General features: G+C 38.8%; 12 protein-coding genes and 3 long non-coding RNA genes across 23 annotated transcripts in view; 6 read left to right on the forward strand and 9 right to left on the reverse strand.

Moving 5' to 3' along the window:
* The first annotated feature begins 3944 nt into the window (after window positions 1-3944).
* Window positions 3945-6603, forward strand: LOC112553459. The gene is made up of 3 exons (XM_025220679.1): window positions 3945-5187; window positions 5772-5933; window positions 6307-6603. Exons 1-3 carry the CDS (start codon window positions 3977-3979, stop codon window positions 6530-6532), a joined length of 1599 nt encoding a protein of 532 aa, XP_025076464.1. The 5' UTR covers window positions 3945-3976; the 3' UTR covers window positions 6533-6603.
* Window positions 6604-9543: 2940 nt separating this feature from the next.
* LOC112577003 (low-density lipoprotein receptor-like) lies at window positions 9544-13305 on the reverse strand. The gene is made up of 6 exons (XM_025259914.1): window positions 13112-13305; window positions 11789-11913; window positions 11269-11424; window positions 10971-11138; window positions 10678-10779; window positions 9544-10482 (listed from the first exon to the last, which is right to left on the reverse strand). The coding sequence occupies exons 1-6, from the start codon at window positions 13132-13134 to the stop codon at window positions 10370-10372; spliced, it is 687 nt and encodes a 228-aa protein (XP_025115699.1). The 5' UTR covers window positions 13135-13305; the 3' UTR covers window positions 9544-10369.
* Window positions 13306-16993: 3688 nt separating this feature from the next.
* On the reverse strand, window positions 16994-20197 carry LOC112577002. The gene is given in 8 exon segments (XM_025259913.1): window positions 16994-17132; window positions 17536-17684; window positions 17687-17731; window positions 17992-18123; window positions 18126-18192; window positions 18684-18845; window positions 19525-19705; window positions 20166-20197. Coding segments are annotated over 7 exon segments (729 nt in total). The 5' UTR covers window positions 19693-19705; window positions 20166-20197; the 3' UTR covers window positions 16994-17126.
* Window positions 20198-22634: 2437 nt separating this feature from the next.
* On the reverse strand, window positions 22635-49161 carry LOC112577004 (adenylate cyclase type 2-like). Its single transcript, XM_025259915.1, is given in 28 exon segments — window positions 22635-23324; window positions 23326-23364; window positions 23673-23767; window positions 23770-23796; window positions 23957-24071; window positions 24361-24462; window positions 24880-25185; window positions 25533-25620; window positions 25941-26104; window positions 26651-26731; window positions 27135-27263; window positions 27539-27623; window positions 27786-27962; window positions 28103-28183; window positions 28379-28434; window positions 28839-28991; window positions 29248-29386; window positions 29558-29592; window positions 29594-29717; window positions 30427-30554; window positions 31678-31789; window positions 32244-32374; window positions 32795-32944; window positions 33468-33645; window positions 35641-35819; window positions 36785-36928; window positions 37724-37950; window positions 48750-49161. Coding segments are annotated over 27 exon segments (3315 nt in total). The 5' UTR covers window positions 37925-37950; window positions 48750-49161; the 3' UTR covers window positions 22635-23228.
* A 20255-nt stretch (window positions 49162-69416) lies between these two features.
* Window positions 69417-72944, forward strand: LOC112576954 (U6 snRNA phosphodiesterase-like). Its single transcript, XM_025259843.1, has 7 exons — window positions 69417-69843; window positions 70100-70248; window positions 70676-70853; window positions 71584-71637; window positions 71915-72020; window positions 72397-72480; window positions 72732-72944. Exons 1-7 carry the CDS (start codon window positions 69566-69568, stop codon window positions 72840-72842), a joined length of 960 nt encoding a protein of 319 aa, XP_025115628.1. The 5' UTR covers window positions 69417-69565; the 3' UTR covers window positions 72843-72944.
* Window positions 72945-74802: 1858 nt separating this feature from the next.
* On the forward strand, window positions 74803-81715 carry LOC112576948 (zinc finger protein 845-like). Of its 2 annotated transcripts, none has more exons than XM_025259830.1 (5): window positions 74803-75375; window positions 75966-76052; window positions 76298-77154; window positions 77823-77948; window positions 78366-81715. In XM_025259830.1, the coding sequence occupies exons 2-5, from the start codon at window positions 75968-75970 to the stop codon at window positions 79242-79244; spliced, it is 1947 nt and encodes a 648-aa protein (XP_025115615.1). In that variant the 5' UTR covers window positions 74803-75375; window positions 75966-75967; the 3' UTR covers window positions 79245-81715. The 2 variants fall into 2 exon arrangements, with proteins under 2 accessions (XP_025115615.1, XP_025115616.1); XM_025259831.1 differs by having other exon boundaries at window positions 74823-74915.
* On the reverse strand, window positions 81547-83648 carry LOC112576953 (NADH dehydrogenase [ubiquinone] 1 beta subcomplex subunit 9-like). The gene is made up of 4 exons (XM_025259842.1): window positions 83494-83648; window positions 82608-82750; window positions 82288-82343; window positions 81547-81920 (listed from the first exon to the last, which is right to left on the reverse strand). The coding sequence occupies exons 1-4, from the start codon at window positions 83592-83594 to the stop codon at window positions 81783-81785; spliced, it is 438 nt and encodes a 145-aa protein (XP_025115627.1). The 5' UTR covers window positions 83595-83648; the 3' UTR covers window positions 81547-81782.
* A 1378-nt stretch (window positions 83649-85026) lies between these two features.
* Window positions 85027-97194, forward strand: LOC112576950 (Fanconi anemia group A protein-like). Of its 7 annotated transcripts, none has more exons than XM_025259836.1 (24): window positions 85027-85107; window positions 85576-85717; window positions 86063-86152; window positions 86599-86672; window positions 86904-87007; window positions 87167-87234; window positions 87700-87758; window positions 88052-88197; window positions 88351-88427; window positions 88717-88858; window positions 89110-89243; window positions 89509-89618; window positions 89849-89944; window positions 90300-90365; window positions 90667-90751; window positions 91357-91417; window positions 91865-91991; window positions 92295-92417; window positions 92749-92882; window positions 94041-94196; window positions 94638-94822; window positions 95472-95574; window positions 96219-96421; window positions 97121-97194. In XM_025259836.1, the coding sequence occupies exons 15-23, from the start codon at window positions 90741-90743 to the stop codon at window positions 96357-96359; spliced, it is 1041 nt and encodes a 346-aa protein (XP_025115621.1). In that variant the 5' UTR covers window positions 85027-85107; window positions 85576-85717; window positions 86063-86152; window positions 86599-86672; window positions 86904-87007; window positions 87167-87234; window positions 87700-87758; window positions 88052-88197; window positions 88351-88427; window positions 88717-88858; window positions 89110-89243; window positions 89509-89618; window positions 89849-89944; window positions 90300-90365; window positions 90667-90740; the 3' UTR covers window positions 96360-96421; window positions 97121-97194. The 7 variants fall into 7 exon arrangements, with proteins under 7 accessions (XP_025115621.1, XP_025115622.1, XP_025115618.1 ...); XM_025259837.1 differs by having other exon boundaries at window positions 87700-87733; window positions 88717-88862; XM_025259833.1 differs by having other exon boundaries at window positions 87700-87733.
* A 2484-nt stretch (window positions 97195-99678) lies between these two features.
* LOC112576952 lies at window positions 99679-104731 on the forward strand. The gene is made up of 11 exons (XM_025259840.1): window positions 99679-99760; window positions 100214-100272; window positions 100639-100725; window positions 101095-101189; window positions 101613-101705; window positions 101927-101990; window positions 102616-102696; window positions 102803-102951; window positions 103635-103752; window positions 104019-104114; window positions 104391-104731. The coding sequence occupies exons 3-11, from the start codon at window positions 100681-100683 to the stop codon at window positions 104457-104459; spliced, it is 810 nt and encodes a 269-aa protein (XP_025115625.1). The 5' UTR covers window positions 99679-99760; window positions 100214-100272; window positions 100639-100680; the 3' UTR covers window positions 104460-104731.
* Window positions 104732-104746: 15 nt separating this feature from the next.
* LOC112576949 (octopressin receptor-like) lies at window positions 104747-110098 on the reverse strand. Its single transcript, XM_025259832.1, is given in 6 exon segments — window positions 104747-107023; window positions 107351-107812; window positions 108107-108130; window positions 108132-108283; window positions 108286-108581; window positions 109373-110098. Coding segments are annotated over 5 exon segments (1401 nt in total). The 5' UTR covers window positions 108512-108581; window positions 109373-110098; the 3' UTR covers window positions 104747-106486.
* A 10703-nt stretch (window positions 110099-120801) lies between these two features.
* On the reverse strand, window positions 120802-122476 carry LOC112577346. The gene is made up of 4 exons (XM_025260401.1): window positions 122401-122476; window positions 121871-122084; window positions 121616-121688; window positions 120802-120912 (listed from the first exon to the last, which is right to left on the reverse strand). Exons 2-4 carry the CDS (start codon window positions 122064-122066, stop codon window positions 120858-120860), a joined length of 324 nt encoding a protein of 107 aa, XP_025116186.1. The 5' UTR covers window positions 122067-122084; window positions 122401-122476; the 3' UTR covers window positions 120802-120857.
* A 3721-nt stretch (window positions 122477-126197) lies between these two features.
* LOC112577223 lies at window positions 126198-127846 on the reverse strand. The gene is made up of 4 exons (XR_003102027.1): window positions 127807-127846; window positions 127277-127488; window positions 127026-127099; window positions 126198-126308 (listed from the first exon to the last, which is right to left on the reverse strand). It is a non-coding gene; the product is annotated as an uncharacterized LOC112577223 (long non-coding RNA).
* Window positions 127847-129734: 1888 nt separating this feature from the next.
* LOC112553427 lies at window positions 129735-130928 on the reverse strand. The gene is made up of 3 exons (XR_003097051.1): window positions 130684-130928; window positions 130098-130150; window positions 129735-129921 (listed from the first exon to the last, which is right to left on the reverse strand). It is a non-coding gene; the product is annotated as an uncharacterized LOC112553427 (long non-coding RNA).
* A 6296-nt stretch (window positions 130929-137224) lies between these two features.
* Window positions 137225-141046, reverse strand: LOC112553428. Its single transcript, XR_003097052.1, has 3 exons — window positions 140918-141046; window positions 138551-138654; window positions 137225-137303 (listed from the first exon to the last, which is right to left on the reverse strand). It is a non-coding gene; the product is annotated as an uncharacterized LOC112553428 (long non-coding RNA).
* A 1009-nt stretch (window positions 141047-142055) lies between these two features.
* The window catches only part of LOC112553425, a 2915-nt gene continuing 2853 nt past the window's right edge, over window positions 142056-142117 (forward strand). For both annotated transcript variants that reach the window (XM_025220629.1, XM_025220628.1), the window contains exon 1: window positions 142056-142117. This exon is cut by the window's right edge and continues 51 nt beyond it. In XM_025220629.1, the coding sequence (XP_025076414.1) occupies window positions 142104-142117 (14 nt within the window). In that variant the 5' untranslated portion in view covers window positions 142056-142103.

Raw genomic sequence — 142117 nt, forward strand, 5'->3', positions numbered from 1 at the left:
AAACCCTGTCTCAATAATGGCACGTGCACTCAACTCTCTGACGTCAGAGCTCACTGTCTTTGTCCTCCCAGTTATACGGGTGGGTATCTGCTAAACTTGTTGCACCATGGCCTTATTTTACTGGTCGTTGTCGGAAGGTTGGTTGGATTGTGGACTTTGTGATGTGCACGGGGATTTGGCAAATCATAGGAAAAACTTTCTCATCCTACTAGTTCTTTAACGAAAAAAATAGGCATTAAAGGTATTATATGATGGAAGTGATGATGGTGATGATGATGATGATGATGATGATTTGTTGAATAGGGAGATAGACTATGTCTTTTCAGAGTACAATGTGAAACATGCCACATTCCTCCCCACCCCCCAGGATTGTTCTGTCAGGTCACGTGGTGCGAGCTGTCTGTCTGTGAACACGGTGACTGTCAGACGATTGGAGCAGACCCAGGGTTCAAATGTCAGTGCACGCTGGGATTCTGGGGAACGCGATGCCACATGGATGACGGCACGTGCCGTCGGGAGGAGTGCAACAACAGAGGAACGTGCATCGGCAACGCCAGTCAGCCCGTCTGCGAGTGCGATGCTCACGAGACAGGTAGGAACAGCGAGACACCAGGTGGCGCTGGCATCATGCTTTATTTCAGACACAAAAGAGCTCTCTCGTCAAACGCCATGTTTTCAATTATTTATCTCACTGATCGTTTATTCATCATTTGCTAATCGGTTGGTATGCTTGTTTGGAATGTCTGTCTGTCTGTCTTTTAATTATATTTATTCTTTTGCTTGTTTTTTTTATTTATTCATTTATATTTGTCATCAAGGTAGGTCTGCCATTACAGCTGTTGTCATGTGATAGCTCAAAGTGGTGCAGGAAAAATCTCCCACAATTAAAGTCTAGATTAAACTGAACCACACAGCTCCTAATTAATTAAATTAATTAATTTGCTCACAAGCTTTCATAGGGCTCAAGTCACTGGGGTGTGATCTCTCCTCGCGTTGGCTATTTGACGATTGGTTGGAGGATGCTGGTTGTGTTTTTATCCAATGGCAACCCTTGTTGTCTGTCACGTGTTGGGGTGTATGACGATTGATTACGGCAGCAAAACCTCCCCACTTATGTCTTTTCGGTACTTAGTGCGAACGGATCACTTGGTCGGCAGGTCTTCAAAACTGACAACAGCTTTTTTCATCGCCAATGAACTTTACGAGACTTGAGCCAGAAGGGCAAAGACTCTGGCAGAAAGTAGGAACCTTCGAGGAAAGAGCAGTCAGAAAAGTCGGATCTTCGGGACTGCCGGTAGTCGTCTTGAAAATTTTAACGACCACGTGATTAAAACTTGCTGTGAGAGGTAAAGTTTTACCCCAAGCCCGGCATTGTCAGCTGCCGCGTCTTTCAATATCCTCTCCCAACGGCTGTACCAGTTAATAAATGAATAAATGCATCAAATCTCTCTGAACTAAAATGTCTTTTGCAGACCCGTTCTGTGCCCCGATGGTGACCAACAGCATCACCTCAAGCAAATCGATTGGGCAGCGACTTCTGGGCGAGCCCATCTGGATCGGCCTGATAACCATCTTCGTCCTTCTGATTCCTCTTCGGCATCATCGGCATGATCCGATATCATTGTGCCAAAAGGTTCGCCTGCTGCCGGATACAGTTCAAGAGCAAGGAACAGCCAGGTGCGTGTAGATAAAGGGTGGGCTGACTGTGGAGAACAACAACTTGTTTTTAATCGTTAATGACCGACCATTTACTAAGTTTGTACATTGCATGCATCTTTATCTTTAGTAATCTGCTTGCAGTTGAAAGCCATGCTCCTGAAGTCCAAGCCATGGCCACATTCAGCAAAACACTTCCCAGACTGACACGACCTGCTGCTGTGACCACTCCATCTCAGACGGTCATGCCGACTATTTCGATCACCAAGGTGAACAAACGACAACCTACCGTTGCTATAACAACAGTATCTTTGCATAATCATCCAGCAATAGACTAAATGACTGACTAGAAGCTTGACATGAGAAAGTTAAACGTGTTTTGCAGCTGGTCAATAAGGATTAATGATTAAGACATAACATGTATTTAATTTCTGATTAGTTTTTAATATCCGTGAATTGGCAGGTTCAGACTATGTATATTCATTTCGCTTCTTTCAATCACACAATCTTGCACAAAATCCAGCTTATATATCAAAAATTCATGTGGGATCCATAAATAATATGAAGTACTACATATACATAGAGTGGTGTACCAAGCGAATCTGACCAGTAAAATTAAATATTTTATACTAGCAATGGTTTTCTCAAGTAGCTTCAAGATTACACAAAATTCCTCAGATTCATTTAAAACTTTGACATTTATTTGTTTATGATTACTGAAAATATATTGTTATGACTCGCAACACGATTTTAAGGCTTTCTTTGCTACATTCCCATTCCCAGAAAATGTTTTAAGTTCCTTCTGTCCAAATATGTGCTCAAAAGGCAGAGGAGGAGACGGCACCACAGTCGCTCAGCCCCAAGGTTCCTGAAACGAAGGTTGAGGCAGCTGCCCGTCTGTTCGCGTCCTACAGGGAGGCAGAGCGCACCTCCATCTCCTCCCCCGGGCTCGTGGACTTCAGCACGACCACCGACACCTTCATCGCTCTGGATTCAGACGACACTTCTGTCGGCGGCATCGTCGAAGGGCAGTTTTTGCCGGACTTGTCAAAACGAGGGGGACACGAGAGCTCCACCTCCTCTTCTTCTCTGCGAGGACTTGCTGACAAGGTATTCTTCCGCCTGGTCCAGTTCTGTGAATCTTGGCTCATTCTTGGCGGGGAGGGAGGGATCGTATGTTTAAAATGTAAAAGTTGCTTGACTGACTGGCTGAATGGCATGTTTGAAATTAAGGGAGAAGTGGAAATATGTTAAGAAAGAACATGGTCGGACATCTACTACAGTAGCCATTTTTATTTATGGCAGAGTCCTTACCGAGAGAAGATTCGTCGAGCTCATAGCACGGGGCCCTGGCCTGTGAGAGAAGATACTCATTCCCCCAACATGTGCTGCCAAGATCGTCACCCAAAGCTAGGTCCCTCGACGACCGGGATGTAGCCTCGCTCTCGCCCAAAGCAAGGTCCTTTTGACGACCAGGACGCCGCCAAGCTCACTTCTGCTCAGTCTCGACAACAGATGAAACACTCAACTGCGCATGACAGAAATGTTAAGCGCCGCAAAGAAATGGCTTCCGAGCAGCACCTGTTCCCGGAAGTGATCGTTTATACAGGTCGACGACTGGAAGACGGTAACACGAGCGAAACATCTACAGCGGGGTCGCCTACGGCAGCTTCAGCGAGAAGGAGAAAGTCACTGAAAACTCAAAAATCCGTGGAATACGATCCAGCAGAAGATCCCATTTATCACATGACTCAGGCATCGTCTGACCCGGGATTCTCCGAGACGTATTCTGAAGCCAGTCTTACTCACTTCAAGATGGATCGAGCGGGTAGCGCTGTGGACTTTACTCGCCTCGGTTCTTCTCGTGAATGGACCAGCGCGCCCTTTGACCTCGCCAGCAGCAGCAAAGTGAAAACCTTAAAGCACGGTTTCCCCAGGCTTAGCACGAGTGCCTTGACAATGGACCGTGCCGAAAGCAAGAGGGCCTTCAAGCATCAAACAACAGTAGACAGCTATTTTAAAAGCAGCAGACGACATCGACATCCTTCGGAATACAAAAGCCAATCGCGACGAGATGATTCTGAAAGAAGAAAATCCAGCAGCGGACGCGTTCATGACGATGTTCGCAGTCAGCAGTACCTTCACAGCCTCGAAGCCACTGCCATGAGCAAGGCCGTGCAGCCAATGAGAGGCGCGAGAAGTTTCAACGAGGAGAAAGCACTCTGGTCACGCCCACATACCTGAAAAAAGGTCCGAATGCGGGAGCCGGACCATCCGTAAGCATTCCAGCGTGGACCTTTTGAACCAACAAGTCCCTCACATGCAGGTGCGGGCGAGAAGCGAGGATGTTTTAGAAACATGTTGGTGTAAAGACTGCAACACCCACTCCTCCCACTCCCTCCGCCACAGGAGCCACGTGTCGCACAGGCACATCAAGGCCAGGTCAAAGGACAAAATGTTGAGAGAACAACGAAGCTGCGACCGCAAGGCGCGAAGGTTGGCGAAGGACCGCGAGAGCTTATCCTCTCTCAACTACTGGAATCAAAGCATCGACTCCAACAGATTGTCCAAACACTCACGCTCTTGGCACTCTGAACCTTCTGAACGCCTAGAGCACAAGCTCACACTGTCCAAGGACTCCAGCAGCGAGAGTGACAAGAGTTCTCAAAGGTGGATCCAACACGAGACAGCCAAACGAGACCAGAAGAGCCAATGGAGCGTTTCATTACAACGACATCATGGCTTGGACGCCTTGGGGTCGAGTCGAAGTGAAAAAGAAATGGACTTCACAAAAAAGGAACTGTTTATGAAATTTTTCAGCCAGGAAGTGGATCTGGACGACACACAGTCCAACGAGGATCCACGATTTTTCTCGGACTCTTGGACAAACTCTTTGGAAAGCAGCGTTTCTACGCGGAAAAACTCCCTCAAGTTCATTGGACACAGCAGTGGCGACTCTGAAGACACGCTGCAAGTGGTTGCCGTTGAAAGCAGTTCAGGTGGCGCTGCTGACTGCCACAGTCGGGAGTTTTTGACGGTGTCCGAGCCGACTCCGAAATGCAATGTCATCGTGTACGCTGACAACTTGAGGTCCAAGCACAGGACGAGGTCGCGGACAGTTTCGAACCACGTGTCACCTGCCAGATCGCCCTCGTCAGAGACCAACGACGACCTGCCCACGCGCGATGTACGTGCTGGGTCACGCGTGCTGGCGTCTACAGTGTCCAATCCAAACAAATCTGTTCCATGTGCTGTGCCTGATGCCGAGCTCTCCTCGGGGAGTTCCGAGAGCGTTCGCACTAAAGTGTCCGAGGCATCGACTCATCTCTCGGTTACCGACACGGATTCTGCGCTATCGTCTGCTGCCAGCCGCCAGACCACGCCTTCCGCCCCCAGCACCCTGCACGAGGAGGTGACAACTACTTATCCACATGTGGGGAAAAAATACAGCGACTCGGCATATCAGACAAAGGAGTCGTCTATGGACATGTTTGACGACCCGAGGCGCAAGGGCAGTGTGACAACTCTACGGTGAGTAGACCTGCAGTCGATGAGTTTGATGTCTTTCGTACTTTTGCATTCCGTCCACCTTCTAAATGAATTCCGATCCCTTCCTTCCTAATTTAAATGGATATAATGCAACAGAAAAGAGAGAAAAATGCCAGGTTGGGCTACTAAAATCTTTGTATCCATTAACCATTTGTAAAAGCACAAATAAAAATATTTCCTAGCACGAAAGACATCAAAGTTATCAACAGAAAAGAAATTTGAATCTGAGCGCAGTTCAGAGGAAGAGAAAATAAATTAATCATTATTTGAAAAAAAAATATCGAGAAATCCGGTAGCACATGCACTTGGCTGGTTTCTTGTCTTACGTAATGTTTTGTGTACTGTTTGCTCGTTAGTTTTTTTTATTCTTATATTTTTATATTAAATATGTTTTGTTTATTTTTTGTTCTTCATTTTATTCTTTTGCCACTGCGTTAACATTTTCAAGCTACGTCAAACGCTGATCCTGTGAACTGTCCACCATGAATTCCCTAATCTTCTCTCAATCGATGCTCTTGCTACTTTCTCAAAATCACGTGACAGGAATGTTACATGTGTTGTGACAGAGGGGAGGACAAGAAAGTCACACAGAGGCTGCACCAGGCGGCCGTCAAGTTGTTCGTCCTGCAGCAGCGCGTGCGCAAAGGTCGTCTGAGCCGGGACAGCGCCGTGAGCACCATTTCCGAAGATGAAGCAACGATGGACAACTACGAAGACCTGCCCGTCAGGTAAGCAAGACCATTAAGATATTTCGCCCCACTTACACAGGGTATAAACCCCCAATGTAGATGTTTTATTCTCTGAAAGGACTGAAATAAGCAAAGTATGATATAATCTATCTCTCAAAATTGTAAGTGAAATATGAGAAGACACAACCGTGACGTCATGATTGTGTATCGCGACATTATGTTATCAAGGCTGCACTCAACGGACCACGGGTGGTGGTGGGGTATTTTATGTAAAAATAAGGTAAAAAAAGTCTTCCGTTTATTTTTCAACCTTGTCAAAGAAAGCTAACCCCACTCTCAACAACCACAAAGCAAAGAGACATCCTGAATAAGTTATACATACATATTTTAATACAATTCGACTTTTTTTTAGTTATTATCCGAGCTTCTCGAAGACAGGACGCAGGCAAACCCTGCTGCCAGAAAAACTGAGCGGGAAGACGCCCCGCCATCATGGCATCACCGAGGAAGAAGAGCAAGAGACTGATCTTGACCTCAGTGTCAAGGACTTGTCCTCTGCCCCTGAGTTATTGCCGCTGTCGGAGACGCAAGGCCAAGTGTTACAACTTGAACAACTTACAGAAACTGTGGAAGTTTGAGTGAAAACAAGTCTCACACCTCTTTGAGGACAATACACGTGAATTTTAAACAGTGGGACATTGAGAGAGAAGGACGCTGGCAGCATGTCCACGGATTCATGCAGCCATCTTTGTGTAGTTTCCTTTCAGCTCTCATGCTAAACATGCTCAGTTTTTTTTTTAAATAGACCATTATTTTTGTAGAGAAATGGTAAACTGGTGAAACCAAGCAAGCCTGACTTTTATGTTCCTGTGGGGTTTTCTTTTTGGTTTTTTTGTTTGTGTTAAACTAAGTAGGTGTTGTTTTCTGCAGCACTGAATAGTATTACCATATAGAGTACGAGTGTCACCTCGTTTCGATCCCTTCACCCCTTTAAATTTTTTTCAGTTCTTGCATATCTTCACCGTGAACAGTTTGGGGTGCTTTAGTTGTTTTTTTTTTTTAAACATAGAAATGTAATTAACTTTTCATCTCTTCTTTCACAACCGTGTGTTGATGTTTGCATTGAGGTGTGAGAATCTGAGGATTGCCAACCGACCCGCCTGGCTGGTTGGCATTTCGGGTGGAGAAAAACGCGTTTTGGTAATCATTCATGTGATGATACACTCTGTGACCCAAACTGACTCATTTGCATAATTCTACTTCCCTGTGACCGTGTGCTTGTAACTGAGCTAATTATAGAATGTGACGTGCATAGCTAGACAGCTGCTGGAATACGAACTTCATCAAACAGACTCTCAGTCTATTTCTTCACGTGATCTTAAAGAGCTAAACATTTTTAGAAGATAATTCACCAGATGCAAAATACTTATATCTGATTATCGTTGTTAAAACCGCATTATATTTTAGACCTCACTGTTGCTTTACCACACAAATAAAAATTTTGATAAGTTTGTTACGTGTCGAGTGTTAGCTGACGTCTGCACACGTGACCTCCTGGCAAATACATGTGACCTGACCTGTCTTACATTTTGAGAGGATTACCGAGTCTTTAGCTATGGCTTATACTTTTTAAATATTTTTTGCAAAGTAAAAACAGTATTATTTGGCTTTAAACGAGCTGAGTAAAAAAATTAATCTTCCTCTGTCCTTTCTGTAGGTCAGTAATATTTGTTAAAATAAAAGACAATGAGTAACAGAAGAATAGAAGAGAAAAATATCCATTTTTAGAGCTCCAAATTTATATCAAAGGGGGACAACCCACTGATCGAAACCAGAAAAGATCACAGGTCCTTTTTCTGTGCGTGGTAATAGGAAAATCGATCTCCTTAATTTAAACTCTTTGACATTATCTAAGAAACGTGGTTGGAAACTCTTGGAAAGAAACAACAAAAAGCATTCCTATCGATGAAGAACTTCTGCTCAGAAATAAATGGATCCGCGCGAGTTTTCTGGCAACAAATATTGAGTAGCTGCCGAACCTCGAGAAAAAATGCTAAACTTGAATATCTAGACAGCTTGGAAGTGGCTACACAAATTAGCGATGATGAGTAATGGCCACTGATTTCATAATCTAATCATCTGAGGAAGGGTTAGCGCTCTTGACGACACGCCGGTGTTTGATTGGACAGGTGAGCTGAGGACTCAGGTGTGAACTTCAGTGTTTGGGACAGTTATCATGATGACGACTGTCCTGCTGGCAGAACGCAGCACAATCTTTACAAGTGTTGACTGAAAAGATTCGGTAAGACTGACCAGAACAGAAAGAAATAGTTTGCCTGAGCTGTACTTTTGCATGTGGAAAACTTACTTCTGTAATGCTATATGCAGCCATGAAAGTAGAAACAATCATTTAATAACTGTCGTACATGGTGGTAAAAAATGTGTTAAGCAACGATCGTGGCTTCTCACATAGTTCTTTTTTTTCCTAATAAGCAGTTTGCTCCAGTTCCTGCCCGTAAAGGGATTTCGGTAACAGCAGCTCCTGAGTTGAGATCGTGAAGAACAAGAGTACGAGGGGTTAAATTGTCTGATTAATTAAGATATGTGACGTGCATGGCCGAGCTCAAAAATTGGTTTTCGATTCAAGTGTACTCTAGAAGACAAAAGAAGCAGAGCGGAAGATAGAGAGAGGGGGAGACAATGAAGACAAGCCTGCGTCACCTACACAATGGGTTTTGTTTTCAGTGGCTCGTCTGAGTTCTTAGGTGAGTGTCTGTAAGTGATGAATTCTTCGATTTGCAAACAGATTTCGATTTCACACACAGAGAGTGTGTGAAAAAGAATGCATTGTGTGTGTGTGTTTGTTTGTTTCTTTCTTTCTTTGTTTTGTCATCCAGTAGTTTGTTTGGGTTTTTTCCCCACAAAAGTTCAATTTCCTTACATAAAAGTCAGTTTAGTACCTTAAACTTTCTTGAGAGTTGATGAAACTCGCCTACTCCTCGGAAAGAGAAGACTACTTATTTTATTTGTGTACCTAATCATTTTCTTTGACTTACAAAGAAAACAACAAAAACAACGACAGTACAAAACTCATTTAGTTTAATAAAGCGAAGAAGACTTGAGTACCTAGCTTCAATGGGCTTGGAGACCTAGTCTATAACAATATCACTCAAAAATGATAAAAATGCCATACCATCTCCATGGAGATAGCACGTGAAGGGTGTGACGTCACCAAGGTCTTTTCTTTCTTCTAACGTTCAGTTTTTGCTGCTTGTTATTGATTGCACTGCTTTGTTCCTCATATCTCCGCTTTAATCTTGCGGCTAAAACCATCGTGCAACAATCTATGTATCTCCCCTCCCTCCCCGTTCATATTTTTACAACCGACACAGGATTTTCCAAAATCTCTTCCCGATACAGCAATTAATATAATGACTGCATGCATATTTAAGCGATGTTTAATGAGTGTCGATTTTTGTCCCTTGTGAGAAACTCGTATAGTCGCAAGGTGTGTCCTGTAGAGAGGTAGATAGGGATTGACAGGTTGTCGGAGGTGGTTGGGATGGTTGGTTGATTGCTGATTAATTTTAGGTAATAGTTCTGGGTTGTTTTTTTTCACTGGTTTGTTTGGTTTTTTTTTTCTTTCTTTCTTTTTTGTTTGTTTTTGGTCTGCATTTAAATTAACTATAAATCATTAGTAAAATTGGAATTTTCTGCTACTAGGGAAATGTCTGTGTGAACAGCCGTCGCTTAAGAGCCAAATCACATAAAGATAACAGGAATATGGAGGATCCACTGATTAAACCATCGACAGACAGACACACATTCAGGCAGGCACGAGTTCTGTACAGACAGAACAGAACGAGTCAGAAAACAGAGGGACAAGGTAATTACCATACATGATTCTGCACGTTCGTGTAGCTCAAAACGACGAAGTTTTCTACAAAAAGTAGGAACAGTGAAAATATTACGAGAGTACATTATCCTTTCTATGTCTTGTGTATGACCGAATACGTATATATTACATAGAAAAAGCGAGTGAGAAATGTGCCAATTATTTGTTTAAATCCACCTGAACGCTGCAGAAAAAAAATTTGCTCAGTGACTAAGGGAAGTAACTAGCTATTGCCGAGATACTCTGCTGCAGCAAAGTTACCTCCCATATATTTTTGAAACTTTTTTTTTTTTTTTTGAAACCTGCACAGTTACACAAAGCATAATATTATTCAACCTTTCAAACATCTTTGTTATTCTTCCCAATTTAATTCTGTATATGATTCGGTAATTTTTTTTTTTAACTGGCAAGCGAATGCATGAAGCGAGGTGTAAAGTTTCGGCAATTTTTGCAACACCTGCATGCTTGCACACTGATACGAGTTTGTCTCATTCACTTGCTCTCGTGTTGTTTATTTCTGCTGTTGATACATCAGACTGCCGTCAATGTGATGATGTCTGCATGAGGTGTGTCTTGCTCTTCATCTGTGACCTGTGACCTTAACCACACTACTTCTTCTCTTGGATCCTGCTAGGCAGTCGCTGTGGTCATCTCCGCAAGTCTCTTTGGTGACTTGTGATGCTCTTTGTCGAACTGCAAAATTCATTCATTCATTTAATCATTTATTTATTTGTTCGTTCAAAAATATAAAGTAAGTATACATTAATCAGGTTCATAACATCTTCCGGTAGACATAAGTAAAACAATTAATTTGGTTAATTTTAATTTAATATTTTGGTCTGAGGGCGAGGGAGCAGTCTACTGTCAAATGACCACCAAGACGCTCACCTCGTCTGGTGATAAACACAAATCCTCCACAGACTGTGATGAGTAAAGCTGCTATAAGGCACGCGGTCAGTGGGTCGAAGTGCAGTTGCTCGGAAAGTCCAGCTTATGTGTGGACAAAGAAACAAGGAAATTTTGCCATTAATATCTTGGAATAGTTTAATTAAATACAGTTGTGTAGGATATGTGTGTAGTACATAAATAAGTCGATGTGTGCATGACTTTGTGTCTGTGGGTGTGTCTGTGTCTGTGTGTGTGTGTGAGAGAGAGTGAGGGGGGGACCATCTTGTCTTTACCTGCCGAATTCTTGCAGCCTGTCTCGTCCACCCCGTCTCGGCAGTCCTGGCGGCCGTCGCACCTCAGGACTGTCCACAGCAGCGCCGACATGTTGACATCAGGGGGCAAGTCGTTCGGCACGCATTCGAATACCGCCGACACTCGACCTTGTCTACGGTAGCACACATCTGTCAACAAGTCAATTTTATTGACCTTTGTGTTAATTAAAAGAAAAACTGGAAAAGTTGCTCATCAACTATCACAAAAATGAGCTACATGTTTACTCACTCTGTGTGTGTGTGTTAAAAAGACACATACCTTTCCTTTCATCCCATCCGTCCAAGCAATGCTTCACCCCGTCACAAAGAAACCACAGGGGTATCTCCCACTGCTCACTGTACCTCGGGGCTTTGGGTAACACGCAAGTCCCGTCCCCGCAACGGAAACATGTGTCGCCCTCTCGCGGTGCGTCCACTAGATGATCGTAAATTCAACAAAGAAGGAACATCTCAATTCCTCGGACTCATCTTTTGACATGTTTAAAAAGATTTTTGTTATGATTTGTTCTTACTTTATCTTACTTCTGTCGTCAACTGCATGTTTTTTTTGAAATAGATACTTTTCTCAAGATCAGCTTTGTTGTCAGGCGGTGTCCATCTCTTCCTTACATTATCTTATTGGAACGGGGGGTGGGTGGTAGGGGGAATAAGGAGTGGAGGGGGCATAAGCTGCTCAAAACCATCATCGAAGTAGCTAGTGCCCATACCTCCGAGCTTGGATGCAGTTGCAGAGTGCTAAAAGTATTGGTCTGAAAAGTCGTTTAATGAAGTACACTGACCTTGATTCAACCGAAGGCAGTATTCATCACGCCCGTTGCGGCAGTCCACCCGACCGTCACAAATACGGTCACGTGGCACACACTGCACCGGAGAGCAATGCACGTGCGCAGCATCACACTCGACTACAACACACAAAGAAAATAATCCTTGCTCAGTGACTGATCTCTTTTTGCCAAACCCATGCAAATATTATTTGTAAAAAAAGCATAGTGTGGCTACGCGCATGTAGTACGGTGGTTGAAGCCTAATAAAACCCAAACTCATATCGTTTGTCAGATTCCCATCAACTTTGGTAGGACTCACTCCTTTCATTCCAGTTTTTTCCTTTCTTCATTTATTAATTGATTCCTTGATTGGTACCAATTGATGAACGGTTGTGCTAGTCTATAGGAGCCGATCATTGGAGAGAGGGGAAGGGGAGGGACAGCTGCAGAAATGCAGATTGTGACAAGTGTCCAGTTAGTCCTGTCGGGCGGTGGTGAGCAGGCCTCAAAATTATTCTGATAAGTGGTTTTAAACAAAGTGTTGTGCTAGGTCACAAGGCAAAACCAGACCACCTTGCGCCGCTTGACAATTGCGAAAAGCTGTTCCAGGTGTTCTATGAGGGAGGAACCGTGCAATGTACACAGTGGTTTTATGTTCCCCTTTAAACATCAAGAGCAGCCGCTTTTATTATTGAATTTCTGTATTCTCCTCTCTGTGTCAGCAAGAAGTGTCCACTTCCACGTCCATGAAACAGGATTACGAGGGACTGGTACAGTCTCTACTTGAGGTGCTTTCCGGAGCGCGTTTACTTGCAATATGTTACAGGTGGCTATAAAAAGAAAGAACTGGGTACTGCTCTACCCAGAAGACATTGTGACTTACCTCTTCAACACAAATAAAATCTTTACAACATCGCAATTTTATATGGTACTGACATGAGAGAAAAGGGAGGTGATGTAGAGAGATGTTGAGGGAAACGAAGGAAAAGACAGAGAACAGGAGGAAGGGAGAGCAACTATATAGCGACAGGGTAGTAGAGAAAGAAAGAAAAGATAAGCAGGTGAGAAAGATGGTCACACGGATAGCACCACAGCAATTTTTATCTCCCACTTCACTAGAAACATCAAGCCCCTGATACTTAAAATAAGCTGTAAACTTGTAAAATATTTCGTGACACTGATGTTGTGAGTGAATTAGTGGTAGACCTAACCATGGAGAAACCAGAGTGACCTTGTTAGTGCCCTTGTTAGTGCCCTTGTTAGTGCCCTTGATAGTGCCCGAATAAAGGAACAAATCTGGTCATTGTCTCTGGCTCGAACTTCATTAATCATGTTACCTGTGGTTGGGCCGTCACGTCCATCTGCAGGTGTAGAGGTGGGAAGGAAAATTGGACGACTACCCACAGGTAATTGTAGCGGGAGACAATTTCGATGCCTGCACTTCTTGACAGAACTTGTATGATGTGGTCATCTCTCGCCCGATGGCCAGGTTGTCGTTGCCTACGTGCACGGAGTCCAGAGTGCAATTTACTCCTCTGAAGCAAGGCAACAATGTAAATTAATGTAAACTTAGTTGTAAAATTCCTCTCTCAGCTACACCCTCTGTCTCGAACCAACTACATGTACTTTCCCCAATCCTTCATGGAGTCAGATACCGCTGGGTGGACTGATGATGCTACCCAGCATCGCAAATAAAATAACCGCATCTGTACTGAACGTTCATAGCTACCTGTCCAGTTCGGTTTAACAAAAATTATACCTGTGATAGGATGAGGAGAGTACGTGAGATTTAGAACGAGTAGCAGTGATGGATGAGTTACGAACTCTACAACGCATGTCTGATGCCTCCAGTGACCTGCGTGCTCTCGTTGACAACATCAGGAAACACGTGCTTGTCCTGCTCCACGAACATCAACTGATTGCAGGAAGTGGGAGAGGCTGAAAAAGTGACGGCATAACCGGGTACATCAAAACAAACAAAGCAAACGCAAAACAAACACACAAATACACATGCATGCACAATTTCATTATATCTTATGAAAAGCAGAAGCAGTTTGGGCACAGTTCACGTATGTTAGAAACTCTTTAACGTTAATTAGAATTTTAAAAATTAATTATACTCACCCATAATATTGTACATGGCAGAAATGACAAACAGTATTAAGGTTTCAATAAACCCTGAAAAGCAAAGCCGAAAATAATGTGATCAGTAAATGTAGCAGACTGGGAGTTTCAATATTCGTGACGGACTGAATAGATGAATCAAGGAAAACAAACAAAGTAATAAATGAATTGACAAAAAGAATGCAAAGCAAGTATTGACTCATTTGACATATCTCTTTTTGTCTCAGATGACCTGTATCATTTAATGGTATTGACAGTAACAGAATCTAACTGCCGACGCACTCCACCTCAACTTGTCCGTTATGCTGACATCAGGTTTTTGACTGTTTCTTTGCTTTGACATGCGTGTGTGGGGGTGTGTGTTAATCTAGTAGCTCTACTTTTAAATATCTCATATCTTGACATTCTTGATTTCTCTCGGGGGTTTTATCTATCTTTTCTTCTCTCCATTTACAAATCTCCATCTCTGCAGTCCTCTTGGTGGGATGTGTTTCATTATGACGACAACGGACAATTGCTAATTATCTTCCAGACCCAGCATTTTCCCTGTCCAAACACACACACAAAAAAACCCAGCAAATAATGATCGCTCAATACCAAGGGCAAACTAACGGCGCACTATGATAACAATCTCTCGATTAGAAAGACAAACCGACGGCGACCCTTGACAAAGTTCTGCTCGATACCAACGGACTGTAGCCAGGCGTCTGTTGACACAGCAGACATCTCATGTCTCTGAGAGCACGTGCTGTAAATGTTTCGATTCCATGGCATCATCCCTCTTGCTATTCAGAGACTCAATAAACAGCAAGCGAGGTTATTGTGTCTGTGAGGGTTAAACCCGAGAGAAGACTTGTATTTGTACTTCACCAAACTTGTTCTGTGCATTTTCCCCCTCAGTGTCGATGTGTGTGCGTGTCAAACCTTGACTGACCTCTCACATGCTACACATCGAAAGGTAAATTGGATAACTAGAATTATTTCTCAAATATTGAAGTGGCAAAGATTAATTACCGCTTTGCTGTGTCTAACTCCTCGCCTGCATGAAACGCTGCTTTAACAAAGCATGATACCAAGGTAAATGACACTCTCTCTCACACACACACACACACACACACACTATACAAGTCATTCAAAGCATCTTTTCCACAAGATTGTAAAACCACGGTGATACCTGAAAGCATACTTGTGCGAGTTGAAATTCGGAGAAGCGAAGACTGAATGTCTACACCAGGGTGAGACAAGGGCGGTTTAACACACAACACATCGCCAGAATATATTTTTCCGCTGTAGAGGTCTACTTTTCAAGTGAGGGAGAGATTTTGAAACGTGCACATAGATATCAGACTGGAGATAGCCGGTGTGCATGAAGTGTGAAGATGCATGTCTGGGCAAACCTCTAGTGTGAAGGAGATTCGAGCCGCAACAACACTACTTATCTATGCGGGACCTTTGTTCTCGGTTCAGCATCAGCTCCTCGTGCGTTTGTTTGTGCAACTGAACATCTTGACAGTCGGACAGGAATGTAGGTCTACTTTCAAGCACGATTATTTGTGATTTTAAGGAGCTTCTTAACAGGACACATAGACGAAACCTTTGACCAAGTTTGACAAAAGAGTTTATATCCGTGTAAAAACTCTGCTAAACTTAGTTAAAGCGTTTGTCTGGTTAAGAACGGCTTTCTATTTAGCCAAAGCTTTGGTTTTGGGTGCGACTCAGTCATCGTAACCACATTTTTAATTTTATTGTTATTTTTTGTTGAATAAATAGTTGGAGGATGGAAATGGATAGCAATCGTGTTAAACACACACAGAGCAAAAGTTGGTCATTATTAATGTTTCACACATCATCACAGCCTACTATTTTCTCTTCTGCATTTCACACAATGTCTTTTCTTTCTCACCAAATATGTTTTATTTCTTTAAATCATACTTTAAAAATAAATTACACATAAGGTGACACAGTTACATGAACTATAAGGATGAAAGACATAGCAATGAAGCAATGCACATGCAAGTCAGCATCACCCACACATAAAGGGCTGCAAAAACTTAATTTTTAGTGAAAGGTTTCATTATTACAGTGGACATCAAATACAAACCCATTCATCATGTACAAAACACACTGCTCAAATGGGATTATTCTTTTGAAAGACTTAGTACAGTAGTCTCAGACATTAACAATTCACAGAAAATTCTTTAAAGACTAGTAATCATATTTAGCATACCAGTAATACTGCTAATCATATTTATTATACCAGTAAAACTACAATTCTCACAATATACTAGAAAGCATCTTCATACTAACCAGAGCTCTGGTCTACAAAATACAAAAATTTAGCAGGGTAATGAGGGCCCTTGTAGTTTCATAGTGGTCATCTAGTTGAGGCATACTAAGAGTATGCATATGTGTGTGTAGACAGCATACTCTGAAGTACCTATATAGAAAGAGTGTACAAATGGTATGTGTACAGATTATGGGCTGATGGTATGTACCTGGTGTGTAGTAAGCACAGGCGGTTTGCTTTGCTGTTAGTGATACGGATAAAAACGCAACATGTTGATTTTAAGTTTCTTTCTCTTGTTCATTTTTTCTTCATTTATATGCAACATTGTTTTGATGGCAGGTGGTTTTGTTAACAATTATTATGTAATACAAAGACTATATGTGACTGAAAACATGTTACATCTCCATATGGTAAACTTGTGTGTTTGTATGGGACAGGGCCTCAGCTTTAGCTTGAAGCGTCTGGGATATTTAAAATATTACAAAATATTTTATTTATATATATACACACACATATGAAAGAATACCTTTAATTTCAGTTATGATTTGATAACATCTATCAGATCTATTCAGGCCAAATAAAAACAAAAAACAAATATTCTTGCCTAAAATATTAAGAATCAAATGACTTGTACATCTTAGCAATGAAATAACTTCAGTCTCGGTATGAGATTTGTTTCTGATGTTTTGCAATTTAAAATATTTAGAAGTGATTACAATGGGTGCTTACACACTTTTTCTACACTGCCCCTTGGTAAGCTGGAGTGGCCCTGGGCTGTTCTGTAACCGCGATGGGATTGATGGCTTGTTTTCCTCGCTGAGATAGTTGTAAAATGGAAACTCACAGCAGAAAGCACATTTCATGCATAATGGTAGGAGACCATAGAAGGAGGTAGGTAAAGGAATGAGAGGACTTGTTCGGCTTTTGTAAGAAAGGTATAAATTATTCCTGAAAATAAAATTTAAACATTCGGATTGAGCAAAATACCAGCACAAAAAAAAACCAAAAGCTCATAAATGTAAATGTTTTAACCAAATTAAACAAGCAGAGAGAGAGAATCTTTAATGAAAATAATATTTATATAATTCATTCTTTACCTGCAAGAGGAAATGTCGCATAAAAATATATCTTTGAAACATTGTAATATTTAACAAACATTATATTCAGAATGTCTAACATCATAAGCAAATGGAAAGAAGTGACAGAAATAAAATTATGTTCTGGAATAAATACAAATTTCTAAACAGTTTCAATATAATAAAAAAGCTCTATTATTAAATGGAACAAGTTCAGTAAAATATATGACTGATTCAGATGATAAAATGAAAAATGAGAATAGAGCTTTGCTTACATCCTGTACCGCTTCATCGGCATTCTTCTCCAGAGGTGGGATGCCTGAGAGAAAAAGGAGGATGGTGATGGTGAAAACAGGGCTCAGCACTGCAGTCCACTGGCCTCCTTTCAAAATACTTGTGCTTATGATGAAAATGCCAAACCAAGAGTGATCTCTCCAAAGTAGTTAGGATGCCGGGACACACGCCACAGACCTGCAGTGACCATGTCATTGTCATGAAAGTAATGAGTGACTCCTAGCATTTTAAAAATGGCAAATATAAATTGCATTGCTCCTATAACTATAATAATTAATTACTGCCCAATGAATATCTGTCATGAAAGACTTAAGTGATCAAAGATACAAAAACAAGTGATTAATAAATATTAGTAACTGTTACTGTTTATTTCCCTTGTTTAAAGCATAATAATATATAGCATGTGGAATCTTAAAGCCCGAAAAATGTATTGATACCTTTATCACACCACTTTCCTTTATTTGATGGCTCATTTCGGAATGTAAATTTCTGTATGTCAGAAACAGTCTCAATCAAAAGTCCAATCAAGAATAAGGCAAGACCGATACCATCTTGCACAGTGAAGTCATTCTTCTCATAAGCCCTTCTGGAGCATTGACAAAAATGACAGGCAGACTAACTGTGAACACCCAAACTGCCTGGAATGAACAGAAAAAGAAATGTAAACCAGAAAAAAAGCCTTAAAAAGCATGCCTTCATATCCATATCCATATCATATGAAGCTTTAACAAAAACCTTGCATAGTGCATAGTGTTCCTTGAAAATCTGATTTTTATATCATCCTTTTTTAAATCTTAGTAATGCTCGTTTGGAACAGAAATGCTTCATTCTATAACTAAAAAATTAAAATTAAAATGGATATGTTGAAATTTCTTTTCAGAGTTACACTTATTTTCTCAAAATGTTTCAGACTCCATCAAGTAAATTATTAATAGTGCTGGCTGTTAAAAATTAGCACATCGTTATACTATCAAAAATTGTCATTATATCCATCAAGAAATATTTCTCATTCTTTGACACTTGAACCATAGACTGTCTTACAAATTAATAGCAAAATAACAGCTGCAGCAGGTAATGACATTTATGTTCACCTTCAGGTGATCAAGCTAAAAATAATTCTCACACAAACCTGAAAAATCCAAAACACTGCAAATTTCATACAGTTTTCACGTTTATCATCAAAGCGATTGTCCGTCCCAATTTTTAGTATTCTGTACAAAAGATATCCTGAGAGACGGAGTCCCCAAACTGTAACACAGGCTGTTATAATGATCTGTCGAAATTGGAATGTCTGCAAAACAGAAATGTCTCATTGCAAACTAACCTCATACTAAAGAAATTGTGCATTTTCTATCAGAAGGAACAAAGAAACAAACATTGACAACTTCAAACTTTACAGGATTGTGAGATTAAGCTAAAGCTCTAGAGTCTAGATGTTGAATAAGCCATGTTCAAGTTGATCCTAGCATACAGGAATGCCATTGTTTTAGATGAACCTCTAGATAACCAGCCAAAAGAAGTATGATTCAGATATTATATCTCAAGATTTATTATATGCATATTTCTATTAATGTTTTAATATTGATGTCTTTAGTTTAGTTTTTTTAATAAAACTTTACTGACTTGCACTTAGGAAATTCTAAATTTTATAGGCAATTAGATAATGGGAGACAACCTTACTTAAACTATCAGCTTTCTTCAATCTCCCTTGGTCTGTTGTCAGCAAACTGTTTTGTTTTCTTTTTGTCTTTGTTTTGTTGAGGTGGGGGGAGGTATAATTAATCATCTTCATATTAACTTATTCAGTATGGACATATTGGTGCAATGAAGTTAAAGCTCTCATGGCGTTTGCATTAAAACTTAGGGTGCATGCTTTTGTGTATGTTTAGAAGTATATATATAAAGCTTTTAAAATAATATAATATTAATGTCTAGATATTTAATTTAGATATGCTCCCAAATTTACTTACATATCCCAGAAGGAAGGTAAGTACAGCCAGAACAACAAAATTTGTGCCACCAGCAAAGTCAGTGACTTTATCAAATTTACAAGTGCAAGCAACTAAAAAGAACATAACTTGCATGGCCACAGTAACAATGGCACATATTGCTAAGTTATTTTCATCCAGGATCCACATCTCAAAAGGTAATCTGAAACAAATTAAATTTTATAAAACAATGTGGTTGAATTCAAAATCTATAACTTACAGATGGACTAAGCAAATAATATCTTGACACAAAATCCAAAGTTATTAGTCTATGAGCATGGATGCATAATTGTTTTTTTCCTTTTTGATAAATACACACATCAAACATTCACAACATGGACATAAAAAGGGCTACAGAGATCCGCTGCCATAATTTTTAATAATGACTTTGCCTCAAAATATCTCAATCATCATTTATATAGTTTTTCATTGATCAATATGAACATGTTTGCACAGATCGGCATTAATATGTTTGAAATACTTATTATATTTCTCACGAGAAGAAAAATGGAAAAATTATTGATAATCACTTAAATTTCAGAAATTAATTAACAGTGAATCTACATTGGACACAAATATATAGGAAAAATAATTTGCTGAGCAAATGTACCTGTTATTCCTACTTGAGTATTATGTAGCTTTTCTTATTTATATATCCCCCACCCCTACAAACAAACACCAAATCTAAACTCTTGGTCATATTTTGATAAAACAGATAAATAATTAATTTATTTGTTATGAATTAATGACATATTTTTCTTGTTCTAGTTGTAGATTGTATAATCTGCGCTACGTACGTCGTCTGGGATTTTGTGCCAGAAAATAAAAATAAAGAAAATCCTGTTAATATTGGTTTTGTAAATCAATTCAAATCAAAACCATGAAAAAACTAAACCACGAAAGGCTGCGTGGTTGTAATTTCACTAATTTGATTCGATCTCAGTAAACAACTGCGTTGTTTCACGGTCGCGTGAGTTGGGAAATCTCGCGAAATTTGGAACTGTAATAACAATGCACGCGCACTCGCTCTCAGCCACACGCATATACACGCACGCGCACAGTCATGATTAAAATCACCAACCTGAGCTCGTGTCTGCAATGATACAACGAATGGCTCGCCCGATCGTCACTGGTTCGTGAAAACAGGTGAGTGCCGATGTACCCAGCCGGTCCTTTTATGTAAGTTTACATAAGTTTGTGGAGTGCGCGCGTGGCTAAAAATAGTTCGCTCGCGACCTAGTTCTTTGCTAGGTACTCATGCACTGCTGCTGTCTTATGTAAATTCGATACCTGCTCTTAAAATGGTTTGGGGTGGAAAAAAAAAAGTTGTTCATATCTAAAACATTATTAATACTAATAAAGAACAAACTCTGATCGATTTGTTTTTCCTTTGATAATTAAGCCGCGATGTTTACTGCTTTGGGGTGGTATAAATTGTCATTTCTCTTTTGATGTGACCTGTTGACACAATCCGTATTGAACATTATAAGCAGAAAAGATAACAGTGCTAGTTTGTCGCTAACATTACTGCCTTTTAATAATATAAACTTTTTAATAAAGTTTGTAAACACTGGGGCAGTAAACCTGCTACTGGGATAGGGGAGATAACTTAGCGTGGGGAAGACATTTACTGGACTACAGTCAGCGGAATGTAAAACCGGTCCCAAAACAATTTAAATTTTGATTTTTCCGAAATGACAGAAAGTAATTTTTTCTCCTCAAGTGAAATCATTTGTGTCAGACATGCAGAAACAGCAACTGTTTATTTTGTGCGCACGTTGCAATGTTTACAGTCAACAAATGTATTAATTGGTGTCTGCTGCAAGGATTAGACTGGAAGGTCACAACACTGATATATCATACATACATAAAATGACAATGCTGTATGACATTTTATTTTTATAAATTATTCAAAGATAACAAATACCTGAACGTGTTTGTCTTACTATTTTTAAATACGAGCTTATAGTGACCTGAAAAAATAAAGGACACACATTTATGAAAAATGAATTTACGACTTTGGAATGCTGAGTGTTGTGATTATTGATATTTATATGACAGATGATGCCTCTATAAATGTATGATAGGTCAGGCAATAAAAGCCTTTTAAATATATGGTTAAAGATTATAATTTATACACCACAGTACAAAATGTTTTGACTCGGCTACAATGATCGAGTGTTATTAGCTCAAAATAAAAATTAAGCAAATACTATATTCTCTAATAATCACTAATATCCCGTAGACGGACTACCTCAAAGTGTCATTAAAACGATTTAAGCATTAAAATTTACATAAACTGGTATTTATGCCTCTAGTCTTCTTTCGTTCGACTTTTTTTGTAATGTACGCCTCTTTCTCTATAAATTAAAAAAAACATAGCAGCCAAAAACTTGTTCATTTAAACAGGCTCACGTGATTACATACTCAAAACATACACATTCACATAATAAAATGTAAAAAATGCATATGCAAGCAGTCGCCCCCTCCCCCTCACCGACACACACACACATGTATGCACGCGAAAAGACAAGTTGTTACAATACTGCTGCAGTAAAGATTAGGTTTTGTGAACCACACTCCCTCTAAGTGCTTCGACTGTCTTGTACATAACGAACTTTTGCAATGAATTGATATTCAACGAAAGAAAAATAAACAAAACCCACCTTCAATGACATAAAACACAAAGTTAACACAGCCGGTTGTCCTTGATAATAGAGAGATTAGACGAGAAGCTGCGTTGGCTCCCTGGGTATTCCGATGTGTAATATCTATTTGTGTATACGAGTTCACGTGCACAATGTCTGTCTTCTCAGATGTGTTCGTGCGTGTGCACGAGCGTGTTCACATCTATGAACCCTTTTGCGCGAGCGTGTGTTTGTGACTGCATGTTTGTGTGCACGCGCATGTTAATTCGTGCTCCCTTATACACACTGACTTTTGCATTTGATTGTTGAGAAAAATGCAAAATGAGATAAGAATTTATTTACGGAAACCTGGGATTATTTAACGGCCCATTTTAAATACTTAAAGCACCATCGCCTATCACAGACAAGTTAAGTTCAGAAGCAAAACCCATAGTTTTTTTTAAAAAGTTTTTGGTCGGCTCAGAATCTGCCTCAGTTCAATAAAATGATATGCATGTCTTAGCCGACTCCAGGAAAAAAAAAAGTACGTTCATGACTTTGATGAGCGGGTTGTTTTGGAAATCGAATACTGGTTTCCTTGGATATGGTCATGAACTGTCTCCACATTTCACAGAAAGTGCATTGTGTTCATAAGTGCAGAGTTCAGCCGGATTGAAATCGTCGCACTAATCTTCATCAGCGTCGTGAGATCAACAATGGAGTGTGTGCCCTGGGTGCGCAAATCTTGTCGGGGAGACAATTAGTCAGGCGCAGATTTGATTTAACTCCCTTGAGTTTGCAGCCGATGTCCAATACGCTCCACACACGGGGAGCGCGGCTTTAGACTGAAACCATTCCTGTGTAAGCGAAGCGGTCACCATGGCAACACATACATTATGATAGTCGACCAGACCCCCGAGACTCACATGCTGCCAGTGGCAATGGTCACGAAAACAAACTGTTAATGGAGCGGTTTACAGGTCGATTGTCCACACCCAGTGAAGGCTGACACCACGGAGGGAATGAGCCAAACTAAACGAGGTTTCATCTACACGAGTGCTATAAGTGCGTTTCAGTGCAGCTCGGGAGTATAAAGTATGTCTTCATGGGCGCCTTTCCTTTCACACTCGTTAGCCCTCGGTACTGAAGCTTGAAAGCCTGCTTCTGACAGTATTGCTGCAGTGGACTCAGGCACCTGGGGACATGCAAAACAGATCACATTTTACTGCATTGAATATCAGTAAAACGATTTAGTTGAGATCTCTGAACCGCACCCTGGCTATTTTATAATTTACATTTATTTGTGGACTTCAGAAACGACCAGCATGTGTCTAAGAGTGGCGACTGTTCCAGACACTAGAGTGAGGTTGACCACAAGCCAGTTTACTTTCATTGTCTTTTAATATTTATTCTGTAAAGTTTGCTTTAAAGAGATGTTTAACGCTTATTTGGTACAGGTACAAAACATTTTGAAGTGAGAATGGAAGTAGAAGACCGTTTTACCTGTATTTTTCCTGTTTCTCCAGAACTTTCCATTCGACTGGCTACATTAACTGTGTCACCCCAAATGTCATACTGTGGTTTCTTCGCTCCGATGACCCGGCAATGACTGGCCCATGAAACACACCTGCAGGCATCATCAGGTTCTTGTTAATAGCATTCGGTTCACCAGAAACTTAAAAAGGATCAACCAAAGTGATACTGAACCTCGACACTCTGAAACCGGAACTCTAACATTTCGTGCGTTCCATATATAAGGTGTCTGATAATTGGTTTGATTCCCTCACCTATTCTGAGGCGAAAGTTGTTGAAAGAGTGGTGGTTGATATTCTCCAAGACCCCCATTATAGCTAAAGCGAAGTCGACCATCGTCACCACGTTTCTCGTCAAATCCGTGTGATTCTACGAGACAGTAAATGTAAAGAAAACAAAAACCCATTTAGGCTTTACAAGTAGGCAAAGGAGTAATAGCTTCCCTATTGATATTTTGAATATGCTATAACAATACATTGGAAAACAGTAGCCTAATTTTATTCTGTGCACATAAGATGGTTGATGATGATGATGATGGATGGTTGATGGATGATGACTGATTGATGATGGTTGATGACGAAGGATGATTATGAATGATTGATGTTGATTGATGAATATTGATGAGGATGAAAAGGCAAATTTATGTTTCTTGACCAACCTGTTGTCTGGCGTGGCCCGACTGCAGGCCAGTAGCGGCCATGTATGTGCTCCCTATCGTCTTAATTTTCTCCACGTCCTGAAAAGTGGGTTGAATCAGTAGCTGAAATAAAATGGAACGAACTGATTTGATTTTATTGACAACATGACATTTATGACACAGAACCTCTCTATCATCTTCTGTCTGCCTGTCTATCACACACACAAAGATACACAATACACATGCGGAAAATAATCACGAATAAATATTCTCAAGGGACAGCGTGCTCCAAGATCTGATAATTTTTGTCATCACTTTGCACTCCTCGACAACAAGTTCTTTCTTGTCACGGATGTCGATTTTCATTGCAGAAAAAAACTAATCACGTTAAAGCACTTATGTTTTATTCACCCCGCATAAATAAATAACTTTAGAGGTCTGGAACACAATTAAACTATCACCATAGTAACTGGGTTTGCAGTGGACACTGAGATCATCAGCCTACAGCAACAACAGGCGCAGACATCACCAGGAGCCGACCTGATCGAAGTCGGAGATGATTTCGTTGAGCACCCGAATGCATTCCAGCCCTTGTCCGTTAGCAGCAGTCTGCTGGTAGAAGTCCTTGAAGTTGGGCATGGAGGCGAACATGACGCAGGTGCTGGGGTAGGACTCGTGGTACAGCTCCTCGTTCTTGCGCGAGGCGCGCAGGAAGTATGCTGCCACGTGCGCCGGCAGGATGTTCTCCAACAGCAGCTTGTTCATGTCCGCAGTGATCTTGATCTCTTCTGTCTCGCTTTGAAACTGCAGCTTCCACGAGTGGCCCAGCCGGTTGGTGTACTCGATCTGAAGAAACATTCGCGTGGAATTGCTGCTCGTTAACACTCGTTATAAAGGATGCTGAAGAATGGATTTTTTTTTCCTACAAGCGGTTGGTACAAGATAGACCTTCTGTATTTGAAATCTAGTTAAATAAGTTAAATAAACTTACATATTAAGCACAGAAAAGTAAAGAATAGTGACATGGGTGAGATAGATGCTCTAATATTGTCAACGTTACAACCAATGGGAGAGAAGGGACTAGATGGTAATGTGACTATTCCTTGATATTTGTGGTGTTATCCCACATATCTTTATTCTTATCTCTGTCCGCTCTGTAGATGTACATGTGTTCACTGTCCACTGGTACTCACCTGTCTGTCGAGGCAAAACATTGTCAGGAACATCAAGGCCAAGTAAACTGAGGTTTTAACCCTGAGAGGTGTGACCACACTGTCAGTGCTGGAAACAAACATAAAAGACAGTACACTTTTCGATTCGATTGTATGCTGTAATCTCCGATTATGTATTTTTGACAGGACAGCAAATGCTTTTTTATTTTGTACATTTCTGGAGGAAAAAATATGACTCTGTGTGTGTGAGAGAGAGAGAGTTGTGGAAGGATGATGTGTGTGCGCGAGCACCTGTGTTCGTGCATGTGGCTATGTGTTTGTATATTGCACCTGTGTTTATTATTATTTATTAAAATAGATTTTAAAAATTAGTTTTTTTCTTGCACTTTTAATCGTTTCCCACTTTCATTAGGATAATGTCCAGCTTACCCTGTAATCGTGTCGTAATTGTTGAAAATCTCGTTCTTGCTAAGGTGCACCACCAAGTTAAAAATGAAAAAGGAGATTGCCATGGTAACCAGCTTGATCACGAAAGATACCTGTAGGAAGACGCTGTAGCCGGCGAAAGCTAGTAGGAAACTAAACAGGTAATACTGAAACAAAGGGAAAAAAACAAAGCCTCATCACTGCCATAGGCATCACATAGATAAGTACCACACCTTATGCTAACATGTCTGTCACAAAAGTTAATAAGCTGCAACTGCCATATTTAAATTTTAACTTCTGTGTTTTAACAGATTGCACAGAAATATAAACAAGGGTTTCGTTATCTCATTAATTAGAAACGGGCTAACCTGTTATCAAGATCATGATGACCCGTACTAAGGAAAAGGTCAACAGTCGTCCCCTAACTTTTTTTTAAAAAAAAGGTTTCAGTGAGTGAGGTACTGGAGACCCCTTTTTTTTTTTTTTTTTGAGGCCAACTGTTTGTGATGGAGGTAATATCTCCTTTACCTCTCCTGTTTTACCACCTCACTCCTGTACGGAGTCAGGTACCCATACCATAGCTGGGTCGACTGGGACGCTCGCAGCGTTACACGGGTATCGAACCGGGAGCGCCTTCGGGTTCGGACCCCAGTACTATAATTGCTCGGCTAGCTGCTTCCCTAAACTAATCAAAAGAAATATACTTGACTTACTGGTGGGTAGCTACAAGAGTAGTTTCCGGGTATCCTGGACTCCGTGTCGTTACCCGTTCTTGAATCACCTTCACAGTGGATCTTAACAGACATGTCATAATATATTATAATTGTACCTCAGACAGACTGAAAGGCTATTTTCAGAAAAATATCAGTTGTAATAGAATGTTTTAATGTTTTATCACATCAGCATGTTCCTCGTGTATCCGACTTATAAAAGGGTTTTGTTGAGAGATGAATAAAAAAGAGTTCAGGTAAAGGAGTTATAATTTTTCGCACTCAAGTTTGTTCCGTTTTTCTGTTGGACCGTCTGTGGTTTGAGAAAATGTGTTTGAGTTAGCTTCTAATCACTTGGTTTCATAATTACTCTAGTAATATCTTTTGGAAGTTCATTTCCAAAACTCTACAAACAGCTTTAAGGCTTTGATGGAGCCACAAAAGTATATACATAATTTTAGTCCTCCACCCTCGTTGAATGACTTACGAGGCTGATTGTGGTGGACAGGAGGGTCAGTGCAGCACAGCACAAGGCAATGGTCATCCGCACACACGGCCCGCACACGATACAATGGTACAGCCGCAGCAACAGACTGACGAGCTTGTGGTCAAACCTCTGGAAACATCCTGCTATTAGCTGCACCATTATTTTCCTCACTTGAAAATTATAACATCTCACTAACAGTGCATCTTAAATTTTCTCATTTTAGAAAAAATATTAACATCTCACAAAAAGTCATCGTTTGTCTTCTCATGTAAGTATAAGAATAATGTATTACTCTAAATATGAATTGTGCAATATTAGTGAGGATCTGTCCTTTGTGTATCTGAAATTTCTTCTAGTTGTACGATACACTCGAAGGTGAATTTCTTGTGTGCTAGGCAAATTACCAGAAAGTTTTCGGCAAAGGTGATGAGGCTTAGTCCTGCAAAAGCCAGGACACTGACACTGAAGACTGCGAACAAAGGCGGGCTCCTGAAACCACCAAAAACAGACAAACCAACAGCATGAAGCTTACATCCAGTATATCTAAAAGCATTTGGCTGAGCATAATGTCCGCGAACTTTCACCTCCCCTCTCTAGCTGCGTGTCGCCAGGATGTGCGTGGTGAGCTAGTCACGTGGACAGGGCAGTTACCTGGGTAGCATGATGACTTGCACCATGAGGATGGTGATGCAGACGACGGCAGCGGACAGGATGCAGAACTTGAACATGTCATCGTGCTGCTTGGCGAAGCTGTCCTCCTTGCTCCGGTCCCGGAATGTCAACAGCAGAGGGTGCATGAAGTCAGGGGCCCGATGCCAGTGAAACAATCTACGAACATAGGTCATTGGGGTGAACAGTCACGTGCCCATGATGATGTTAGTAGGGAGGTCAGAAAGACAGTTTGAACTTTCATCTCTTGTGTTAATGTTCTAGGGTTCAAATCTCAGAAGTAAACTAACAGCATTTACCTGTTGTGTCCGATACCTGTCAGTCGCTTCTGTAGCCTTGTGTTCACCTCGTCCTGCATATGTCGATCGGCAGCTAAGATTCTGAACAAACAAAAATAGAGAGAATAATTGATGTGAGCAGCATGTGATGCTGGCGATGCTCAGAGGCAGATATAACAAATAAGCTAGCCATACATACATACATACAAATATACTCATAGATATACACACAAAAAAGCGCGCGCGCGCACACACACACACACACACCTCTAAAGGTGTACATAGAAAATATCTCACCCTTGATCAATTCCAGCAGAATTCATCATGATATTTGAATCAACAAGAGCCAGACTCTGAAAAGAAGAAAAGAGAAAAAAAAAAATAAAGGATAATTAAGTTATCAACTCAGGCATTAACTGTTACATATTAATCCCTAAGGACTTTTGCAGGGACAGCAGCCCTTTCATTCACTAAACGGATACTGAAAAATATCTTGTCACAGCTAGGCAAAATACTTTAAACAAAAAAAAAGAAGTTTTTGTATTAAAAAATTTCAGACAGATCTGTTTATCTTCCGAACAGGCTTCAACAATGAAGGAGGCTTGAAATATTTAGGATGTCAGTCTCAGAGTTGTGAAGGAAGTGTTGAGTGTGAATATTTTGAAATAATTAGTATCCAGAAATATTCATAAACGCTTCGTTCTCACTTTGATGACCAACACCAATGAACTCAGTCCTTGCAAGTACTTGTACTCACCGTTAAGCTCAAGACCTTTGACACCACAGAGGTTCGGTGAAGGTTGGCGAAGGGTTTGTCCACACCCCATGACTCGAGAAACTTGGTGACCCTCACTGAAGCTCGCATGGTGTTTTCAAACCTTGTCCTCGCCATTTTTCGATCTTTTTGTGGCTGTAAATAAACTGAGATTTGTAATGAAAAAAATAGAAAAAATACTTAAATTATATTTCTATATAAATAATTTTATTAGAATGTAATTAAAATGTATAACATATTTTAAATTGAACTTCATTTTGCCATCTTCATTATTATTATTATCACATGTTTATAAAGTGTTAGAAACATGAGAAGGGTATGTTTCTTCCCTGTATGCAAACAGGTTTCAATATCGTAGTCAGAAATCCTTCTACCCGATTAAAATGCTTACTCTCCTTTCCACGGGTATGACAAGATAGGTGTCGATATTATTGTTGGCCAGGTAGGAGCTTCGTTGTCTGCCATTGCCAGGTTCCACATTATACTGGCCATTTAAACAATCCAGGGTTGTCTTGGAAATGTGAACTCTCCTGTGGGAAAGAAACACCTACATCTTAATGCTCGATTCTCTTAACACCACTAATTAACAAAAAAAGAAAGAAAAGATTGACCCTTGTTAGACTATTTAAGTGGGCAGATTTCGTACATTCATGTGCAGTTCTGCGCCCTATCCCCCGAAAAAACTGAATATGGAAACAAACCCTGGAATACCGCTTGATTCCATATGGTTAGCCACGTGTGACATCGTCGGACCAGATGTCGTACTGCCACTTGCGTAGTCCCATGACACCCGACAGCACTGACCCCGAGTGGACACCAATGCGCATGTCCACATCCACTCCAGTCCCATCTCGTACTTCCCTGTTGAAGTGTACAATGCGTTGGAATTCCAAAATAAATTACATGAAATAATGAAAGCAGTAACATGGGCTTTTTTCTTTCGCAATCCGCTTGGTGCGAACTCAGGTGGGAGCTGTAATAGGCTTCTTGTCCAAGAAAGTGTCGGGGAAATGGCATTTCCATTAACACCCGTAACAGATGACCCTCTTGTTCGTGGTTTGGGAGACGGTTACATTAAAAAAAAACCGCGCGCAAGTCATGAAGGGAGAGGTTTTGATTGATCTTTGTTACCTAGGAGACATCAGGAGAATTTAGTGTGTTGAATTCAAGGAATCTGAGCAAAGCAGTGGTTTTTCTTTTAGTGATAAAACAAGAATATATTTTCTTTACATTTTATTCTATACTTTTTACATAGTCATGTATTGTGTGGTGGTGTAAAAATCATAGCATCTGCGCTATTTTTAGTGAGGGAGGTTACAGGGAGGAATCAAAGAGACGGAATAGGAAGAGAGTGCGAGGGCTGGAGGAGGGAGGAGACAAAAACACGATCGCCAAGAGAGACAAGTACAAAGAGCGAATTCAAGGTAGCTATCTATAAAAGGCAGACCCAGGGGAGGATACATCAAAGATAAACCCATTGAAAGGCAGCACGAGTCGGAAAACTCATGAATATGAGAACAAATGGATCAAAGAGCCGCAATTCAGACACTCTGCCGAGGCCAAGTCTCACCTGATAGCATCGATCATGTTGAGCCCCATTCGAACGCAGTTAGGCGCGTGGTTTGGGTCAGGCTCGGGAATACCAGACACACAGTAGTAACAGTCCCCGAGAATCTTGATTCGCATGCACCTGCTTTTCTGCAACGAGGCGAACTTAAGTCAGATACATCAATAAATCACAGTTTTTTATGTGCTATGCCTGGTGTGTGGCTAGTCCTGGTAGACAAAAAGTATTTGAGGAACGGAACTGATTTCAGGATGGTTTTTAAAAAAATGCAAACGTCAGCGGGTGAACTGGCTCTGCTTTCATTCTTTCTTGAGGAAAAGGAAAAACAAATGCTCTTCCAACCCAGAAAATGTGTGCAAGCTTCGACAAAGAAACTCAAAGATTGTCTTTGCATCTAGGCTTGCATGTAATGCCTGTAATTTACATTCTGAAAAAAATGTTTCTGAATAGAAAATCTGGGATTTCCTACAGTATCGTTGTTGTTGTTTACAGACTGTTTCTACATCACAATCTGGTTCTTTTTTCTCAATTTGTTTCATCACCTTTACTGAAGGACAATAAAATATAATAATAACTATAGTCGCAATGCAAAGCTTCAGTTGATGTAACTGTTATTTACGGAGAATTGCGTCTGTACCCGTGTACACTCAGCAGTTACTGGCGGGAAGGAAAGGGGTGGGGATTGCTCGTTTCCAGAATTTTCGCCTTTTTCTGAGTCATGAGTCATTAGATGCAAGCATTTATGCATATGCGTACAACTAACTGCGCGTGAGTGTTCACTTCCTCATAAATAATATATTGTTTTCCTCACACACTTCTCCGTCAGTTCTCTATTCCTTCTGCTCTTTATTCTAGAACACACGCTCTTTCCCCTTCTCTCTCTCTCTCTGTCACACACACATATACATATATTCACACAATGCACACACATGTGCGCACGCACACACACAAACGCGCGTTCCCACGGACACGCTTGCAAACAGATAGCAAGTCACTTAAGGTTACAGCAATAATTATCACAACAATCGATTTTGTGTAACGTTGACACAACAGGGATGGAGGACTAATGGGTACCCAGAAATCTGGATTTGGTCATGTCTGCTCTATATTCCCATGGGAACATTCGTCCATTAAGGGTGGGTGCTGTGGGATAGTCTTATTTCGCTTAAATTGTTTTCATACAGGTTTGCTTTTCCTAAAACGATTTAGTGTAGTGGAAACAGACGCGAGGAGGAAATCCAGAGAAATTCTCACCTTGGCTAACTGGTCAAACCTTCCGAAGAGCTCGTTGAGCATTTTGACCAACTCGGCCGCTGTGCACTCGGACGCCAGGGGAGTGAAGTTGACGATATCCGCGTACAGTATGCTTCACACACAACACCAAGAATACAGTTTAAATTTTCACATTATGTGATTCAGAAAGTGGCAGGTGAAATTTGACATTGTGGATCAGACAGACAGAATGCAGAACAGCCACTGGTCAATAACAAACGCTCATCCTTCTTAAATCGATATTTCCGTAAGTCAATTCTGAGTTTTAACGAAAGACAAGAGAACAAAGAGGAGACAAAGACGAAGAGACTGAATGAAAGACTAATTCAAGTAAAAGAGGATTATAACCAATCGCAAAACACACGCAAGCATGCCATAGGGCTAAACTCAGTATGCCACATAAGCCGCAGACTTCTCTCATCTGTCATCAGAAGTCGGTGAGGAGAAAAATGTCATTATGGTAAACCTGAACAGTTTACATGGCATACTCAGCATGGCACGAAGAAGCTGACCCGGGGTACAAAGAGTGCACTCCACAGACTGCTGACCTGACATTTGAATAATGCTGAACGTAAAGGTCGTGGAACGAAGACATTTTGGGCTGCTGCATGTGCTTTCGCAGGTCCTTCTTCATCTCTTCCACTAGGTTGTAGGGAATGCAGCTGACCAGCAGATCTTCCTGCAAACCACACCATCCATCACGTGACAGCGATGCTTGAACCGATTGCACCCGACACCCGATAAATAATGTCTAGACAGCACACTCAGCTTGTTTGCAGGCAACAAAGTGTTGTGGACTTACAGCTAAGTACCTCAGTCCAACTGTGTCATCTTTGAGAGCATGGGACAAGGAAGCCAGTAAAAAATCGAAGGGTTACTTAATTTGTTATCTACTGAGCGAACATAATGTGATCAAAAATGGCTGTCTCACTTGGTTTTCCTTAAAAGTATTACATATAATTATTTCGCAAGCAGTCAGGTGGCTTAAAAGTGCAAAGGTAATTTAAAATCATGAAGGGAAGCTTAAACATAAGCTGAAGATGCACGAAGAGTAACTCTTATCCACCACTTGTCAAGTAGTAACAGAAGTTATCGTCACCTGGTGCTGTTTCTCTCTCTCCAGTTTGATCATCGATTCTATAGAGTTCCTGGCATCGAGGAACATTCGGCGGTGGGCTACATCGGAGAGAAACTTGTGTGACAGACCCAGGATGTTGGCGCAAATAAGTATCACTGTGTTGGACACCAGCTGAAACAGAGCAAAGTATCACTGTGCTGGACACCAGCTGAAACAGAGCAAAGTATCACTGTGCTGGACACCATCTGCTAAGGGGAAAAGTATCACTGTGTTGGACACCAGCTGTAACAGTGACAAGTGGGATGTGAACCCCAGTTTTAACAGAAAGAAGTATCACTGTGCTAAACACCAGCTACATTAGTCCGAAGTATCTGTGTGTCTGACACGAGCTGTGACAGATCACTCTCCACACACTCCCATCACACCATCAAACATAAAGGTCAAGCATGTCATAACAGAAAGGCTAAAGTTTCTGTTAACAGCTTTTTAGACACATGTATCAATAATACACGCAATCTAGTTCTGCAAAACAAATTCTCGGAGAGCCAGATAAAAAAGGCGCGTGCGTTCATGTGGTTGACTCATCGGTCAGTTTAAAAAGCGTCGTTGTGTTGTGATAAACAAACTTTTTTCTGTCTCCCCCACTGCACTGGACCACGAGGGGCAGGGGAATGGCTACGAGCGAAGCACTCACTTGATGTGCGATGTAATCTTTCTGAGCTTTGGCGAGCGTCGGGGCTGTCACTAGGTGCGCGACCACCGAGGCCCCTCCCAGCACCATAGACCACTTGCGCGACAGCGGCAGCACCATGTACGACACCACGGTGGTGAAGAACAACGCCGCCACGTCCTCCGTTGGTGTTCTCTTGGGGCTACCGATATAGACAAGTTCAGAATATATACTTTAATGATCGTTCCGTGCCAAAGAATACAGCCTTCGGCATGAGCGCCCACACCCACACACACATATATAAAAATACACGCACCCATGCACAATACACATAAAATCCAGAGAAGTAGATATTAATTTCTTAGAACAGCATTTCAACTGAATGAAAATGCATACTTATTGGGCTCTTAGATCAGCTTCTCAGTAAGCAATCAAATTCTCCCAAAGCCTAAGTCAATACATTATTACCAAAAGGAAATTAGTTGTCAAATAACAAAAGCTTCCTCAGACTATTTTATCTCGCAATGTATTCCTGTCACATCGAGGCTTTAACCTAATAAGGATATCAGCATCAATGTCAATGTAACATCACTCGTTATCAAGATGATAAAAAATAAACAAATTAAAATAAAAGGATGAGGAACGTGTCTAAACTACTTCCTCTTGATGTACCCATGTTAGTGCAAGATTATGGCGATGAATAACATATTGTTTTGTTTTCATTTGCTTTTCTTATGTAGACGATAGCTTCCGGCATGGCTTAACCCTACGCTTTCAGCATCCACTACTTTTTTTTCTCTTATTTAAAAAAAAGTGGAACGAATGTTCGTGTCGAAACTGGCATTGTTTCATTGCCACGTGTACAGATAGAGAACAAGATACAGTGACAGCTTTCGGTTCATTCTGGTATTTAAAACTTGAGTGGTAGTTATGATAAAATTCTGCGGTTAGATGTGAATTTTATAAATGAATAATGTTTGTCCAATTCAAGAGAACTCTGTGGATGTGTGTGTATATATATATATGAGCACTTATGTTGTTTCTTTGTCTACCATGTATATTTCTTTCGTCCACGATACATGTGTTTAGGGGTGTGTGTGTTGTTTTTTTTTCTATTTATATTTTTGCTAAGCTGTTCAACTAGTGCAGGGAAGTAACTCAGCCACTACTGCAAGTCCTGACGCTAATCGTTCTGGTCTGAATTAGTCATCACGTGATATGTCTCGCGGGAGCGTGCAGCTGGGCAGTCAGGGAAAAGACTGGAGGCTGTTAGAACGACCCAACAATCGCCAGCTGCCATCACTCTATGGATTCCTTGGACGCCAGACAAGTGGTCACCATCAATCCTCTTTGGGAAAAGCTGCGGAGCCTCATATATGTATGTTATGATAGTAAACCACTTCCAGAAGCGTTTTGAATGTAATGTACAATGTGTAAGGACTAACCCTTGAGATGTTAAATGCCAACCCGAGTCAAACATTAAGCTCAAAATTGTTGGCAAAGCATATACTATTCTTAATTTTTTGCCTTCTTTTTCTTCTTCTGCATTCCAGTTTCCATGCAATGATACTGTGTGGCCGCTAACAGCAGCAACGATTGCGGTCATCCTCAGCAAGTCTGCTGACCCCAAATATTCTTCCGTAGCTTACTGTCCCCGGCCAGGTTACACATCGCAGATGTTCAGATACTGGGCATACCTGCATGATATGCGTTTGGGTTTGTGCCAACGGTTCATATAGGGCATTCGTTAGTGTTCAAGTTTGTTGTTGTCTTTAGACAGCCTGTCTGATTCCTCGTTTCCATGTACACCACATTGGGAAGGTATCCAAACTAGAACCAGTCTCGTTCTGGAGCTGATGGTGGACACTCTCCAAATTTTTTACCAAACTTTAATTTGAAGTTATAGTTTAAAAATAACACATAGATTCACATAAATTCTTACAACGGACGCAATGAGAGAACCTTGATAAAGACGATACACTCAATCAGTATAATTTATTTTGTGGTGTCTTGACCTCTTTCCCAAACCCAGGTGAGAATTTCGATGCAAATATTGTATCGTTCTAACGGAATTTGTAATTAATGAACAAAGTACATTAATTTAAAATAAAACTACTTTAGCCTTTAAAGGGAGTGAAGTCTCAGCGATTAAAAGACAAGAGTCCAGGACACCTGCTCAGATCGCTTTGTTGTTTACCTGAAGCCGAAGTAAAGATTGATGACGACGAGGGAGCACGCCCAGAAAACAAGTGACGAGACGGCCGGGTACTTGAAGAACAACTTTCCTGCGGAAATGACGACAATGAAGGAGGCGCTGGACAGAAGACCGAACGCCAGTGACGTCACCTGTCCGATGAAGTACACGTCACTCCTCTCCTGGAATGGCGGACAAGAGCATGCAAAGATTTGTGAAGCAGTTGTCCTTTTATTCACACAAATAATTTTTTTTCATCAACATGTTTCGACAGATAAGAAAAATGTACACAGAGAGGGACGCAGTGTGTGTGCGCGCGCGCACGTGTGAAAGAGAAAAAATATTTCATATCTATTTCAGAACATTTATTGTCGAAACTAGCATGATCTGTATACAGTTCCCTGACAAGTAAAACCATTGTTGTGATGTCAGCCAGCTGTCATGTTCTGTCAAGTCCAACCTTCTTGTACTTTAGTAACAGGACAAGATACCCGTCAGTCGTGCTTTGTAGAAGGGAGAACATAACAAACAAACGGGATAACACGAGAAGCTAGTTTTTTTTTTTTTAAAAAGCAACTACAGCAACTTATCTAAAGGAATCTCAGCTCATATTTATGTGTGCATTGTGCAGCAACACGCGCCGCCTACGCTCGTGTCTCACTTGACCGACAATAGAAATAAATGTTCGCAACGGAAACAAACAAAAGGACCGAGAGCAAAGGATGAGCTGAATTCACGGAAGCAGATGAGGAAGAGGAAGAAAGGCCCGATGTTGATTTCACTGCACGAATAGGCAATCAACAAAATGCGAGAAAGAAAAGAATGAATATGATGTATGGGAAAAGGCAGTGGGAGAATGCGAAAGGTGGGAGGAAAACTCAAAATAGAAAGCGATACCCACAGGCTGATAAAAGCAGTGAGACCCATCACCGGAAATACCTGTCGGCCACTCCAAATAGAGGACTCGCACAGTTTCGTCATCCACTAAGCCCTTGCGCTTCTGCTTGCGCGCAAAAACACTCCTAAAAATAAGGCCCTCGTCTGGTGGCAGGGTAGGATGAGGGAAAGAGTTCCATGAATGAAGCAAACATTTATCAAACGACTTTTTGTCTGGAAAACAAACTGGCTCAGCTCAGGCAGGGCTCACCTTTTCGTGCATCACCACCTCGATGACGAGGACGACGAGGCTGATGAGCGCTAGAAGGATCATGTAGGACACCACCAGCATGTGCTTGCTGTGGACAGAATACGTTTGGTACAGCTGCTCCAGGTCCAGGCTCCTGAAGGAAATCTGCAGAGGGAAAGAATAGAGTGCAGCCGTCACATAACAAAACTTATTAATTATTGTGCGTCAGATGGTAAAACTGTTCTCATTATTGTGGGTCAGGTGACAAAACACCTAGGATGACTGATCATCAGATATAAAAAAAATGAATAGAGTTATTGACATCAGCTTCGGATGAGAAAAAAAAAAACTCATCTATAACACTACCGTGCGCCGGTTGACAGGACGTGCAGAATTATCACAAGAAGCACTTGGCATTATCATATGTCTGATGGCCGTAGTAGTTTCAATGCAACAGACACACGCAGGCCTGTCGACAACTGCTGAACTGTAGGGTTCTAAGGCAAACTTGGATTTCTTTACTAGTTATGCAGTTTGGTTGTTATTTCAAAATTTTGAGACTTCATGCATGGGTATTTGAATCTGGGGATATAAAGGAGTTTAGTTGGACAGTCATTCTCAGGTGGATGGACACGAGGCCTCCAGACATGACACAGAGACGACACACAAACATGACACAGGAATTGCGGCAAAGAAAACCACACATGTAACAAATAGTCATGACACAAACATGACATATTGCACAGTTATCACACATGACACTGACATGACACACTCGGGAATGGCACACTGACATGACACACTCGGGAATGGCACACTGACATGACACACACGGGAATGGCACACTGACATTCAGACGTGAGACACCGACTAGACACACAGACCTTAAGCGCGAAGGGGGAGTGGGCGAGGGTTCAACGGGCAAAATACTTAAAGATGCTCAAGTGCTGCCTCACTGACCTTGACCTTATTGAGGGTCAGTCTGTCGGAGCAGCTGCTGGGACGGTAGTAGAAATTTGAGACGCTGGCGGTGTTAGCAGCTGACTGGGCGCCCACTGACGTCACAGCGCCATCTCCTGGCGTGTACTGGTGGGCCCTGCTTCCGGCGAAGGACGTCAGGCTGAAGACGCTCTGACAACTCTGAGGTCCCGTGACCTCCATGTCTCCGTGAGTTTTCCTTTGTTGATCTGTCGCACAAGAGGAGAAAATAAATTCAATAAATAAATAACGCGGCATTCGTTTTGATCCCTAAAATTCTTTTATACATCGTTTTCCGTCATTATGGCACACAATTATTTCCCTTTCGTTTTTCAGTTAAGGCTTTAATGTGTTTTAATTCTGAATCATTTTCGTATGTGAAGCTGTTAATAATCTGAAGTATTACCCAAGCAAGTCCTATGGTATATAGCCCTTTATAATAAAGCATCTATCGTGAATGTAACAATGTTCTCAACTCCTAACCAAGTTTTTTTCCACAATGACAAGTAAAATTATGTTAATGTTTCTTAGACAGGACACTTGTTTCTTCTAGCAAGCACATGTAATACCCTCAAAAGTTTCAGATTTTTTTTACATTTACAGAGATATATCACAAATATTACAAAGAATTGTAATGAAGACTATGCTACAGGATGCGATTCTAATGTATACCAGACGATCAGTAAACTATACAAACATCATACCAGCTGATGATAAACATTACAAATGAGGTTGTTCATCCTAAAGTCAAAGATCATTTCCTTTGTCTGTGAGGTATGCAAGCCTTGGAAATAAATATTTGTCACACCAGCATACAAAGTCAGTAACAGCAACACCATGAACATGTTCTTCAACATCATACAAGATTGACAGCAAGGCAATGTCCTCATGGAATTTTATAAGAAACTCCTCGCCATAGTGCTTCTACGACCTTTAGTATTTAGTATGCAGTAGTGAGTACAGACAGTAGCAACTCTTCCCTTATGAGGGTGATTTCTTCTTTCTCTCGTAATTCGTAAAGTAAGAAAGGAAGTAACTACGAAAAAATATTAGAAACCCCAGAAATGGAAACCAGACCAGAAAAGGTAAGCAGGAGAGTGAGTGAGAAAGCCTCGCCAGGGCTGAACCAATGTAGCCCACCACCGAATAAAATTCTTTCCTCATTAACATAAACTGATTGCATGGTAGCTGGAGAGGCTTGTCCCCTCGAATGTTCATTAACTACTGAAGGAGAATTATCGGGCACTCCCAGTGTGTGCGATAAACTGCCGCTAAAATCAGGGACACGAACCAATCCAAACATCGTGAAAACAGACCTCCCTGCCACAGGGAAGGTACTTAGACACCTGTGCCAAAAGTAATTAGCATTGTGATTAACTCAAAACACACCTCAAATAAGCATAAGCTTGATTTTTAAATTTTTTTATCTCCCTTTCTTTCTTCTTACCTTCTATTTTTGGTCTTTAGCTCGAATATTCTTTGCTATCATCTGGCTGTACATTAATTCATTTATCGGAAGGTGTTTAGTGGACACAAAACGAAAGCAAAGGAAAGAATGTTTCAGAGCAGCTCACTTGGACGAGACCTACATCGCCTTGTTAATGGTAGTAAACATACTCAGTAATGGTCAGTGTTCGCTTCTAAATGATGCCAGTAGGTAGTGGCATCTGCACGGGGCGCTTAAATATCACAGAACTATCTCCCTCGATTTTTGAAGTGAGCTGACCTTCTGCCCAGGTCATTGCTTTCCTCGAAGAAGCCTCCTTCAATTCAGATTTTACACAATGTGTCATCAACGACTGTATTTTTGTACACAGCATTTAACCACCTGCCTGCTTCCACCATGTTTCTGGTTTTTCTCAACACGCCACCGTCCACTTCCACAAGACTCCAAGCAGCTACCTGTTTGTATGCTGGTCGTCACCACCTTTCCGTTTACACTCAATATGTAATCAACTGCCAGTCTTCGCACAATCGGTCTCCAGGGACCCATATGAACTCAATACCTTATCAGTTTCTCGTTTGGCATAATCGGTCACCTGCTGCACATTTGCACTCAATTGCGGTTAGTGGAGCGCTGGTTAAAGTAGCTGCCATCACGACAGTCAGAATCAGGTGTCCTGGGTTCGGATCTCAGCTTCAATAATCTTTTTTCTAGATGTGACACCTTGTTATATGTCTGACCGTTGGTGATTTTTTTTCCTTTTGTGTGAGTGTGCGTGTGTTAGACAGATAAGGAAGGTGTAAGTCTGGTTGTCTGTTAGCCTCATAATCAGCACCGAAATTACTGGAACCACCGATGGTATGGTGCATGTGGACAAAATGTCACACTGATACTGTGTCTACTGCATACTTTTTATACCTTGACAGGAACATCAGCAATGAGAATGTACGAACAACTCCTCGGTGTGACGATGGATAGCAAGCTTAATACGACCATTTCATTCTTTCTTTCGATCTCTCTTGGGGGTGGGGTAGCTTTCTTACATCCAAACCTACAAATTAAAGAAAATGCTGCATACACATAATGAATTAATGAAAACAGAACAGTGGATGTGACTCACCTCGACATAACTCAAGTTCGGACACAAGCGATGGCAAAGGTTGCTGGTTCGGTTTCCCATCTCGCTTATCGGGTTTTAACAGTGGCGTATTATTCAGTGGGTTCCTTGAAAAAAATCTGCGATCGTGGAATTAGTATGCAACCCTCCTTGCTTCGTGACAAAATGTTCTGATCATATCATGAGCACGCAACCGTACTTCGTAATAAATCAAGAGAACCGCTGTCTGACAGGTGTCAGGTATTTAGAAGAGTATCGAACACCAGACCAATTAATCATGGATGCCATGGTTCTGCCGATGAACAGTCCGCGCACCGTTTCACACATATCTGTCCATCACATCCGCCTGCAAGGACAAAACCTCTTGAGATGATCAGTGTGCATCAAGCAACCTCCGCAAAGCTCGTGATCGTGTTTTTCTCGCCGTCCAGTGAAATGACGGGCAGCCAAGGCAGAGATCGAAGCCCGGCTTAAGCTGACAAGAAGATAAAATTGGTGTGATAAGGCAAAAATAAAGGGATGTAGATAAGTGCTTCAGGAAGGATCGGCTTATCTGTGACCAATGGCAGCACTTTGTATAGCAATGTGAACTAAAGATAGGAATTAAAGTCAGTCGAAAGGTCCAGCTGTGGCTAATTATAGATGCATCAGCATTTGGCCAACAGGAAGTATTATTAAAATGAGTTCCTAGCGGGCAAGTAAAATGTGAGAGGAAGTATTGTCTCATGAAGTGTCAAGGATGGACCCTGGTTTCCTTCGAGATTCACATTTTGAGAAAACTGGAAGCCACTTCTTCATTTCATTAAAGATACTATAATTAGCACAGATCACATCCATCTTAATAAACTGTACTCTGATCTGATGTATTGTCGATTACAGTAATTTTAACAAGAAGAAAGAAAAAGAAAATTCCCTCTCATAGGGATTTTCTCCATCCTGTGAGTTTTAGCTTAGTTTATTCCTTGTTAATCCTCGAGGAGCTTAGGTCCTCTCATCATGTGAAGCACAGTGCAATTATGGTGCAAACTGACAGACATAAGATTCCAGTATATTTATAGGTTTACACAAACACACTAATGCACATACGACATCCACACACACAGAGAAGAAGCTTACGTGTAAAAATATAGTGGCAATTAATAAACAGATTTTATTTTTTATGTAACTACTTCTGACAGGTTGTTACATCACGACCATATAAACATGTGCATGGCCACAAACTGTGTCAGGTTTTTAAAAAAAAATGTCCTTAGTACTAGCTCTTTCCTCGTCCCCCAAAGACAGATTCTTAAAAAGCCACGAAGGTGTAGGACATGATCATGAGGATCAGTCGAAAAGTACTGAAATGAGACACGTGGAAATTGTCACAGATGTCCCCCGGTGAAGAGATCAGTGCTCCACCCCATGATTAGCGTGGTCCTAACACTGAGTTTAATGGAAAGACGATGGTTGGAGGTTGGTATTAACAGTTGGAGTGAAGGATCAATCTCTAAAATTTGTGGGTGCCGCAATAATCTTTCCATGCAAAATAAATAAATATAAATAAAACCGAGAAAAGACTGAACAGATGAGTGGGAATCAACAGACTAACAGATGGGAATGTGGAGTGGAGTTAACAATTTACTTGTAATTAACAGAGTGATATGAATATTTTCGTGTGTTTAGTATTGGCTAAACTGAGGCCTTCCTAAAATGCACTTGTCTGTCTCTCGTTCAATCTAAAGAGATCTTCACTTTTCCTTGTGCCGAGGGCGCCGAGTGTCCTCACGGTATGCATTCGTTTCCCTATTCTTCATCAGCAACGCACCTTGGTTTCTATGTTACAAAGGTTAAATAAAAAAAGTTGCCTGAGCATGTGTATAAAAAATCGTGGACTGTGTCAAACACGATTGCTTCCGGGTGGGTGAGGAAGTATTGTTTCCAACTTTTATTTTATTTACTCGCTGAATTTTACACGCGCGCACACACATACACTCTCTGTCACAAACACACACCCCAGAAGAGTAATATTGGAATATTGCTGTATAGACTAATTACATCCTAGAATAGCATTAACCGATTAACGTATTAATGACGTCACGGTAGTACACGGGATATCATCCATTGCAAATCCCACGTGACAGCAATATGGCCACGTTGACTGATTGATTTCAGCTCGGAGTGAGTGAAGCAAAAGGTATTATTGACAATCTCAACATTCTAGTGAGGCTGACAGGCCGACAGAGCGCAGGTCTTGACAAAAATAAAATAAAATAAAAATAAACACCACTGCCATCAGACTGAATTATTTTCCCAAGCCAGTCAATAGCTGTTTGTGTTCTGCGTGTTAACCAAGAGATAGTCCAACTGTTAAAGAGCTTTAGTGGTCAGATTTTTCTCTGGTCCCTTTAACGAGATAACTGTTGTGAGCTGGCTATTACAGTTTCGGTGTAGTCAGTGTCCAAGCCAGTCGTTTGGACAGCTTTGCTTGTAAATTAAATGACATATTATTGCTGATCGCTTGTTTCCATTTGTGTTGATTCACTAGTCTGTATTGAAGAGCTTGTTCGCAGTTTTAATCCTTTTCTTTTCTTCGAGTAAGTATGCTGATATTTCTAGACACAATGCACCCTGTGTGGTCCTCTCGTGACACACCCAAGTCTCCCTGCTATCTGTGGAGCAAATTTCATTTTCTGACTGATTTCCCGATTAGCAGTTTTTAACACTTCAGCACTTCCATCACTTGGAGTCTTTCAACTTCAGTTTTTTTTTTTTTTTTTTTTGGAAATGCCGAACAATCGACCGAAAATGCTTCTAGTTATTTTTGCATACGTGCATGCGTGTGTGCGTGAGTATCAGTTCAGAGTGTTTGTGTGTGTGGTTTGGCTGTTCCTGTATATACGAGAGAGAGAAATATGGGAAAATGTGTGTTTGTGTATGTGAGAAAGAAAGGAGGTGCAGATAAAAGAACAGAACAAGGGGATAGATAGTGGACACTTAAGGAAGCGAGAAACACAAAAGGACAAAACAAAAGCGGAAGACTGGAAAACGGAAACGAAAACATAAAAAAGACAGAAGAAAGAAATTTAGCATACACGATGAAATTAGACCTTTTCATAAAAGTTGTATCTCATGGAAAATGTCAAAGGTTTTGTTCGACCTGTTAGGTATTTGGTTATGGGCGTGCTCGCTCTTCTCCTGGCCGACAACCATGTTTCCACAGGCGATTACGTGATTTAGTGGGCGACAAATTTGTTGTCATTCCGTGCATGCGCAGTTGCTGAGCACCGGAAATGCTCAACGTGCGAGCCCATGTCACGCGACCATCCCGGGACCGTTTTTACACGCTCACGTCACGTAATCCCCACCCTCCAGCACGTGACTGTCCGACCAGCACACCTGGTTCTACATGTTATCAGTGGCCGCCTGCTCGCCTCACCTGCTCTTGTTGACCTTGCTAAGTCAGCACTACGTGATCACGTGAGCATCGAAGCTTACCAAGTTCAACGGTTTTCAAGGGATGAAAAACGAAAGCATTTAAAGGTGTCTAAGTAAACTTTGATCGCATCATAGATAGGTAGATCTTCAATTCCTCATCCCCTGCTTCTGTCATGTTCACAACTGTGTAGTCTGCATGCTCTGTGTTGTCGGTTCTTTTGAGAGTACAGCGCACTAAGCTCGCCTCCATGAGAAATGAGCTTTATAAAATCAATTATTATTTTTGTTCTTATTATTGTTAAATATATAGACAGTTGGACGGAAATTCGGACGTGTATAGTCAATGTGTTGTACAAAATACTTTGGACTCTGGCAGTGGCGGCATCAACAGTATGCTAATCACGATTTCAACCAGAAAAGATAATACCATCGTCCGGAAACTGGGTGCCAGACATAAACCTCGAAGTCAGCAAGGCAATGCTACCATATTCTCATCAACCCCCCTTCTCCCCTACCTCAGCGCCCTCGTCACGATTCAGACGCTCAGATCGAGCGGAAAGTAAGAGACGAGGTCACTAAACACGTTTGTAGTCTCGCAACTCATTTCGAGAAACCAACTGATCTCTCGGCTTGGGAAACCATTCTGTGGTTTCTTTTCTTGGGTCTTCATGCATATTCTACACTAGGCAAAGCTGGGCGCTCCGTTTCCACGCCATAAAACAGAATTTTATTGAATCGCGAAAGATCACGGAGGCTTGGGTATCGGCGGTTTATAACGATTAACTGTGCTGCGTCTTGGATCAGTTACGACTAACGGCCATTTCGCCCTACCCTTACGGAAAGTTTTTACTTGTCGTGTATTGATTGGGTGGATGCTATCACAAAGTTTTTCTCGCAAATTGAAAATAAAATCGGTTTCGTAATGAAAAAAGTTCCGCGCTCTACAAAAAACAAACAGCTTTTGAACAGGGAATAGAAGAAATATTTTTCAAAATCAGTTATATGACCAAAGTCCTGATTCTCGTTCCCATATCTCATTTTTTTCAGTGCCAGTCTCTAAATTATTTTTTAAGTCTGATATTGATTCTTCTTTAACGAGAGAGAACATGACAGAGAAAAGAGATGCGCGTGGCTGGAAAAGGTCGAGGCTGCAGGTGTTCAGAGGTGAAGTAGAAGCAGCAACGAGTGGTGATGGAGGTAGAGGTAAGCACCGAGTTACTACTGACCCGAATGACCGAATACACAGCTACAAAAGTGCCACCTCGCACACAGACCGCACTTTCTTCCGACATCGTCAAAAGTAGGACGGAGGCGGAGGAAGGAAATGGCACCAGAAGGGGAGAGAAGAACTTCCGCATGGTTTACTTAACTACGTCGAAGCTAACAGCAGAACGATTACCGTCACTTCACGTACTTGAGAGAAATGTCCTCATCTGCAGTGCAGTGAAGTATAATGAGCCACGTATTCACCGGTAGACCACAGCGGTGAGTGGTCAAAGGGCACGCATACACGCACACACGCACGCACGCGCGCGGGCGAACTCGTGCAACCGTACATATCGCTGTAAGGACACTAGCAAACACTTTGCTTCCGGCCCTCGTGAGATCCTTCGCCCTCGCAGAATTCAAGCATCTGCTCCTTGGGCAAGCGGTTATGAACGTGTTGCCTATCAGTATCCCAGACAGTCGAGGGCTTTATTTGGCAAACTAGCCGAGGGCTTTGTAGAGTTAGACTGCATCAATGTAGGCGGTGATAGGCAGTTTAAAAAACGCATTTTTAATAAATTTCGTGTTTGTTGTTTAGAAAATATCTATATTTTTCTTTGAAAACATCGCGGCATAGTTTTTCTATTATGTTTGTTCGATGTTTTGATTACATGCTTTTAGCTGGTGTTTTTTTACTATGAAACCATGTATGGTATCGTATTTTACTAATCTAACAGTAGGATGTTTCCTGATATCGTTTTCTTTCACTCAAAATATATTTTTAAAGTGTGCTTAGGGTTTTATTGACGGTGTAGGGGAGTGTAATCACAACCGTGGCATCGTGAATAGAAGATTTTTTTTTTGGCAATGGCCGCTTTGACAAACAAGGCAAACGATTGTTCACAAGTCTTTGTCCGTATTCTTGGATCCTTCTCGCATGTCGTCCTGTTTGTTTACACTTTTCTCTGTCTATCATCCTGTCTGGCTACTTCAAAAATAATATCGACTTGAAATGAGATATTTTACAGCATACAGTGAACTCTCCACTTAGATAATAAAGTTTATTGCTCTGGGATAAACACGAATGTTCTTTTTTTCTTTAACTTGAATTGAATTATATTTAGTTTGACTGAAACGTGTCAGCGATGAATTGTGTGTCTTGGCGAATACTGATTTAATAAGTGATGTCTGCCAATGCTTAATCCGCCTGCCTACCCACTTCACCCGTGGAAAGAGAACGATATTGATACCCGATCCCTCTTTATCAGCCAAAATTATTTTTGGATTTATGTCTACCCTTTCTCTCTACTCTCGGATCTCCTTCCTCCCACTCCCACCCCACACACCCTTTTATGTTTTTCATCAAAGACTATGGCAGTGAAACTTAAGTCGAGCTAGCTATTGAATACTTTGAACAAGACTACCCCTGCTGAATTTCTATGTGATTGATTGTGTTCAATGAAATTGAGCAACTACAAACACATTGACCTGAGGATTTCACAAACCTACTTCTTCACTGATGCGTGTTTGATATGTCGTCCCTAATACTGACAGGCATTGTCTTCCGGAAAGATTAATATTTAAATAGGTTTGTCTGCCATCCACGAAAGCTGTTGTCCGGTCATAATTCTGTCAACTCTCGTGTGTGTGTGTGTGTGAGGAGGGGGGGTCTGTTCCATTTAGCGAGAGGGGTTCAAGGTTTATCTCTGTCACATGACATGAACTGGCTACTGTCACCTTCTTCAACTCAAGACAAATACCAGCATAAATCTGACAGCAGTGAAATACACTCTTCCTTCAGCGGTACATTTTTTTTCAAAAGATGATCTCTCCACAGATTGTAAGCAATGTGTTAGCGACAATGAGCTCACCACCTGTAGGCAGTAGTATGCTCGGACACAGGAAGCCAATATTGTTATCAAATCTTTGAACATTCCACGCAAAGCCAATGGGGAAAATATTTTAGATATTTAAATGATTCTCTATTTCGGGAACAGTCTACAACGGACTCGTTTTTATCATTAACGACGAAGACGACAACAACAACGATGGTAGGTAGTGGGTGGTGGTAAAGTTGATGATGCAGTGTTCTATTAGCTGGTGATGATGACGATGACGACGACAACGTGTAGTAGTTGACGATGGGATAGTTACAATAGTCGAGAATGCCTCAGAGTGAAATTGTGTGGAGTAGCTGTCTGTTATTAACAATATTAATCAATCAATCAGTTGATTTATATTCTGTCTTTCCTCCGGCAACAGCCAGACTATAAAGCGCTTTACATCTCATACAGGCGCATAACCAAGCCTCTCCTAGGGGTAGACATCAAATGCGCCTACACACAAACACACACACAGTGAACGAAACCTGAGTACCCGGAGAAAACTACCGTGACAATTAAAGATTTATGACTGGTTCTATATCCTGCCCATTTTATTTTTAACTCTCTACAATTAACACCCGTGGTCTAGTACTCAGAAATTCTTAAAATGACTTGTTTTGTAAAGAGTTTTCTAGTAATTATAACCACGAACAAGCTTCAAGGTGGTCCACCCACCAGCTATTGCCCTGAACTGGATACCCGACATCACGTACCCGGCACCTTTACGTGACAGGAAGAGAGAGTTGTTGGCCTTCCACTCACTAATCCCACTACCACTAAAGGACTCTTTGCCTTTGTTTACCTTTGATATCCCTTTTATCAGCCTCACTTTGAAACTCTCGAAAGAAATTTTAAGATAAAGGGGTTTGAGAAGACAAATGACTATTTCGAGTTTTTCTTGCAGGGTAAGCTCGGCATACTCGAGACGAGAACTTAGCCCAGACACTCGATCCGCAATACTTTCGTGACGAGGGCTTAACTGAGCTACCGGTCCACCCAAGGGAGTGAGTGAGGAAGGGAGGTAGAAAGAAGGAGTGGATGTCTTTACGTGCCGATAGGCTTGTGTAAGCATGAATTATGTGTTTAATCCTATATACAAATATGTGTGGGAGCCCCGCATCCTGGTGTTGTAATTGCGATGGTGGGTAAGCGCTCTTTATACAGGTGTGGTCACGAACACGTTTTTAAGAAAAAATATCGTTCAGACCTTCTATTAATAGAACAAGGCTTATACTTAGAACTTGATAAGATAGAGAAATCGCAAAGCAAATTCTGAGATTATAATTAATGGGCAATTAATCAAAATCTTTCCGAAGTAACAGGAAGGGCGCACTGCAGACCCGTCAGAACGAATGTATGAAAGTACAATCCTTTCTAGTACAACCCTGAAAGTGTTACATTGTTGAGACTGTATATATTTATTTATTCATACAAGTTTATACATATACTTGTATAAATATATATTAGCAATAAATATTACATTTGTAGGAAATATATGTGACCGCTATAGTTGTCTATTTTCTTCTTTACGTTGAAAAAAGATTTTATATTAAACATTAAAAAAAGTTAGAATTTTTTAATATTTTGTCCTTCATAATAAGTTTAAAATGTTTAGAAAGTTTTCCATCCGTATCACTTTCAGTTTATAGTGCTTATTTATCCTACAATCATATTGCTGTTTTAAAAAGTCTTAGTCTATGGATATTGTTTCAGGCATAGCATACCACAAAGACGATGAGTGTGCGTGCGCGCTTGCTTGCAATTCTGATTATGCTTGCGTTCATGCATGGTTAGTTTTCGCTAGTGAGTAGGGTAGGGTGGTTGATATTTTGTTGAACCAGTTTAGTGACAATGTCAATGTGGTAGACTTCTGAGTCTGCTTTTGTCCCATTTTTAAGCAGTAAAGCAATAAAGTAAATAAATAATGAAACTTTACATTACCATTTGTTTTGTCATTTTGCTGTCAAAGTTATTTCCTAACTTGCAAACGCACTTCCGCCTCAGCAGTCTTCTGCATCGCGAGAATGTTTTGGTGAGAGCATGGTGGTGACAGTCGGGCCGTCTGTACTTCCACACTTTCACTTTGAAATCCTGGCGAGTGACAGCCCGAGGAAATCCTCACTCACCGCCTGCCAGTGAGACGAGGGCTAGAAATGGAGAAATTGTCAGCAGATGCAAAATCCATGTAGAGAGCCGCCAGCCGCAGCTAGTGCCCCGTGTGGACAATCACATTTTCAGCCGGCACAGCGCCGAGCGAAGCACGCAGAAGGCCTGTGAAGCGAGCGACACTGCGAGAGCCGCCATCGATCCAAACTGTCGTCTGCGCTGCGCACGAGTTACGGAACTTGCCCTCGCGCTAATCTCGCGACGAGACGTGACTTTCGCTCTGTTCGCGCGAGACGCTTCGCGGGCGTTTTCTCCTTTGGCTTCTGTTTTTTTGTTTAAATGTCCATGAGAACGATAGAGCTCAAGCACGTTTTGCTTGTAGACACATGTCCGCCTGGCACAAATCCCTGCTGTCAAAGTTTCACTAACTCTACCCTTGATTAATTCATCTCAACTTCGGATTGGGTAACACAACCTGGAAAAAAAATCCAAACAATAATTTTTGTTTCTTCTTGTAGGATTATTGGACATATTTACACCAGAAATATAACCTATATATAATTTAAATCCATTTATATATTTTTTTAATTGTTATCATTGAAACGATTATCATTGTCAATGTTCCATAACTTTCGCGCGAGGGACAAAAGCTGATCACAGTAAAAAGTTCTTTCTTTCTTTGTGAAGTAGCATATTTCAGAAAAGTGCTCAGTGCGGCGCAGGAAAGCCATAGTTAAGCCCTAAGGACGAAAACTTCACAGGTGTTGTATATTATTTAACAATAAAGAATCAGGATAGATTTATTTGATGGGAAGTGATCCCATTACAAAGCGATTTCGCTGTACAGGGAGGAGAATGCTGGGTAAGGTGGGTTTGCCAGAGAATGGGGAGAAGGGTACAGCTGAGATCCTCTTGAAAATTACCGACAACTACAGTGTCCTCATCTGAACCCTAGAGTGCTATATCTAACTTTTTCGATTACCAGTGAGTATTGTACTGCTGCACCATCAAAGGTCTGTGTGCACGCGTAGAGCAAGTACAGAAGAATGCAAGCACGTGCACATTATATACATATAATTCATCCGCTTCCTCTGAAAAACATTTCTTCAGAAAACTCTCGTGATCTGCTGTGAATACTATCGTCCTCACTTAGTGACCCTAGAGACAGGATGGTAGCTCGTGGAGTCCTTCACAGGATGTTGGCGAGGCCGTGTAGGAGGAGGGGTTAATAAAGGTGTCAGCATCGCAGTGCCAGCAGCTGTTGGATCGTCACGCGCTGGGCTTTGGCGCGTGTGGACCGTAATGTACTGTTGAGATGTTTAAGTTTTGATAACGAGCTGATGGGACAAGGATGACAAATGATGATCAGAGATTTCCATTAAAACAGACCATGTGTGTGTGAATAATGAGAGAGGAAGACGGAGGGGAAGCTGTTATGCATATCCCCACACAGTGTCCCTAGAAGGCTATAGTAACTTGAATCTTTGGTTTAAAAAAAGGTGAGACAAGGGTAAGGGAAGAGAATACATAATCCGAGAGAGAATAAACAGCATTCAGTTGATTTCAACAAAAGACAAGTAATGATTACAAAAATAGCCATCAGACCATACTTCTCTTTCTCCTTTTTTTTTTTTCTCATTATTTATTTTATCTTGATCAGGTTTTTTTTTTCTTTTTGTGGAGGGAGAGTTGCTTTGTTCTGTCAGACTGATACTACAAGATTCCCAGCAATGATAACTCCAGCAGTAAAGGATATACACTTTGGTTCGAACCATGATTATGATGGCCTGGATCTCAGATAAAACAAAATAACTTTAGAAGGCCAATCATTTTCGAATAAAGATGACAGGAGACAGTTGTTAATAAAGCTTAATTTTCTGTCAAATTCGCGTTTATTTTATAGTCATGATCTGTAATTGTGCAACAGCAAGTCCAGTTCCTGGTTCATGTTTTGTCACAATGGTGATAATACCAGCATCATGGAAGCTGCATGAACGAGTAGAAAGAAGCAGGCGAGCTCAGTTTGAAGGTAGCCATGCGAGAGGGACTGGGCATCTGCTCGCCGGGCAACGATAACTGTCACAGCCAGATACCTCATTAAAGCCAGTCACTGCCGATAATTACCTCATCAATCACCAGTCAATTTCAGGGTACAGTTGCCAGGGTGCAATGTCCCAAGGAAAGGCACGATCAACGGATGGGTTCTGAAGTGCGGTCAAGCCCAGGCCAGTCGGCTGTTTTTCTCCTCTTCAACGGTCGGGGGAATAAACGCTTTAAACGGGTTATTTTCCAAAACACTGACTCAATATCTTTGTTGTTGCTGCTGTTGTGGTCTGCTACGCTGTTACTGCTGGGGATGTTTCAGTTTTGTAAACTCAGAGTTCTTTATTATTGTAAAGGACATTATTGTTTTCACGAAATTGAAGCTGATTTTAATTAACACTAAAATATTTTAACTCCTTAAAACTCAATCCTAACATACCTATATACCTACTTCAGTACGGACTGATCGTTTTCTGATGCCCGGCAGCTGAAATTGACAGAATTTTGAAAAAAAAAAAAAATTGTCATGTTTTGTTGCACGAAGTTTAACAAATCGTTTTCTCTGAAGTTTTCAAGCGGATGTATTTTTTTCAGTAAAGAATTTTACAGGAGAGCAAGGCTGAAGTTTACACACACCTACTGCTCCACGTCACGTGATATGTGAAGGACCTCGCCACTCCCACCTTTGTGTTTGCTCGTCAAACTCTGCTTCTATCCGATGCCAAAATTATTCATAAGGTTTGAATTGCAGCAGTGGTGCAATCAAAAGACATCTTCCTGTTATGTGTGCAGACGATAAGCTGCCTGCCTCCCACGAAGTGCAACTGTTTTGTCTCAAGGCGGTTAGCATCACTCGCACAAGCCTCCACATCTCAGAAAGGACCGTACATACAATAGACTGCTGGCAGACGAACTTTCCTGTGTCGACTTCTATGATAAAACTTTTCCAACTTTGCACGGTTGTGCTGTCGAAGGAAAGAGGAAGAGGAGAGTTTCTAGCTCTTCTGTTGATGGAGGTACACAATCTCAAGGTTTATTGTCTTCTATGTTTGTTTACTCTAAGCCAGAGGTAACGGAGGTCAACAATCATGCCGAAAATCTTTAAATAAGAAAGCAATTAAGCTTTAAATAAACTTATGTAACATTAAGAATATTGGAATGTTGGTCCATCATGGGGTTTCCGATGTTGGTTTTCAAAGGTCTCGCTTACCATTGTATGAGAGGCTAAGGGTTAGGTTCAGAAGAATGCCAGCAGTCCAGTTTATTACTATCCTTGCTATTCAATGTTTGTGCAAGCTCTCTTACTATATCATTATGCACGTGTCTGTCTCAAACATGACAATTCTATATGGAAGAAAATGATACACAAAATATGTATCTAACCCCCAAGCTGTCTGTTTTAAAAACTCATGTAAATGAAGAAATACCAAAGAACTGACAATCTAAACTGCATTCCTGTAATCTTGAATGCAATCTTGAAATAAAATATTTCTGTAGAAGAATAAAGAAACGGAGAGGAGAAAGAGAAATAATAAAGCCAAATTATTATACAAATCATTTGAAATTTTTAATTTTTTCCTCCAAATCCACTCTAGAGATATGATATGCATCCGAAAGAAGAGAAAAGATAACAGGACAGACAGGTAGAAAAGAAAACAAAAGAAAAAAATAAACATAAATCCTAACAAGTAAAAAAATAAAGGAAATAAAGAAGTAAAGAAAGAAAATGAACGAGTGAACAAAATGAATGAAAGGGAAAAAAGGAAAATAGAAGAGTTAGAAAGCAAACACCAACTTGTGCATTTATGCTTTGCACGTGCACACTTATTCTGAATCTCAGATAATGGCTGAGCTATGTTTGTCTGACAATATTTGTCTTTTGTGGTCCTTTGTCCCGCTTACCAGCTCAGAGATGACCGCATGAGTTGCTTTAGCACTGATATATTTTATATATCTCTTTTTAAGTTCTGACCATCCATTATTTATCTTGAGTGGAGCGTGTGACTTGAGACACCAGCCGCTTGGTGTGTCTGTGTGTGTTTGTGAATCAAATTCTTACACGGACATCCAATGTGTGTGAAGGCAGGAAGAGAAAGATAAATAGAGGTGGGTGTTAGTGAATTTATAATGTCTTTCTTCTTCTGCCGACCGATAGCAAACTGTAAGGAGGGCACGTGGATAACATCTTCTGTGTACTTTATTGGCCTCTGGTCAATCGTCGTGAATATTTAGTGTGTCGAGTCCATCGGGTGACTGGTTCCACCTACCATCAGCTTCACTGTTTCCCCTTTACATCGGTGTCGTTTAATGAGAAGATGAGCAGGCCATGGATGATATAGGGTTAATAAAAATTATGTTAACACTTAAATAGTAGTGCATCATCCGTTAGGGTTAACCTAACTTGGACTAACCTGTATAAGTCGCATGTGCATTTCTCCCCCTCTCTCTCTCTCTCTCATTAAACACTCCTTTCTTTCTTCGATCTTTCTCTCTCTCCCGACATTGCTTGGGAAACATTCTGTAAATAATTACTTTGTACATATTAAACATCCCGTTCTGTTTTTATGCCACGCCTTTAGTCAAGCTGTAGTTTACCAATCTACCATACTTTCTATCTTTAGAGCAAGATGTCAAAAACATGTTCTGCATTTCATCCTACCACCCTCGTTATTACAAAAAATTGTCATTGTCAATCACTTTCTCTTTCAAACCCCTTCACTCGATTACCGAAGAGTAGGTGTCTGATCAAAACTTTAAAAAATACCTGAACATTTTTTCGCTCCGCCCCTTCAAAACAAACCCCAATCCCTCACCCTCCACCCATAAAAGAAAGCGGAAGTCGGGTGGGGTCCCGAGACTGACCTATTGCTCGACGCATTAGCAGATTTTTTTTTTTTAAATTGCGAAATTGTGTCGATGGTTTTATTTAAAATGCTTTGTTTGTATACCACTTCATCTTCCATTTTGATTCTGCCTCACATGCATTACCAGGAGGTGAAAAACATTCCCAGAAATCGATGTTTGAAAAATGTGTGTGATTTGTGCATCCTTTGATATTGCACTTGCAACCTATCATCCACCTTATATCGGGTTTATTTTCTTTTCTCTCCTGGCATTGGTGAGTTGTTTCTATTCTGTCTCTCGCTGGCTGGAAGTTGTGTTGTTTACACAAACTAACTTGTAATATCGACTCCCCAACACCCACCTTTATTCTATGGACATTATTGAAAGGGATTCCTTCTGCCAACCTGGTGTGAATGTAAATATAAATAGCCTGCTGGTAAGAATAAGCTTCCAGACAAAGAACAAAATACAAAAGACAAGAACAGAGATAACGAGACAGAGATGGACGTAAAAGAAAACAGTTGAGACTGGACTTGAGATAAAATGCTATGACTAATGATGAATAAACATAGAGGGCGCACTGATCAGGTTTGTTCAAATAGGTTTGAAAAAAACTGGACACGAATGAATCATCATGGCGACGGTTGCGACACAGCCAACGAAAAACAGAAAATGTCCTGACTTCCGATTCTTTGTTCTGGTTACTGTCATTTCTCTGGCTCTTCTTTTTTCTCCGGTCCTCTTTTTCTCCAAAAGAGACGAGAAAATAAAAGAACTAGGGAAAGAAAAAAGACAAAAAGAAAAAAGAAAAAAAAATCTTACAAATAGCACTGACCACACCATTTTCATGTTCCGGGGCTCACGATTTGATGTAGCGTCAGGTGTTGACAAAGTAAGCCAGGAACGGTTAACGGTCTGCTACATATCCGGGTTCAAAGCCAGGCTAACATCGGCGAAAACAAAAGCGCTGGTATCAGATAAATTTTCAGCAGAACAGAACAAACATTATGGCAAGTGTTTTTGCTTTAGTGCTGCATTGTTCTTCTACCAACATCCTCCAGGATGATGGCAGGATCCCCCCTCTCCAACTAAATGTAGACTAAAGCTGCGGCAGTTTTTTTTTTTAAGACAAAGAAGACGATCAAGACATTCACCTTGAGATCAAAAGTGGGCTGGCCATGGGTAGTTTATGTGCCTCAAGCATTCACTGATTAAGGATTTCTACCTACGAAAAATCTGGCACTGAACGGAAAAGCGAACGTTGCTACGGTCAGCTCCGGTTTATTTTTATCGTCTCTCGATGATATTTTGTCACCATCTCCGGAGTGTCGTGTCATCTTTATCAAACACTCGGTAAACGAACGAAATAAGAAGACGGAGAAAGAGAGAGAAAGAGGTGGAGACAGAGTGTGAAAAGCAGAGACTGTTTATGAGCTAAGAACAAGGTGGGCAAAGTGTTGTTTTGTTTGCGGGCCGGTCTTAAAATTCAAAGCTATGGGGTGGGCCGGTAAGAACCCCAGGCCAGGTGACTAAACAACAAACCTAGTGATAATTGAATGGACAACAAATGGGTACATAATGGCATTCACTTACCCAACATTTGTGTAAGGGGAAGGGGTTTGAATTCGCTCACAGCTGAACTTTGAAGGCACCGGTCCCCGAAACTCTCTTTCGACTTTTCAGACATGTCAGCCATGTTATTTGTTATCTTTGCACTTTATCTGTTAGAATGTTGTGGACTGGCGGTTTCTAAAGCTGTTGTACTTTCAATCGTTTTCATCTAGGCTGAATAAAAAAAATGAAAACAAGTGCACTTCTCATTTTGGCAGACGTCCGCGGGCAGTAATTTGCCCATCCAAATTTGAAGTTTGTATTTTCTCATCCTTTCTTCTTTTATGTATTTCCTTCCGTCATTCTTGGATTTAGATATTAACCACGTTAAATACCACTAGTTACTTAAACTGTCTTCCTTTCTTCCTTCGTTTCTTTCACATTTCCTTCTGTTAGTCCAGTCACCATTAAAAAAGTAGTGTGGTACATGTTCCCCTAATGATCATGTAAAGCTCCTCAAAATATGAGAATGATGTCCTTTAGCTTAACTGACTTGAGGGGATTGGTTTGTCCAGAGTTTGTTTTTCTAAAGATATCTTTTTGTTGCTCTTGTCTGTTTTACATCATGATGCACTAAGAATAGTCTGTAATCTTTGACCTCTTTCTGTGCACTGTGGGGTACTTAAATGCGTATCTCGAGAACGGAAATGGGGTATTCACCCAGATTTATTGAATAATATCTTGCACAAATGACCTATGAGGGAGAAAATATACCCCACTGGTCGTTCCTACAGAGAAATAACTGGCACACCCTCACTTGCCGACTACAGCCACCCTTGCTAGTCTCCCTCACTCCCTCTCTCCTGTGTGAAGTGGGCGCTGATTGATCTCGCCGACAGCCGTTTACGTGCCGTTTGGTGGTTGCATATCTCTTGTTACTGCTGCCTGCATACTTGGCTCTGTCCTCCGTGATCTCAAGCTGGCCGAGGTCTCGACCTGAATCTTATAACTGATTGCTATTCTGTGTTGTCTTTTGGGTAGTCTTCGCTCAAGGGCAGACTTTTGTCACGATGTGTAATTTGCTCTTCCCCACCTCACACCCCACACACACACACACCCACACACCCCACCATACACACACACCCCCACACACACTCACATCACACACATTGCTCAGCGTGTCCGCTCAGTTCATGTCTAATCTTACTAGCACCTTCTAGAAATTCTTATTGTATGCATGCGTGATAGGTCTTCTGGGGTACATATTTTTCTGATGATTGTATAATGATGGGTGTCTAAGAGCAAAAGATACATTCCCTCCTGGATAAATATCCTCACCCCTTCTGTTTTAGAGACACACGCCTAAAATCAACATTCTGCACAGCACGAGGTGAACTCCGACCTCGGGGGCGTCTGTGTACAAACGTGACGAGTTTGACCTCTTCCCGTGCATAGTGATGGCTGTAGGCATCCGTCTTAAAAACGGATCGTGGGTATTCTCCCATAATTGGGGGCCATGGTATAACAAAAACAAAATGTTAGCTTCAAATATTCATTACTAATCTTAGTTTTTGTTTAAATAACAGTCATACAAACAGAAAATGGAGGGAGAGATGGGGGATCAAAATCTTGCTTGCCTTCTTTTACAATTTTTTTTCTTCGGAAGAAAGCGCAGAAGAAGGACAAAATCAAAATACCTGACCTTGTAAGTGACTTTGGGAACTGTGTCAAAAAGTAGGTTTGGATACTTGGATATATAGCGAACCCTGTACTTGACAACAAAGGCAGTGAAACAAGTTTGTGGCGGGAAATAAAAATTCATCAACAGAAAACACACAGCCACCGCCTGACTGCAGCCCAACTGTTCGGCCAGTACCTAGCCAGTCGATGATGGCCGGTCTCATAATTCATTTAGCTGTTAAGGCAAGCCTGCCATTTGTCTGCAAGAATGGGATACGAGGTGCCAGGACAATGCTCGACATTGTGTGTGTGTGTGTGTGTGTGTAAGTGTGTGTGTAAGTGTGTGTGTAAGTGTGTGTGTAAGTGTGTGTCTGTGTTGTGTGTGTGTTCAGGAAGAAGGAGGAGGGTCTCGTCTCCTTAGTCTCGAACCCATTTGTTGCAATAAATGAAGGAAATGGCTATGTCAATAAGTGATTACCCGCTAAAACTTATTTCTGAAACCGGGTGCTGCACAGCTACACTATATTACATTACTGGCGAACAGTGTTCGCTTCAATTTATCAAAGCATGAAGATGGTGGAAGCAAATTAAAGAAAAGCGAGAAAATAACCACACCTAAAAAGAACGAGACTGCTGGACGTGTAAACAGATAGACGGATGTGCATAGATGGCTAGATAGAAAGATAAATGGATACATAGACAAGTGGTGCTGGTCGATGACCAGCTTAAACATATTTTTCAAATTATGTTCAAAGTTTAATAGGTCTTATAAATGTGGTTCTTACAGTTACTTATTTTCAGCCATTTTGCTGCCGTAAACTGTGTTACACACTCAAAATTTATCCTGAATTTTTCTCCTGTAAAGTATGTTTTATTGTTTTCTCTGTGTGTCTTTACCAAGGGAAAGAAATTTTATAGCAAATTAAAAGTTGTTTCAATGGAATCAATGCTTGTAAGATTTGCTAGAAAAGCTCTGTCCTATAGCTAATTAAAATCCACAGCAAACTGGTCCTCCCCACTTCTGTCATCTCCTGTTGACATGAAGTGGAGGAGGACAAGCAGAGAACAAGGTGTAGGTCCCCCTGGCTGTGTCAAGACATCCATCACGCGGTACGCCGAGTACCATCCACGTCCAGCGGCAACAACCGCAACAAGATGGCTTCTTGTAACTGTGAATGGATGGCTGTTTGCCAAAAAAGACTTCCATGTATGTTTTCCGGAGCTGATGGACAACATCCTGAGTGTTGTGAGAGAATGGCATACCGCGTAAGGGAGATCATTACGAATGACGTCATTTCCGCTCAGTTTCTCTCAACGGTTTTGTGCGAAAGTGTAGATGAAGGGACGTGACCTTTTATGACAATTTGACTATGTGATGTTTGATTGTCCACTACCTCTGAAGCCAGCAAGATACTGGCTTTCAAAGGAAAACCATAGAAACAGAGTGAATTTAAAATAAAAGCCAATAGGGAAGACGAATTAGGTTCACACTTGTGTGTGTGTGTGTGTGCAAAGTGTGGTTGCCTTTCTTAAGATGCATATATAAAGAGTGTCCTGGTCTGTGTACATGTATAGGAAACATATTGTACTGTCTTTATCTACAATTCTGTCTTTTTTAATCTCTCTCCAGTCTATCTATCTATCTATTCCTCTTCGTGCATCAGGTTGCACATAAGGCCTCAACCAGAGTCCGCCACCGATGTCGATCTGCTGAAACCCGCTCAAGGTGACCCCATGTCCAGCCCTTTCCTTTCATCTCCCTTTCCACTGTTCTTCTCCAAGTTTCCTTTGGGCGGCCTCGTTTTCTTCGGCCGTCTGGAGTCCATCGTAGGGCGACTCTGGAAAGGTCTGCTGTCTGCTGGCGGAGCACATGTCCAATCCATCGCCAACGCCTTCGTTGAACCTGCGTGGTGATGGACTCGGTTTCAGTTCTTCGGTGAGTTCTTCGTTGCTGATGGTATTTGGCAAAAGATGTTAAGTATGCGCCTGAGCATCTGTTTTGGAAGACGTCAAGCTTGTTACTGATGGTTTGGTCATCTTCCAGGATTCTGATCCGTAAAGGAGGGTGCTGATCACATTTGACTTGAAGATCTCAGTTTGATCTTCTGGCTGATGTTTTTTGCCTTCCATGTGCTCCTGAGTGAGGCGAAGGCCTGGCTGGCTTTCGCCAGTCGGGCTCGAATCTCCACCTCCGCATCCCCGGTGTTTGACATTTTGGACCCAAGATAGGTGAACTGTCAACTTCCTCAATCTCTTCTCCATTTAGTTTGATGCCGTCTTGGGCTCTGGCGTTCACTCTCATACTTTTCGTTTCTTTGTGCTGATCTTCAAGCCAAGGTTTCCAGCTGTTTCTGAGAAGGCTTTGTTTTTTTCATGCATGTCTTGGTGGCGGTGTGACAGCAGGGCAATGTCATCAGCAAAGTCAAGTCTTCCAGCGTTGTTGTTGCTGTCATAGTCATGGTCCATCTGATCCCTCTCCTCTCACTGTCGGTGAAGTCTTCATGATCCAGTCCATGGCCAGGATGAGAGGAACGGCGACAGAATGCAGCCCTGCTTCACCCCGGTACTGACGTTGAAGGGGTCTGTGAGCTCTGTGTCACAGACAACCTGGGATTTGAAATCGCTGTACAGCATTGCAATGACCTGAACAAGTTTTTGCAGGGACTCCGTAATGCCTCAGGATCTTCCATAAGGACTCGCGGTGGATGCTGTCAAAAGCCTTCTCCAGGTCGATGAAATTGATGTACAGCGGTGTGTTCCATTCGTTGCTCTGCTCCAGAATCTGTCGCAGAATGAAGATGTGTTCGGAGCAGGATCGCCCAGGACGAAATCCTGCTTGCTGTGGTCGGAGGTCTTTCTCCAGAGTTGCCGTCAGTCTTGACAAAACAATCTTGCTGAAGACCTTGCTGGTGAGGGAAAGAAGTGTTATGCCCCTCCAATTATTGCAGTCTCCAAGATCTCCTTTCTTGGGTAACTTGAAGATGAGCCCTGTCTTCCAAGCAACAGGGAGCTGCCCTGATTCCCAAACTTGCTTGAAGATTTCAGTCAGCTTGGGAGCTGTCACATTTATATCTGCTTTCAACATCTCTGCTGTTATTCCATCTGCCCCTGGTGCTTTGCCGCTCTTCATTGTCTTGACTGCTGCTGTCACTTCTTCCAGGCTTGGTGGGTCTGTGCAGATGTCAAGGTCTATAGCTGCTGGCTGATGTCTGCAAGCTGAGGGGATCTGGTCTGTTCAGAACTGACTCAAAATGTTCCCTCCAGCGCTGTAGTTTTTCTGCCTCTCCCTCGATGACATTACCGTTCACGTCTTTCACTGGCACATCACTGTTCTTAAACCCGTTGTTTAGCTGCTTGTTTATCTTGTACAGTGTCTTCAGGTCATTTTTACTTGCTGCATTTCTGCTTCATCTGCCAGTTTCTCTATGTGGTCTCTTTTGTCGGTTCTTGCCATCCTCTTTACCTCTTTGTTTAGTTTTGCATATCTTTGTCTGAGTTGTTCTTTCAGGCGTTCAGATCTGGTGCTGTTGATTCTTTGTTTGGCTGACTTTCTCTCTTCTATCTTCTTCCATGTCTCTTCTCTGATCCACTGTTCTTCTTTTCCGTTGGAAGCCCAGTATTTTCTCTCCTGATTCCTGTAAGACTCGATTGAAGTCATCTAAGGTCATCTCTTGTTGGTCTCCTAGTGCTTGGAACCTGTTCTTTACTTCCATAGCAAAAGCCCTTTCGATGACTGGATTTTTCAGTTTGCCGGAGTCCACTCTCTGCTGACGTGCCTGTTTTCCTCGTGATCGACGTAGCTTCAGAGAAACTGTGGCTATCACAAGAGTGTGGTCACTGGCAACGTCTGCTCCTCTGTAGGCTCTAACATCTTGAAGTGAGCTCCTCCATTTTCGGTTGATGATGAATGGTCTATCTGGTTCTTTGTGGTCATCTGGTGATGTCCATGTTGCCTTGTGGATGTCTTTGTGTGGGAAGAGTGTGCCACAATCAGTAGGTTGTTTTCTTCACAAAAGTCTGCCAGTCTCTCTCCTTGTCATTGATGGTTCCGATTCCATGTTTGCCCATGACATGCTCCCTGCAGGTGTTGTCACTTCCACTTGGCATTGAGATCGCCGATGATGAGCAATATGTCATGGCTGGAACGCTCTCTGAGGCTGCTGGAGTGATCGTAAAAAAGCATCCTTGTCTTCTGCCTCAGAGTCATTTGTTGGTGCATAGCAGGCTAGCACTGTCAGCTTGGTTGTACTTTGAATGGAATCTTGCTCTCAAAAGCCTAGGTCCATAAGGCTTCCATTCCAGCAGTGCCTTTTCCGTTTTCTTGTTGAGGAGTAGAGCTACTCCTTCAGAGTGCTGAGCGTCTGATCTTCCTGAGACCTTACTTTTCTTGAGACCAGCTTTATGTCAGGGCAGTGCTCATCTCCTCTCCCTCGCTGCCTTACCTTCCACAACACTCTAAAGAGTCGGGTACCCGTTCCCGACAGCTGGGTCGACAGGGGACGAACCACCAGGCTATTCGCTTCTACAAGAAGACAAGCAGCAAAATAACATAAACATGTAAGACTGATGATGCAGAAACCATCCTTAAATTGAAACTTCCGAGATAGGGGTGGGTTTCAGTCCCAAACACTTGGCATCCATCACTGACATTAAAGAAGCAGTGACAATAATATGATCAATCGCCAAATAGTTTCCAGCTGCCATTACGAGTGTGTTGAAGACTACGTGTATAGACAACTGCAGGAGTATTTTAGAATATAAAGAATAGGGACCTAATTCCGTAAAGGGTAGGGAAAGGTAGGGCAGACAAAGAGAAAGGCTTTGTCGACAAAAATGTTCTAACACCGAACTTGCAAGGTTCGAAAGGTTAAAAGACTACCTTTAACTTCTCCGTTTCGGAAATTTCTTTCAACACCACAAAGGGTGTGTGTGTGTGTGAGAGAGAGAGAGAGACTTTCATATCAGCACATTTATTACAATTTAACCTTTTTTTCCCAAGTATTCTAAAGGTGAGAGCCGAAGCAACATGTTTCTTCAATCCAAAATGTCCCACAGAAGCTTGTAAGACAGATTACCACTGCAGTTAGTGTAACACCAACTATAAAAAGACAAGAAGTTTCTATTCTGGTCAACTGCAATGTGAGCGGGTTCTGTCCTTCATCACAACTCCACCACTTGCCCCAGCCACGTACCTATCATAAAAAATATTTAATATTCAGTCTGAAAAAAAATTGTTTCCCGTGTGCCTTATAGGCTCACTCCTAGCTATAACAAAGACTTGCACAGTGTTTTGCAGATGCTCGGCGCCAAGTGAAGGTCTATCATCTTCTTTGTCGTGTGGTCCGTTTATGGCTGCACCTGGACGGGTTGTCATCTGACAGCGGGCCAGCCGGCAAGCCATGAAATATTAAATAAATGCTCAATCCCAGCTCCGTTGAATCCGAAATGGACATTTATGCCACATCTCTTTAATGGTGTCTTTAAGCTTAATGCGCATTAGATGTCACAGAGAGCAAGGGAAGGAAAAACAAAATCTCGCAGCGGAAATAAAACAAGGAGTAGGTTGAAAAAAGTGGGGAAGAAATAAAAAAGAGGGTTTGGAATAGATCAAAGAAAAAAAGAGGAGGATTGAGGAGGATAAATCGGACAGGAAGAATAAAGGAAAGAAAAGTAGCTGTTAAGGATGTTAAAGAATAATGAAAGAGGGAAGGGATGGGTGAAGAAGGCAGAATGGGAGACAGTGTGTGTGTGTGAATGCGCATGCATATGTGCATAGAGGTGCGGTTGGATGCGTGAGATTGTGGAAGTGTGAGACAGCATGTAATAGTTTTGGAGCTAACTACCCCGTAGACACACACACACACAGGCATATGCATGCACACACAAGTTCTGTTGCACATTTTGTTGGTTTTTTTTTTTTTTTTTTACTCACCCATCTCCCCCTTATTATTACTATTTTTTTGCAATTTTTTTCTTTTACAACTCGTCTGTCCAACTCTTTATTGGACATTTACATGGGATTCTATGCATGGCTTATAAGGGCATCAGACAAACTAACAGCTGTTCATGTCTGGCAGCCACACCCACACATCCCTAGTAAGCCTGCTTGCTGTGGGCAGAAATATCTAGCATCAGAAAACAAGGGCTTACTTTGGGACATTTTAGTATTCAATGTTCCTCCTATCTGGCTAGGCGGTCAAGGTCCTAGACGTGCATGCAACCAAATACACATTTTGTGTCAAGTATCATGTCCACAAACAGGTGCTTGCATCAGTATTGTATCGATACAGCCACACAGATGGTATGGTAAGGACACGTGCAAAGCTTCCACGAGACCGCAGTCCAATGGCGCAGGAAGATGCTCGGCGAGGTTCAAACCCCAGGCTGACACTGAACGGCGGTCACATTCTTGTCCCCTCAATATCATTTTTGATATGAAAGCTGCCCCCTGTTCCTACCACTGCAGTAACAATAATACTACAATGAGGGGATCTGTCCAAATTTTCTGTATCAAAAACCGATCACTACAGACAATATAAATTTGATTACTGTTTCTGGGATGTGGAAATAACTTGGAAGAGAGTTAATGAAGCTAATGCAAATATTGGAATCCTGCCAGGATTAGATTGCTCTGATTACATTTATTGTATTGATTTTATTTATTTTTAATGCGACAATTAAAGGCAATGTTCGTGATGGCACGAACATTCGAAGTTTTTCCAAAGTAGTGGATCTGCGAAACAAGAGGTAGTAGGCGTTTAATAGTATTTATTGGCCTTTTTTTAAAAATAAGGTTCTGTTTAAATGTAGAAAGAACGGCCAAAATCTTTATGTGAAGGATTTTTCGTCAATCAACAAATCACCGTAAAATTGCACGAAACAAAAAAATTGTTGTTTAAATGTGCCACTTACATGAAAAGTGTTTCAGCAACACCCATATCACTAAATCCTAGGGAGAGTTTGTTAGATATAAAAAAAAAAGTTAACAAGTAGTATTGCTCCTAATTTCAGTTAGCGCTGTTCTCTGTAGATATAAAAAAAGATAATAAAGGAGAAAAGGCTTAGCATGTCTGTCAAGTGCTATTATCACAATAAAGATCTTATTTGCATTCGGCAATGTGTTCTGTCAGATATAAACTCTTTTGTTCTAGGGGAAGCTTTGAAAACAAATCGGAGCAACAAAGTCTGCCCTATGGTCGAGCCTGGAGCACTTCCGGTTTACCACAAGGCGCCACATACACAGCTACCACCATAAATGTCTGGCTTGAGGCCTAAATATGCAAATTAAAACGTCGGCCTTCTCCACTACACACAGCCCCGGAAAGAGCTCGCGACAACCCTGCTTTAATTTTAAAATGTAATAAAACTTGTGGGTTTTTATAGGCCAGGTTTTCCTGCAGAGTTTTACCTATGTCTTATGTCATTTAAAATGATTGATTAAACTCTCTAACACTCCGAAAATGGAAAAACATTGTCGACTGAACTTTAACCCTTTAGATCTTTATCAACTGCTTCTATGTTTTACATGATACTGGAATTGAAATAACAGCAATTTGGTGGTAAACACCTAGATATAAACTACTGTTCCTTGACTGGTCTGTTACGAAATACAATAATGCGAGCACCGGAAACAAGAGGCATCACATTCTGTATCATGAAAACCGTTAGTAAAGGGAAGAAAGGTGAGTTTTCTTGGAGGCTTGGGTACCGGCTTTGTGAACTTCATTGTCCAAGAATGACAGTTCTTCATGATCAGTTTTGACTCGAGGGTATAATATAAATATATAATTATAAATAAATACAATATACAGTTAATCTGTAAACATGTACAATTATACGTGTATTTTCCTTGAACAGCTCTTAATATGGCAATGTAAATGTACATTGTACTGCATGTGAGTGACGCAGAACTTTTACGAGCGATGCTCAGAGTATTTAAGTCCCTGTCATGTTAAAACCGTTGGCAAACTTCGGTCGAACATTTTTACAAAGTTTTCCTGTTAGTAAGTGCCTTAAGTCTTACCTGCATAGGTGTCACGTTTAAGGTGGAGATTAGCAGCCGCGCACCACGAGTTAACACGTTCTTGGCCATCATCCCTTGGGCTACACCTGCCAAGGTTAGAAGGGGACTTTATACGGGTAGGTGGCGTGGAGGTGTCACAATCGTAAGGTCACCACGTGGACAAAGCGAATTGTCTCCCCACTTCCGATGACACTGAACAGTAAAACATTCGTCGACGCGGTTTCACGCACAAACTGTATTCAAAGTGCAGAGGACTGATGGGGGAGATGAGGTGGGGTTAACTGGGGATGAGTTAAGGTCCATTACGGAAACAACCGCTTGTCGTCGCTAGGTCCCTTTATAACTCCCAACTCCCAACACTTTATAACTTCACGACTCCAAGTTCACCGAAACAACACCTGAAAGAAGTAGCCAAACTTAGCCCTACCCCTCCTCTACCATCCTCCTTTTCCGCACCCCACATCGAGCTATGGAGGGGGATAAACACGATCGTGAAATCTGTTAATAACGGCAGCGTGGAAAATAAAATATATGACATGTATGCTTTCTATATACTGACCTGGTGAAGATCAGGACAAACAGATTAATGTGCTGGATTGTCGGTGTCAGGTGGCTCACATGTAATTGTAAACAGTGCTGTTTGATGAAAGCGGGCCGTCCTTTGTCACGAGCTTTTATTCCCGGGTCGACTTTCACTTTAGTGAGTCACACCAAAATGACTGTATTTTATACTTGTTTATTTTGTTTAATAAATACGCACAACATTCAACATGTACATGATATTACCACAGACATATCATATTTGGAAATTATAATTTGTATTTTACTTTAAATATTTTATACGGTTATACTGTTTGTATGGTGACAATTAAGCTTTACTTGTTGATATTAAACTGTTTGCTCCTGCTTTTACTGTTTTATCGTTGTTTTATCCTGCGCTTTGGTATGAAATTAATAAAGGGTACCGACTTTTTTCAAATCTCGCAGGTATATGTGGAGAGATGACAGATGCTTTCAGCAGTAAATTCAATGGATTATTTTCACAATGCAATGTTTACACAATCTTTGGTCCACGAGATGAAAGATTTCAGTGAGACATTAACTTTCTACTCCCTACGACATCTCTCTCTTTCTCTCTCTCAATCTCTCTCACACACACAATGTGCTCACTTCTACATTCACATGTTCAGCCACCCATGTACACATAAAATCGTGCGCACTTTCGAAAAAAAACACATGAAAACATGAGAAACAACTCCACAGGAATAAACAACTTTTGCCGCAGCACGTGAGCGCGAGTAAAGCTTTGCACATGACAAACCGGAACAGAAATGTGCGTGAACACGCTACCTGTGACACACCTGTACTGTAGGTAGGATAGGCACACCCTGGCAGATGACTAGGAGGGATGGAGAGAGTAAAGCGATTGTAGGCTGGAGCATTGTGCGCTGGCGGCACGTCTGTCTATTGATCACACTGTCGAGGGCGCTGTAAGGTCCGGGTTACACATTTCCTGGCTTTTCCTAACATAATGAAAAACTATACTACACAATCAATATTTCAATTATAAAGCTCTCAAACCTGTCATTTTTTTTAAATGATACTAACAATGGTTCGCGGAAAACTTTCGACAATCGTTATGTTAAATTCAGTGTGTCAGCACGCGAAGGTTACAGATTATTTTATTACACACACACACATCTATTTCTCTCTAACACACACACACACACAAAGCAGAGCATTAGAATCTGGTTCTGGCATCTAACCTTGACTAACAAACGATCCTACTAAACTTATTATTCTTCAACTGTTTGTGAGTCTGTCCTCTTGTCTTTCTGCTAAATTCTCTCATTATCCCCCTTCCCCTCCCAAGACTCCCGTACACCTGTGTGTGTGTGTGAGTGTTTTTTCATCTTCTGACGATGTTCTTTCCTTTTTTGGATTTGTATACTCTTGGTTCATCCCGGATCGAACTGTAATTTACTACATTATTGTTGTCAGGGAAAACAAGTTTCCTATCACGGACATTTACAATCCATTCATGACCGCGCCTGCGCAGATACGTCGCACGTGATGAGTAAACTCGCGCTCACAATGCCCATGACATTCTCCTGTTTGCAGGCCGCCTGCGCCTTGATTGCGACCTTTTTGCTTCAACAAAGGGAACTATTTTTTTCCTTCTAGGAACGCTTCTCTTGGGAAATGCAAATTCTAGCGCAAAAATATCAACCGCGAGCTAACAAGGAAAAGTATATTTACACTCACCAGCACTTAATGCGTTATTATCTTTTTTATTATTAATAATATTTTCAGTCGTCCACACTTTCATTTACTTCTGCAGGTTAGCAAAGCAGATCCGCTTTGGATTTCTGTGAAATTTTATTCTCTTACACCATATTATGCTTCTCGCTTTACAAAACAATACAAACATCCTTATTAATCCTTTTGAGAAAATTGTTTGTCTGACAATGTTACTATTATATAATACGTCAGACATAACATGATACCTGAAGTATGACATTAAATATAATCATACATTAAAATAAACAAACAAACAAAAAACAGAAAAACCTGGTGCTAGTAGTGTGAGAACCTGCACTCAAAGACCTGTCCTAATCATGCTTTGGTTGCATATGTAGACGGGTAAAGTTTTATCACACTGATTGCAAACTGCAAACAAGCTATCTATGTATATAAGAGAATGCGACCAATGTCCTGACTGTTATGTGATTGCACACAAGTGTTGGACTACACCTAAGTGTATCAGACGGTTATAATGGAAAGTAGCCAGACGATCGATCGAAGAATTTAATAATAATAAACACTCTTCACTGGCAGCTGGTGAAAGATGATTTATGACTCGAGAAACAAAGACCAATGTCAAAACGAGTCTATCAATAATTGGATATCAGTAAGTGATAGTATTGACAATCAAGAACACTTCTACTGCACTCAGCGACTTTGGTGTTTCACACACACACACAATGAGAATTTCCAAGGTTCCATTCTGGATATTAGTTTGTTAATTATAAATTCGTCTAAATATAGGTGTATTCGGTATAATTTCAGTGCTTCAATATCTTCACAGATTAAATTTTGTTGACAAATGTCGCTCGAGACGTACTGTGTCTCAGCAACAGCAAAACGATCGTCTTCCTCGTAAGGTTGCAGAGACAGCAGATCGCACATGAGCACAAGTCTTTCCAAGAACTCCTCCTTCTCTCTTTCTCTCCAATACGATGTCCGACAAACTGCCACTGGTTTTGTTTGGGGATGCCACTAATGTAATGTATTAATGTTTTTGCTTCACGATTGTTGTGCTGGTTTTCGAAAATTATTTCATTTTTTGCAATGGGACATGTATTTCCCTATGGGCCATAAGAGAACCAACTTTTATGTTGCGCCTTAATTTATCATTCATGTTTTAGACATAGATGCAACAATCACCAAAATTACAAAATCCAATGCCTTTGAAATATTTCAAAAATCCTGTGATTTTTTTTTTTTTTTTTTTGTGACTTGATAGCTCTTGATCAGACCTGGGCAAGGGGCGGCCCGCGGGCCGCATCCGGCCCGCCTCCTGTCTCTGACCGGCCCGCCCGCCAGTATATATCCTATATATAGTATTGGGTAAAACTGAGTTAACTATATTAGTCCGGCCCTCTAAAACCATCCCAATTTCTCATGCGGCCCCTTGGGAAAATTAATTGCCCACCCCTGCTCTTGATGATGAACAAAGTACATGTCCTGAAATTGTCGTTGCCTACAACAATGATGGGTAGCATAGATCTCATGGATCAGAAAAGGATTACATTTGAAGTTGATCAAAGGTCAAAGGTGAAGAACTACTTTCAAATATTTTTTGATTTGTTGGACATAGTGGTGAACAATGCTCACTGTATTTATACGTAGACGAATCGGGAATTTCCTGAGTAAAAGAGGATATCACAGCGTGAGTACAGACAAATGATACCAAGAGCGCTCATTGGAACTTAAACAAACAGGAAACAAATATTCCATGTTTGTCCCATGCTGCATCTCGAAAACTATGAGAAATATCAGTTTCCAATAAACATTTTTTTGAATCTACAAGTCATTTTACCCCTAAATATGACAGAATAAAATTATATATATATATGCGTCCAATCGTTATGGTCATCAAAGGGTTAAATAGTAGAAGTAGTATAATAGTCATGCTGAGCCTTCATGATGGGTGACATAAACATTAAAATAAAGATGTTCCAGATTTAACTGAACATGTAGACAAAAGGAGTACAGAGCGTGTGAAACACAAACACAATCATTACTACAGTGTATCTTATGATACGGCTCGATCTGCTAATGGTTATCATCCTCAGTTAGCACAGTCTGATTTTCAGCACATTGAAAGTGAACCAAATAAGAATAATTGTAGCTTTTACTTTGATTTCACGTTTAAATTTTATTTTGGCATGACTGATCCATTAGACTGAGAATAATAATCCTCGTTTACTAAGCCTTATATATATATATGTATAACGAAATCGAAAGGTTAAACGACATCGTGCCTTTCCACCCATCCAACGATGGCGCGTCGACTTCGAGACATCTAAACTCAAAATACAACATGAACTTTCCTTCGATTTCTATTGTATCCTATTCAGATTCCAGTTCCGAGAGCGATGACATAAAGGATGACCCGGTGAATTGTGGAAAAAAGAGAAAGATGTGTGCGAAAAGAAATGAAACTGGTGGAAAATCTTGCAGAAAAGCATGTTCAAGTAGCAGTGATACGACTTTCGAAACAATGTGAGAAATGCGTTTATTGGCCATATATTATATGAAAACCGACTTCGCATATTACGAGACAATTTTGTTTATCAAAATTAATAAAATAGGTTGTGAAAAAATTGTTTCGAACTACAAATAAACGATTGATACATTGACTGCTTTTCTGTATGAAGGGAATTACCCTTCACTTGAGCATAAGAGTTACTTCTGAATTAATCGGAGACATAGGATTGTGGCTAATGCTTTAGATCTGAATGGGATTTATTTTTTTCAGTGTCAAGGAAAGGTTACCTTTACCAGGAGCTATTCATTCAATGTTCAGTGACAAGGGACAGGTTATGGACAACCCTGCAGAACATGGTGGTCGCATTCGATCTTTTCCTCATTTAGAGGGAAACTGGGCATCCTATGTTTACATTCCAGGTTTGAACAGTCTAATGGAATATTGTATTTAAGTTATGGCAGGGAAAGATATTAATAGAATTTTGAATTCATTGACAATGCGATACTACATTTAAATTATTCTGGAAAAGACTTTCTGCTTTAATAGAATTGTGCTTTCATTTGGTAGGCCATGAATGATCAATCACTTAATTTTTTGTTAATAACTACTTTTTACTGAAATATTGACTTATCAAGCAACTGAAAATTGGGGAGCACAAAATCCAAATGACAAGGAAATGATGTAGTGTTGGGTTTGGATTTTTATTGATTTGTCTGTTGAATTTCTTGCTAATTTTCGAGATTTCAGATCTAAAAAAAAAAAAAATCTGGAGCCTGTATTAGTTGAAACTTAGGCCAAACAATTATTTGCACTTTATGAAAATGCCAGTGAACTTGCTTGTTGCAGTTGATCCTGATAGCAGAATGAAAACATTCATAGAAGAATTAATGTTGTGCCTGAGACCTTACAAGTTTTCTGTCATGGATGATCCACACATCAGCCTTTCAAGAACTGTGTGCATCCGCCACCACTGGATTGAGCCTTTAGTGACATCACTTAAAAAGGAGTTTCAAAGTTTACAGAGGTAATGGTGTTTATCATTTAGAACAGAAAACCTTCGCATTGGAACAGATAAGATAAACGAATATAGGAGTTCTATAGCAGTTATTATTTTTCTTGAAAACTATCTACAATATAAATGTCATTTAGTATTGTGGATTGCTAATATGAAAAATCTCTATTTCATGAGAAATTTCCTTAAAAACACGTCAGCAGATGAAACAGAAGAATCATGAATCTTTTAGACTGGTCTTAACTGGAGAGGTGTCAGGCTAATAAACTCTTTTGGTCGGTTCCTTATTTTGTTAACAACCAGGATAACCCCCTTATTGTGTGTGTGTGTGCTTGTGTATGTATTAGAGTGTGTGCATATGCATGTGTCAGAGTAAGAAAATATCTTACCATGTTTATAGTCTTTCATGTCCTGCATATGCACATGTAGATAACAGGGGCTATGTAACTAAAATGTTGTTTTTTGAAGTGATCAGAAGCACAGTAAGAAAAAAATGAGAGGGCTATGATCTTATTTGATTCTGAAGCATGATTTGATGGTCTTAAATTTAACCAGTGTATCCAAACTAAAAGAGTAAATAAACATGTTTGCAATGCACATTTTTTGCATAATGGTCAAGGAGTTGGACCTATGTATATCCAGACAAAGATTTTACCATGTCACTGTGCATATATGACAACAAAACCAAAGGAATGAATGACACTTAACTTTTAATTTTTGCATATTCTATTTTTTTTTTCAGTTGTGTCTGTAAAGTGAAGCAGATAATACTATACACAAATGATGAGAAAACTCGGTAAGTTTTTTTTTTCTTTTTCACAATTGTTTCCATTTTTCTTGTGTAATGCAAAACTGCAAAGCTTTTAAAACTTTAAAACACTGTCATACTTAGTGCCAATTATCTGAAACAGCATTAAATTACAGCTTCTTTTGTCCTTACCTTTCTTTGGGCAGAATTACAAAAAAAAATATGATCTTCAAAGATTCTTTGCAGGAAAGTATATAAAAGTAATATCAAAATCATTGTTATTTATAAATGCATAATGATAATTTTATTTATCATCTATGTCCAGAACATTTGCCAGTCTAGAGGTCTGTTCAGAAAGCACTACTCTTATGGAGTACATTAGAGCAGCAGATATCTGTTTACAGGAATACAAGCTTCCAGCATACTACAAGGTAATGACCTTTAAGTCTGTAAAGATGAAGATTTCTTTCATGATTTGTGACATGGATTTTATTTTCTCATAATGGTAGTAGCAGATATAACAATCCCAGTTTTGATAAAAAACCAAGTTGACTAAATATTCAAACCTTTTGCTAGTATTTGATTTTATTTCTGGTTTATTCATGTTTTGTAAAGTCTGCTTGTTTTAATTTTTCAACACATCACAGGCAGAAAATATTCATTCCAAAAAAGAAAAATAAATGTATGTACATATTTTAAAACTTCAAAAGTTTTTTTGGGGGGGTGAACACATACAGGTTCATGTTTGTACAAGACTGCGTGTATTTGTGCATTTTTATATAAAATGATTTTTATATTTTTTTCAAGAACCCATCCTTCCACATTAGTCTGTTATGGTGTGTGGGTGATGTGGTTAATCAAATTCCTGAGGAAGCTTACCTTAAACTCCAGGTAAACTTTTGTATTCAGTTCGAGAAACACCTTTAAGCTTGCACACCTATCATTACTGTTTTCACTATTTTCATTGCCATCTAGGTCCATCTGCAAACTCCACTAAAACTGATGTTAGATGTCACTATATCAGTATTTGTGTAAATTGCTAGTTTGCTAAATAACTTAATGATTTTGCTATTTCTAATTCTTTTATATGATTTTGCTTTGAGCTTTAAATGCTATGGTAAAAATATTTTTCTCAATTCCAGAAACTGACAAGAGATTTCTTGGATGAGAATCCTGATCTGAGTATCATATCTGTTGATAAAATTTGCTTAAAGACTGGTTTCAAAAAATTCTTTTTCCATCTACAAAGTTAAAGAGATATTCTAATGCTTTTCAAATGTTTGCAATCTTGTTGACTTCTTATTTACTTGTTTTATATTACCACAGTTATATTGTAATAAAAGACAAGCTGTGTATTGATGCTATAATGGTTTTGAAGTGTATGGTGGGAGCATGTATGGATGGATAATAATGAATTGAGTGAAAATGAAAAATTTAGGAGAAAAAAAACTACCCAAAAAATTAGTTCTTATATTTTCTTGAAATAATTATTACAAGATTTGACTTGTAAATTTCCCTAATTATGAAACTTTTTGTAGTTTTAAAATTGCACAAATACATCCAATCAGTTAACTCTCATACATCTTTGTATTGCATCATCAGACAAAACTATATACAAATACTAACTTGATCAACTGAAATGCCAAAGCAGCAGGAATGAGTATAGAGTATATCAATTAGTAAAGTTTTTTTTGAGAGTGCAATGCTGTTTGAAGGTTTGGACTGATTCCATGTATAGGATATCAGATGAAAGTGAATTCCACAGTTATGGACCAGTGAAGGAGAGAATGTGTTTGCAGAAGTGTCAAATCCGTATGGGATGCATAGTATGCAGTGTTCATAGGTAAACCTGAGTAGTGTGCTTAGGGGAAAGCAGACAATGTATCTGCCTATGGCCCCATGCTTTTGATAGTCATTAGGGGTCCCCGCAATTTTGATTAATATGGAAAAAAGTGTCTTTAGATCCCAACTGAAACCATGACGTTGAGGGCCCTGCAATGTGTATTGGTTGTAATGAATGCATCCCGAATTCTATTTTTAAGTGTAAATAAAACCATCTATAAGTCTTCCACCTTATTTAAGTAAATTAAATTATCTTTGTAGGTGTTATCTTTACAATATAGTAGTAATCTATTTGCACTACTTTGGAACCTTTCTAATAATACCGATTGTCTTCAAAAATCAATACACTATTATATTTACATACTCTTGATACATGCAAACTCATGCTACGTATAACTTTTGAAATATACTTATTTCCACTTATTATCTGATTCACTTTCCATACCACCGCTTAAATTTGACAGTCAAAGGATAATTAAGTGTAAGAGAGGCTTCGGAAATATCTTAAATACAGGGAGGTAAGCTTTAAGGTTTAACAAAAAAATTGTAAGAGATTGCTGAATATCTGCATGCTTTCTAAAATGGGAGACAAGCCGTCTAGGTGGCGGTGAAGGACAAGATGACAGGAAGTACGCGTCTGCTTGTAAACTCAACGATTACGTACGACATAGCTTTGAGTATTTGCTTTGTTGTATGTTGGTGATACACAAAATCACAATTTCAGTGTATGGTTCATGGAATCTAGTCCAGCTAAAAGACGAACTTCGTCGAAGAAGTGTTTATTCAAAAGCTTTATGATCGATCGGCTTGTATGCATACAGCAAACATTGAAGAGCTTGAGTAGAGTGTGTATTTAATTTTTAAAGAGTTTTATTTTTGAGACTTTTACAGTTTCTAAAGGCACAAATTTATATAGTTAAAACAATATAATTTCTATGCAAATAATTCTACTTTGGTCGCTACAGCTGCTGCAAGGCTATATATAAAAATAATTAAGTCATGTGTTGTCAAACAAAAGTCGATCAGGAAAAAAAAAAAAAAGGAAAAACACAAGTTTTTTAAATAGAGGCCCTGAGCTATAAATAAAGTGCGAAAAAGGTACAAAATCAACAATCATATATTTTCCGTATTATAATACAAATGGTACATAGGTTTTTCTATTTACGTGTACAATATTGTTAAATATTTAACATTATTTAAGTCATGAATATTTTTCCTCAAATGTGACAGTTTTAAGCAGCTTCAAAATATTGTCTATTATTAAAAAACTTTTTTTTATTTAGTCAAGTAAAAGCAATTATCGTTAATTAGAGAGTTAAATCCAAACAGTCTGATCTTCGATTTGTTCTTGTTTGAATATGGTTTTTATCTCTAAAATATTACCAAGTTATATACATGTAGTTTTAAGAATGCGGTATGACTAGAGTTATAAAAAATAAGTGTTTTTATTGCATGGATACATTTTCTTCGGCATTCATGACCATGTAATTTCATCATAGTTCTTATTTTAAAACAATAATTTTCAATTTCTTTTTATAATGGTCTAAAGTACTTTTTAACCACCAGTAAATTGCCGCTTTCCGTAGACATTAATAGGAAACACCTTGGGAAATCGTACCCCCGAGTAAATCACATACGGGAACTAGAATTTATGAAAAGCAGACGACACTTTTGGTTTGTTTAAGTCAGCTTATTAAAAAAGTAAGCTTAGTTCAGGGGCGATTATAAATGTATAGATTCCTGTAATAAATTGATGGTTTCATGTCGAGAGTGTTGAACAAAACTGTAGCACCCACGTCTGCTATTCCATGCTAAATAAACTATGCAAATATATACCTAACACTTTTTTTCAAAAAAAGCAAACTATTGATGGTATTAAATTCATATTGTTTAATATTTTTGGGTGAGTAGAGTTTATCGTTGTCAATGGTACTACCTAGATAGGTGAGTCATGTATTATACATTGGATTTTTTCATCTCATTATTTTTAAAACTTTAAACCAAAACATGGTGTGTTAATACCCACCCTTATTATTCTAAACTTGCAGAATCTATAAAAATTCAACTTATAGATTAGGATGTTGTTTTTTAAAATGTTTGTGTGAAATTAAGTTTCTTTGTAGTTTTCATTTGTTACATGTGCATAAAAGAACACTTTACCTTCTGTTACTTTAGATTGATGTTTACAACACACATAGAACAATAATTTTGGTTTTGTGTCATTTTTTTTTTTTAATGGCAGTCTAAAGCTGTAATATCAGGGCTTCTGCTAAGACTAAATTCTTTGGGGTCCCAGGAACCCCTTCTTCAGATTTTTAAGGGGTCCCTGTTCTTCGCCCAACTTTGGAGGGGACCCCATTGACGAAAATTGAAGGGGTCCTTCGAACTTTTAATGCGTACTGCACTCAGTTTTTTGCAAAAGCAGAAGCCCTGAATATAATTTATACAATCAAGAGAAAGGTAACAAAATGAAAAAGAAAGATGTCTGATTCTCTATTGGTTTTTCATTAATTCTTCCATATTACTTATTTCAGCAATGGAGGAAAGTGATGAGCTGAAATGTGGTTGCTGTCACGAGAAGTTTAGCAATGTGGTTTCTTTCATTTTGCACAAAGTTATACGTATGTATTTTTGTATGTGAGTTAGGAACCAAAGACATAAATTACTAATAGAAAAAATCATTTGCAATAACATTGTAAATAAACTCACAGCTTTATTTCCATTAACCCCTTCAACCATCTTTGAGCAGCACTTTTCCCACAGATTTAAGTATAACAGTGAGCTTTTGATAGAATTGATATTCAGAGGACTCATTATAGGTCTCATGGCTGTGCAATTTTATAATGTTTTTCAAATGTCTGTGCAGACGTTGAGGCTGGACGAAACTCAAGCTGCCCTCTTTGTGCGTTAGCCTTTTCCAGGCAGGTAACTTTAAGAGAACACCTTTTTCGAAAGCATGGTGTCACAGTCAACAGTAACATGACTGGTGAACAACTTGGAGTCAGGCGACGAGGCCGTCCTCCTAAGAGAGATCAGCTCCATGCAGAAACTGAGTTAAAAACTGAAGTGGATAATTCTCAGTCTAAGAATACAGAACTCATTCACAGTGCATCAGATGTAGAAACATTACATATTGTGATAGATAAAATTCAGGACGCTAAAGTGGAACATTCTTCTAGAGAAGAAGACAAAAATATATCACCATTAGAAGATCTCAGTACTTTCAGTAGTTCAGATGAACCAGCGGTGAAAACAAATTGTGCTAGTGTGACAGAACAAAATGTGCTTATCATATCAAAACAAGAAAATTGCCCTGCTTTGTGCAATGGAAAAAGAGTTATTGACGATAAAGATGCCTCCTCCATGTTCACTACCACCTGCGAAATGAGTCAGCATGCTGTCAGTAGCAGTACAAGCCTTTCTGAGGAAACAGCTGCTATAGGAGCTCAGCCTTGCCAGAATAGTCTTCTGCCATCATCAAATCTATCCAGAGATGTCATTCAAGAAGAAATAGATGCAGACTTTCTTTTCATTCTGTATACAAACCATATCAAAGGGAATTCATTCAACTACAACAAATTGGGTTTCCAGTGCTTCCACTGCAGTTTCAAAACATCATGGCGAAATTCGTTAGTGAGACACATGCGAGAGAAACACCCAGGCATGCTGGCCATACATCACTGTATCTCCATACAGAACATAAATTCTCCAGACAATCAACAGGTAAGGAAAATTCAGTTTCTAAAAATGTTTACATCATACTGTTTCTCCCTCACCTGAAGTCCTATTTATTTATTTTGTTTTTAAGTTTGGTATCAGATTTGTTTGTGTTCATAATCCGTAAATTTGTACATGTTCTGATTTGCAAGTGCTTGCTCGTGTGTGTGTGTGTGCAAAAGCAAGAATATAGTGTTGCATACAATATTCCACTTGTGAAAATGAGGTCACTTTGCTAGAGCACAAAAGTCAACATACTTGCATTGGTCTGCTGAAATATAATTGTTTTAATCTTTTATTTTAAAAAAAATATAATGGCAGAATGTTGTTGACTTATTTCAGAAGTTTTAAATTTCCTGAACATCTTGTTTCGTTCTTTTTCTTTTACATATAACAGCTCATGGGCAAAGTTGCTTATTCACACACACATTATCACTTACCCACTTCTCCCCAACCAAATTCCATAATAAAGAATTGAGAACAGCACCAACTAAAAATAAACATAGAGATAAATTGAAGCAAACTAAATGACATTATAAACAAAGGTTTGGTGTAAACAAAAGAGCTGCTTTTCACAGAAAAAGTTCATCACTTTCTATGAATTTCAGCTTATAATATTAAAAATTACTTATATGGAAAAGAATTTGTCACTGTTAATTCTTTTTGTTGTACAGATTATGAAAATGTCAGACTATATTGCCATGCATGAACGTCAGCGTAAAATCTCCAAAATTAAGAGAGCACGAGGGATAGAGAAACAGGACCTTCCAGGTACACACATCTGCAATAAATGCAACAAGGTGACTTATCTTTTTGCTAATTTGGTGATGAAAATGGGTATAAAGATTATTTCAAAAAGTTGCACAATTTTGAAGTAGTTATTTAAATTGTCACCTTTCTTATACAGTAGGTTAAATTTTGGCAAGCATCTGTAAGCTTTTATGATCCTCAGTTAACAATGGCTCTTGGTGTTATCATCCCATCCTTTTCTCTGCCTACCTCTGAACGGAAATAGATTTGTAAAATGAACTTTGATTTTATTTTGTTTATGATAATCTCATCCTTTTAACTGTAACTCATTGTAAGAAACAGGAAAAATAGTGGTTTTGTTAAAACACTAATTATTTTTAACCATATTGATTAAAATAATAAAAGTGTGTAGACATTTACCATGTGATGGGATAGTGTATTATCTTAATAATTTTATATACTCACAGGTCTTTGGGCGACTGCGTTATCTTCGGAAGCACATGACAACACATGGCATGGACAAAAAACACCTTTGTGATGAATGTGGCAAGGCTTTCAAGACCAAGGCCTATCTGGCTGCGCACCGTCGCACACACACGGTTAAAACCTATAAATGTAGTCAGTGTGATTTCACTTCTACTGTTAACTCTTTGATTCACAGCCATCGACAGATTCACAATGATGGAAGTGTACTTTGTGATGTGTGTGGGTTTGCTTATACAGATCGGGCCACATTAAAGAAACATAAACTTGTGCATGATAAAAATAGACCTTTCCCTTGTACATATCCTGGCTGCACATGGCGTTTCAAGACGGAAGTTATGTGTCGAGCTCATTTTCGCCAGCACACCACATCAGGACGGTTCACTTGCACCATTTGTAACTATGCCTTTCGACACAAACACCACTTGCAAAGGCATCTCTCCCGCATGCATGGCATGGATGAAGCAACAGTGTACAGAACTACAAATAGCCAGTGTGTTCAAGACCACTTGCAAGCAAATTTTTCAATTCTTGGGAAAACGGAATCTGTGGAAGTGGTTCAGGAGAAAGAAGATGGCATCACTGATACTGTGAGTCTCATTGTGAATTCAGACTTGAGCACAGAACAGCTGCAGTCTGCACTAGAAAGTGGACAGCTGGTAATAACCACCGATGGAGATGATGGTGCAGTGAACTACGAAGTTGCTGACATTACCATGAATGTAGCTTATCATGCTCTTATGGACAATGAGGAGGCAACTCCAAATGCCCAGGCAATACTCATACCCCATTCTGCTGAGTGTTCACAAATTATTTTTCATCATGAACCAGAAAATACTGTGAGTACTGTGGTAGAAATGTAACTGTAGTGAGGTTTGATACACATCTGATTCCTAAGAGAATGCTGGGATATTGCAACAAAAGGGATTGGTACTTTAGAAAGTCTCTATGCCTGTGGAAGTGCTTTTAAATATGCTGATCATCATTTATAAAATTTATGCAGTATAAATGTATGATTTTGTGAATCAAATGTATGATTGCTTCAGTATTCTATTTATAGGCTAATCACTAAGAATTCACAAAGTATGCCCCAACAATTAAAAATGCACTTGTCAATAAATGCCCAGTGAAACCTACAGTTTTCATAAGCTTGGTAAAGTTTAACTATTCAAGGATATTGTCCATCTTCGCATATGCAGCATGCATTGCATAATATTTCCAACAGACAGCACTGTCCAAACCATATTGTGAAAAGGACAATATTAAACATATGTCAAGTATATTATTAGGTTCCGCTAATTGTCACATTTGATGACATTCTGAAAAATAATGCTCTGCCTAGTGACCATAGGGGCAACACAACAAAGCATTGGGAAGGCTGGGGGATTGGTGTTATATGCCAATCCAGCAACTGAGACTATAATGTAGCAAAGCAGCCAGCTCTGTAAACATGCAGCATGCCTGAGATGACATCTGAAACCAGGACAGCCAATCCTCTCTGTACTGGTGACAGGCACTAACTGTTGTGCCTCTGGATCACCCGCAAGGCATGAGCAGGCCTGAAACACAAACTGTATATGTCTGTGCTCAAACCAGCGATCTGCGGCACAATCAAGAGCACAGGCTACTTACCCTTCTCTATTACTGTATTAAACAGTATGTTTCCAATTTAGGCGGTCATAGGCGTGACTAGTATAACTTATTCACTAAGCCACCCTTGCCATTTTGTTTTAATGCTTCTTGTGCTGGCTCAGGGTACTGTCTAAAGAAAGACACAAGTTGCAGAAGTTTTATTAAATGAAATCACAATGCCATAGCCAGCATCTAAGTATGAAATACATTTTATTAAAATTTAATGAGTATGGATTTTGCAGTGTTATCACACTGAGTACAGTGTACCATCATGGAATACATTGCCCTTCATTTAGCTGTGCTATTGTTTCTGTCATATGCATACTGCAAAGACAATGTTTATAATAGTGCTTAACTTGGTCAAACCTTTGTCCAGTTAAGAACAACTTTAAGAGCTTTGTGAAAGGGGAATGGGATTCCATGGGTTGCAGCAGAAGGCAGTAATCTTCGCCTTTATTGGCTTGTTTTATGGATAAGTTTAGTCTTATACTGCTAGGCAATTATTTCTTTCCTTCCAAAATGCTCTTTTTTGTTCTGTCCTGGTTTGATTCTGCAACTATTTGTTGCCCCTCCTACTGCATGTTTGACAGGCTACAAACAGCTCAGAATAATGCTTCTTTTGTAGCACAAAAATAACAATTCTTCCATAAACTGAACTGGCTGCTGGTTCAGGCTTGCTTCAACTGCAAAGTGGCCATTCTGTACTATCGATGCCTTCCTGTTGTAGCACCAGGATGCCTGAGACATGAAGCCTTAGATGCTGTCAGTTACCATGGTCAGCTTATGCAGAACTTCTATTTGCACCTCATCAGACAAGATACAGTTGGGAGCTGCAGCTTTTCCTTCTCTTGCACCAGTATCTGGAATGTATTGTCCCTATCCCTTCAACCACCTTTGAAGATTTTAAGGCTTGCCTTAAGAAAAACCTTTCATAATTGCTTCTAGTAGCTGGTGGTTTCCTCCTTTGCTTTAGAGCTGCTGTATTTTAATTTTTTGTTCAAGTGCATTGAACTTGCAGCTAATATGTGTTTTTTAAATTATTAAATAAAGCATAAATCTTTATCCTTTGAAAATCAGTACACAAGAAAATGCCAGGACCCAAAAATGGCACTGGCTGCCTATACACTATATTATTCAGTTCCATCACCATTCCTGCATAACGCGATTTTGAAAGCTCTGGCTTCAATGATAATGGCCCACTCGCTGCAGGACTGTCCAACCCACCATAACCTAAGAACAGTAACACTGCTGACACATCATTGAAGGAAAAGATTTTTATATCCTGGCAGTATCTACCGTGTGCAGCAAGTTTTTTCCTGTCTGATTATTTGAATATCCTCAGTGAGAGCCAACTGTATGTAAAATAAAGTGCTCTTAAAGGTGATTACCCACTGCAAACATTATACTAAGAATGGTCTTGATGCTTCTATTTAGGTTTTTTTTTTTTTTTAGATTACAATAGCAGAAAATATTTTTTTTTATAATATAGAAAAACAAAAAGCACCAGCACAAAACAGAATACTAGCACCATGATATCAATAAAAACATTTATTATAACCAAGACGACCAACACTATTTAAAACAATATGCACTTCAATCTGGCAAATTCTTTGCATGAATCACAACTATTGCCAATTACACTGAATTCTGAGTTCTTTTACCGAAAATATTAGCAAAGTCTACCACTGTGAAACTGAAGCTTGAAAAAAGTATACAGCATCAAGGGTGTTAATAATTAATCAATGTACATTTACACAAAACACAAGACGTTAGTGGTGTGCATCATCATGATTAACATGTCCATATTTCTTTTCCCATCGTTCAATAAATTCTTTCTTTCTTATTTCACGCAAAGCAAAGTACTCTGGATACTGGGCCTTCTCCAGTGGGTGCCAGACGTCCAGGATCTTGAACAAACCAATCTTAAGTTAGGGCATTGAATACTCCTAAAGTATTTGAATTTTAAAACATCTAATTTGCACACATTTTACTAATAAAAATACAATATTGCGAGAAATACACATTACACGGATAATTCTACAGCTAACCTTATTTTTAAATTTTGTTATAAAATGACTACACAAAACTGTGCAGCCCTATGCTCCTCAAAGAGTAACAAGGAATAAACACAAATACCAATTTTTAAAGTTTTCACCTCTTAATAAATCTGGTTTAAAAAAGTTGTGTAGACATGAATAAGGATACACTAGTCACTAAGCGCCTATTTCAAGTTTCGCTAAAGAAATTGAATAACTTCAAAAAAGGTTTAGTTACCCAGTCTGATACATGAGGTTCTCTAGCATAGGCAACTCCACCTGGAGAATTAGGAACTGGGGAGGAAGAAAAAAACTAATTAACTTGTAAGCAAACATTCTAGTTTTCAGCATTCTCTATGGGCTATGGCGATTTTTCTACATCATCTCAAACATTCCTATTATAACAATTCAAACTATCAAAATAAACTGCATACGAAATAAAGTAATCCATAATATTTCAAGTTTGGTCACATGACATTTGAGATAGTCATATTTGTTCACCACAAATACAAAGAAAATACCAAATAGATGAATCAGAATAAATTATAAAATAGTTACATTTAATTGGTTGTGGATGCATTTTTAGCCACAGTTCGTGTTCTCCATCCAGCAGAAGCTTTTTAGCTTTTCTCGCATCCATCTCATTTGCGTGTTCATCAAAACGTGCTCTTAGTAAGACTGCATGGTATCGAAAGACATGCCTAAAAGTGAAAGAATTGTTTTAAAAAATTAAATCTTCCATTTCTTTATAACAGACGTACATAAAATCTATGGCAGTTATATAGCAGTAATGAATATTATAATTCTATTAATGAAATTTTTGACTTTTTTGGTACTTAAAATATAGCCAAAGTTAATGACTGAAAACGAGTTCTCCATGTGCAGCATGGATTAGTTTTTTTTTCCAAATGAAATGTGCATTCTTTCTATGTATATCTTACGTCTCATATATGACATTCTGTTTGCTATGACTGTGTGTTTTTTCTGTAAAGTGCCATGAACCTGGATATAGCGCTATATTCATTCACTGAATAATTATTATTATTATATGGGTGGTTTTTTTTTTTTTTAACAACACGTCTCTTTTCTAGCCGCTGAGATTACTTATTGTCATAAATCTTTTTAACCATGGCTACGCTGTTATTTTAGTTCTCCGTCAACATTTTCCAAGTTTACGTCTTCACAACAGCCCGGTTAAAGGTAATAGCAGGCATCACAATGTCATTAATGAACGCGATTTCAAAGCAACAAATAAGACACATCAACAATTATTTGACTATTCGAAACCTAACCACGAATATACACGTTCGTGGCCAAACAAACGCCACCTCTACTTACAAAGTTCATAAACGCCGAAAGGGCATTGGGGGCAAAGGAAACATAACTGATATCTCTTAATTTTTTTAAGTTAAATATTAAACAGTAAAGACAAATAGAAAAAGACCTGTGATAGCCATATGTTGACTCTAGATTTCTGACCGCTTCTTTGTATAAACTTCTCACTCTCTGAGCGTGTGAAACGGCCCTCGTCTGCAGGTACGCCATCTTGACAAGGGGACCGGAAGTACATTGAAATCTATTGTCTGCAACGGGAAAAATGGCGGGAGCTTCAAGCCACCCTGAAAGCTTGGCCATAGCCAGCAAACCACCAGCCTTTGACAAACATAGTAAATTCGATTAATTTTTTACGCTTACGCCAATTTCTTTCATTATTTACACAGGATAGTAACTGAGAATATGGTGCTTGGCCTAATCTCTAAATCAAGAATGCACTAAAAGTATATTAAACAAGTCGAGTAACTATGACTGTGTGTCGTGTGTGTGTTCTCAAAGCCTTGCGGCAAGCAGAAGACTGAATGCATGATTGTTTGTCATGCTCAAACGTATGATCAAATTTGATGATCAAACATGTACTCTTGTGGATCTTACCACAAGTTTATTGAGCACTGAGTTTACTGCAATTGGTTGTTCCGTTTCATTTTAATTTTCCAGATTCTGGCATTTACTATAATTTCAGTGCCTTTCTCAGATGAGCTACAGCAAATATTACAGAGAAACAATGATTCAGACAACCTGTTTATGGAGGCAAGTATAACTGAAGCTGATCAAACTTGTCATTGCTTCAGGAACTGATTTTCGTGAATCCAATAAAAAATGGCATACATAAATTTACCAGAGCAAATGACAAATGATAAATTTTATTAATTCCCAAATGGCATTTGGGAAGTATACTCATAACAAAACACATGCTAAAAAAAAAAACCAGTATTATAGCAATATGATATGACACATCTGCATGTGGGCACAGGCTGTGCACCTCCCCCCCCCCAACATCTCATCAACTATTGATCAGTTGAAGTGCTGAGAGTACAAACAATTTGAAGTGTCTATTACTCCTACATAGCATAATGTTTACCTGAATTTAATAAACAAATTCTCTGCCAGGAAATGTTCAGGCATAGACAAAATGCTGAAAGCTTTTCTAACAATTTGTTGATCACGAAATGAAGCCAAATCCCTCTGCTTGACACCAGTTACCTTAGAAGGTGAATAGACAATATATGCAAGGAGTAGAGTTATAGAATAGTGGGATGTCACATAATCTCGTGTTCTCATTTAATGCCATAACTTTGACCCTAAACCCTACCCCAGACTCTAATCTTTATCATTCATTTTTATAATGTCCTTGCCTTCCTGCTACTGTGCTTGTTGGTTGAGTTGTATACTTCTGCAAGGCTGTCAAGCCCTTTACCATCCAATATCATAATTGAACCCAAATCATGACAGGAACCAAACCTCAATTTATGATGATTTTTCCATTCAAGATTTCTTCATGGTTTATAAAAAAAAAAAAAAAGTGATACCAACTGTTTAACTTTATGCAGTGTGTGTGTACATGGTGAGTAGCTTCTAACTAAAACCTATACAAAAATAAGACTTCTATTATTTTAGATAGAACTGTTTGCAATATTTTGTCAGATGTGCCATCTCAGATCAAGACTAGAGTCACAACAGGCGAGATACTCGAACAACTCATCTGTATTGCCACAGTTTCCAGGTGAATACAGTTTTATCCACCTGTGGTGCTACGTGACTTAGTTAAGAATTATGTAGTGCATTTTTGCTGTTTCTTATTAGTACATAGCAACTTCTGCTTAATTGTTTTCAAAACAACTGTACAATAACCCTGGTGGGAGGGGTACATATACTGAGTGATGTCAGGATAGATTAATACATTTAATAAAAATGACAAGTACAGCAATACAAATTACTTTAAGTTTGAAATAATACACTCAGAAATAATAGGTTTCACTGTTACCTGACTTTTGGGAAGTATGTTCTGATTGGCTAATTTTTCGCAGACTGTTATTCTTGTAAAAATAGCACACATGAATGCAAGTATAGTATTTTAGAAAGTTACAGTTCTTGTTTTAGTACTAATTTTTACAAAAATGTCCTGATTTTATGGATTAGCATCATTAATCATATATTCGAAGTAAAATTTATTTATCTTTATAATTTTTAGGCTTCTTGCAAGAAGCTTTAGTAACAGCCACAGGAACAGAACTTGGTGATTTGGAAGAGAGGTGCTTGCAACTGTTGCTGGAATTGTCAAAGACCAAAGTGATCAAAAGAACATTACTTGCCTTTTGTCAGCAGAACAGAGGGTAAAGATTGCACTTGTAAACAGTTTACCATACCTGCATTAGTATTTAATTATGCATTTTGAACAATTTTCTTTTTAATAGAAGTAGATCAGTGTCCTCGTGTTCCATTTTTGCAATTCATTGTTATATTGTTATTGTTTAGTCCATAAACATGTAATGAAACATCGATAAAATCTTTGACATGCAACTCTTTTGTTATAATCAATCACAAAAAATATTTTATCTACACAGAAAATACACCATATTTTAAGGTTTTGCTTTTGCTAATGGTTTTATCTGAGAATGTTGTTATAATTTACAGAAACAAGGTGTATGTTTGCACTCTAACTTCTAATATACCTGTAGGTTAAACTAAGCACATTAATGCCCTTATTGAAGAAATGGCAGACAAGTCAACCAAGCAGGTGGCAGCACGCCATCAGTCGTTTGGTTAAGGTAGGTTTTGCTGGAATAAGCTGTCTTTTTCACTGCAGATATTGAACATTTAATTTACTTGTGTCAAGAATAAAAAAAATAGCAGTGGGATATGTGCTTACTTAAGAAAAAAATTACAGTGCTGTTAGGTCTCAAATTAATTATTTGGTGTGTATGCAGTCTGCGCATTTACTTTTGCTGCCATAGCTTGTCCCTTGATTCTTCTAAATCACTTTGCCTGCACATTGCAATATTGGCAGTATTTCTTTTTATCTGCTTTTTAATTCTCGATCCTTCTAACAAACAACGTATCAAGAAGAATAAATTTTTAGATTAAAGTTTTTTATATTCACTGCTTAAGCAGTCTCTTTTATGACACATCGTGTATCTCTTTGCCTTCCAAATAAATTTTCATCCAAGACTTACTTAAGATTTACTTTATTCTTTTTTTCTTTTTTCCTCTGTAGGATAATTTGTCTCCTGAGCTGGCATTGCAACTCCACAATGAAGACATACTTCCTTTATATGTTACATTAGACAGGTAGGTAGAGTTCTCATATGGAGATAAATAATGTGTTAGATCATTTTCTTTTTTATTCTTCTGTTAAAAAATGCTTTTGTGCTAGTGATACACTGGTTTTTTTGGGGGGTTTTTTTAGCTTGTTTCATTTATAAACAATTTCTTATTATGCTGACCTATAAATGTATATTCAGCACATGAATTTTATGATGTTAGATATTTATATACATCGGTACATTTGTTTTACTGCAGTATTCTTCAGAGCAATGAGAAGTGTTTGGAACTGACTGATCAGCTTCTTCAAATTTCTTGTGCAAAAGACCCTGATATTGGTGTATGTTATAAAATATTCTCAGGTAGGTTTGCTAATGGGATATCATTTTATAAATCAAACCAAGAAAAACAATCTTATCATATAAATATGCAGGTGCTGCTACGTATTAAAAATACACTGTGAATAGTTGCTCTTGTACTCAGGTGTTTGTTGCTGGTGACTGAAATATATTTCCCTTTAGCTTTCAGCAGTCATCTCATTAAAAAGGGCTTTCCTGACAAGAAAATAGATGACAGCTGTCTGCAAAAGGTGAGAAAATATTGAATATTTTCTTAAAAATGGGGAAGTAAATTCTCCTACGACTTAACTCATTGACGTCTGTACAAATGGTGATCTTTTGTTCTAGAAGAACCCAACGATTAGCTCATTTAACAAGGCAGGTTGCAGAGCTGAAAGCTACCTAGGGGCATCATTCAAAAATGATTTCTGGCCCATTATTCATTGTAATTAGCTGATCTTTGAATCGCTGAAGATAATTCAGGCATCTTTGGTTTGTCTAGGATTTGTTGTTTGTGGTGTATCAATGTAGTTCTGTATACTTTTGTTTAATATAGAACATCTGGCTTTGTGAAGTATTTTTATTCTGCCTAATTGCATGCTTCAGATCATTATCCATTAATTGGTATAGTTTGATTAGACAAAACTATATATATACTTTTTTCTGTGAGTGAAAATTATACTTCTATTTATAAATGTATATTTTTATGTCTGCAGGCAGCTTCTAAGATTATGGATGGAGTAATGACAGGTTTATAAATCTGAGATTTTTTAAAGTCACTAAATATTTTCAGTTTTTCAAAACTGTGACATTAGTGCATTTTAAAGTTTGTCATGTTGAAATTACCCTTATGAAGAAAGTATCTGGATTCTAGTCACACTCTTATTTCAGTCATTACTTTTATTTACATTCTAATGCCATTTAATTTTTTTGTTTTTGATGGGTAGTCAAATAGAAATTAAATAAATGTGAATTTTCTTTTCATTCTCAGCATGTTCAATGTAAATATAAAGAGATCATTTTTTGTTTGTTTGTTTGTTTGTTTTAATGTGCTATGGTTTACAACAGGGCTCATAGACTCAGCAGTTCATGGAAAAACGTCTTGCTTCCTTTTGATATGGCTCAACATGATGTGCTTGTACCACATTCCTGTTTGAAGAAATTTTGCACTCACACATTGTCCTTGCTGATAGGTTACCGACCTACTATGAAAGGTGAGTAATCCTTGTTTTTTCCCATATAAACATCTTACAATGATTATCTTGTGGTTCATAGATTTTTTTTCAAACTATTGTAGAGCAAAATGTTGTTAATTTGAAAACTTGCAACTTTCTTCTTTTCTATATTTTTGATAATTTTATTTTCAGTTTCTGAAGCATTAAAGAATCAAAAATATTGGAAATCAGCTAAAATTCCAGACATTCTCAAATCAGTTTTTAAACAGGTAAACTTAAACCAAATTTTAATGGTAATATCTTTTAAAACTCGTGCATGTTAGGCATTTATATTAACAGTGACAACATGCACTATTCAGGATGCTGATTGTGACTTATTTAAGAATTATACTGACTGAATTTAGTTTTTTTTAAATTAATGAACTCTTATATACAGATATAATTTAGTTTATATATATGATATAATTTTGAAGAATACGTTTTAAATTTTCTTTTGTAAAAATTTACCATAGATGCATTTTTTTTTTTAAGAAATAAGCTGTGATGTCTATGTTACAGATATTGATTCCTTTTGAAACTAGTGAAGTCCTGCAGATATTGCAAAGAATTTTGGAAAAGCAAGAAGTCAACTGGCAGATATTACTCTCATGTTTAGCAACATTTCTTGTATGCTTTCCTAAAGCTTCTGCAGGCATACAAGGTCTGTAAGTTTTCATATTACAAAGTGCAGTTTTGAAGACGTTTACAAGATGTTTTTAATTATCAAGTATTGTTAAATTAAAGAAGTTGAGTGTTTGTTTATCAGTGTACCCAGAAACCCCTACCCCAACTTATTAACCTCTTCTTCTTTTCAATTAATTTAACTGAATTAGTAACTAATAAAATAGTTGTATAATATTAAAGTATTTTTAACATGTTTAATGCTTAATATAAAAACTTAATGCTTTCTAGAACTTGTAAGCAGACTGCTGTCAGCGAGTCTTGAGAACAATGACATTGAGAACACGATACTTGGGTTCCTGTTGGCACGGCAGAGTTGTATGGAAGGAGCCCATGTCTTTCCTACATATCAGCAGTGGTTTCAGGTGAAATTGTGAACTGTTGTGCATATATTGTTTGTGTGTGCACGAGAGAAAGCATATGTTGTGCTTGGATGCCATTTATACGTGCAAACTTGCTTTGTTATTGTTACTATGATTAGTGTAGAATAAGTTTCTGCTGGGTATTGAGGTGTTGAGTTTTATTTGTATCTTTAATTTATTTATATAGTTAATACCTTGAAGAAGTTCACAGAAAAGTGTTTGTGAGTGATTGTAGTTCTCTGTAAATAAGCAATTTATTGTTGTTAAGGATTTTTTGGTGATGGCGCCAAGACTGCAGCAGGAACAAAGAAATCCTTCCTTTTTCTGATGAAGTTCTTGACTGATATAGTGCCCTTTGAACCTGCAGGAATTCTCAAGGTATAACAATAATGGTGATGATGAATAGGAATAGAAACAATGATCATGATTCTGCAATGTCAGTTGCTAGACTTGCATACTTTGCTTATAATTATTATTTGCTGCTTGAAAAGAATTTTCATTATTCAGAATAATCTTTTTTGAAAAAGTAATATCCAAATATTTATTTACAATAATTTGATAAGTAACTTAGCAGCTATGAGGATTTATGCTTTTTCCACTTTTTGTAGGCACACATTTTGAGACCGCCATTTGTGCCACCAAAATGTCGAGATGTTCTTACGGACTACATCCTTCTTGCCAAGACACGTCTAGCAGACATGAAGGTCTGCTTTGTGTTTTTTATATATTTTCTTTATAAACTTGTCAAAACTGTATGTGTACTAATTGTTGTATGGTAGTGTGGTTCGGCTGTGTCCACACTTTTTTTTTTTACCTGGGAACCTGTGTGTTAGCTGATGTTCTTTGTGAAACTATATTTAGATAAGTGAGAACAACAATGCATATTGTGTAACTGCTTATTTTGTTTCCCCTGTTTATCTACCTTTGCTCATACCATCTATTAAGTAATTAATTTAATCTGAGATCCATATCTGTGTGATTTATACAATTAAAAACTGAGTATAGTATTTAACCAGTGTCTGTGGGTTTTTTTATATCCATTTTTTTTTTCAAATGTAGGTACCACTGGAAGAAACAAATTCCACCATCTATGGAGACAAGTTTACATCTGACACAAATTTGTCTGTAAGAAGATTTTTTTTTTCTCCTGGTATTATTTGGTCTAAGATAGTATTGTGGAAAGTTAAAATTTATATGTATACCATACAGTTTGCAGTAAAATGTAATGACTCCCAAACCCTCCAGCCTAAAGTGAGGAAACTTTGCTCCTGCACTTACTGCAGATCGAGTTAATGGCATAGAAATATTTTCTGATAGATTCTGACCAGTAAGTGGTAGAAAACTGATTAAGAAGCTGCTTACCAATAAGTGGCTAAAAGCTAGAAGGAAACTGAGCAATGATCATTAACTTTTCGTAAATCTGCAGTCTAACCCGGGGTGCAGGATGTTGAGAAAGCTTTAGCAGCTTTTGGTTCCACCAGCAAAGTGCCTATCACTGTGATGGAGGCAAGGTTTGTCTGCTTGTATTTGCTTTTCTTTGCCTTTCTTACATAGTGGTACTTGAAACATCTATGCAAATAAAGACACTACTTAAATGGCTGAACAATTACAGTGGCATGATATTTAAACTTAGAATAAAACCTTTATTTTCCCACATGTAACTACCTTTATTTTATTACATGGTGAAAGTAAATGTGTTATTCAAATCTTGTATAAGCATACTCTGTACTGATTTTCTTTTATGATCTGTGCCATGTCATCTAAGCATCTTGTCTCTTTCTCTCTCTTCAAAAAAGAAAAAAAAAAAACCTACTATAGTTAATGATCCTGTCTATAAGATGGTATTACCAGCTCTCTTGTGAGACAGCGTGCCTCTTTTTTTCAAAACTTGCTACTTAAAGCCATGGTTTCTAAAACTTGCATTCTTTATGTCTTTTAAGACAAAGCAATTTTGAAGATTAGTGACATTCTCTTTACTTCCATGATATTGTGGGCAAGTTAGTTTTGTTTTGAGAAGCTGTTTATTACACTCCAGTGACTGTAAAATTATCTGGACAAGTTGATATTATGCAGTGGCTTTGAAATTTGTAAAGCTTTGTTATATTTGTTTTTTCAGCATATTCCGAAAGCCGTATTTTGTTGGAAAATTTCTGCCAGCTTTGCTTCAGCCAAGACATGTAAGGCCACATTTCCTGCATTTTCAGATGTCTGCAACAACTAACCACATTTAGCATGTATGTGTATTCAAGTGGTGACAATAAGAGGACATATAAACATACATTCATACATATATCCTTGTGTTTGTCAACAAGAATTTGACATGCAGTAAGGCTCTTATGGCTAGAGCACTTCAAAGTAGAAGGATGCTGGTATGGGGCTCACTGGGGCTAGTAGGAAAGCTCTCTGCCTACCATGATTTATCAGGGAGGGCTGCAATATAGAGAGAGACAGTTTCCTTTCACAGCCATGGTCATTTGCTAACAGTTCAGTTCCCTTGGCCATTAGGCTATGAAATTTGATTATTTTTAAATTTATATTTGTGTTTATGGACATGTACTTATCAGCAACATCTTGAATGCAGGAAATGCCATTATTTCATTGCAAAAAATTAGTATGTTTTCAAGTTACCAGATGTAGCAGACACCAGAATGAAATTCATAGAAGCTCTTAAAAGTGCTGGGAAGATCCCTTTATCGTTGTATTCTAAGTATGAGGAGGCTTGTAAAAAAGAAACCAGACAACTTCTGGAGGGTAAGTGATGCTATTTTCATGTACTAAAGCAGAAAGGCTAGTACCTATCACTGAAAAAAGTGGCAAACATTTTACACTGCTTGAAATTTTTATGGTTTTCTGATCTTGTCCTTCAGTACTTGTTGTATACATCTATAAGTGAAAGAAGCCAGTTTTGCCTATTTTAGTCCTTGGGCAAAAATGAATTTACTCAGCTAAAGTGATTTTCACAACTCTTTTAACAGATTTTAATTTCACTCTGACTACCTTCTTATGTTGAAAAAGGTGTTCATATAAATAATGACAGTAGACATTTTGGTTTAGGTGTATTTGAATTAGATGATGAGGACAATATGGATGATATGCTTCTTGAACCTATGGAACAGCTTAGACTTCGCCTAGCTCAGTTAAGTAAAGCAGTTGCTTCTGGAAACTCTGAAAACAAAGGTATTTTTGTTTTCTTTTCTTTTACCCTAAATATATATAAATGTTAAAAACAACGAAATACTCTCAAAGCTAAATCCTTGATTCTGTGAAAACTGAATGAATACCTCCTTTTGGCACTTTAGAAATAATAAATCTATCAAAAGTTGTGAAGTTTCTGTTGTTCTGATTAGCAGCTCTGATTAGCATGTACAGAATTTCAATATTGATTATAAAGATGAAATTTCAGCTCACATTTATTTAAAAACTTCACAAGTGTAAATGAGCATCAGTATCAATTAAGTAATAAGTCAAATATTTTCAGTTCTATGAAGGTCGAAATGCCACCTTTCAGTTACAGAAATTATATCCATCATCGCTGATAAAATTGAAAACCTGTTAAAAACTGAAGGTGATAAAGACTGTGAAAGAAGTAATGTGTGCTTGGTGGAAAACTGCCAGTCAGACCTGGAGTTAAAACATGTTCAGGTAAATAAATGCCTCATTTTTATTTTGTTTTCAGAATTATTTTGTAGTAGCGATAACTTTGTGAGATTACCTGCTTAAAATTGCATCAAGTAACTTGTTTTATCTCCTTTTTGTCCGATGGAACATTTTTACCAGTGTATTTTCATAATTATATGCAAATGCTTATAATTTATGCAATAAATATATGAATGGACACCCAAGATCTTTCTCGGCGTATCTCTTGCGTCATGCGGAAGCATCAACACTCGACGTCTGGCAGGTCCCTCCAGCGAGCTCAAGATGTAACCACGAGCCGCATTCTGACACATCGGGTTTATGGCGAGAGCTAACTCGACCTCTGTTTCAATCTCGTCGACACTCGTTGGTCCACCGGCAAACTACTGAAAGCGGACTAACTAGTATGCTCGTAGAGCCTCTGCCCACCAACGGATAGCATCATGGTCCTCTCTATGTACTAATCTTCTGTCGCGGGCTTCTGCCGTGATGAACAAATGTTTCTTTTGTTCAGCAGTGCTTTTAGGCCCTTGGTCACCAAGGTTTGTTGTTAGGATAAACATACACTGCCTTGATGGACTGGTGCAATCAACACTATTTTACTCCTCACTTTTACTCCTAACTGTTTGTTAAATGTCTGTATGGGTATGTGAGCAAAGACAAATTTCTGTCCTCCTGGGCAGACAATAAAGTCTGTTTTGATTTGATTTGATTTTTGATGCATGCACTTATGAAGTTACGCATTATAAGATAGTGCAAGGAATAAAACAGGTATCTTTGTGAAACTTTAGGAAATGAATCAGTAAACAAAAATAATTAGCTTAACTTATGAATAGAGAATATTCAAACTAGAACAAGTAAATAAACAAATCTAAAGCTTGGGGAAAGCTGAAAATAGGATCCTAAATCTACATTCTATTATGGACCATTCATATCTCCAAGCACAAGAGAAAAGATCACAACTTCTCCCCCTCCACCTACAGCCCTGGCCTGTACACAGTGACCCTCTTTACGAAATCCTTACTACACTTCCATCCTCCACTCCAAAAAAAAAAGTCCACAAAACCAGACAACCTGAATGCCTTGGTGTGGTAAATACATTCAGCTGGCTTATGTACAAATTAAGCATCCTTTCATCTTTCAGAGTTTGTTTTAAAATTTCAGATAGTAGACCAGATAATGAACTGTGTGTGCCGTTCAGTTTATGCTTCACAACAAGCAGACTGTTTATGGCTTCAGCAGCTGGTGAGGATGCTCAGTCAGCAGAAGGTCCTTCACAAAGCCTTCTTTACACGATTTTTGCTTCTTGTGCAAAATAAGGTATTTTTATCCTGTAACAATAAGAGTGACAGAAATACAGAAAAGAGATGCCTGGGTTAGGGCAGTGTGTGAGCGTGTTCATGCATATCTATATGCAGGTGGACTGTGTGCAAGCACATGTTTATGTATATGCATGTGTTTGTCACCACCTATTTTTGTATCTGCATGCTCTGTGTGTTTGTTGCTTCCTCAACTGAATTCTACATTATCTGTCCCCTTTTTCCTTTGAGATCACTATGCCACATAATATCTCAGTAATGTCACAGAACAAAAACACTGAAACATTCAAGAAGATTGTAAGGGCAGCATCACAGTGGCTAAGAAGTTTTTATCATATTCAATTATCTTTAGTATCTATACTCATAAGGTTTCTTATTTAGTGGTATTATTACTCTTATAGTTTGGGGCATGTGCTCTAGGTACAAAACATACATTTTGCAGGGCATGCTGTTGAGTGAACATCATATAGATGGTCTTGCTATGCTGTCATTTTACCTTCAACTGGATGGATCGATCTTCCCTTCCATTTGTCTCAGGGCACATCAAAGCAAGAACAAATCTTTCCTAGCATGTATTTTGTTGTATCTCCCTTGCAGGACAGAACAAACAATGATGTATTCAATTAGGTAAGAGTTTAAAGTTTGAGTAATTATTCAAGAACCCACAAAATATCTTTCCTAAATGATGGTGTGGTTGGTTTGTATCAGCAGCATTTAATGAATATTTGTCTTTACTGCGAGATGATGATTTTAAAATTGATAAGACACTAGAGATACTCAGGGACCACATTACCTTAGAAAGAGTTGAAAAGAATAGTATGCAAGAAGTATAAACTGCACTGCTGAATGGTTCAGTTTCTTGAAGTTATGTTGATGGTATGGGCCACACACACACATTCCTTGCTGTGTCACTTAATTCTGGTAAATGTGTTTGCTGTTAGTGTGTTTATCTTTCATCTTCATATAAATCATAAATTAGTAACTCCTTATTACTTATTCCTAATAATATGACTTACTGTACCAGGAATTGTTTTCCTTTTGACTTTGGTTTGTAACTATTCATGATTAACTATAATACTGGTTCTCATTATTTTGGGGGAAAACACTGGCTATGATCAATGAGATGTGCTAGTTTTCCAAAAATGAACATATAATGCAGCAGCAAGCATTCTTTCTGCTTATTGGACAACTGCATTTTCTTTCAAGTGTGTCTTAAAAATATAAATAGGAATGCACTCAAAATAAAAGTCATGCAAAAATGTATCATAATCCACAGGTTTTTGATGACCTATCTGAAAACTGCTTTAAAGTACTGTGGGAAGTTGAAGACAGATGAAAAGGACTTCATGCAGCTGTTACCATCTTGTCTTCTAAAACTGGTATTACATTTTGCATGTTGAGTGATGAGGGATGGTTTTGCACAGCATTTTCCCTGCTTTCCATCAACAGATAATGCGTCACCTTTTATGATCATTACTATAATTCATGTAGTTTTCAGTTGTAATAGGCCAATATACTTTTAGCACTGTGTTTTTGAAGTCCCCTACCTCCCCATTTGACAACTAGGAGCATATTTTTGCAAAGGATAGTTATTGTTTTATTAATCATGCCTTGTCCAGCATGGTAATAGTTTTGTAAATATGAGTTTTACTTTTTAAGTCTGTATGGTTTGTTATAAATCTAAATGAATAAATAAAGAGCAAGTTTCCTAAACTTGTTGCTTCACTGGTAGCAGCATCACAGTTATTCATATATATATCTTTATTTTTCCTTTGCTGTATTTCAAAGATAACTTTCAAAGATGATGGATCCAGCCATAACTTTTCCAAACATGCACAAAGCATTCACTCATACACAACGTCTCAGAATGTAAAATATTTTCCAGTATGTGCGTCTTATGTAGAAGATATTTCAATATGACTATTTGATGTAAGAGATATTCCCACATGACTATCTAATGTAAAAGATATTCCAACTTGACCATCTAATCTGAACAACACATGTCATGATCTGTTCCATGTAGTTTTGCCTCCTTGTCTGGCATCTGGTGCCAAAAACTCAACCTCTAAAGGAGTACGAGTTTCTGATGCTGATTGCCAGTTTGACAAGTCCAGTGTTGTGCCTGACACACATGATGGAGACCTATCTGGGAGGGATTATGTGATGTCCTCTGTACAGGCTGTGTACTCTTCAGTGGAATTCCAGCAGTTACTGCAAGGCACTGAAGTAGGCTTTTGTAATTATTTAGTATTCATTGTAGTAATAAAAACTGAACATTTGATTATTAAATTATGTGGCAAATCACACAAGACACACACAGAAAAGTATAAATGTTGTATCATGTTCTTATTTTAACAGTGGACATAATGTTAAGGCAGACATAGGTGCATGTAAACACATTATAAAGCACTCTGTCTCTTTCAATCATATTATCATCAACAAATGCCTGTGTTGATCACCCCACTCCTGTGTGTTTTGCAGAGGATTTTAGGCAAATATTCCAGTTCAGTTGTTTAGAATGGATCAGAAGAGCTACACTTAAAACTTTAAGTGGAGATTACAGCTAGATCAAGAACATATCTGTTCTATGAGCATTATTCCTAACAATTCACATCCTACTATCCCACCTTTTAACCCCTTCTTTTACTTTTTCTGTCTCCTGATTAGTTTGCCTGCTCGTCTTGCTCTGCAGATTCACACATTTCTCAGTCCTTACTGTTTGTTCCCTGATTCCTCTTTGCCTCTTCTGTGTTTGTCTTTTATTACTTGTCTGCATGGTTGTCTATCTTTCCATCTTTCGTATTCTGTCTATGTCTCCTTGTCTCAAGCAATGAGATCATGTTCCTTCTTGAGTATGATCATGCACTATATAAATCACACATTGATTATTTATTAATATTAACTGAATCCATTTCACACACTCAGCCTTCCCTGGAAGACTGGATTGACTTTGAGCTCAGTGTAGATCCTTCAGAAGATTCCCTGTCTCCATTCCAAAGGTGTGATAACTACTGTTTTTACTACTACTTCATAATGATGATGATTGCTACTGCTGTTATAATGATTACTATTATTGCATAATTATGATTACGGCTACTACTACTGCTGTAATGATGATTGTACTGCTACACCTATTACTGATACTGATTACAACTAAACTATTATGATAATTACATCTACTACAACTACAACCATTACTATACTGATAATAATGATTGCCATTATTATAATGATGATTATGACTATTACTGTAATAATCATAATTACCTGCTATAACAGTAATATTTACTGATACCATTGCCACTGCTACTTTATAGACTAAAACAGAGAAGAAGAACATGTATGGAATGTCTGTAAACACTTGATTTTAGAGTAATATGCATTTAAGTTGGGGTTCTTTCTTTTCAGAGGCAGCTATCAGCTTGCAATGATGAGTTATTTCTGTAGTAGAGCTGATGATAGATGTTCTCTTTCTGACTGCTGCATTATGCTTATGGAGAAAATTGCAACTATTTTCACAAGGTATGTCTACATGTATTTCGACCTACGATGGCAGAGAGGAAGAAAAATATTGAATGGATTGTCAATGTCAATGATATTTAAAGACAAAACATGTTTTATATGGTGTCAGTAATTGTGTTTGTACAGGCATACTTTTGTTTTGTATTGAAATTTGACAACAACTTAATCTTGTTAGTTTGGTCTAATAGATTTTGAGTGCATAAAAGCAGTTTTATTGTAAATATTATATTACGTATTGTAATCCCTTCAGTTCTAATTCGGTTACAGAAAATCTGCAATTGCGATTTAAAAATAAAGAAAAGTAAATTTAATAATGCAGGTTCAAAGTGCAGGATCTAAGTATAATCATTATTGTTTGTTCTTTCACTTTGTATAGATCCTATAAAAAATGTATTACATATAAAAGCTGTTCTGGGCACCTCTGTAATTTGTTTGAGCCTAAAACTTACCTGGAAGATTCTGCTAAAGATCTGTTAATTATACTGTCGGTAAGTGGATTAACATTTTCCATTAATTTCTATGTATGTTTCTTTGACCTTTTCAATGAATAACCAGTCTGTATTTATCATTTGTGCATCCCACGCTCTTGAACCTTCTGACTAGGAAACATCAATCTTTCATGTTGGGATAATTTTTGTCTACATAAAACAAATCAATTTTAGTTTTGCAAATCATGGAAATTGGGAGGTTTTTAAAAAAGATAAAATTGATCCTTCGCCTATAACAAACAGCATTGCATTATTTTTTTTAGAGTGATCTTATCCTTCAAACAATCAAAAACAAATAACTTGTAATGAAATGGTTTGGCATGATTTTTTATAGTGATCTCATGTTTCATTCTTGAAACAATGAAATATAAGTTGATATTGAATTCATTTTGTGATACTTGTGATTTTATCCTGAAAATGTTCAACATCTGATGTTTGTACACTTCTTGCTGTTTTGGCATTCCTGGTATCTGAAATGGTTGAGCTTTTGACAGAGGGATAATAGTCATGTAGAGACAGTTTGCAGTTGTAGGGTGTCCACTAATTGCAGGATTTACTATATTCTACAAATAATTCAAGAACTGATTGCTAGGTGGTTAGAGCACCAGCATCCAAACAGAGGGAAGCACACTAGCCAGTTTCATATCTATGTCTCCAGCTATTGAATGGTTATCTTTCCCCTAGATAACTACAGCCACAGAAAGGGAGAGGAGTAGTGACCATACAGAAGTGCTGGCTATAATATAAGTGTAGTATTTAACACCTCACTCCACTTCATCAGAAAGATTACTGGACTACCTTTACAGTTTTTGGAGTATTTTTTTACTGCTTTGTTACAAAGAATAATCAAAGACAAAATTTCCATCCAAAACCACTTCTCATTGCAATAATTTTTAAATTAAATGAAATCAGGAACTGAGACTTCATGTCAAATATTAAAATATTTTTTTATAATTACAAAAGAAATTGGTGAGAAATTTGTGGGAAAAGCAAGATGACCAAACCATAGATGAGGAGCAAACTGTAAAACTGTGGCTTCTGGAACAAGTGCAAAGACTTACAAAGCCTGTACGGGAGCCAACTCAAACTACTGTTGTTCCTGAAGCAGTAATGAGGTAAAAATGAGAAGAAATAAAATGCATATTAATGTTCTTTTGTCTTTTTCGTTGGTTACAGAAGTGATCTCAAAATTAGTTCAGGCAGGACTTTTATAAGGTTTTTTTAAGGCAGCATTATTTTTTCATTCATAAATTTTGTTGTGTTTATTGCTTGTTTCCAACAATGTTTAATGTATATAATCTTTTGTGATCTGCTTTAAACTGGAAGTTAATTCCTCTTTTTATGAACAAAGCAGAAATGTCTTGAATATGAACTCTATCTTGTCTTGACAGAAAAAATGTCAGATAAATGCCAGCAAGAAAAAAATGAAATATATGTTTATGCTTGCAGGACGTTACTTGGCCTTCCTCCATATTTGTTTTTCACAAATAGCACCTTGAGTCGTGTCAGCCCGGAACATGTGAATGTGACTATCAGATTTCTAGAGGAATTTTTGGTATGGTTGTGTACAAAACCATTTTTTAAACCACTTTATTGTCTGGCAGCAGTCTTGACACTCACCGTTTGCAGCACGCACACACTTTTTTCCATGTTCTTAAGTTAAACTGTGCAGAAATAAACAACATAGTAAAGTATTGAGCTTAATTTCCACAGTTTATTATTTTACGTAAGTGACATCAGGTTGTGGAAAATAATGCTTAAATTCACAACTTAATTTTTGTGTGTTTGTGTAGAATTGGACTGTTATAAGACATGCATTTACGCTGCATAACCAAGGGAATTAAAAGACAGCCTTTGATTTGAAAGTCATACTGTTTGGAGATTTTAAAAAATTCTATACCAAATGCAGTTTGTTGTTTCAAGGACATAACTTTATTAGCTGACTCATGAACATCCCTAAATGGAAATGGTATATAAACTTCCTTTGAACTTTGACCTCTGATTACAGATACCTTCTTTTGCTGAAGGAGGCTTTTTTCCCTGGAGATTATTTCACACCTCTTACAGGTAATGTTATTCATTATTTACAAAGATTAAAATTGGAAAAGCTGAGTATACTTTATCTCAAAATACCATGAAAAGAGAATATTAGCATGTTTCTTCTTCTTGTGATTTTAATGGTGGTGGAGTAAATAAAGACTAGGTGTTAGATTAAATTAAAGAGTAGCTAATGATGGTGAAAATATAATCACTTATTTATGATTTAATTGACAGGTAACATTTAAAAACTATCAAAATTCTTGACATTGTTAAAATTTGTCTTCATTTTTGAGTACACAGCATGAGTTTCATGTAGCAAGGAGTGGTGTGAAGAATCCTTCTCTGTTATTGCACCTGGCAGAAGATTAAACACAGAAAAACTTTTCTCGGCAGGGTTACCATATTGTGGCCAGTCAGTGCTCTGGAAAAGATGTTATGAAACCATTTGAAGAGCATCCAATAATTATTTTGTCTTGTGTGGTGAGTTGAAGTATGTGATAGATTACATTCTTTTGGTAATATGCCATCTAGCAATCTCCTAATAAACTTGTATGGTACTTCAAAGAAAGTAAAGTAATTTGGCTGTTATCACAGTTGGTTTTTTTTTTCTTTAAGACTTGTTTACACAGATGCCTGTGTTGTCTAATCTGTGGCTGGTTGAAATGGAATATCTCAGAATCTATCTTAAAAGCAACCCAAAACGCTGATGCATCCAATGAATTTTGCGGACGCTTTGTTACTGATGCTAGTTTCCACTAAGGTTGTTGGTCTTTACTCATTGACTTTGTTTCATGTGGAAGAACCATTTTCCTAGTAGAAATGTTTTTAGTTTTGTTTCTTTGCTTGAAGGTACACTGGTCTGCACTATGCTTCTTGTTCCCAAACTCCCGGCCTCTCAGTGTGCTCCTGAGTGATCTACCATCCCTTCTCCTAGACACTGACAGGTAAATTTAATTTGTAGGGATCTGTTGCAAGTTTTTTCCTCAACAGCCACCCCATTCTTACAACTTTGTATTTGTTTTCCTGGCTATATATGTGATCAAAGTAGCTTACAGTTCCCACAGATTTAAACTGTTTAAGCATACTTGAAATCAGGTTATATATACATTATTATCCATCAATATATGTGTTAATAGCTGAATGCATAATTTTATACAAGAAAGCTTGGTGGGGGGTTAACTCAATAATAGTTTTAATCTAGAAAAGACCACCACAGAAATGCATTAACTAAACGTAAGATGTTGAAGACCCACTTATCATAAGTTAAGCAGATATTTTCCTTCCTTGATGTTAGTCTAGTGATTCTACAAACTGATGTTTAGAAGAGTAAGACATATACTTTGTCTGCTTGTGTCTGTTTGTCTTAGGTTTTTAACTGATGGAACCCTTCTTTTTGCACCAGGATCTGCAAGGAAATCATTTGTTCTTGGAGCAACTGTATTTGCACAGTTGCTTCACAGGTAATTGTTGAAACAGCTTATTTACCAAATAACATGCATGACACCTAACTTGTCATAACGTAAAGGTATGGGATTATGTCACACAGTATGTAATATTCTCAGTGTACTGTTTCTTGATAGCTTAGTGAACTTGCATTAGAAACTTTTTGTAACTCAGAATAGTACAAAGCACATTTATAAAATTATTGTTTATATGATCATCCTTACTTCTTCTCATGCAGAAACTGGAGAACATCACATCCTGTAGACAAGCTTCTTCAAGTGCTTATGGAAAAAGATTGCAAAGTAATGCTAGTTAACTGCGAACACATTTATTACAGATATATGTTTGTATGAATATGCTTCAGTGTTCTCCACTTATATACATACTCTCTGGCCTGGTCATATAATATGTGTATAATGTTTATATCCTATTCTGGTCTCTCACTATTCTCTTGTTCTCTCCATTTTTCCTAAGACTACTATCTTTTCTGTCTTGGTCACTTCAGCATCATGCCCTACAGATTCTATTTCTTCTCTTATGAGTTTTGGCCTTGGAGTTCTCTGCCCTTCAGTGTTAGACGTTCCTCATCTTTCACAGTCCTCAGGTCTTATAAATACATTAGTTCAGAGAGTATTACTTATAATGTGTCTTCATTTAGTCTCTTCTTGTTTAACAGGAAATGACTGACTATTACTTTTCATTCCTGAATAGTGGCTTTATTCGTGTATTTGCTCCATTTTTTCAAGCTATTCAGCTGTTTTAATATCTACATGAATCTTGACATTAAAATATCAAATAAAATCTAGTAGTCAAAATTTATTAAGGCTAACTTCAACCTTCAAAACATTATTTTAACCATAACTTTTGGGTCTGTCTTGTTTCAGCATGCAGTGAAGATTATCATGTTATAATGTTCTTATGTTGCAGGCTTTGTCAGTACTCAATGAACTTGTGCTACTCTTTCTGTCCGATCCCCACATGATTCATGGCCTTTCTGCAGAACATGAGGTGTGTCTGCTTAGTTCCATAGTTATTATTCCTCTTGTGATAACCACTCCTGATGACAGTCATTGTCTCTAATTTTTATATATTTCTTTTTTTATTTGTTTCAAAGGAGTTTGGCCCCAAACAATGGTTAGGAGAAATGTGGCAGAAAAATCTATGGTTATTTAAAGAAGCTATGAGCAGTCAGAAGCAGACATCACAGTGTAGCAGACTGGCACGCTTTGGCAGGGAGTCGCTGAGAAATCTTGTCATCTTCAGGTACCTATTAAAATGGCAGCAAGGAGCACCCACTCTTCCATTGTTACACTCAATCACCTTCTGTTTCTATTTTCCATGTGTTGTTTTACCCTGACTGAATACACTTTTTAATTGTTGTTTATTATTATTTCCAGTCTTTGGTGTCATTTAGTCATTCCTGATACTGCATTTTGAATTTAAATCATTAGCAAATCACAAAGAGCAAAAAAGATTAAGAGAAACTAACCTTACCTTTTTTTTCATAACCTAACTCAGCAACCTTGACCCAGCACTGCATACACTTTATTTTTATTATCAAGATGCAGTTTTTTATTTGCCATAGAATTTCTTTATCAGGGTGGAAGAAATTTTATTATGTCATTCTAGTTATTTTATAATTTTATAGTGTCAAGCTTATAAAGTTGTGTGCTTCTTATGCTCTTTCCCATTATTATGTTTATTATCCAGTTTGCCTATTAAAGAAAGTTTTAAAAAAAGTCACATTATATTAGAACATCATGTATGGCATACAAATTGTCTTGATTTATTTCACCTTGATTATTTAATTTAGTTTTCCTTGTCACAGAGTCACTAGGCCAAAATATCCACTTTCATCAAATATTGTTCAGGATTTTTTTTAATTTAGCAGCCACATTGTTTATGCTGGTGTAATTTTAAACTGTTTGACATGCACATTTGCTCAGATGTATGAGACAGATGACCCTACACAAGATCTCCATGGATGCAGATGTTGTTGCTTTGGTGGTTCACCTGTGCTTTAGCTTGTGTCAAGTCTTTGAAGAGGCATCATCTTTTTCACAGGTAAATCAAACTCAGTTTTAATGTGGTCTCCAGGATGCATCAAAACTATAATAATTAAGGTAATAATAGTTTGAATGAAACACTCGCTTGTTGCTGTATGATCAGTTGAAGGATAATAATTCATTTGTGTGATTAATCTGTATCTAGATAATAACTGTTATTATGTGAAAGGCAGTTTTTTGTTTTGGTGATGATATAATTCTTTCTACGTAGATGGTGGCATATAAAATGAATTTTTCATCATATTTGGTTGGTTTTCTTTTCAGCATATGATACAAACTAGTGATGTGCATGAGATTGCTAACACAGTGAGGCAACTGGTGACGACTGCGCCTTTACACATCCTTCAGAATCTGGATGTGGTCAGTAATAAGCCTTGTAGACAAACTGTGTGTGTGAGAGAGAGGGATTTTTGTAAAATCATTATTTTCATCATTATGTCTGCTGCACTGGATTCCTGGTTAGTCAGATTTTAGGATTTCTGGTTTCACCTAATGTAATGCATTTGTGAAAGTTTTTTGCGAGGCTGTTGAACTTGTGCAACATTGCTACTGTTTGCAAATATTTAATGTGTGCAAATATAAACTTTCATTATGGTGTCTGTCAGATTTTCAAAGACACATTCTCTCTCTTTTCAGAATGAACTAAAGACATGTGGCCTGGACATTTTTTACCTACAGCAACAGAGACTTAAAACCGGCTTGTGAACTGGTGGGTAGGTTTGATACCAGATCATTGTCTGTACATTGTGTGTGTGGAGAAGGAGAAGCATCAACAATGATTTTCCATGTTCAAGCAATAGTCTCTACAATATTGCAGGCATCAACATGTCTTAGAAAACTGTCGTTTATTTGTCTTGGACCTTGCCCAAAACCAATCTGTAATTTGGATAACTATTGTCCATGTTCTGGAAGGAAGGCAGCATTTATGTGTATGTATATATGTGTGTGTGTCTCATAAGTGAAAGAGTGGCCATGTGCATTTTTTTTTTATTATTTCCGTTTATTTAAAAAGGTGTATGAAGAGATGTGGTGCACAATGCAGTAACATATTTGCAGCACTTTTTAATTTGTATATATTATTAATTGATAGTTAACTGCTTATGTTTAGAAATTTGTGGATATCCTTTGCTATAAAATTTAATAATATGCAGTTTTTAAAATAGGTTTTGCATGTTTGTTATATTATCATAACTTTAAAGTGATAAACATTGTTTGATAACAAAAATAACTATTTTGTGTACAGGATATGTATATACCATCATTCAGTGGTGCAATTATGTTAAAATAAAATTTTAGATGAAACTTTTTAATGTTTTACAGAAACTGTAAATAAAATTAGCTGAGAACAATTGCCAATAAGATTGTAAACTCTTTTGTGCTGAAGAAAGAATTTATAAAAATTCTTTTATTCATCATGTGAGTAATAATTTCAGTTACAGGCATTTCAGAATGCTGGGTAAAGCATTCTTTGATGTCTATTAAAATACATATTTTGACAGCCATTTTTCTTAAGTATCAAACTCAATATGTACACCAAATATGCATTCCACTAAATCTACTTACAAACTGGAAGTACAGATTAGTAAAAAGTATCTCAAAGTTCTCAGACCACATGATGGAGGATGGAGATTGTTGCGTACTGTAGTTTCAAATGTCCTTCAAATCCATAAGATGTCCTGTTCCTTCTTCAGGACACCAGATTGTTCAAAACTAGTCAAACGCTTTTGAAGTTACAAAAGGCAAGCTGTATCATGTGCTCTCTATAAGAGGTCTCCAATGATTCTTTTTGATCTCCTGATTTATGTTTTATAAACACTTTCTGCACATCTCTTAATCTGATCAGTCCCAAAACAAAGTTTTTTTTTAAAAAATTATTCAGAAACTGAAGACAAGAGAAATGCTAACCTGTTATGAGGTAGACTGTTTAGCACTGTGTGCATACGGTGTGACACAGGTTGTGCATGTGAACCATGATCTACACATATGTTGCTGCTACATCAGCAGAGCATCGATAATTAATGAAATCATTTATCATGTAATGCTACTGCCGATAAAAGAGCATCAGTTTCAATGCAGGTATAAACTTTATAGCAGGTACCAAACGTCCAGCAGGTCCAGTGACCAGAGTCTGCAAGTCAAACAGTTCAACAGTTTGTTGTGCTGCCTTGGAAAACTGTTACAACACACTCATGAAGCACTTAGCAGCAAAAACATCACCGTTATCTGTTGTGCAAGAGGTGTCAAACTGCAAAATAGCTACAGACAGGTCATTTCTAGTCACAGCCAGCTTACTTAACGGGTATTCAAAGAGATTTGAAGTTTAAATTTGAAAACCCTGGCTTCCCGAAACAGCAGCGCATTTTGTGGCAGTTTCTCATCGTGCACATCTGAGTTGCTGTTGCAGATTTTGAGAAAAGTCTGGAAGCATTGGCTGTTCGTGAAGAGCATGGCCACGCCTCTGGGCTTGCAGACACCTCACTGTGTTGAGCGATGCTCGCGAGGGCTGCACCGAGATTGAACGACTGACGTGCATGAGACATTTGCTTACTAATGCCCACGTAACACACTTGGCTGCGTCACAGCATCATAAACGGTCGTGTGATGAACGTCACAGCCTCATACAAGAGCACGGGCGTGTGGGTCACATGACTGGGTCGTACACGACATCGCAGTGTCTTACACGGGTGTGTGCGGTACGTCACAATGTCTTATCACAGGCATGTTAGACAGTGTTACACGGCCACAGGTGAGTGGGGCACGTCCAGGTCATCGCCGGGGTCACCGCAGCAGCACGCGCCGCAGCAGACACAGCGGCAGAAGCAGTTGTGAAACATCTTCTTCAGCGTCTGGCGGGCATCTTTGCGGAAGCCCGCGTTGAGGAAGCTGTATATGAGCGGGTTGATGGCGTTGTTGATGAAAAACGACTTCACGCAGAACTTGTAGGCGACCTCGCCGACTGGGCTGAGCCGTCCTTCAAAGTCCTTAATGGTGCTGCGCAGAATCATCACCACGAGGTAAGGAAGAAAACTCAGGATGTAGGCCAGGGTCACAGCAAACAGCACGGTGGTGGTTTTCCCGACTCGGATCTGCGTCTTTTTGTTCGGCTGCACCACTTCTGGCTCCGGTTCCTTTGTCTTGGGGCTTCCTTTGCCGCCAGTTCCTCGGGGAAGAGTTCCGGTGGTCAGAATGGGAGGGTGGTGGCTATTCTTATGGCTACTGCCAGTTGCCTCGGCTTCCGACGACAGCTCAGTACTGGTTTGATCGGACTGCTGTGGACAAAATAAAAGCACAAAATAAAGTCAGTCTGACTTTCCTTACTGTGTAATTGTGTAATACCCATGGGCCTTTTTTTTTTACAAGCGATTATTGATGTGCTTAACCACTATACCCTTCTCCCCTCGACACACACAGAGGAGAGAAAGATGTATTGCAGAACCTAGAAAAATTATATTTTGAGGACAAAACACCTGGCTGCACCTTTGCCTAAACTTGTTTATGGGCAGGCTCGTGTGTATGACGACTCATTCAGACTATCAATACTTCTCTCCCCCACCCCACCCAAAACATTCTGTGCTTCATAGGCTTCATACCCTTACCTGACTGTTTGCCTTGGTCAAGATCTTGGAACCAATTGTCTTGCGCTTGCGCCGCCAGATGGCCACGCCGATGCGCGTGTACAGGACGGCGAAAAAGGCGATGGTGAGGAAGAACAAGGAGAAGAGGAAGAGGTAGTAGATGGTCGGGTAGATGGTACCCCGCATGGAGTCGTCTGTAGAGCAGTCGGACGCCACCAGCGTCTCGTGGCGGAGTGGGGACCGCTGGAAGTTGTAGCGCGGTCCGTGGCGTAGCTGAGCCGGGTGGTAGCGCGCGCTGTGGCCTGCGTGCTCGTCCTCGTGGTACTGCACGTGCAGGTTGACTGTCTTGCGCCCGAACAGCAGGCAGCTGGGCCAGGATGTCAGCACACCCAGCAAGATGGCCATGGTGCACAGACACTTGGCCTTCTGCACGCTGAACTGCTGACCCAGCTTGCAGATGCGGAAGTACCGATCGAAGGCCACCTGCAAGGTGTGCAGAGATGCGAGGTTTCATGAAATGTTGCGAGCTAGAATTTCCTGCTTATGTGCTTTACGAAACAGTTTTGGTTTAACCGGCCACAGCTTTGCTGTGAGAAATATAATTTTTTTACAAGAGGCGCAATATTTTGTTATCGGTTCGTCACAATAATAATGACTAAGCCAACTGGACTAGTCCAACCAAATAAAACTAAAACCCTGCGAGCTGTGGAAAGTTCAGAAGATTATTTAAATCGTTTAGTAGCTGCGTGTTTTATTTCTTTTATTTATTTTTTTTACCTGGATAAGTATGGTGCTGGAGGCGAATGATGGTACTTGAGTGTGAGAACCGGAGTATCTTACAGGCGATGGGCATGTCGAACATGTACGGGTACCTCAGGTCCGCAATCTCAGTGGGCAGCCCTATAACGCAGCTGAAGAGGTCCAGTATGGCCAGGGACAGGATGAAATAGTGGAGGACGCCTTATAGGACTTGCGCAGGTAGACACAGCAGACGAGGACGTTGCCGAACGTTCCTGTGATGATCAGGACGACGAGAAATACGATGACGGGTATGTATAGGCCTGCCTTCTCGTCGTTCAGGCACTGCAGCAGACGGTCGTGCTCGCTCACCCCGTTCTCCGTCACGGTGAGGTTGAGGGTGGCCGGGTCGGTGCAGGATGTGAAGGCGACTTGCACGTCCATCTTGAATGAGAGCTGGTAGTGGGGAGGTCACCTGGCGCAACAACGACACTTGTGACCCTAGCAGTTGTGGCTGTGGTGTAGGAAAACAAAATAAAAATAAATGATTCTCTTGTATTATAATGTATTCCTAAAATATCTATTTCTGCACCGATGCTTCATAGGCAGTGATAATTGCGGGATGTACCCAGCCTTTCCATTGCTACACCCTGAAATGGCTTTAGGTAAAAAATTAACAGCATTAACTTGAACATAGCACCCTTTTTAGTTTTGTTTGTTTGACTTGATGCTAGTTTTATAGGCAAAGATGAATTATATAATAAAATTATTGTCTCTGTGGATAAAGCCTAACCAAGGCGAAAGTCCAAACTTCTGAGAATTCAAACAGGATCCCTTGTGGACTTGAAGACAACTAAAGCATTTTAAGTAAACCTCTCTTATGATCATCACCCGCGTCCACTGAACACGTGATCTGCAGCGGTTGGCAGCCGTCGTTTAACGATGAAAGCATTACATAGACTTGTAATAAAAATAGATGATCGATTACCATCTTACAGTCAGAGTTGATTACAGGAAGCGGAGTCTCAGACTTGTTGCTTGATGAAAGCGCGGATAACGAGAGTCAGAAAATATCATCGCCGTAACAGGAAATCTGCGATTGCTTCAAGTGTTAAAAACTTCCGGTTCTTTTGCCGGCAATGTTCTTCCAAACATTATCATTGTTCAAAGATTTACCCCTAAAAATTCTCACATAGTTTTAAATAATTAGAATACAATCGTATTAAACCATAAAAAGCCAAATAACGATCATTGGAAGACCTCAAAGCCCGAGAGAAACGAGTGCAAAATAACATTGGTACTTACCGCGTTAATGCTTTAGTTAATGAGTGTCCATCAATGAAAATATTTGTTTCCCAAGAAAAATGAGCATTGCTGTCTCTGTGGTAGTCAAGGAAATCACAGAAAATAGTTCTATCTCCAACTGACAATGTTTTCAGTTTGTTAATTTGGCACAAATCGGTGGGGTAAACAAGCATTAATTATTCCTTTTCGGCTCAAGCACTTCAGATCGACCTTTAGAAAGTCTCGTGAAAGTCACAGACACGAAGAAGAAATGTTTTGTCTCAGTTTTTCAGAACTCCAAAGAAATCAGTTACTGTTGACAGCCAGAAACAATATTCCTCGATGTCCGAAGCAGCGTAGAAGAAAAGTCACTGAATGTCTTGCGACGAAGTAATGACAGTCCGGACAGAAGTTTAGAATGTTTATAAAAACAAGAATTGTGGAAGTTGACGGATGGAGACAAAAGCCAGTGAGAGGCAGCACCACCGGCACTGCACCTTGCGGCTGTTGGTTTGTCCAAGAAGTGAGGAGGATTGTGGCGAGAGGCGGGTGATATACCTACTTGTGGGCATGGCGTGAAGGGTCGGGGTCATGTAGGGAACAGGGCGACAGCTCTCAGATGTCCTCTGAAGGAGGCACTTGGGGGCCGCAGCACAGCGAGTGTAGCATGGTGGGCAATCGTCACAAGCTGAACAACTTCCTATCGTTAATGACGCTCTTCATCTTGAAGCATGGCTGAATCTCAACACCGGGCTTCTCAGGAGTGGTCTCCACCTTTCTTCACTAATTATCTTGCGACCTTTTTTTCTTCTTCTTTGGTCTCGAAGGAAGAATTTCGTCGTTTTGCTCTTTTTTCGCACGTGTTTGTGGGTTCAGAGAACGCGTGCACACATGCGCATGGCTCAATATTTCTACAGCTCCCTCCCCCCAAATTTTTTCCCCTACAAAAAAAGGGGTGAGCACACGTGCGTGGACGGAGGAAAGGGCTTAATTACTTAAAATAGACTAATTTGCTGATTTTTTTTGTAGGAACGCTGAAGACCTTTGCGCTTGAGTGTCGAGTTCATGTATTCCTGGACACCGGCAGTTTATCTATAGGTGACATTGTCCTTGTAGGTAAGGAACCAGTTGGTTCAGTTACCCCGAACCGCAAACTACAGTAACTCCCGCCTGAGGAGGTGAAGTCACCTAGCCAGTGGGCATTCAATTATAATTAGTGTCTTCCCCCCTACCTCAGAAATACTGTCACTGGCCTGTTCTACGCATGCGCGAATAACCCAACACTGACCTCAACAGAGCGTGACCTCTGTTCATTCATTTTACCAAAACAGAAAAACTATCTAAACCCCAGCGCTGCCTTATGCACACGTGCTTAGTTTTCGTGTGCGGGCGCGGGATCTCTCTTAGCAACACACACAGCTCTCCATAAGATGATGATGATAATTGATGATTATTGATGATGATAAAAAATAACTAAAAAACATTTACCAACGGAAAAAAAAGTTTCCAATAGAAATCGGCCCGAAACCCTTTGCATTCGAAACCATTCGGGTTTGCTATTTCGCTGTAGCAGCCCCAGCAAGTTCAGTTACCGTGTGATGTCCAGTATGAACGTTATTTCGACTGCTGACCATAAAAGTACAAACTAAAACAAACGGTAGACGCATAGGTAGCAAAATTTTGTGAGGAAAATAGTCACGACCGGGACTTACTGTCACAGAGTGACTCGTAAAAATTACGAGAAACATTTAAACAATCGAAAATGAAGCAAGAAGCTACGGAAAGTTATGTTTATTATGTTTATTCATTCTGACTAGTTGATGTTCTTGGAGCAAATACAAATGTCAAAATATTTTCATTCGGGCACATTACCAGCGGATAATATCCGAAGGTGTCATGTCGACTGAAAAGTCCAGTTTCGTTTTCATACATGTTTGCTGCTAAAAATAAAGGAACTCATTATGAATTTACGACCAGAAGTGTCAAAGAATGGCTTATTAAAATAAAACCTTTGTAGAGAAGTTGCTCTCCGTCACGTCGATCGTACACTGATGCAGACAAGAAACCTGCAACACTTTCTCTCGTGTTTTGCTGTTTTGTCTAAAACTCAAACTATTGGCTATAACAGCTTCTGGCATCTACACCACCTAATCACATGGCCCCCTTCCTAAGAGCTGACAGGTGGGCGGCGGTACGAGGGCGACTATTCTCGGAGTCGCTTACAATACAAAGACTCGTAAAGTAACTTCTGGTGTCCAGGTGCTGCCCTCACACATTCGAATAGCCAGCATCGCTCTCTCCATGTCCAGCCTGATAGAGTTTGTTGAAAACTAGAGAAGTATATAGCCTATAGGTCTTACGCATTATCTCTTAATAACCAATTTCAAATATTCTGTCAATAGAGTAAACATAATTTGACAAATAAAGAGTTATACACCCACTGAGCTGAAACTATAAGAAAGTGAAATACTCACTACCATGTAAATACAAAACTAGAGTTCATCAAATCTTAGTTCCCAGTAGTCTCACCGCTGTACTCAGCCATAGGGTCAGTGTTGTTGTCCCTGAACTCAGCTGCAATGTTTCCTATGAATGTGTGAACTTCTTCTGACTTCGGATATAAAAGAGAAAGGTGAGGCTGGCATGTGGTCCCATCCATCCTAGGGATCCACCCCGACCAGCCTTTCCCTATCCACCAACATTTATAGAGATGTAGGAATGGAAATAGTTTTAGAAAATTATGGACAGAAGTTAGCTTCCTTTTTTTTTTTTTGAAAAATCTCAACAATCAGTTTTTTTATTTATAACAAACCTCTTTTCCCCCACCCCACAAGAAAGAGAAACAACTCTGAACAATTTTAACCTGAGTAAAGCCTCGTCTCCAAATGATTTTGGTTTGTATGAACTAGATTTGACGTGCCCTTGTGTCCAGACCACTCACCCGTGGGCCCAGCTCTCCACATCCAAAGATTCTGGGTCCAAATTGTCACTTGATGAATGATTTCCGATTCGTGTTTTGGAATGAAGTGGAGTAGTTTGCCCCTTGGTGTTTCGTGATGAAAGCACCGGTCCGCCAGTACGGCCGTGAGACTGGCCAGCCACCAAGTCAGAGTCAAGGGCCCCTTAGCCACCATGAAACATATACTCTTCAGTCTCAAGTATCGAGGGCCAACTTTCCCAGGCTTCTGCTTGGCTGTCTCACACAGCCGGTGTCGTGATGTTTGTCACAGAATTCCAAACAGTGTCAGCCGCTGTTCTCGGTGGCAGCACTTCAGCCACAGACAGGACGGGGGAATATTCTTAGTTTACACTTGGGGTCTGGAAGACTAGGAGAGAGAGAGACGGCATTGATTACAGAGATACATGGCACTTTCCCACCCAGTATGTCCAGACTTGCTGTAGTTTCTCGGTTTTCGTCTCTAAGTTCTGCGTGCAGATACTTAAGATGTGTTTAAAAAATATTTGGTGTTTTCAAGCTCTTGAATCCTGTTTCATTGGCCTTAACTGTTGAATCTACATTTGTTTATATTTAGAACTGGTGGTAGATTATTTTAGCAGTCAAGTTGGAGCTTTCGTTTTCATTTTCTCTTACTACCACCCTCGTCACAAATGTTGAAGTCTCACATGTGTCCTTCGGGGTTGCATTTGCTGAAGAGAAAACAAATAATTTTTTTTAGTCTTGAAGAATTAGCATTGTATTTGCTATTTAATAATAATAACTTAACATTCAGCAGTGTTTTAAAATGTTCATGTTATTGAAGCGGTATACATTATGTCAACAGAATAGAGACACAGACAGAAATCGCTGTGTAAATGGTTTCAAAAGATGGCGGGGCGAAATTGTGATAAAGTCTTGAAGTTGTCTCTCAATTCACTGTTTAAAGGCAAAATAAACAATATCTTACTGCAGTTTCTATGAAGGAAATATTGGCATCATCTATACAGGGAATGACTGGGCGTGGATATGTATGTCACCCAAAATATCTCGTTTTTATTAGCCGCGGAGTGCAGAGGGCCATAGATAAAGGTTCAATCGAATGCGGATCAGGTGGTAAGTAGACATAAAGCACTTCGTACCGTGCGGACTCCATAAGCACATGAGAGCTCTTCAAGTGAATGTTGCATCGTGTTTCTACGTGAAAACGATCCTAGATGTTTCCTTTTATAGCTTTCCCAAACGCACGTGTAGTCAGCCGTTGACTGTAAGTTGCGAATGGTTTTACGATAGAAACAAATGGACCTGTTCTCGCGAAACTGTGGACAAGAAGACATTTCATGCAGCTGAGATCGCCTTTCATTATTTTTGTCAGACGATGACAACTACTCGAATTATTTTTAGCTTTACTGGCTGTTGTGAGGCGAGGGAAAAGTCCAACAAATAAACTAACATGACTTACTACACCTACTTTCACAGAGGAAATTGAAAAGAGTCACGCTTCAAGGAAAATGAAATGCATTAATTTTGACTGAGCAACCGAAGACCTAGCATGAATTCAATGGTTTATCGCGGAATTTGTCATCGAGACAAACTGCCGATCGTATGTTAGGCTAACAATGAGATGGCACAGCTCTGCACCTGTTGTCATCTTCACCATTGGACATCCGTGTCCTAGGCGGTGCTGGGCACTGGTCAGGAAATGATATGCTCGAACGAGCGGTCACTCGCGTGCTGCCTCCCTCCCACACAACTAATTAGAAACCTCCCCAGCGGAAGGGTAAAAGCAGGTCAGGGTCCTGCCTGAGCGTGCGCGAGCGCGGGGGTGTATCTTAAATGGCAAGTTTCCTACAAACACTTGGACTTTCTTGAAATGTCAAATAAATAAAATAAATCTCACCAGTCTGTTTTACGCACTTAACGGCTGTTACACTTCGATGGGAAAGGCGGTTATTACTAAATGTGCTTATGGCTGTATCAAACTTAAAATTGTCAAAAGAATGGTCATCGTTGACAGGAGAACTATCATGCTAACAGTTGTCTTTCGTTCAAGGAAACTGTATGGTACGTTGACGATGTTTGATAATGAAAGTTTAAAGTAAATAGCAGGTGAATTAGCAAGTTAGAATTAAATGATATTTACGGATACAGATGCTGTCTGAAAACCGCTCTAGAGGTCCGCAGTTATGAAGCGAGAGTAAGTCGATTCCCAAGGCAAACTGGAGAACTCAATAAAGTTTCTCGTTTCCGAAGTTATAAAGTGGTGTCCGGATCCAGTGGACATTGCTCCTTGTTTCTTTACCCTCGGACATCTTTGCCATCCCCTTATAACTAGGACTTCAGGGATAAAACAACACTTGGTTGGCACAGTTTATAACTACGGAGTCAAGACTCTTGTCTTTGAGTTCCCTATGTTGCCTCAGGGCAACGACTTACCCTTGCTTCATGACTGTTGCCCCAGGCTGGTCAACGAAGATCGCCATTACTTACTCTTTTGCGAAAGAAAATCAACGGACTCTAATCTAGCAGACACCATTTGTAAGAAAAGTGTGGAACGATGATGGGGGACTATCATCTGTCCAGATGGCTGCCAGCGGCGTATCGGTCCATAAGCTAACAGAACTTGGCCAAGTAGCATTTTGCTTTGGAGATAATAGTGTGCATGAGGGGAACTGGTCTCGTTTGTACGCGAGCATCTGCACAAATATTTGCTTCCAGTACAACAGGATTTAATACAAAGACACGGAAGGCTCATTCCGCATTGCAATGACATCCTTCTTTTTTCACACTTAGAGAAAGGCGAAATTACTGAAATGGTGCAGACTGGGCATCTTTGTCGTGTTGCAGGTCTGTTGCGAACCGCTGGTTGGTTGGTTGGTTTATTTGACCGCAGCCCGCTGCCATCAAGTGGCGGTTTCTCAGAGCTGGGATGGTGAGGATGGATGAGGGAAGAAGTCACAAACGGTCAGTCCTCACGTCCACAGAGAAGTACATGTGCCCTGGGACGATCCTCAATGCACCGAGACGAGTGAGTGATCCCCTCTGTCCACTCACTATCTATACTGCGACTGTGCAGTTATTTTTCTTGCGGTGTAGGGTGGGGAAGCAGACAGGTGCAGCACTCCTCTCGCTGATGACGAAGCTGCACTTCAGGCATCCTCCCAAGAACTGCAGCCAGTGTCCATCATGCCGCCCCCCGCCCATCCTATCCATCGAGGCGAGGCAGTTGCGTACGTTCCTAAGGTCACATGCCTTCCCCTGGCGGGAAGGTCAAGGGTTAGACAGCCATCTTGAGTGTCACGCCTTGATGGACATTATTTCATCAGCTTTGACTCTGAGGCCGGTATGTGTCAAGGACCACTTGCTGCAGTCGAGTTGAATGCACGTGTTCGATGTTGCAGGGCGGCTGGCATTGGTGGTGAAGCTGTCTACGTGGAGGTACTTCATGACTTCTTGGTCAGACTAACTGCTCTCCTACCTCAAGGACCTCTTGGACGTGTGTGTGTGGTTTCTCTTGTTCCAGCAATAAAAATGGAGGTTTTGCGTGCGTGTATGCATGCACGTGTTTTGTGTCTGTATCCACGCGTTTGAGATGGGATGATGATGATAATGGTGATGCAATGGTAACTGAGGCGATGACGGGGATGACAATGATGATGTGATAGTAACAGGATGATGACAATGATGACCAGAATGTTTTCTGTTAGACAAAGTATGCTGAGTATTGTACAACTCTGACCTGTCGGTCTTGACCCGGTGACCCACAATGAAGCTGCGTGTGAGTGTGCATGCGTGCTTGTTCTTGCGTGCCCCTTATCTGGAACCATAATACTGCAGACCACTGGTGTTGACATGGCGTGAAGATGTGTGGATAAAGTTTAAAGAGTATAATAGTTTAAATGCAGGACTGGTGAGAGGGCCGTGAAGATGTTAAAGATGTACGAGGGTCACTTGACGAAAGCTCTTCCTCCTGAAGTGGGAAAAAACTGCACTGCAACGCCTCAGCCTAAGGGATCTTCTAAACCGGATTCATCTTGTCATATTTATGTAACCTCATTCCTTAGAATTTTACAAAGAAATTCCCGCATTTGAAAGGATGTTGTCCGATCATTGAGTGTAGACAAGAGCAAGTAGACAGACAAGACTCAGCAAAACATCTTCGCCTACAGAAGTACATCTGCCGGAAATGAGGGTCTGTTAGTGTTGTCCTTATCTTCGATACTGTGTTGTGTGGGCACGGACACCATCGGGATAAGCGCATACATTCGTCCATTTACATGTCTATAAAATATCAAATAAACAAAACACAGAGTTTGTGATCTGGTGACAGAGTTTATTTATCTCATGTCACTCGCATTCCTTCGGGTCGTCAAAAGCGTTGAAGGGAGTACGCGATGCAAACTCTTTAAAAAGGTCCAAACTGAAAAGACAATACATGTATAAATGTGTATTTATATTCATAATCTTTTTTGTGGCTGAATAGTTTTCGCAAATGAAACAGTGGGAATGCTATAATTCTTTAGACATAACAAATACTGTTTTAGAAATGGCAAGAGTTGTGATCATAAGGAGAGGAACGGCCACCCACCCGTCCACCCCGCTACCTTCTCATTGCAACACCAGGCAGTGTGATCACCACCATAGTGCAATCTTATGGTTCGAAACCAGTGTTTGCGATCCTGAGCACAATTATTACAGAAATATACTGTTTTTCGTACTCACAGTTGTTGTTTCAGTATTCTCTGTTGCAGGCACTGGAGTAGGCGCAGCAGTTGTGGGATAAACACAACCTGCAAACAGGCCACAGGTGTACACAATAATTACATCTTTTAATTATTTGTAAAGTACCAGTGTTACAGTATTGTAAGCAATAATGAGTCAAAGTACCGTGTAGAGCTCTTTATAAATGAAATTAAGGGAAGTATATTATTCTAGCACAGCGCGAGCTTGTAGCTTACATTGAGCTGATTAGTCTATTCGGATAAGGTGCTTCCACCTACTGAGAATTTTTCTGTCTGGGGTTACATTGTTTACACTGTATCAGTTTCACCTTATACCAAAACATCACAAGACTATGACATTGCTTTACGATATTAAAAACTACAAGAGGATGGTTTATTGATGTTTATTTTGTTCTTTTTTTTTAATTTGAATAACTAATTCAGACAATTTTGCTGATGAAAAGAAAACACCCTGAACGAGCTAACTGAAAGGCCTAACCTATGTAGGACAATGGAATAGAAGATACAAATCAACGATGGGCTTTTAACTAAGACATTCAGTCCAGAAACAAACCTCGGTGGTCAATGAGTTTGGCCAACAATTGACAGGGCTTAGCGTGTTCGTGTCCAGAACAGATCCTACTGTAAAGGAACCGCAGTTTAGAGCATCTCTTTGGTCCTTTGTAGTCATCGTCTTCAGCCAGGGAGACAGCCAGCAAAGCCGACAAGACGAAGAGGAGGTATTTGTAAAACATGATGGCAACGGACTTTCTTCCAGAAGAACCGGGAATAAAGTTCTAGGCAAAGAAACGGCAAAAACAGATACTGGTGATTGTTGTAAAAGTAGTTCACAGAATTAATAAAACAGGTGAGACAAACATGTGCATACATAAACAGATTTATTATCATGGCTTCATACCGTTGTTTAGAAAGTGGTAATTTCAGACTTGAGAAGCCAATTTCAAAACAAAAACTTAACCTACGTTTTTAAAACTAAAAAATTCTTTGTGCTTAAAAAGTTGTATACCCTTATTTATAACTGGTATTGCTTTAAATGGAGCGTGTAGACAACACGATGTTACAATACACCAAAGCGACTCGGCAAAATGGAATTTAAGGATGCTCACCTTTTCTGTGAGATGAGACATTTAGGAAACTTTGTCAAGCAAGAACACTTGCCACTGAGCCAAAGATACCAGCGATGATGCTAAAGAAACTACACAAAGAAAGAAACACTTACCTGCTTTACTTACTGAATCTGACACTTTGACTTGACTGCCACGGGAAGGTTGCTGACAAAGTTGAGCGAACCATCCTTGGGTCCCAGCTTTTATACTGAATGTACCGCAAAAAACTCATTCGCGATTTCAAATGTTATTGTTATTATTGGATTCGGTGGCAGCTCATCAGATAACTGTCCTTTACAAATCATTCCAATCTGGAGACACGCAGTCAGTCGATGACATTCAATAATTTGATGAAGGCTGAAAGACGAGTGGTGGGAACTGTACTATTTCATTATCAGTCTGACGATCTATAAAAAAAGAATAAGTGCTGTCGATAAATTCGACAAGAAAATGAAAAGAGTTCGTTATTAAATTTATATCTTCAGAAACATATCTTAGCCACACTACATGCTTGAATGTTATTCATAATCTTATATTAAATCAGACAGCGGGTTGGAGAGCGGAAGGATGTGAATGCATACGCGCGGTAATAAAATTTACATCTTTGTGGTTTTTTTGTAAAGCACTTTGAGCCTGCCTTTGATGGTGGTGACAAGTGCTATATTATTATTATTATTATTATTACACAAAAACGTGTTGACGACAAAGTTTAGCTGGCAGTGAAAGGAATGGACAAGGACTAAAGGAGTGTTGACTAGTCTCCTCACAGACAGCAAAACCTGATTACCATACACATGAAAACTGTTGTTTACAGATTGTTCTACTGTGTCGGTGATACACAGAACGCTAATGAACTTTATCTTTATGCGCATGCGCAGATCATGTCATAACGGTCATTACCATCCAGACATGCGGGGCACGGAACAGTTGGGGCTCGTGATGCAGAGGACAGTGAGTGCCAGTAGGCCGGAGTTTACACGGTGCAAAAGTGTTGACATACTGTATATAAACCATGGCTTTGCCGAGTACTGAAAGCCTGTTGTTAGGTTGATAATTGAGTAAGGCTGACATTAGGCATCCGGGAATTTTTCACCCTTCACTCATTCTGTTCGTCTTGACACCACCATGACACATTTTTGAGCCTCACTGTTTGCCCCACAACAGTTTTAAAATGTTTCGTGATAATTTATTCTATTTTGTCGACTGCGGTACAAGAGTGTTAGTGGAGCTAATTCTGTATCAAGATGTTTTGTTTATCACGAGCTTCTGTATAGACTGGTGTAGTTGTATGTCTGGTGATGGAGAGGTCTCACCCTGTCCTTCTAAGTACACAATAATTAAATATTTTTGACACTCCATACCTCGATGCACAAACATACTTGGAGATGGTCAAGCAAATAGGTGTCCAGCGACCTTCCAACACCAAGGCGGGTCCATAGGGACGAGGACAGGATAGAGCTGACTAGTGATCACACCCCTGTCCCCTGCCCCTCTACCCTGCCGTCTCCCTTCACAACTCTGTTAGACCTAGGAATAGTACATCGCAAACTTAAACTTTTATTTCTCCATGTTAATGGTTTGGTATTCTCTCCCCAGAATTTTTTTTACAAGAGAAAACGATAAAAATATGTTGCCCAAGAATAGGCTCTGTCCCTGACCTCTCCCTCCCCCGTTTTATCCGGCCTGTGGGTGTGTGTGTGACAGAGAGAGAGAGAAAATTATTTGCCCTATAGTTAAAAAAAATATATCTCTTAATATTTTTTGCCATTAGGTGGTTCAGGTGATGTTGTTGTCTCCCTTGCGAGAATAAGACGACGTGTCTATGTCCCTTGCGTATACAACTTCCGGGCCGACCGAACCTTTGTAAGATGGAGAAGATGAGTTGCGAAGAAGAAAGTGGAAAGTACCAGATTGAAGGAATATTTGTGAGCTCGCTGACTAAGTGTTCAGTAGTAGGTCGCTTGTTAGCGCAAAGTGCAGAATCATTTTTCACTTTTCCTTACATAAGCAAGTTACTTCGTTTAAAAAAAAAATGTCTGGGTTTACAATCCATTTTGTTGCTGCCACATGCTTCTCGAGGAGTAACAAAGAATAAACTAGCTAAACTAAACAACCCATTCTGTTTAGCATGTCTTCTTCTAAACATCTAGATAACCATCATTGCCTTGGGCAAGGAATAAGTGATAATAACTTTTTTCAGCAATAGCTTTGTTGGAACATGACATGGGCATATGGAGTTGGAATTCGATACGATCTACTCGCATCTTTATTGGGTTTCTTTGATGTCCTCGTGAAAAGGTGTCTGATTTGTCTCGTGTTGGACAACAACAGATGACTAAGACTATCATCCAATATATCTGCGCTACATAAGCCAGTCTACATGGTGAAAACAGATGAAATTTTATTTCAATTAGATGTGCTTATATATTAATTACTGAGCGACTGTCAGAAGATTACTGATAGGAAAATGATTATCGTCCTGAGAGTGAAAACATCTACATTGATTTCTACACAACATCGATGTTATTTTTTACGGAGCCACCCGACTGTGTGTTTGTTCTCACATACATGTATGCCTGCATGTAGAATACATAATTCAAAATTAAATGTAGAAGTAAGTATGCATGCATCATTCTGAAACTCCAAACAAAAATCTCAAAGCTGGAATGCTGTCTGATCAGAACAATTTTATTAACCGTGTTTCAGATCCACATTTCTCGTCGTCAACAACAAAAGTCGATGAAATATTTTCGTTCTTCGCTCCAGTGTCCATCCAGTCTGGAAAGAGAAGAGAATGTACATTTTTCGTTAGCCCCACTTTTCAATAAATGTTTATATTTCTTTTAGCCTTGGGACTAATTAAACTGAATTTTATTATAGTATAGACCGTAATATTTTTTTGCAAAAGCTATTGCCCTTCGTATAAGTACTTTTTAAAAAAGAAAGTTGTAAGCTACTGATATTAACTAATGATATTGAGCAAAGTTTATATTAATATCCGCAGAAAATACTCACCTGCAGGCAAACAAAACATAATCAAACGTTTCAGCAATTACACATTGAAAAAGCTACCTGTCTATATAAATCAGCCGGTGGAAGAAACGACAAGACAAAAAAAAGTAGCGATACATTTTTAGCGTGGGTTACGTGGACACTATTTTATGAATACATTAACACAGAGAGGAGGGAGAGAGAGAGAGAGAGAATAAAACAATAAGAAGTTGAGTTCTCAGCTGTAAGCATTCTCAAAATACAAACAACGATGGAGTAGGTCCCACAAACTAAACAACAATAACCCGAGACAGGTAGCTGTCATGGTTTCCCACAAAGCAAGAGAGACAACTGTTTGGGTTCGTAGGATCCTATACTGTGTACTTTATAAATGTATGCAATCATGTACAGTAATTATAAAACAGTTAAGTGTACATTTGTTGGATCTTTACTATACATCACACAAAGAAATAAGTAAAGCTTCACTCACGTATTCGTGTCTTGTTCTTTAAATAGGTGTAGGTTCCACGGTTGTAGGGGCTTCTGTGTTGTTACTCTACATCCTGCACATAAATATTCAAAAGTTTTTATGTGTACACAAGTATAGCAGGACTTCATGTGAACATTTCAAATATTTCTTTTCAAACAGTAATCACTCTACAGTAAATGTAATATTTCTTCTCTTCATCACCTATGTTATTTTCTGTTTCTCCCAACACCAAGTTAGAAGAGATGCTGATACAACCTTTTTTGTTGATGAGAGTGTCGAGTTGAGTGCAGTTTCTGGGGGGTTCAGCGGAGATGCAGGTGTCGTAGAGTTCCAGCAGCCGAGGACAAGGCATTTTATTTTCTTTTGGCTTCCCTTCTGGCTTCTTGGCATCCACCGTAGCCATGGCGACAGCCAGGACAACCAGGGCAAAGGTGACGTACTTGATGATCATGATGAGAGGACGACTTCTCTGGTGGACAAAGATGATATCAATGAAGGAACACAACGGAATGTAAGACAGGACTAACAGGATGAGAGCTCGTTTAGTGATCAGAGGACTAGTGACAACAGTTTCACATTTAATATTGAAAAGAAATAAGTAGATATCCAGAAATAATGTAATTCTAACAAATATGGATATTACATTATGGATATGACAACGACGAGAACGATAAAGAATCATTTCAGAGTACTAAAGATGAGAATTCTGCAGAAAATAACATAATGTACAATGTGTTATAAAGTGAGCTCTAAAAACCCAGGCTAGAAACAGGCTGCCATCTTACCTTCGGCTCTTAGTGAAGCTTGAGTGGAGTTCAATGTTTCACAAACCTGAACAGGTGATCTCATGTACGGTATTTATAGGGTTTCACAACATTAATGGTCTCTTTGTAAAAACTCATATCCCAGATAACACTGGACACGTGCTGTTTTATTACTGGTCAGATTGATAATACCCGGCACAGCTGATCTGATGGAAAATGTTTTTAAAGTGACATTTATTTCCTTTATTTATTTTTTTTATTTCACAAAATGCAATTCCTCAAAATATAAGAAGAACAATATCAATTAACAGAACTGAAACGTCTAAATACCTACAGTTTAGCTTAGTACATAAAGATGCCCTACCCACAATGCCATGCTGGAACTTCTATTTTGTAAAATCTGTTTAAAGCCCTACCAAATAGGAAAGTGCGTCTTTAGAAATTTCTAGAAACGATGTGAGAAGGTGACTGTTACAAAGGACGGGAGCTATAGGATCATAAAATCCAAAAGGGGGCAGAATAAATCGTCGCAGGGAAGGTATTTACCTGCGAAGTTAATTAGTCTTTTGTCTTCGCAGTTGTTGTCTACAAAATCTGTAATAAACACAACCTGCAGTCTCCCCTGCCGTGAAATTGTCAGCAAATCTCAATCATAATCAGCGGTGTACATGTCAAAAGTCCATCACATGTACATATCTACCAGCATTTGACTATGAAATGACTGAGGAGTGAGTAAGTCTGTTTAAATAGAGAAACTTTGGTTTATGCAAAGAGATTTCATAATTGTCTTCCAGAAAAATGTTTAACAGTCAATACTTTCATATCTGCATGTTTTTAGCAGTAACCTTGGGTAGATTCTCTACATCATTTTTCTAAGAATACCCAGTCTGAACAAAAGATGACGGTTGGTTGATGGTGTTGATGTCCTGTCAGAGACAAAAATCTGCTTCAGCGGGACTGTAGAATAACAGAGAACCTGATGAATATTGTTTGTTTTGTTTTCGCCTTCTCTTAACCCTGTTTACATCGTTGATCAGTTCCTTCAGTTCATTGGGTTCATGTCCCATATCGTCAATAAGACTACATCGTGAGACACTAAAACACTAAAGCTAAACTTTGTAATCTGCCTTCAAAATTTAGCTTTTGTTCAACATGTAGCCATGATTAATAAAACACACCTGCATCACTACTATGTCTCTTTAACTAAGTGTTAACGCACATCAAGAGATATGCATTATTCAGTATTTATTTGCACATCATGCAGACAGAACTACAAACACACTGGACGCTAAACACAAGACAGTTTGACAAATAAAGAGAGAGAACGACGAAAACATTTTGTAGAATAAAACACAAAACGCTTATAATTAGTGATCAGACAAAGTTTAATATTCGATAAATTTACATCTGCTTGTTTGTTAGCAGTAATCCTGAATAGATTATCTAGACGATTTTTTTCCAGAAGAATATCTAGTCTGAAAAGGGAAGATAACTGATATTTAGGTGTTTGAACGTTGTATCAGCAACGCAGGCTACATCAGTAACTGAAAAAGAAAGAAAAATTAACTAGTTAATTCTTGTGTGATGTTTTCCAATATCTCCCTTTATAGTTTCTGGCCGAACCAAAACATGTTTTATAGCATGCAAGCACACACACACACACACACACACATAGTAACGCGCGTTCTTATTATTCCATTCTTAAATATGACAGAGAGACATAAAAACTTTCAGAGACAAAGTCAACTCTGTCAGGCTGAGTATCGTTCATCAGCTGTTTGGATACTAATGTAGCACGTGACTTTCAGCTACAGCTTGTTTTCTTCTGTTTGTTTGTTTGTTTGTTTGTTTGTTTGTTTGTTTGTTTGTTTTATCTGATTATCACTATGCGTGCGATCTGAAATCTGAACTATGTCGATGCTTACCACAAAAAGCTGTATCGACGAAATGTCTGCAAACATAACAAATTAAGCTTGACACCACCACGACACATTTCTGAGACTCACTGTTTCCCCACAACAGTTTTTAAAATGTTCTCGTTTATTAATTTATTTTACCTTTGTCGACTGTGGTACAAGAGTGCAATGGAGCTAATTCTGTATCAAGATGTTTTGTTCATCACGAGCTTCAGTATAGACTTGTGTAGTTGTAGGTCTGGTGATGAAGAAGTCTCACCCTGTCCTTCTAAGTACACAATAATTAAATATTTTTGACACTGTATACCTCGATACACAAACATACTTGTAGACGGTCAAGCCAATGAGAGTCCAGCGACTTTCCAACACCAAGCGTGGTCCATAGGGACGAGGACAGGATAGAGCTGACTAGTGATCACACCCCTGTCCCCAGCCCCTCTACCCTGCCGTCTCCCTTCACAACTCTGTTAGACCTAGGAATAGTACATTGCAAACTTCAACTTTTATTTCTCCATGTGTAATGGTTTGGTATTCTTTCCACAGAAATTTCTTTATAAGAAAAAGAAAACGATAAAAAAAAATCTTTTTGACCAAGAATAGGATCCGTCCCTGACCTCTTCCTCCCCCGTCTTATCATGGCCTGTGTGTGTGAGAGAAAGAGAGAGAGAAATTATTTGCCCTATAGTAAAAAAAAAAAAAAATCTGTTAATAATTTTTGCTATTTGGTGGTTCAGGTGAGGTTGTTATCTCCCTTGCAAGTATAAGACGACGCGTCTATGTCCCTTGGGTATACGACTTCCGGGCCGACTGAACCTTTGTAAGATGGAGAAGATGAGTGGCGAAGAAGAAAGTGGAAAGTAGCCAGATTAAAGGAATATTTGCGAGCTCGTTGATTAATTGTTAGTGGAAAATATGCCGAATGAGTACTTCACGCAGAGAACCGTAGGAAAACTGGGTTTCCACCATTTTTAGGGGAGTAATTTGATGTAGCCTCCACAATTTATGAATAAATGATAAAGTTGCTGCTATTTACTTTTGTCTGTGGCATCTTTTAGAAACTATTAGAAACTACCAGAGTGAAAAGATTTTGCATATGCATGCTTCTTATTCTAAGGTCTGTAAACGTGACATCTTCAAACTTTGTCTTTATTTTCCATGTTTGCTTACAAGGATTTACTGGGAAGAGTAAACAAAATAAATCAGTCCCGTCTATTACAACATGACAGGTAAATTTGTGCAGAAAGTTCTAGGAGTGGTGGCTTCCACTTGTGCTTTACTTGTCCAGTGAATCAGTGAGGTCAACTTTGCAATAAGCCCCAATAAATCCTTGCAATTTCCAGGGAAACCTCATGCATTTACCTAAAAATATTTTATTTTGCCTACTTCACGTTTCAAATTTTCTGAAGGTTCGTCAAATAGTGCCATAAAGGAACCCCTCAGTGTTTTCTGATCATCTCGTGTATCCTCAAATGTGAGGAATAGTCGGTCGCAGAAGCATTTTTCACGTTTTCTGTGCATAAGCAAGTTTTTTTTATTTGATTTTCTGGTTTTACAATCCATTTTGTTGACACCCTATGCTCCTCGAGGAGTTACAAGGAATAAACTAACTAAACTAAGCAAACAGAATAAATTTTATTTCAGTTAGAAGTGCTTAAATATTAATTACTGAGCGACTGTCAGAAGATAACTGATATGGAAAATGAAGATCGTCCTGAGAGTGAAAACATCTCCTACGATGATTTCTACACAACATCGATGTTATTTTTTACGGAGCCACCCGACTGTGTGTTTGTTCTCACATACATGTATGCCTGCATGTAGAATACATAATTCAAAATTAATGTAGAAGTAAGTATGCATGCATCATTCTGAAAACTCCAAACAAAAATCTCAAAGCTGGAATGCTGTCTGATCAGAACAATTTTATTAATCATGTTTCAGATCCATATTTCTCGTCGTCAACAACAAAAGTCGATGAAATATTTTCGTACTTCGCTCCAGTGTCCATCCAGCCTGGAAAGAGAAGAGAATGTACATTTTTCGTTAGCCCGACTTTTCTATAAATGTTTATATTTTTTTTTAGCCTTTTAACCAATTAAACTAGAATTTTATTACAGTATAGACCATAATATTTTTTTGCAAAAGCTATTATCTTCGTATAAGTACTTTTTAAAAAAGAAAGTTGTAAGCTACTGATATTAACTAATGATATTGAGCAAAGTTTATATTAATATCCGCAGAAAATACAAACGTGCAGGCAAACAAAACATAATCAAACGTTTCAGCAATTACACATTGAAAATGCTACCTGTCTATATAAATCAGCCGGTGGAAGAAACGACAAGACAGAAAAAAGTAGCGATACATTTTTAGAGTGGGTTACATGGACACTATTTTATGAATACATTAACACAGAGAGGAGGAGAGAGAGAGAGAGAGAGAGAGAGAGAGAGAGAGAGATAAAACAATAAGAAGTTGAGTTTTCAGCTATAAGCATTCTCAAAATACAAACAACGATGGAGTAGGTCCCGCAACCTAAACAACAAAAACCGGAGCCAGGCTGTCATGGTTTCCCACAAAGCAAGAGAGACAACTGTTTGGGTTCGTAGGATCCTATACTGTGTACTTTAAAAATTTATGCAATCATGTAAGTATAAAACAGTTAAGTGTACATTTGTTGGATCTTTACTATACATCACACAAAGAAATAACAAGTAAAGCTTCACTCACGTATTCGTGTCTTGTTCTTTAAATAGGTGTAGGTTCCACTGTTGTAGTGGCTTCTGTGGTTGTTACTCTACATCCTGCACATAAATATTCAAAAGTTTTTGCGTGTACACAAGTATAGCAGGACTTCATGTGAACATTTCATATATTTCTTTTCAAACAGTAATCATTCTACAGTAAATGTAATATTTCTTCTCGTCACCGTCTGTTATTTTCTGTTTCTCACACCGAGTTAGTAGAGATGCTGATACAACCTTTTTTGTTGATGAGAGTGTCGAGCTGAGTGCAGTTTCTGGGGGGTTCAGCGGAGATGCAGGTGTCGTAGAGTTCCAGCAGCCGAGGACAAGGAATTTTATTTTCTTTTGGCTTCCCTTCTGGCTTCTTGGCATCCACCGTAGCCATGGCGACAGCCAGGACAACCAGGGCAAAGGTGACGAACTTGCTGGTCATGATGAGAGGACGACTTCTGTGGTGGACAAAGATGATATCAATGAAGGAACACAACGGAATGTAAGACAGGACTAACAGGACGAGAGCTCGTTTAGTGATCAGAGGACTAGTGACAACAGTTTCACATTTAATATTGAAAAGAAATAAGTAGATATTCAGAAATAATATAATTATAACAAATATGGATATTATATTGTGGATATGACAAAAAAGAGAACGAGAAGCAATCATTTCAGAGTACTAAAGATGAGAATTCTGCAGAAAATAACATAAAGTACAATGTGTTATAAAGTGAGCTCTAAAAACCCAGGCTAGAAACAGGCTGCCATCTTACCTTCGGCTCTTAGTGAAGCTTGAGTGGAGTTCAATGTTTCACAAACTGAACATATGATCACATGTACGATATTTATAGGGTTTCACAACATTAATGGTCTCTTTGTAAAAACTCATATCCCAGATAACACTGGACACGTGCTGTTTTATTGCCGGTCAGATTGATAATACTGGCACAGCTGATCTGATGGAAAATGTTTTTAAAGTGACATTTATTTCCTTTACTTTTTTTTATTTTACAAAATGCAATTCCTCAAAATATAAGAAGAATAAAAACAATATCAATTCACAGAACTGAAACGTTTAAATACCTACAGTTAGCTTAGTACATAAAGATGCCCTACCCACAATGCCATGCTGGAACTTCTATTTTGTAAAATCTGTTTAAAGCCCATCCAAATAGGAAAGTGCGTCTTCAGAAATTTCTAGAAACGATGTGAGAAGGTGACTGTTTTACAAAGGACAGGGGCTATAGGATCATAAAATCCAAGAGGGGGCAGAATAAATTTCAGTTCGTCGCAGGGAAGGTATTTACCTGTGAAGTTAATTAGTCTTTTGTCTTCGCAGTTGTTATCTACAAAATCCGTAATAAACACAACCTGTAGTCTCCCTGCCGTGAAATTGTCAGCAAATCTCAATCATAATCAGCGGTGTACCATATCACCAGTCCATCACATGTACATATCTACCAGCGTTTGACTATGAAATGACTGAGGAGTGAGTAAGTCTGTTTACATGGTCTGTTTATAGAGAAACTTTGGTTTGTGCAAAGAGATTTCATAATTGTCTTCCAGAAAAATGTTTAATAGTCAATACGTTTGATTGTTTTTAGCAGTAACCTTAGATGACGGTTGGTTGATGGTGTTGATGTCCTGTCAGAGACAAAAATCTGCTTCAGCGGGACTGAACAATAACAGAGAATCCAATGAATATTGTTTGTTTTTGTTTTCGCCTTCTTTAACCCCTGTTTACATCGTTGATCAGTTCCTTCAGTTCATTGGGTTCATGTCCCATATCGTCAATAAGACTAGATCGTGAGACACTAAAAACACTGAAAGCTAAACATTTGTAATCTGCCTTCAAAATTTAGCTTTTGGTTCAACATGTAGCCCTGATTAATAAATGCAGGAGCCACCTTTGCATACTGCCTAGCCGTCCTTAGTGAATTCACTGGCCACTACACTTAAATATCACTAATAATTTTTTTTAAATGTAATCCTTCGAGGAAAAATAATTTTAAAACAAACACAGAATGTAAAAAACTGTGATTAAAACATTGACGACTATACAACCGAGGTGGCGGAGGCGCTCAAAGAGTTCCTGGCCCCGTGGTTTGTTGTATTGTATACTACCCAGCTTATACCAACTGTCTGGTTTAAGTAAGGAGCATAGTAAAATGAGAACACCAAAGGGTAAGTAAACCAGTTACAAATTCCAATAAAAATTTTTTTAGCATTTCTCTTGTCAGGTACATCGACCATTCTGCTAAGTCGGGAAATGCGTTGTATAATGTTTTTATAATTGTTATTAAATCGTTTTGTTTTTGTGCATATTTTAATGCTGTTTTTAAAAGTTGGTTGATATTTCTAAAGCGTCCTCTTAAATCATTAGTTTTAGTTTTTACAAAAAATTGTGTAAGTAAAATAAACTTAAGTTTATTGCTGACAGTAGTGGATTTTAGTAAGTCAGTCGGATATGTCCATGTGTACATCAACAAAAAGTGATCTCGAACACACCTTCATAACTACGTCCCATTAACTAAGTGTAAACACACATCAAGAGACATGCATTAATTCAGTATTTATTTGGACATCATGCAGACAGAACTACAAACACACTGACGTTAAACACAAAACAGTTTGACAAATAAAGAGAGAGAACGACGAAAACATTTTTTTTCTTGCAAAATAAAACACGAAACGCTTATAATTTGTGATCAGACAAAATTTAATATTCGATAAATTTACATCTGCTTGTTTGTTATAGCAGTAATCCTGGATATATTATCTAGATGATTTTTTTTCCTAGAAGAATATCTAGTCTGAAAAGGTAAGATAACTGATATTTAGGTGTTGAACCGCTGTATCAGCAACGAAGCTAGGCGACATCAGAGTAACTGAAAAAAAGAAAAAAAAATTTATTAGTTAATTCTTGTGTGATGTTTTCCAATATCTTACTTTATAGTGTTTGTGTGCTTGTGTGTTTGTTTGTTTGTTTGTTTGTTTGTTTGTTTGTTTGTTTTATCTGATTAACACTATGCGTGCGATCTGAATCGCACTCACTCATACTCACATCAGTTGCTGCTGTATTTTAGCCCTGGGGGAATGGTGTCGTAACGATACAACCTGCAAATTGGAGAAACAAAGTCATGTCTGGTACACCAGAAGTCCATGTATTAACATGTTTACCAACTATTTCTGTCTTCTAACGGAAATCAATCATGTTTTTGCCCTTTTACTTTGATCATGTTTACCTCGCATTTCATCGCTCTCTTTAGTTCATGAAAACATGACCACATCAGCTCGTTACAAACATCTAAAGAGCACTACTGCAGCTAAAAGGTTAACTTTGCAATCAGCCTTCACAAATTCAGCTTTCTTTATCTAGGATGCCACTCTTCATAAGTTTAATAGCACCTTTTACAGAATACATAGCCGACCTTCGTGGACTTCACTCGCCACCTTTACAGAATATCTTACTACCCTTTGTGGATTCACTTCTCATACTTCCCAGATTACCAACTTTGTTTTACTGGTTTTTCTAGCAATGCATTTTGCTTTAATGAGCAAATCAATTCTAAAAAATCTTAATGTCTGCGAGGCAAATTAAACAAAAAAACTAACAAATACAGTGTGTGAAAACAGGTGAATAATACAACCTCGGCAAACTAGGGTCTGGTAAAGTTCCCGGCAATATATTGAAATTGGATTTAGGGAGCAGTGTCTATTGTACTCCGACTGCAAGGTTAGGCAGTTGTACTGATTACGGCTATGTTCATGATCATCATCATCTGCAGCAACGGTAACAGCCAACATGACGATGACCGCAAGGCGAAGATGATGTTTTTGTTGGTCATGGCGAGAAGTTTCCTCGAAACAGTTCCTGTGATGGACAAGTGTAGTGGAAATAATAATAATAATAATAATAATAATAATAATAATAATAATAATAATAATAATAAATAATAATAATAATAATAATAATAATAATAATAATAATAATAATAATGCAAAATTTGTAAAGCGCATACTCACACTCATGCTCTTAGCGCGTAAGAACAAGAACGAAACATGGACAGCACATATCGAGGGACAGGTAAACAAACAAATAACATGAGCTAAAAAAAATAAACAACCGTACTAGACGGAGAATAAAATTAAATACAGAAAACACAAAGAGGAACCAAATAACAAGAACAATAGCTGAGAGTAACACTGATTAGAATAGGAACAAGTAACATAGGACGAATATATTTAAACATAAAACGGTTTAAGATCGTTAGGGGTTTACATCTGTTTGATTCTATGGATGCCGTTTGAGAGGATAGTACTGAGAAACTATACTGCTAGAAACTATGTCCAAGCCATTAGAATCATTATCATGGTAATATAATGAAGAACCTGTGGTGAGCGAATACGTTTGCATAATATTAACCCTCAGTACGACATAACAGTATAAATATTACGAAGACCGGATAATAACTGAAGGCTGTGAAGACGACAGTGGGTGAGGTTTGTTTTTTATTATTGCTGGTCTCAGATGAACATTAGACTAACAAACCTCTATATTGTTGGAAAGGAGAAAACTCGAACTTTGCAGTTGTAGCTTACATACATAGATATGGTAAATTATTTTTACAGATAATTTGCTGATTTCCTTGGTAATGACGCCTTACAAATGATTTGATTTTAACTGATTTTCCAAGAGAAAAAAACATGAAATCGGTCTTCGTCAGTAACAGTGGCGGTCGTGTCCTGAAAATACTTACAAAATATTTACATTATGCGTTATTCTCTGTTCTCGACACTCCCATAGTACTATAAGGCAGGTTACAATGATCTCACACAGGACATTGTCACGTGACACATTTCTGATTTACTGAGTCACACCCGGCAGCGGGCCAGATGTCTTCTTTAAAACGATTTGTCAAGAACAGCCCACAAAGAAATGCACTACTCAATCGAAGGTCCTGAATACAATGTTGAAAGACTTACCTCACAGACAAGTCAAGCGTCAAGTCCGATGGCAGCGCAAAGACCTGAACCACAGACCCTCAGGTCCGACCTTTTATACCGTTCCCTGCCATCACAAACAGGACCTGTGATGTTAAATAAGCATGTTGTTTGGTTCCTGATCGGTTTGATAGCCTCTATCAAACAAATAAACAAACTTTTGAAGAGCATTGAGTCTTGTAAACATCCTTAAAGCAATCAGAGCACGGGAATGTGCCGGATGTAACTTGTTTGTCCACTTGATGATTTGTTAGTGAAGACATGGTAGATGTAGAAAGTTCCCACCCCTACGAAAACAGAACGAAACTAAGATATGTAATTTTAACTCCCTGTAGACTAATGTTTAGAAACTTATTTTCTACAAATATTTTTTATTTTGTTGGAGCTGCTGGCAGCTGCAGACTTTTCACTATTGACCAGTGTGAACACATTTCTCGCATTTCACCCACAGTCACATCCACGAAGAAAGCAGTTGGGAACATGTGAGAGAACAAATGGCAAGCGAGTGCGAGCTTATTTATTTCTAGTAAAAACAAACTACTGTTGTCACGCAATATGCATGATTTTTAAGAAAACCTGATGTTTTCTTGAACGGGAAATTCGTGTCGGTGTATTATTAACACATTCAAAGTCAAACTAACTTTTCAAAATTAAAAAAAAAAAGCCTGCACGCAGAAGACGCCCAGACCCAGTCCTGACCTCGATGCGCATGACCGCGTACAGACGTTAATTACCGGGTGGGACGAAAGATGCTCAAGATAGAGCCCAACCCTTTCACTGGCAATAATACCATGTCAGTGCATTAAAAGCATGGAAAAAGTGTTTAAAAGTTGTTTACATATTACGATGTTATTGAATTCATTGGACTCAATGGTTAATGGTTGGGTTGGAACCTAATGTGTTTACAATTTTGATGTACCCTTTCGAGGCAAAGAATTAGGTTTTGATATTTGTGTGTCAGTGTATGTCTTTTGTCGTCTCACCCGTCCTCTCCCCCCGTCACGGATAGGTGACATGGCATGAGTCAGCGCGATGTAAACAGACCGACTGCACGTGTTGAGAGAGTAAAGGCGAGAGCAAAACAAGTTTTCTTAAAAAGTAAATTAGAATATAGAAGGGGGGCAGGCAAGTGCCAGGACACTGTGTATGTGTGTTAATGGGGGGGGGGGGGCTAGGGCTGGGGGGCTGAGTCTTCCAAGTAAGGTACAGTAATCACATTCTGTTTGTATCTCCGATTTTCAACAAAATACAAATTCATTAATCTATAGTTAAACACATCATCAACAGACATGTATTATATAAGAATACTTGTACCTCATCAGACAGAAACAAATACACTAGACTAAAAACACAGACTGACAATTAAAGGCACAAACAACGATGAAAGCAGTTTTTTTTTTAGAAAGCAGAAAAGGCTCATAATTTGTGATCAGGAAAATGTTCAATAGTCAATACTTTCACAATTGCTTTTTGTTAGCACCAATCTTTAACAGATTATATATCCTTTCTTTCCTAACAGCATCCAGTCTAGGAGAAGATTAATGGTGTTTTGGTGTTAAAGGGTTATATGCCAATAATACCAGCTACACAAACAAGTTTTGTCTTGTTTCCAGTGACAAGGCAATAATTTATTAAATCATTTCCAGCAGTTCCACAACTAGTACACTTTTAAAAAAATTTCTATCAGAACTTATTTAGAAGAGAACAAGCTCACAAAGTAAAACAAAAACATTGATAGTAAAAATAAAAAAAACAAAAGCTTGAAAATAAAATAAGTAGAAATCAATCGTAAAACACACGTTTATATGAAATGTACTAAGAAGGATGAAGTATTTGTTCCTTACATCTCGGGATTGTCTTTAATACATAGATCTTTAAAAAAAAGTTTCAGGGTATTCTTAGAAACAATGAAACAAAAAATGACTACAATCATAAAATATTTCCAACATTAGTTATGTTCCCTACTTTTACTTAGATCGTGTATACCTCCTATCTCATCATTCAAGGGTAGTGGAAAGCTAGAACTTGCAACATAAACGAGAAAAAAAATATGAAAGATGATCAAGTTAGCAAAAAGAAAAAAAAGTCAACAATTTTTAAATGCATTAAAATAGTAAACGATCCATCCTTTCTTCACCCATCTCTCTCTCTCTCTCCCCAGAGAGTCGAGTGTCGTCACAACTTGACGGTTGCTGATCCAGCACCAGGCTGACAGGCGGGTACCCGACATTCACTGCAACTGTCTGCTGGCACGAACTTTTTAGTTTTATGCTTTTGTGTGGATTTTGTGTTTAGTTTTGTTTTGAATTCATTCATCCAAGGCACTACTGCATGTTATTTTGTCAGCGATTTTTTGTTTTTGTTTTACTTTGTCAAAGGCCAAATCAGGGGAGATAGTTTACTAGTTCTAGAGGACAAGTTACTTATCTCCCCTAATGATGTCTATGCATTCATACAAAATCTTTTGATTTATTGAAATTATTTTATTACTACGACTGCTGGAAATGATTTAAATTGATTTGTCACAGGAAATGAGTAACTGGTGAAATTTTGGCCTGTAGGAAGTGGGTAAATCAATTACTAAAGTTCCTGAAATATGTCAAGGGTAAATTAAGTTCGTTAAATAAAAGGGAAATAAATTCAAAATAATGCCAATTTTTATTTATAAGCAAACGAACATTTTTTCTAAACTGTTTACGGAAGTCATCAAACAATCTAAAATTACTAATCTTTTATTAGCCAGTTAGAATTAAAAAAATAGTACATAACATAAATAACACTTAACATGAATATATATTTTAAACATAAGACGGTTTAAACACGTTTGGATTTTACCTCTTTTCGATTACACTGATGTTGTCTTTTATACAACTACTAACTACAATGCTAGAAATATTATATCTAGAAGCCATTAAAATCATTAACACAGGAATGTGTTTGCTCATATTCTCACGCAGGAAATGGCTGTCACGTGATGTTTTCTGTCTTACTGGGTCACTCGGGCAGTGGGCTACAATCAGAGGACCGACCATCGATATTGTAGTTTTTTAAAGCTGTTCATTAAACTCAGCAAAGAAGAAAGGTTAGAGTTGATTACAAGTTCAGAAATTCAGCGTTGATGACTGACCCTTCGAGACAAATAAAGTGTCAGAGACACAGACCCTCGTGTCCGACTATTTATACAGTTCTGTGAGCACTGACAAACAGGAACTGTGATGTGAGATAAGGCGCCAGGAATGTTGTTTTCTTCGTGAGTAGTTTTATAGATGATATTAAACAAATAAATAAACATTCGAAGAGCATGGTGTCTTGTAAACAGTCTTAAAGCAACTAGAGCGACAAGAACTTTTAAAGAACTCGTTTCTCTCACGAACTGTCAGGTGAAACCACACAGACACGACCAAGGAATATGCCAGATGTAGATTTTTGTCCGTTCGAATTTGTGGAAGAACAAAACTCTAGTATGTAAGTCTAACTTCCTTGTACACTACAGTTTACAAAGTAATCATGAAATAACATTTATTTTCTGGGACTGCTGAAGTGTACACACCCTACTACACTTGAAAACTCAATGTTTGTAATTACTTGCATTTCGTTTTCAAACATCATAACGATGAATTATTTATTGCAGAAGCTGCTGCTTTAAAATGCTGGCTTACAATTATATAGTGTCTTTTTGTTGTGAAAATTGTGAATCAAAAAAAAATAAAATAAAATAGCTTAATTTTAAAGCTGTCACTGTAGTTGATTTTATCAAGATAGTGGCAGATGTCCATGTGTACATCAATGTCACAACTATGTCACACATTTCCCCATAAACACAAATCCATTCAGCTAGACGTATTAACAATTAACATTAACAAACGTGCCTTATGCATATACTTAAATTTATATATTTATAAAGGAATCTGTCAGCTCATCAGAACTTCACAAATACAAGGACACGATACACACAACACATCGCTAACGACACATTCAACGAGAAAATCAGGTTTTGCAGACTGAAAGAAACAACAGAAAAGCACATCATTTGTGATCAGAAAAACGTTTAATACTCAATACATTTACATCAATATTTTTGTTAGCAGAATCCCTGAGTACATTCTACACGTCTTTTCTATCCTAAGAATATCTAGTCTAAAAAAACAAGATGATTGGAAATTTTTGGTGTTGAACGCCGGGTCAGCAAAAGTGCTTTATCAGAGTGACTGAAAAAGAAAAGTGTAAAATTAATTACTCATTTATTTCTCGAGCTGCTTGTCCACCAATCCGATTTAATAATTTTTGACCGCAGCGAAGCAACAAAATAAAGAACGCACATTTTATTATGTAATGATCAATGTGCACGGAGACAACAACAACAAATATTTCTGTATAAACAAGTGTGTGTACGTGCGTCTGTGTGTTTGTTGTAACTATGAATGTCTCTCACTCACTCATTCTCTCAACTCACATCAGTTGCTGTTGTACTTTAGCCGGTGGCTGGTGGAACTGGAATGCCACAAACTGCAAATCGGAGAACACAGTTATTGCCGGCTACCCAGATTACAAAGTACAGGTACAGGTACTCCTTGCTCACCCAATGTTACCGACTTATGTTATCGTTTATCGATGATAGAAAAATAATTGCCCCAATGCACATCATTTATGCTTTCATCTTTCACTTAAATCCTGTTTACCTCATATTTCTTCGTTCACTTCAGTTCACGGGTTCATGACCCCGTAAAGTCATTAACACTAAAGAGAGAAAGTGCTAAAGCAGTCAAAGGCTAAACTTTGTAATCTGTCTTCAGATATTTAGCTTTATTCAAACTGAAGTCAGGCTTCACAGGTTTAGTAGTCCCTACTACAGATTATCTCGCCATCCTCTGTGGATTCATTAACCACCCTTTACTGGCTGAGTAGCCACCATCCACAGATTGCTGAGCAATATTTTATAGGCTTGCTATGCATGTGTTTTGCTTTAATGAACAAAACAATGCTAAAAAAAGACACAATTTTTAGTCCTACGAGGAAGAATATTTCAAGACCAAATACAGTGTGAGAAAAAAGTGACTAATACAACCTTCTCTTAAGTATTTCTCAATTCGATCACACTTTGATGAGGTTGGTGGCACGAGGCAAAATCTGTTGTACATAACCACGTACACAGGGCAGGAAACACCGTTTTCTGCAACGACAATAACAGCCAACATGACGATGACCGCAAGTCCGAAGATGATGTATTTGTTGATCATGGCGAGAAGTTTCCTCTTACAAACAGTTCCTGTGATGAAAAAAGTGTAGTGATAATAATAATAATAATAATAATAATAATAATAATAATAATAATAATAATAATAATAATAATAATAATAATAATAATAATAATAATAATAATAATAATAATAATAGCGCTTAAGAACAAGAATGAAACATCGACAGCATGCGCAGGACAGGAAAACAAACAAATAAAATATGAGCTATCAAAGAATAAACAACCGTACTTAGCAAAGAATAAAATCAAAAACAGAAAACACAAAGAGGAACCAAATAACAAGAACAAGAGCTGAGAGGAACATGAGATTGCCAAAGGAAGGGTGTGACAAAGGACTAGCATTATGGGAAAGGATGATGATCACATTAGCAGAAATTAAAGATAAGTGAATATCTCCTTTCAAAGAAATGCACATATACATTGAAATCGTTATTTCGTGTCTTTAGTCAATCTAAAATTACTTATCTTTTATTAGCCGATTAGAATAGGAACAAATAACATAGTACGAATATATTTAAACATAAAACGGTTTAAGATCGTTAGGGGTTTATATCTGTTTGATTCTATGGATGCTGTTTGAGAGGATAGTACTGAGAAACTATACTGCTAGAAACTATGTCCAAGCCATTAGAATCATTATCATGGTAATATAATGAAGAACCTGTGGTGAGCGGATACGTTTGCATAATATTAACCCTCAGTACGACATAACAGTATAAATATTACGAAGACCGGATAATAACTGAAGGCTGTGAAGACGACAGTGGGTGAGGTTTGTTTTTTTATTATTGCTGCTCTCAGATAAACATTAGACTGACAAACCTCTACATTGTTGGAAAGGAGAAAACTTGAAATTTGCAATTGTAGCTTACATACATAGATATGGTAAATTATTTTTTCAGATAATTTGCTGAAATTCCTTGGTAATGACACCTTACAAATGATTTGATTTTAATTTATTCCAAGAGAAAAAAAACATGAAATCGGTCTTCGTCAGTAACAGTGGCGGTCGTGTCCTGAAAATACTTACAAAATATTTACATTATGCGTTATTCTCTGTTCTCGACACTCCCATAGTACTATAAGGCAGGTTACAATGATCTCACACAGGACATTGTCACGTGACATATTTCTGATTTACTGAGTCACACCTGGCAGCGGGCCAGATGTCTTCTTTAAAACCATTCGTCAAGAGCATCACACAAAGAAGAGCACTAGTCAATAGAAGGTCCTGACTACAATGTTGAAAGACTTACCTCAGAGACAAGTCAAGCGTCAAGTCCGATGGCAGCGCAAAGACCTGAACCACAGACCCTCGGGTCCGACCTTTAATACTGTTCCTTGCCATCACAAACACGACCTGTGATGTTAAATAAGCATGTTGTTTCGCTCCTGATCGGTTTGATAAATTCTATTAAACAAATAAACAAACGATTGAAGAGCATTGTGTCGTGTAAACATCCTTAAAGCAATCAGAGCACGGGAATGTGCCGGATGTAACTTGTTTGTTCCTTGGACTTGATGACTATCAGTTAGTGAAGACATGGTAGATAGGTAAAGTTCCCACATACTACGAAATCAGAGCGCAACTACGATATGTACTTTTAACTCCCTGTAGACTAATGTTTACAAACTTATTTTCGACGAATAATTTTATTTATTTTGTTGGAGCTGCTGGCAGATGCCGACTTTTACACAGCGCACTACACTCGAGAACTCTTCTCAACTTGTTTTTCAGTAACTCATTGTGTTCTTTCGTCTTTATTTTTACTTGAGATCTGTTAAATATTCTTGTTTATTAGAGTTTTGCCGAAACACGACTTCAAAACAAGAATTTAAATTAATCTTTCATCGTCTTGCGAAATCTTGCTCCTATATTTTGAGGCTATGTTGTTGTACGTTGTATATTTGTTTGTTGGTATAGTTTGGTATACGTATGTATTGTTTGTTCAGTTTGAGTCAAGATGTACATACTTTGTTTTTGTGTTTGTGAAGCACAGACTGCCTACTTTTGGTCGAATATGCAGTAAAAAAGCTCATCATCTACTTTGCTAGAATTATGCTGCTGATGATAATGATGATGATAATAATGATGATGGAAAACTGTTTCATTCAAAAGCTTATCGTTTATTCCTATCGTTTAGGAAAAGTACTTTTGCGTCGGTTAGTTTTAATCTCTCTCTCCCTCCTCATTTACAATAATAAAGCTTTTAAGAAACACAAAAAGAAAATTAATACAATCAAAATAATATTTGACTTGCATTTCTCTACAGCTACTTAGCAAAAATCATTTCATACTTAATTCTTTTTGTTCGACCTACAATCGTCCCGTTTGACTTAATTTACAAGCACCAGAGATGACATGTTAATGTTGTGTGTAATGTTAGTTTTAGTTGTTCAGCAATTGCAGGACCATCACTATCTGACCAGTGTGAACACATTTCTCGCATTTCACGTGTCACAGTCACATCCACGAAGAAAGCAGTTAGGAACATGTGAGAGAACAAATGGCTGGCGATGGAAAGTTTATTTATTTCTAGTAAAAACAAATAATATTGTCGCAGTATGCATCAATATGCATGATTTTTAAGAAAATTTGATGTTTCGTGAACGGGAAATTCGTGTCGGTGTATTATTTACACAGTAAAAGTAGAACTAACTTTATTTTTCAAAAAAAAAAAAAAAAAAAGTCTGCATGCAGAAGACGCCCAGACCCAGTCCTGACCTCGATGCGCATGACCCCGCACAGATGTTATTGAATTCCTTGGACTCAATGGTTAATGGTTGGGTTGGAACCTAGATTGTTTACAGTTTTGATGTACCTTTTCGAGGCAAGGAATTAGGTTTTGAGGTTTGTGTGTCTTTGTATGTCTTTTCTCGTCTCACCCGTCCTCTCCCCCTGTCACGGATGGGTGACATGGCATGAGTCAGCGCGATGTAAACAGACCGACTGCACGTGTTGAGAGAGGAAAGGCGAGAGCATAGCAAGTTTTTTTTAAAGTAAATTAGAGGAGCATAGAAGGGGGACACTGTGTAAGTGTGTTGAGGGGAGGGCTGGGGGCTGGGGGCTGGGGGCTGTGTCTTCCAAGTAAGGTACAGTAAGCATATTCTGTTTGTATCTCCGATTTTAAACAATTTATTTAAATTTTTGTATTTTTATAAAGATTTCTCTGATTAATTCTCTAATTACAGCTGTATCATATATTACCCTGTAAATAAAAATCCATTAATCACAGAAAAAAGACCTTTGAAGATTTCCATGTTTTACAAACGTCTTTGTGTTCTCAAATGAACTGTTATCAGTCAGGTACTTTACAGTAACAAATAAACAGTATTATTTACCTTTGTATGTTGTTTACATTTTTGCATAACTGTTTTCCTCTGATGTATACAGATAGCTAGGAATTTTCTAAATGTGAATAAAGATAAGAAGGGTCATTTAATTTTATTAATTTTATAATTAATTTTATTTTTAACCAGAGAAACTGGTTTGGTCTGTGACTGAGAGCTTTACATGAGCGAGCACTGAGTGTATTGACGAATGTTTGTGTACTAGTGTCTGTTCTCCAAACACACAATTATTATTTTAATAAAATGAAAAGAAGTATTTCAGATATACTCACAAATTGCCTATGTTAGGCATTTAAAAATGTAGGCAACATCTCAGGATAAATATTTTCACAGAGGTGTTTACACCTGGGCAGTGCTGACACATTCAGTTTACCCCAGGGGTGGACAAAGTTCTCTTGTTGCGGGCCGGTCTGAAAGATTCAAACGAGACCAAAATAGTGACTACATAAAAATCTTGTAACCCTGCGCGTAAATGAATACTTAAGGGAGGAAACACTGGAACCTTTAGGAATTGTTTAACTATGGATTACTTCCCTTCAACGGATGACGCAGTCAACAAATTAGATATTTTATCTTTGAAAGTAAGCGAAGGTTTGGTTGATGAAGCCCCATGTTGACGTTCGTTACCGGTTACTCAATTCGACATGGATTTGTACTCAAACAACAGAAAGGGAGAAGAAAAAAGTAAGTAATATTTAAATTCTAATTTATATTCTTATAATATATGGTTGTTTAATACTTTATGTTTTTATAAATTGTGTAAATATATTTTTTCTTAATTTCTGAATTTTGACATACTGCCCGATTTCTAAATTCTATGCCCTGTACAGTTACACTCTTCATGGGAGTTTACTACAAGAAACCAGAACCTATAGTTCTTAAATATTGACACAACGCAAATGTTTTCAAAATGCTCTTTCACATCGAGTATAACAGATAGTTCTTTTAATTGTATGTTAATAGAAATAAATTTTTAAAAACACCTGTCAAAATTTCGTTCGTGGGCTACATCAGGTTTGACTAGCATTTAAAGGGTAAAAAAAATAAATAAATAAAATAAATAACTAATTAGTGCAGAACAATAAAAAATGGAGGATTAAGAGGTGTGTGTGTGCGAGATGTCTAGTCCTGTGTCTGTGTGTATACGTGTGAGTGTGAATGTCTCACTGTAAGTCTATGTGTTTGTGTGTCTGTGTGCGTGCTTGCGTTTGTGTGCGTTTGTGAGCATGTGTGTTTATTTGTGTTTGTGTGAGAGAGAAAATTTGTATGTGTGTGTGTTTGTTCGTTCATGTATGCATATTGTATTGTGTATGTGTATCTTTGTGTGTGCGTGTCTATGAGAGAAAGAGAGAGGGAGCGACTGATGACGCACAAGATGACTTGTGCTGCGACGTCTTTCCTTCAAAACAAAATACTAGTCACGTGTGATGTCATTCAGCCAATAAGACGTCAGTAAAGATGGAGTGGGGTGT

This window comes from Pomacea canaliculata, linkage group LG12 (assembly GCF_003073045.1).
Source record: "Pomacea canaliculata isolate SZHN2017 linkage group LG12, ASM307304v1, whole genome shotgun sequence".
Classification (NCBI taxonomy): Eukaryota; Metazoa; Mollusca; class Gastropoda; order Architaenioglossa; family Ampullariidae; genus Pomacea; species Pomacea canaliculata.

What these genes read in the sequence shown, in the direction of transcription:
- LOC112553459 (XM_025220679.1), top strand. Translation starts at nt 3,977, where the DNA reads ATGCAGGTGCGGGCGAGAAGCGAGGATGTTTTAGAAACATGTTGGTGT. An exon ending in GGCAGTGTGACAACTCTACG is followed by an intron (nt 5,188 to 5,771) that starts GTGAGTAGACCT and finishes GTGTTGTGACAG; the next exon opens with AGGGGAGGACAAGAAAGTCA. An exon ending in TACGAAGACCTGCCCGTCAG is followed by an intron (nt 5,934 to 6,306) that starts GTAAGCAAGACC and finishes ACTTTTTTTTAG; the next exon opens with TTATTATCCGAGCTTCTCGA.
- LOC112577003 (XM_025259914.1), bottom strand. Translation starts at nt 13,134, where the DNA reads ATGGACGTGACGGCCCAACCACA. An exon ending in CGGATGGGATGAAAGGAAAG is followed by an intron (nt 11,139 to 11,268) that starts GTATGTGTCTTT and finishes ACTTGTTGACAG; the next exon opens with ATGTGTGCTACCGTAGACAA. An exon ending in AGGCTGCAAGAATTCGGCAG is followed by an intron (nt 10,780 to 10,970) that starts GTAAAGACAAGA and finishes TCCACACATAAG; the next exon opens with CTGGACTTTCCGAGCAACTG.
- LOC112576954 (XM_025259843.1), top strand. Translation starts at nt 69,566, where the DNA reads ATGTATAACGAAATCGAAAGGTTAAACGACATCGTGCCTTTCCACCCA. An exon ending in GATACGACTTTCGAAACAAT is followed by an intron (nt 69,844 to 70,099) that starts GTGAGAAATGCG and finishes TATTTTTTTCAG; the next exon opens with TGTCAAGGAAAGGTTACCTT. An exon ending in AAGCTTACCTTAAACTCCAG is followed by an intron (nt 72,481 to 72,731) that starts GTAAACTTTTGT and finishes TCTCAATTCCAG; the next exon opens with AAACTGACAAGAGATTTCTT.
- LOC112576948 (XM_025259830.1), top strand. Translation starts at nt 75,968, where the DNA reads ATGGAGGAAAGTGATGAGCTGAAATGTGGTTGCTGTCACGAGAAGTTT. An exon ending in CATTTTGCACAAAGTTATAC is followed by an intron (nt 76,053 to 76,297) that starts GTATGTATTTTT and finishes ATGTCTGTGCAG; the next exon opens with ACGTTGAGGCTGGACGAAAC. An exon ending in ATTCTCCAGACAATCAACAG is followed by an intron (nt 77,155 to 77,822) that starts GTAAGGAAAATT and finishes TTTGTTGTACAG; the next exon opens with ATTATGAAAATGTCAGACTA.
- LOC112576953 (XM_025259842.1), bottom strand. Translation starts at nt 83,594, where the DNA reads ATGGCGTACCTGCAGACGAGGGCCGTTTCACACGCTCAGAGAGTGAGA. An exon ending in TCAACATATGGCTATCACAG is followed by an intron (nt 82,751 to 83,493) that starts GTCTTTTTCTAT and finishes TTTCACTTTTAG; the next exon opens with GCATGTCTTTCGATACCATG. An exon ending in GCATCCACAACCAATTAAAT is followed by an intron (nt 82,344 to 82,607) that starts GTAACTATTTTA and finishes CTTCCTCCCCAG; the next exon opens with TTCCTAATTCTCCAGGTGGA.
- LOC112576950 (XM_025259835.1), top strand. An exon ending in TGGAGTTAAAACATGTTCAG is followed by an intron (nt 92,883 to 94,040) that starts GTAAATAAATGC and finishes TTAAAATTTCAG; the next exon opens with ATAGTAGACCAGATAATGAA. An exon ending in TGCTTCTTGTGCAAAATAAG is followed by an intron (nt 94,197 to 94,637) that starts GTATTTTTATCC and finishes TACATTTTGCAG; the next exon opens with GGCATGCTGTTGAGTGAACA.
- LOC112576952 (XM_025259840.1), top strand. Translation starts at nt 100,681, where the DNA reads ATGAAACCATTTGAAGAGCATCCAATAATTATTTTGTCTTGTGTG. An exon ending in GCCTTTCTGCAGAACATGAG is followed by an intron (nt 102,697 to 102,802) that starts GTGTGTCTGCTT and finishes TTTGTTTCAAAG; the next exon opens with GAGTTTGGCCCCAAACAATG. An exon ending in TCCTTCAGAATCTGGATGTG is followed by an intron (nt 104,115 to 104,390) that starts GTCAGTAATAAG and finishes CTCTCTTTTCAG; the next exon opens with AATGAACTAAAGACATGTGG.
- LOC112577346 (XM_025260401.1), bottom strand. Translation starts at nt 122,066, where the DNA reads ATGATCATCAAGTACGTCACCTTTGCCCTGGTTGTCCTGGCTGTCGCC. An exon ending in CACTCTCATCAACAAAAAAG is followed by an intron (nt 121,689 to 121,870) that starts GTTGTATCAGCA and finishes ATTTATGTGCAG; the next exon opens with GATGTAGAGTAACAACACAG. An exon ending in AAAGAACAAGACACGAATAC is followed by an intron (nt 120,913 to 121,615) that starts GTGAGTGAAGCT and finishes TTCTCTTTCCAG; the next exon opens with ACTGGATGGACACTGGAGCG.